The following is a 144,179-nucleotide window of genomic DNA, read 5'->3' as shown; positions in this document are numbered from 1 at the left end:
TACATCAAGTGATGTCTTTGGGCTTAACTTGTGACAATAAATAAAACACACGTGACCGTGAGGTCTCTGGGGGACACTTGGATGGTTTCGGCCAAAGGGACTCTGACGGTCAAGTCAGTAAACTTGGCAAATAATAAAACGAAATATAAACCAGAGATTGAGCTATGGAGTTATTTATCTGAACAAGACGATCGTCAGGAGAAAAGATGATACAATTAGGTGTACGCTTGCCTAATCCTCTGATCGTCGAGGAAGATAAAATGCTTGCACCCTTTGGTCGTCAGGAGAGAGAAAGATCAGTCGTCTTCCTTGATCAGGTGGTCGTTTGGAGAGAGAGAAAGATCAGTCGTCTTCCTTCATCAGGTGGTCGTCTGGAGAGAGAGAAAGATCAGTTGTCTTCCTTGATCAGGTGGTCGTCTGGAGAGATAAAGGTCAGTCGTCTTCCTTGCTCAGGCGGTCGTCTGGAGAGAGAAAGGTCAGTCGTCTTACTTGGTCAAGCGGTCGTCTGGAGAGAGAAAGATCAGTCGTCTTCCTTGATCAGACGGTCGTCTGGAGAGAGAAAGATCAGTTGTCTTCCTTGATCAGGTGGTCGTCTGGAGAGAGAAAAATCAGTCTTCTTCCTTGATCAGGCGGTCGTCTGAAGAGAGAGAAAGATTAGTCGTCTTCCTTGATCAGGTGGTCGAGGTGAGAGAAAGTAGTCGGTTGATTGCGGAGAATTAGATGTTTTAGGCGGTGATCAGATGCCTTGTATCATCTCATTCTTGATCATTTTTACAATGTTTCGTGGTCCATTGTCTCCTTGGTCAAATGTCACGTTGATCTAATTAGAGAGTTCTTTATATAACTCAGGTTTTAGTCCATGAACGGTCTAAAAACCCGGAAGATTTTATCGTTAAAATGGTAAAAACTTTAATAAATTATCGAGAAAACAATTATTATGACTTCATCTAAAACCCTAGATAAGAAATTTAGTTTCTCATGATGATAGATGGAAGTTTAACTAAATAAATGATGGGAGAAAAGTAGAAAAAGTTGGATTTCTTACTGATTTTGCAGCCAAACAGAACCTTAAGGAATTGATTTCCTTTTGTTTTTCCCGGAAATCTGCCAAACGCACCCTCTGGGAAAACGATTTTCTCGTCTTCCCGGAAATGGATTCCTTCTGGGAAAATAATTTTCTCGCCTATTTTCTCGTCTTCTCCAACTCTGTTTCTCACTCTAACCTCTTGTTTCTCTCTTTCTCTTTAAGTATTCTATTACTCTCTCACCAAGAAAACAGAAAACAAAGAGTAAAAATCAAAAACAAGATGAAAAGTAATGAAATCTGAATCTCTCCATTATTGTTCTCTCTCTCTCTCTACAATCTCTTTCTCTTTCTTTCTCTGTAAAACTCTCTATCTCTCTGTAATCTCTCTATCTCTCACAAATAAAGAAATTACAATTAAAGAGATAAAACAAAAACAAAGAAATCGAAATATGAAGATGGTGATGATCTCGGTTCTCCCTCTTTCTCTCTCTACTGTTCTCCTCTAAAACTCTACAACCCGTGATGATCAACTTTTCTATCAAAAACCGATTCTCTCTCTATTCTCCTCTCTCTCTTTCTCTAATAATTTCTGTTAGGGTTGAGCTCCGGGAAGATGAACCCCCCAGCCGAGAGATGCCTTTACCTCCTGTTCAACCTCTCTTTTTATAGAATTAAAGATCAATCGAATCTCTCCTCTCTATCTCCCGGGTCTATCTCTCTTTCTGTTTTGATTTCCAGAATATCTCCTTCTCTCTCTCGGGTTTCTCCAACAGAATTCCAATCCCTCTCTCTCGGTTCTCTCTCTAAACTGTTTAAATTTCTGAAGAAGCCGGGAGAGAAGATAATTTGAACTCAGTTGGTGGTATATGGACCATCCGATCTAATCTTCCTCTCTTCCTATCCGTTGGATGTCCCGGTCCCATTATAATAAGATGAAACCCATGCACTGGATCACCAAAACGTGAAACCCCTAAGCGCCTTCCTTACGTACCCGAATGTAGCCCGCGTCTCTTCTGGTTCGTGCGATCGTTTCTTGGATGCATGCCATGTGTCCGTCTTGTCATTTAGTCCACCAAGTTTGACCCGAACTTTGACCTTCTCTATTTTATTGATCCGGATTCCAATTTGACTTCCGTTTTCACCTACGGGCTCGTCTTGGGTTCTACTTTCTATCCGAACACTAACCTTGACCAAGAAGTCAGAATCAAAAAATGACCAAAATGCCCCTAGTCTGTATTCTTTCCGACTTTATCCGTTTTGCACGCGTAACTCTGTAAAAAGGTACCTGAACATAAAAGAGAGTAATTCGTGAGAGTAACTGCTCTAGAGAGACTAACTCGTCTAAATTAAGAGACTTAGATGGGACATTTCCATGTCTCATCAAACATCCCCAAACTTAGATTTTGCTAGTCCTCGAGCAAAACAGAAAAATAAAACTAAACCCATTTCACCACTTTCGTAGGGACCCACGATTGCACTTAGCACGTGCAACAAGCCGTTAAACCTCTAGGTTACCCAAGAGGACGAGTTTTGTCTCGTGAGGGTTTGCAGTGAATATACCCATAAAATTCAAATATCAAAAATGCAAAAGGGTCTAAATATGATGTGGACTAAAAAATGTTCATCCGGTAGGTTTTCAAAAGTTAATAGACATGAAATCTAAGTCGACCAAACCATACAAATGCTAAAAATCCCTTCACTAGTAATCAAGACTCGAAGTGCACATGACCAGCCAATATGAGTATCATTTCGGTTCTGAAAAGACAAGACCTCGATTACCGTCTCGATACATTTCGCCTCAACTACTGCCTCACGGTCATACACTCAAAAATCAAAGTCACTCAAGAATGGTTCACTCTATGTGTTGGTATGAATATGAAGGAAAACTCAACACATGAAAAATATGGACTAAAATTTTGTGGACGACTGATCTCAAAGAAAGAAACAACCACTAATATGGAATGGGGAAGCTAACCAACTCTTCTCACCTGATCTACTATCTAACAATGCTTCCTAGAGGTCGATAGACACTAATGAGGATCTAACTAGAACTCCTGAGAACTCGACGTCTTCAAATCTTCAAGAACTTCTTCAAGGGGTAAACACTCAAACAAAACTACATAAACACTTTTTCTTGCATTTTTCATTTTTTTCATTTTTTTTTTTTTTTTTTTTTTTTTTTTTTTTGCTACTGACTCTGGTAATAAAACTCAAAATACATATCATACTTTCTTCACATTATTCTTTCCTTGGGTAAAATTCTATTCACTTTGCTTCATGCCTTATTCTCAGGGTTCTAAATGATGAAGTTCCTATCTTCCTATAGTTGACACTGTTTTCAAGTTTCTCAGACTACAAGAGAAGGTTTGCATTCCTGATGACATCCCTAGTGGTTGTAAAATTTGAACTCAAGAGATCAACTGAGTTCTAAGGAATACTGCGAGGTTGAGTAGCTCTTCATTCTACTCAGAATTAGCTCAGAAGAGATCACTCAAAACAAAAAGAAAGGCTCAGAATCTCACATGGGTTAAGTCTCCACTAATGATCGATTAAGTTCTCTTAGAAAAGTCTACTCTTCACCTATCTAATACTCACATGGCTAGTGCACAGACAACTTCAAGACTCGAAATTCGTGGAAAAACCTTTAACAAAAGCATAGTACAACCAACTAGACTCTATAACTATTAACAAGCAAAAACAACTAGACTCACGTTTCCAATCCAAAAATTAAAAAATTTTGAAAAATTTTTAAACCCTTTTGAATTTTTGAAATAAGGACTAAAAATTCAATCCCCATCCCCAAACTTAAACCGAACATTGTCCTCAATGTTCTGAAGACTATGTAAAAATAACAGGGTGAAGGGAGAGATATTACCCGATTCAGCGTCCTCTGCATGGGTTGCCTCCCAGAAAGCGCTAAGTTTAACGTCTTCAGCCAGATGAAACAGATGGTTCGAAAAATAGAAAAAATTATACCTACTGGGTTACAAATATGTGATTAACTGTAAACCAATAATCGATACATCTGTGTGTCCACCCAAAACACAAAGTTTTCAGTGAACGATAGTCTCACATTTTCGTAACTTAGTGATAGTGTAAGTGAGACTATCAAGAAAGAAGGGCAATCCCCAAACTTAGACGACAATAAGGTCGTTAAGTTTGGCACCGCACTAGAGAGAGTACAGACCGGATATAATGGGTCTTCATATGGATGATCGACAGATGGAGTGAGTGCTTCAAAATCTACACATGGTTTTGAGGGACAAAATACAAAGCAATCTAGAGGACTATCAATAATACCCGGACTTAAACTAGGGTTCTCTAAAACAGGTACTTCGGGTTCCTTCAATGGAGAAACCCTACTATCAGACTCACAATCCCTAGAAGTCGAGTTAGATAGTCCTTCTATAATTTCTTTTATCATGTTATCATCGGTGTCCCTAAAGAATTCTAAATCTTCGCCTAAATCAGGCGAGTCAATCCTCTCATTTAGCAAATTGGTCAACCATGATTCATCATCCTCAGTTGAGTCAAACGACTTCAAATTATCTTCAACTCTAGTGAACTCTTCATTATGGTCTGAATGGATTTCAGGTTCGATACAATGAGAGGATATCTCAATATCGGGCTCCATTGTTTTTGAGATTTTAGTCTCAATAACGATGCTGTCGGGAGAACTATACTCCTCTAAAATTGTATCCTCGTCATCATAGTACACAGGACACTGTGGACCGTACTCTACATTCTCATGGTGATTTTCTTCTATAATACTGGTTGTTATTTCTTGTAGAGGTCTACAGATATTGTCAGTCTTTTCTTCTAAAGTCTGACAAAACTCGAAAGTACTCTTTTGAAGATCACTAACAGTTTGGGTCAATGAAGATGTAACTAAAGATGGAGAGTCAATAGTTTCACCGTTATCCCACTGAAGTTGAGACACGTGTGAAGCATGAGACTCTTCATTAATCCTCCTTAGCGCACTAATAGACTCTTCATGAACCTTCTTTAACATACTCATAGTTTCGACCAACGAAGGTGATGCTAAAGATGAAGGATCAATAGTTTCACCGTTATCCCATTGCGGTTGAGACACGTGTGAAGCATAAAATTCTTCGTGATAATGCATGTAAGAGTCATTAGTTTCAATGTTTTCCCATTGAGGTTGGGACACATTTGGAGCATAAGACTCTCTACTATAATGCATGTAAGATGATCTGTCAGGATATCTATAATATGGTTCATAACCTTCTTGAGGTTGATAATAATCCCTAGGACCATCATTATGCACATTGTATCTAGGATGACTAACACTATTCTGACCATTTGCTAAATACCACCATGGTAGATTTGAAGAACTCTCGTCCCTTCTGCCATTATGTTGGGACCACGATCTATCCATCTCTCATTAATATTTTTTTTTTTTTTTGAGACCGAAAACCGAGGAAGCCCTACGAAGATCCTATAGGAAAGCAAACACAATCAGGCTGACTCCACCAAGCAACCTAGACAAAATCTAGCAATGAGTGGGTTTGTCAGATTCACCTAAAAAGCTAGACAGCTCCTACTTCTCCACAACACTTGAACTTTGACTGTTATAAAGGTTACTCGATCAGAGTAGTCGGTAAACAATTCTCCAGGAAGACAACCAACGATGAACGTTGTGACAGCCGTCTTCCTTCGGCAAACGTTTCCTCTTCTCGAGGCGGCCTTTTTGACAAGAATTGTTTACAAACTTTCCTCTGAGAATGCCTAGATAAAAGTCAATTTCTCGAGTTGTTTTTGAAGGGTCCTATGAGCTCGTTACCTTAGGGGCTGATGTCTAAATAATATTTTAGCTTTTTAAGTGAGGTTTGGGTTCGTGAATGTTGTTACCTATGTGGGCAAGAGAACGGTGATGAAATCCGTTTCTTATCTTGTAACTGGGTTAGTGCCCTTACTAGAATGATTACACTAACAGTTCGATCAAAGCAATTAGGCACACGAATTCACACAAATATCCACTAACAGGAGATTCGTGGGTGTTCAAGAAATTTACCTCCCGTTCAAGACGCGCGATGACCTTTGTAGATGACCCGCGAATGTTCCGACCCGAGGCTTCGTTTTGGTTTTCGGTTACAATTTAATTAAGCCCTCCAATTTAGGGTCAAAACTTAAAAATAAAAAAATAAAACTAGAAAGTCTAAAAGTCTCTCTCTCACCAAAAAAAATAAAATAAAAATAAAAATAACAAAAAATGTAAATTCTTCTTCTTGAGCTCCTCTCCTTGTTGCGCCTTCTCCTTTGCTCCTTAGTGTTTTTTCTACACCAAAAACGGAAAAGCAAGTAAAAGTGTCCAAAAATATAAACTTACCAAAAAATAGAAATAAAATTAGATTAAATTTAAACTAAGTCCCCGGCAGCGGCGCCAAAAACTTGATGGGCCTAAAAGGTTACCCTAAAAGGTCTCCACCCGCAAGTATACGGGCGTCAAGTAATAATTCCAGTAAGACCGGTTCGTTCCTCAGAGACTAATTTAAACTAAATTCTAACCTTAAAACTATTGAGATTTAAAATTGGTTTGATGGTGGTAAAATAAAATAAAATAAAAATAAAATAAATAAATAAATAAGTCGGTATTCAAAAAAAAAGGAACCTAGGGTTTTCGAATCCGTCTTCCTAATAATTCTAACGACAATTTAATGTTGATCTAATTAGAGAGTTCTTTATATAACTCAGGTTTTAGTCCATGAACGGTCTAAAAACCCGGAAGATTTTATCGTTAAAATGGTAAAAACTTTAATAAATTATCGAGAAAACAATTATTATGACTTCATCTAAAACCCTAGATAAGAAATTTAGTTTCTCATGATGATAGATGGAAGTTTAACTAAATAAATGATGGGAGAAAAGTAGAAAAAGTTGGATTTCTTACTGATTTTGCAGCCAAACAGAACCTTAAGGAATTGATTTCCTTCTGTTTTTCCCGGAAATCTGCCAAACGCACCCTCTGGGAAAACGATTTTCTCGTCTTCCCGGAAATGGATTCCTTCTGGGAAAATAATTTTCTCGCCTATTTTCTCGTCTTCTCCAACTCTGTTTCTCACTCTAACCTCTTGTTTCTCTCTTTCTCTTTAAGTATTCTATTACTCTTTCACCAAGAAAACAGAAAACAAAGAGTAAAAATCAAAAACAAGATGAAAAGTAATGAAATCCGAATCTCTCCATTATTGTTCTCTCTCTCTCTCTACAATCTCTTTCTCTTTCTTTCTCTGTAAAACTCTCTATCTCTCTGTAATCTCTCTATCTCTCACAAATAAAGAAATTACAATTAAAGAGATAAAACAAAAACAAAGAAATCGAAATATGAAGATGGTGATGATCTCGGTTCTCCCTCTTTCTCTCTCTACTGTTCTCCTCTACAACTCTACAACCCGTGATGATCAACTTTTCTATCAAAAACCGATTCTCTCTCTATTCTCCTCTCTCTCTTTCTCTAATAATTTCTATAAGGGTTGAGCTCCGGGAAGATGAACCCCCCAGCCGAGAGATGCCTTTACCTCCTGTTCAACCTCTCTTTTTATAGAATTAAAGATCAATCGAATCTCTCCTCTCTATCTCCCGGGTCTATCTCTCTTTCTGTTTTGATTTCCAGAATATCTCCTTCTCTCTCTCGGGTTTCTCCAACAGAATTCCAATCCCTCTCTCTCGGTTCTCTCTCTAAACTGTTTAAATTTCTGAAGAAGCCGGGAGAGAAGATAATTTGAACTCGGTTGGTGGTATATGGACCATCCGATCTAATCTTCCTCTCTTCCTATCCGTTGGATGTCCCGGTCCCATTATAATAAGATGAAACCCATGCACTGGATCACCAAAACGTGAAACCCCTAAGCGCCTTCCTTATGTACCCGAATGTAGCCCGCGTCTCTTCTGGTTCGTGCGATCGTTTCTTGGATGCATGCCATGTGTCCGTCTTGTCATTTAGTCCACCAAGTTTGACCCGAACTTTGACCTTCTCTATTTTATTGATCCGGATTCCAATTTGACTTCCGTTTTCACCTACGGGCTCGTCTTGGGTTCTACTTTCTATCCGAACACTAACCTTGACCAAGAAGTCAGAATCAACAAATGACCAAAATGCCCCTAGTCTGTATTCTTTCCGACTTTATCCGTTTTGCACGCGTAACTCTGTAAAAAGGTACCTGAACATAAAAGAGAGTAATTCGTGAGAGTAACTGCTCTAGAGAGACTAACTCGTCTAAATTAAGAGACTTAGATGGGACATTTCCATGTCTCATCAGTCGTCTGGAGAGAGAAAGGTCAGTCGTCTTCCTTGGTCAAGCGGTCGTCTGGAGAGAGAAAGATCAGTCGTCTTCCTTGATCAGACGGTCGTCTGGAGAGAGAAAGATCAGTCGTCTTCCTTGATCAGGTGGTCGTCTGGAGAGAGAAAAATCAGTCTTCTTCCTTGATCAGGCGGTCGTCTGAAGAGAGAGAAAGATTAGTCGTCTTCCTTGATCAGGTGGTCGAGGTGAGAGAAAGTAGTCGGTTGATTGCGGAGAATTAAATGTTTTAGGTGGTGATCAGATGCCTTGTATCATCTCATTCTTGATCATTTTTACAATGTTTCGTGGTCCATTGTCTTCTTGGTCAAATGTCACGTTGTGGTGAGTTTTTTTTTTTTTTTGTGGTCCATTGTCTCCTTTTGATGAATGTCACGTTGTGGTGAGTTGTCACCTTAAATGTGGTAGCGCACAGAGTTGTTACCATGAATGCGGATATCGTAACTCCCGTCCAACGGATTATTGATGATATCCTTGACCAACTATTATCTTGAATAATAGTAACGCCTCAACGGATATATGGGAAGGAAGTTCGCTTCGAAAATAACGACCAACCTTTTTGTGCGGGGTAACTTCTTTACCTAAGGCTGACTTCTTTTTTTAATGCGAGTGTATTTTTTCATTGCCCCGGGTGCTTGAAGATGAACGGGCCATGCCCATTCATCATTTGGTTCATGGGTTTGGCCCTCCTGTGGCCCCATTAATCGTGAATTTCTAGGGGGGCTCTTGATGACGTGTTTTGGCCCATACACTACCATGCATAAAGCAAGGGATGAATGATTTCTGGAAACCAAAAAAGAAATGTAAAATCCAATAATTTGGAGATGAGAACGTAATGAAGATTCAAATATTCGTTTTGAAAGTGAAATGAAAGTTTAAATACTGTTGTAGAGGCTATGTATTTGAAAATTAGAGATCCATTGGAATGATTGGCTATGCCAGACGAAAAGTTTGAGTTATGGCCGCGTGGCAAGAATCCATCTTGCAACAGTAACATTATGGAATCGTTTGGGTTACTGAGTAGATTTTCGGAAGAATATTTGACCGTAAATTTAAAGTGCCTCCAAAAGTGTCGAAGTGATGTAAGTGGAGGTAGGAAGCGTGTTGACTATGGATGTCCTGCTTTGTTGAGAATCGGAGATAGACCAGCAGACAAACGCCTCTTGCTCTGCCAAAGGTACGACCTACCTCTTTAAATTGGAATTATTGAACAATATGAATCTTGCCTATAAGTAAGCATGACTGGTAAAAGATGTTTAGTTCTTTTACTCCTTAGCATCTCTTTAAGGAGTGGGAGGGGGGCTCGTGTTGAGCCAAATATCTATCAGCCTTAACCAGTCAAGAAATTAATTGATTGACTTGGATGGGACGTGCCGAAATGTTGAATACACATGAGCGAAATTTCACAAGAACCTATAACGAGGATGTCCTGAAAGAGGACTGCTACTTGAGCCCTGGAACCGAAGGTCAGCAAGATTTTTCTAGGCACCTTAAGAAGGCATGCGGAACGGTGGATCTGAGTCAGCTCTGCTACCGGAGCCCTAGAACAAGAGGTCTGCAGAAGTAAGCTACGCACCTTGAGTTTTACTCTGCGTAAGAGAAATGTCGGTTATGTTGAAGGCCATGTAGCATCGAATATCGACTTGTCATATTGAAAAGATACGGTAATACGACCATTATCGGAAAGATTCCATTAACGTTCATGTCACTCGCTTTCATTGAGCGAGTGATTTACCAAACCACACAAGTTTACGAAGATTATCCGATTCTTAACTTTTTGATATTCTATCGACTCTTAGGTGTCGTTTGGTAACACTAAAATAAGTTACTTTTGTACTTATTTAAGTAGAAAAGTCAAAAAGTTGGTTTGGTACGCAAAAATTACCGACTTCATTTAAGTTAAATTTGACTTTCTTTTAAAGTTAAAATTTTTACCTTTTGACTTCAAAGTAAACTTTTTTTGAGACATGCATGAATTTTACTTGACGATTTTTTTTTGTCTATCTCCGCTCCACTATCACAACTAAACTTCTACCTTACCATTCTACCCCCACTACCACCACATTAAGCATTGCACCCCCCCCCCCCCCCCCCCCCACCACCCTACCTCAACTACCACCACCACACTTTAACCACCACCTTCGTACCACCACCGTACACCACCACACCTCGACAACAACCACCTCGTAGCTCCACCACCACCACCACCACTATAACTCCGTCACTATCACTCACGTACGTTATCCTGTTACCCACCACCGTATCCCAACCACCACCTTATTTCCACCATCACCACCACCGTACTTCCACCACCACCATCGCCACCATCATACCTCCACCACCACCCATACCTCCACCACAACCACCAACGCTGCCACCATCATACCTCTACCACCACCACCATCAAACCTCAACCACCACCACACCCCATGACCATAGCTTCATCGCACCACCACTACAACCAATATCACCACTACTTCGTATACGAGAGTAATTGTGGAATCATAAACAAATTCAATTAAAATCAAGTATCTCTGTGAAAAAAAAATTATCAAAAGTAAATTGAGTTACCAAACTAACTTTTTGACTTTTTTCTTATAAGTAACATTTTTGCCAAATATACTTTTGAAACTTTTTTACCTTTTTAAAGCAAACGAACTTCTACTACAAGCAAAAGTACTTCTACTTTTGGTTGTCAAACGACACCTAACATGCAACATTGAACTGACTGAGAGACGGGGTGTCTTTACAAGTACCGGCCTCCCTCCCCTACCTAATCAAGTTATCAGCAACACGAGAGAAGTAATCAAATTGTAGGTAATAAGGGCAATTATTCTAGGATACCATCAGTATAATCTTCACTAATTAGGTTTTATACTTGCATACAATAATGCATGTGGGTGTATCTAATTATTCTTGCTAGTATGAATTGTCTTGATTAAGACTCAAAAACAGCTCATTCCACCATATTTCCACCCATACACCCTATCCTATATAAACAACACCCCTTCTCTATCCCTTTTCTAAATAAAAAAAAAAATCACCACCATCAAAACCACTACGACCACTTCCTTTTCACCTCCATTAATGGCTTCTCCATCCTTATCGCCACTTCTCATTTTCTTATCTCTCACACCATATCTCTTTCTTATTTTTGCTCCTCAAATTCAAGCTCAATCAGCCCAACCTCCATCACCCTCTACAACAAACAATCTCACAGCAATTCTTGAGAAGGGCGGTCAATTTACGACATTTATTCGCCTTTTGAACACTACCCAATCTTTATCTCAAATTCAAAACCAAATCAATTCTACCACAGAAGGATTTACTATTCTTGCACCCACAGATAATGCTTTCAATACCTTGAAACCAGGTACTCTTAATGGGCTTTCAGTTCAAGAACAAGTCCAACTTGTTCTTTACCATATTTTGCCAAAATATTATAGTTTAGTTTCATTTCAAACTGTTAGTAATCCAGTTAGAACTCAATCAACTGGTCAAGATGGTGGTATTTTTGGTCTAAATTTTACCAGTAGTGGTAATAATCAAGTTAATGTGTCTAGTGGAATTGTTGAGACTCAACTCAATAATGCATTACAACAATCTTTTCCTTTAGCAGTTTATCAAGTTGATAAAGTTTTATTGCCACCTGAGCTTTTTGGGCCTAAGAAAACTTCCTCAGGTCTGTCGCCTTCTGGTAGTCCATCAGGTTCTGGTTCGGATAAGAAGTCGCCCGGTGGATCATCGCCTGATAATTCGGGTTCGAATGAGAGGAGACTTGGGTTCATGGGTTTGGTTGCTTGGGTTGCTTTAGCTTCCATTTGTGTTCTTATGTGATATTAAGATGGGTTTTGTGTGATATGTATGTGCTGTTTGTTTTTATTCTTTAATTGAGATTTGAGATTATGAGTGTTGGTTTAAAGTTTGGAAATATTTGTACCCACTTTTTTAACTTAAATTCTAAATATACTCTATTATTGGTTTAGACTGGTTTAATTTTTCTTAACTTACATTATGTTTATAGATAATTTTAGTTGAAAATTTGTATATATGGTCAAGCCTATTTCTGAGATAGTAAGACTCGAACAATAGTTTCCTCAATTGAAAAAGATGTGCAGTTTTTTCAAGAGAAGGTATGTATGTATGTGTATGTGTCTCGAATCCCAGACCTAGTACGTGAAAACAATTTTTTTCTAGAGAAGGTATGCATGTATATGTGTCTCGAATCCCAGACCTAGTACGTGCAAACCAATCTTTAGCTGGATAGTAACCAAATTGGTTTGCACTTTCTAGGTCTGGAATGCGAGACACATATACATACATACCTTTTCTAGAGAAAGAGAAATGTTGGTTGGCCTGATTGGCCGGCCGACTACAGCTCGAAATCTGACGTGGCCGACCAAGTCGGGTCAAAACGTGTTTCTGTGGATAGCCACACGCAAGGGTGGGGCGAACTCTGGCTCCAGCTAGAGGTAAATTTATATGCTAAGTTAAATTTAGGAAGCTTACAAAATGAAATAGAGATAGTCGGGATGGTTAGTCAGGTGGTTGAGCGCACCAAAGGTCTTGGGATCGAAACCACCAGCTAGCATCCAGTTTTATTCTATTGTTTAGCCAGATTCACTTAATACTTTTAGGCTAGCCAGGACTCACATAAAATCCTAGCTCCGCCCTTGGCCACACGAGAGAAATGCTTTATTCAACTTGGGTCTCTATTTTGGTTCCAACCCCTAATTCTTTTCTTCTCTTTCTCTCTCTAACTTCTTCCATGTTCATCAGCAACAACTTAGTTCTCATCACACTAAAATCATGACTGAACTAACAGAAAATCAATCAACTCCAAGTGAAAATCAATGACGCAGCCGACCAATCGGGCCAAGCAGCATTTTTCTTTTTTCTAGAGAAGGTAGGTATGTATATGTGTCTCGAATCCAAGACCTAGACGGTGTAAACCAATTTGGTACCATCCAGGTAAAGATTGTTGACAAAAAAATGTGCAGTTACGGTCCAGCTAATATGGATTTGTAATCCTATTTGTCCTAGTGTATTTTTAACGATTAATATTCAAATATTCTCGCACAACAATCTCATCACAAAAAAAATGAAAATAGGTATTAAATGAATTTATGGATTAATTTGAGGCCTAAGTTCAACTAATCTAGGAGACACAAAAATTGAAGAATAGATTTTCATTTGTACATAGGATTCAGAACTTTGAAGAGTCTACTCCATTATGAGACCAGCTAAGCTACCAACCCATAATTAAGTATGGATTAACTCGATATTCTACCTAATATGGCAGATAGACTATTCTGCCCTAATATGAGACAGTACTCACAGTACTGAAAATTATCCAATCTTTCACAAATCTTTGCCAGGGATTCATTTTAATATAATTTTAGTTAGTATTAACTAACACTGCAAATGTGTATGATTCCACCAAACTACAACTAAGGTTTTGTATTTTACTACGATTCAATATCATAGTGTGTAGCTCAAGTGATTAGCCATGTATTAATCTAATTAATAAAAAGTATGAATTTATTTTCAATTAATTAATTTTAGTTTATACGTTGAGAACTAGGTTTTTCTTTCTCCGCTTGAGTACCGCAACCCATGGGTACATTTTATGTGAAATCATCCTTCATATACGACAACTAAATGTAGAACTTTATGCCAAAGATCATTCAGTGTATGAGAAAAAGTTAATTTGAGTAAAAGAAAAAATTAGTTTGAGTTAAATTAAGATTTCTAACCAAAGTATATAAAAGTGGGTAAGGTAGGTAACATCAAACAAATTACAAGAAAGAAATTAGTTGAGGCATTGCCTTTCTTTGATGCATTGCTTTTGACCATTTTAAGAATTGCCTTTGACCATTTTAAGAATTGCCTTTAGCAATGACTTTAACAAGACTGGGTATTGCCTATGAAACCTCCCTAACAATTTAGTATTTTATTTATTTAGAGCATCTCCAATGCAACACTCAACTAAAATCTCAATACTACCTGGCACCAATAAATATTAAGATACTCAATTGTTTTGTTTTCTTTTGAGTATCTCAACATTTATTGTTGTATCTCAATTGGTCCACATCATCATTTTATATATTAAAATAAGAAACAAGAGTGAAGCTAAAGTGAATGCTGAGTTTTTTGAGTGTTGCATTGGAGAAGTATTTTGAATTGAGGATCTCAATTTTGCCAACAATGAAAGAGACAGGGGCGAGCCCACATAGGGGACCGTGGGGGCATGTGCCCCCACGACCCTAATGTGACTCGTATGTGTTAAATAGCACTTGTCACTATATTATGTATCTATAGTTCCACTTTTTAAATAAAATTCCTCTCTAGCTCAAGTGGTGAAATGCCTGGATTACATTGCGGTGGTCTTGGGATTGACCCACACACACAACACATTTTTTTCTAGAATTTCCAATACTTACAATTTTTTCCTAGAATGTCTACTACTATTTACGTTAATTGAAAGTATTGTTTGGTTTAAGATGACTGCTTATTGAAAATACTTTATAAAGTGCATGTTTGGTCTAAAATTGGTTCTTATTAATTGAACTAATTCAATTTTGGTCTCCTAAAAGTGACTAACTTAATAAAACGACTTCGTAGAGATGATGAATTTTCTAAATAACTCCCTTAATTTTGATTCTGTTTGATTTTTCAGTGACTTGTATTTTGGACTTCAAGATTGTTTTTTTACACATTTGTTATAGTAAACATGTTAGTAGAAATAAAAGTTTATCTTCATTTTTTTTCCCATTACGATCACTTGCTCTTAATCATCTTCATGTTAGTAGAAATAAAAGTTTATCGTATACTATGGAATTCTTTCACTAACTATAACAAAAAAGTGCCCCCACTCATAAAATTTTCTGGCCTCGCCACTAGAAAGAGAATCTCAATTCATACTTGACACATTAGATTAATTGAGTTTTTGTTGAGTGTTGCATTGGAGATGCTCTTAGAAGTTGTAATTGGAGTTTAATTGAGATTAAGAAACTCCAATACAGTATTATATAAAGGATATGTATTTGTTTAACGAACCAGATTTTATTAATACAATTTCAGCTTTCTTTTACTCTTTGTCAGTTTCGAATTTTATAAATTTTGGAGATAGAGCTAAAGCTTTTCTTTAGTTTTCTGCTGTGTTACATTACTTATGTAATATCTGACAAAAGTAAACCAGTTTTGTACAAGAATATTTAGGGTTTTTGTTTCGCGTAAAGATTTACAGTTCCCAATAATAGTTCACCAAGAAAGTTAGTTGAAATTCGGATTGGGTCATGCTTTCTCACCAAAACAAAATCAACACACATCAATTATGATGTTGATAAGCGTCATATTCAATTATGACAACTCAAAAGTAGTGAATTTTTTTTTGAAATGGACTACGCTCTATGTTTGTCATTAGATGGCATTGATACATCATCCAGATGTGATAAACACGATAACCGCCGAAGTAAAACTATAAATGAAAAAAGCCTAAAGCCCAATAACATAATAAAGATGCCTAAAGCCCAACAAGCTAATTATTTAGATCTTTAATAAACCAAGTTCAATAACCATGGATTCCACCTCCTATGGGAATCAAACCTGGAATCTACAGGTTTTTGGAGATTATGTCGACACTTTCAACCACTTGAGCAACAAGTGTTAGACAAAAGTAGTGAAATTTTTAACTTATATTTTAAAAGGTGAATAACCCCTAATTATCTTGTGGTTTTTTCTTCTTGGAAACCCCCTAACTATCTTGCTCACCAATACAATTACACATTAGACTTTGAATATGGTGCAAGGAAATAAATTATACAACTGAGACATGATATAATATTTCCAACATCTACTATATTAAAACAACTCAGTCAGTTATCCAGGGGATAAGTCTGACCGTCCCTTTTATTTTAAGAGATTTGGTTGGAAACATATCCGACGGATGATAAAAAATCTTTTTCTATGTAAATAGATTAAAATTTGGTTGGAAACATAGTCGTGGGGAGAAAAATCTTTTGTAACCACTTTCAAGTGAACATCACTTACTGCTATATATATTTTTTTATCCTAACAAAGTTTTGGTATCTTTTTTTTCAAAGAGTTTCACAATTTTTTATTATTTCCTTCATCAACTCTATATCTCTCGGTCAACTTCAATTTAGTGAACACATGGTTACAAGAAACACAAAGGGATCAGTGAAGTAGAGAAAAAAATGTACAAATATTTTTTGTTTTGGTTTACATTAGTTGTCATCTATGTTTTTAGGGAAATTCGGTAAAAGTTTGGGAGAAACATGTTTGAAAAAATTTGTAAATCGTCCTTCTTGAATACACAATTCGATGATGATTTCGTTCGACAAATTATATAGATAAATATGCAGAATAATATGTAATTGTTTTATGACCGAATCGATTTAAATACTCTCTCCTTAAGACGTTATTCGTCCCACAATGGTGCTTAGTCGGGTTGTTAATACGAATCCTCTCCCAGGATAAAACAGTCTTACCTTCTTGAAGCGTAGCACTTCGATCTTCAAGAAACTTTGCATAATGTAGAGAACTCTCTTCATCAGTTAGACTTCTAATGCAAACTCTAAACTTAGAAAAAACTAATTGATTTTGCTCTTAATCTAAAATGAGAACTCAATTATATAAAAGGAGAATGGTGACTATATGGAGAGACATAATCCTGGAGATGTGTCTCTCCTAATTTTAATTCAACCAATACAATGGTTCACAATTGCCAACAACCCCCCCACATGAATTAAAATTTATTCCCTATGAATGCTATGTCGACTAACAACGCATACAGACAAAACGAGTTTATATGAAAGTTGTTGCATCAGGAAAAGTGGATTTTGGCTTTGTACCTTCCTTAGTGTATGACTACCGGACTTACATATTGTTTAGTGAACATGATGTCTTGAACTATTGAATTTTGTAGTATGTCGATACAATAGTCAACATACAACTTCTTCTGTACATTATTTGATTCTATGTTGTGTCCTTTTCGGCCCTTGACAATTCCTAGATTCAGGAGTGTTTTAGAGAATTCCGCCTAAAGACATTCTCATAGAACCGGCATGAGTTATACACTCACATAGGTAATGTCCTATGAAGAGTACCATGTCGTACCCCACTTGTCTACGCAAGAATATAGGCATCCTTAAAAGCATCACTTATCCTATCTTCTGACAGGCAACACTGATATACTTAGGAATGGGTAAGAGAATGACTCTTTCAGTGTTACTAGCGAGTATTTCACATTTATGTTGTCCCTTTTGAACCTAGATCTTGGGATCTCCAATCAACTAGGTTGGATTTCTATTGTGATCTACTCATTTACTTTAGGCTTTAAGCTCATTCCCCTTGATAACTTGTACATTTGCTCTTTCAATAACCCCTTTGTAAACGGATCCGCTAGGTTATCTTTTGATTTTATATAATCATCAATTGTGATCATTCCACTTCAGAGCAAATGCTTAACGGTATTGTGTCTTCGACGTATGTGTCGAGATTTTCCGTTATACATTTTGTTATGTGTCTTTCCAATTGTCGATTTACCATAGCAACGTGTTTTAATAGCAAGCACCGGTTTTGGCCAAATTGAAATATCCTCCAGAAAGTTACGAGTCATTCGGCTTCTTCTCCTGCTTTGTCTAAAGCAATAAATTCTGACTCAATGGCTAATCTTGCTATGCAAGTTTATTTTGCGGATTTTCATGAAGCTGGTGCACCACCTATAGTAAAAACATTTTGCTTGTGGATTTATAATCGTATGAAATCCAATTTGCATCCGTATACCCTTCAAAAACTGCAGGGTATTTAGTAAAATGTATCCCATACTCCTTAGTATACCTTAAATATCTAAAGACTCTTATTAAAACACTCTAATGGTTTGTATTCGGATTACTCGTAAACCTACTCAATTTACTTATTAAACATGCAATATCGGGTCATGTACAATTCATTAAGTACATCTTATACGAGTGTACTCTAATTAGTTAATACTATGTCCTGTATTTTGAGCTAGATGTAGACTAAGCTCTATTGGAGTTTTAACAACTTGATCATCAATTTTGTTGAACTTCTCTAAAACTTTCTCAATATAATGTGATTGAGATAAAACTATTTCATTAGAAGTTCTACAGATCTTGATTCCAAGAATTAAGTTTGTTTGACCTAAATCTTTCATATCAAATACTTTTGATAGCGTTTTCTTCGTTGATTTGATCATATCTAAATTGCTACCCATTGTTAACATGTCATCTACATACAGACATAGAATTATAAATCCCTTGGTAGTTGATTTAGTGTAAACACATTTATCACATTCATTAATACTAAAACGATTTGATATCATGGCTTTGTCGAATTTTCATGCCACTTTTTGGCACTTGTTTTAGTCCATACAATGACCTTACTAATGTACAAACTTTCTTTCCTTGACCGAGTACTACAAACTCTTCTGGTTGTTCCATACAAATTTCTTCTTCTAATTCACCATTCAAGAAAGTCATTTTGATTTTCTTTTAAAATCCATTTATAACCTAATGGTTTACACCCTGGTGGAAGATCTAGAAATTACCACGTATGGTTATGAAGGATAAACTCTATTTCGCTATTCACAGCCTCAAGTTTGGAGAAGACATAGCTTCTTTGTATGTTTAAGGCTCTTGTTCTAACAAGTGTGAGAAAATCAGGACCGTATGTTTTGACAATTTTTTGTCTCTACAAGGTTCTTCCTAATTTTCTCCTGCTTGTGGTTCTTGAACCACATTTTTTATATCATCTTTATTTTTATTTTCATCGTTGCTAATATTCTCAAATCTCCTCTTTTGAGAACTTTTTTCATCGCATAATTTACATGGAAATATATTTTAAGAAATGTAGTATTTTTTGACTCGATTACCGTATTAACATTTAAATCTTGAATTTTAGATTTATGTATGAGAAATTGGTACGCACTACTATTATGTGCATATCCTATGAAAATACAATCAATTGTTTTTTATCCAATTTTGACCTTCTTAGGTGTAGGAACTTCCGCTTTTGCTAAACACCCCCACACTTTGAGATATTTATAAGAAAGCTTTGTTCCTTTCAGTAACTCATAAGGATTTTTTTTTCTTATGAGGCAATTTATTCGAAATATAATTTGATGAAAGCAATGCTTCCCCCGACCCCCACGAATTTTAGGGTAATGCTGAACTTATAAAACCGAACATCAATGTTATACGAAATTCCTATTTCAATTGTATATACAATGTGTATAAATGGAATCAGTAACATATACAAGGTTGAAGAAAATACAAGAAAATAGCATTTATTAATGAAAAAGTATGTCGCATCCGAGACTGGATTGAGTAATTTGGGTAAACTGGTATGGCAGACCATGAATTAGAGCGATAGGCGTCACAGGTTGGTATAATTAGAGCACTTCTGTGGTGGACAGTGGCGAAGCCAGGAACTTATGTCAATGAGGACACACTTTAGTCCTAGTTCTTCAAAAAGAATCGAACATATTTACTCAAAAATATACGTCCAGTGGTTCATTCAATCCAATACACATTTATAATTGCCCGGGATGTATCTACATCATTATTATAGTTATCAAGCCACTGCATGATTCTCATCATAAGTGCAAATTATCATTTGTCTATACATTTATCATTCATTATTTAATATAATGTTGGATCTATAATTTAAAAATATTAAATACTTAGAGCAACAAATAAACACTTCTATTTATACCATATCAAACGTAGCTGAAGTGCAAATTAAATTTGAAAGAAGGGCGATCGACACAAATATATTTATACAAAAGAATTTGTACAGTAGAAAATTTGAAATAATATTAGCGAAAAAATTTGAGTCTCTGGGTTTCGAACCCGTGATGTATCATTTTAAGATACTGCTAGTCGGACTCCCAAAGTGCCGACAAAGTCACGATATGAGGGACAATCAGTTCTTCAATTCAACCAACTTAGCTTGGGAGAAGATTTGTTTACAAAATGGTGCATGAATGGATATATAGGTTAGTTGCAGTATATATGAGAATGTAAAAGACAAAAGACACAAGTAAAATTTTAGAAAAAATTTAGAAAAATTTGGCCAAAACTCCCTAAAAATTAGAGCTTTGGTTAAAAAGGATCTATCAACTTTTTGTAGGCTTCAGCTCCCCAGGACATATTTGTAAATAATCAAATACATGGAAAAGACTAAAGTAACCTTATTAAAAAAATGTTTAATTCTTAATTTTCTCTTTTTTCTCTATCCTGTCTTTCTCTCTCTAACCAGATTGTAAGAAAAATTAGGGTGTTCGCAGGTGCGAAGGCAACAATCGATTTCTATCTCTAACCTCATCCGATTTCTTCACTAAGTTTAGACCTGGTGAGTGTATGATTTTCTCTAAATTCATCTAGCTTTAGGGTTCATAAATTCTTGCGAGCTTAATTTGTGTTTTCAACTATCAATTTTTTCTTCAGTTTTTATTGATTGAGTGAATTTTATTGCTTTACCTTCATCCAGGTAGTTCATATTTCTGGGCTCTAAGTTTCCAAATCATGTAGTAGTAGTGTAATCATATTCAGTTTTAAATAGGTTAGTGGTTACCCATGTGTTCGAATTTATTCACATCTTGCTCACTATCTGTTTGTAGAAATGCTCCACTCAATTGGTTTTTTAGTTACATGCTAAACCTTTGGTTTTATTAGTTTAGTTTTAGTTTCGATAGAAATCGGTCTTTATCGTTCAGGATTGTAAGGGTTCGTATTGGTTTTATTAGCTCTCAAATTTGGGCTCTAAAGTTTCAACTTTAGAATAAGCTTAATATTTATAGCTGCACATGATACTACAATTATTCATAAAAAAACAGATGAACCATTGATCTTCATATTCTTCATCCAAGAAGCCTGGTGCTGAAGACTCGGTACTTCCTTGTTGCCCAAGGGTTAGCTTTATCAATATGTTCATTAGAGGGACCAAAACTACTATGTAATAAAAGCCTATAAGGATTTACATCGCCGGAAGATAAATTGTTTTTGTAGAATGAACCAAAAAGAAAACAAACTATCTAGTGACTACCTATCGACAAAGTTGAAAGTAGCAGCAAAATTAGTGTTTACCGGTCCTTCCTTCGTATGGTCCTTACACTATGAATTTTGATCAATGGAGGAAGGTTCTTACAACTTGTGAGATTGTTCGCCGGCAAAGTGGACAGGTAGTCAAGGGCGATGAGCATATCGTACAGCAGCATAGATGACCACACCTGAAACTCAAAATATGTAAATGTCAATCATATAATAGATTTTCTAGTACTTATCGGCATAAATAAAATGGAATTATAAACTGGATGCAAATGGCTCATAACCATAAGAAACCATAAGTTGTCAGCTAAATGACTTATATTAAAGGAGAAACGTTAGTACTTACGGAACAAAAACAACACTACACTCATGTTGCTAATCTGTGTACCGATTCTGCAGAAACAACAAGCCTGTAAAAACTACCCACATTTTATCTACTCAAGTATATCTGTTTTACCTTTTCCTATGAGAACTTCAGCAAGAAGTGACTTAAACCGCACCCCTTTGGCATCAATGTTTTTGTTCTACTCATTTTGTGACTACTATGTGCCAATAAACAAAGAAAAGTGGTAGGTCAGTAACAAAATCTGAAATCTACTTGCAAAGAATTAACTAATGAACTAGGTAGTTATTCCAATAAAAAAGATTAACAAGAGAGGTAAACAAGTGTAGAACATTGTAATACTAGGTTGAACAAGCTCTAACTTTTAGGTTGCTAGTGATACTGCTCCATTGTCACTCTTTTACAACACAACTTAAAAACATATAGGGAGGGAGTGTGCGTGCACGCACACACATTCATAAGGGCCGGCAAACCAACAAGAAATGAGAAAAACAAAATCTAGAGGAGTAACTCGAAACAAAATACTAGTTGCGTTCCTTAAGACACGAGTATAGATGGATACTATACTAACATACAGCAGGTTCCTCGTCCTAAAATAGTCTCTCCTAGCAGAAGTCAGCTATAAAGTGGAAAAGCTTGAACGAAAATTATATAGGCAAAATGTGCAGCTAAATCATCTATCTTCAAAGAAGATTTAAAATTATCATATCAATAAAATAAACTCATAATCTATTGTTCAAAGAAAATCAAGCAATTATGAAGTTAGGTTATACCTTGAAATGCTTTCAGATTCTCCTTCCATTAAAAGTATATAAACTTTTTGGAATCCTAGAAAATTATGAAAGGGAATTGCGACTTTCTCTCTCTAGAATTCTTCACCAAAAACTAACTCAAAACCTAAACAACTAAATAGATTTAATCACAAAAACCTAAAATTGATTGATGATCATAAAACCACAAAATTGATTTCAAGCCACTCTCGGCGAAATCGCCCAAATCCTAGGTTCGTTTGGGTTTTTTAGTCGTTAAAGAGGCAAAATCCTGGTTATGTTTTCAAATAGATTTTTTTTGTATTTTTCATTAGATAAGGGGCAATTTTAACCTTGAAAATGCGGGTTTCTTCAAAATTATCCTTGAAGAACATTTTGGAAAGTTATTTGGGCCCTAACTTTATAAAAACTTAAGATGTAGTTGGGGTTATCGTCAGGAGTGCTTCATTCAACCTTGCTTAAAAGATCACACCCACAAAAACACATTTTTGTATGAAAAGTACACCAACTCTAAAATCTCAATTGAGCCACGGAAGAACTGAGTTCATAATCATCACAATTGTTAATCTTGCAATGGTTAGTGATGTTGAAGACAGAATTTGTCAATCCGGTTATCAGACATAGTCTTCAAAACATTGAGGACAATGTTCGGTTTAAGTTTGGGGATAGGGGATTGAATTTTTACTCCTTATTTCAAAAATTCAAAAGGGTTCAAAATTTTTAATTTTTGGATTGGAAAGACGAGTCTAGTTATTTTTGCTTGTTAATAGTTATAGAGTCTAGTTGGTCGTACTATGCTTTTGCTGAAAGTTTTTCCACGAATTTCGAGTCTTGGAGTTGTTGTGCACTAGCCATGTGAGTGTTAGATAGGTGAAGAGTTGACTTTTCTGAGAGAACTTAATCGATCATTAGTGGAGACTTAACCTATGTGAGATTCTGAGCCTTTCCTTTTGTTTTGAGTGATCTCTTCTGTGATAACTCTGAGTACGTAGAATGAAGAGCTACTCAACCTCGCAATATTCATTAGAGCTCAGTTGATCTCTTGAGTTCAAATTTTACAACCACTAGGGATGTCATCAGGAAGTAAACCCTTCTTTTGTAGTCTGAGAAACTTGAAAGCAATGTCAACTAAAGGAAAATAGATCTCATCCATCATTTAGAACCTTGAGAATAAGACATGAACCAAAGTGGAGAAAATTATACCCAAGGAAATTGTTGAAAAAGCAAGTTGTGTATTTTGAGTTGTATTACCAGAAGTAAAAAAAAAAAAAAAAAAAAAAAAAAAAAAAAGAAAAGAAAAGAAAAAAAAGTGTTTGTGTAGCTTTGTTTAAGTGTTTATCCCTTGAAGTAGTTCTTGAAGATTTGAAGACGTCGAGTTCTCAGGAGTTCTAGTCACGTCATCATTATAGTCTATTGACCTCTAGGAAGCATTGTTAGATAGTTGATCAGGTGAGAAGAGTTGGTTAGCTTCCCCATTCCGTATTAGTGGTTGTTTCCTTTCTATGAGATCAGTCGTTTACCAAAAATTTAGTCCGTCTTTTGTAATGTGCTGAGTTTTTCTTCATGCTCATACTCGCACATTGAGTGAAACATTTCTGAGTGACTTGAATCTTTGAGCGTATGACCGTGAGGCAGTAGTCGAGGCGAAATGTATTGAGAAGGTAATCAAGGTTTTGTCTGTTCTGAACCAAAATGATACTCATATTGGCTGGTCACGTGCACTTTGGGTCTTGATTACTAGTGAAAGGAATTTTAGCTTTTGTATGGTTTGGTTGGCTTGGATTTCATTTCTATTAACTTTCGAAAGTTTACCGGATAAACATTTTTAGTCCACATCATATTTAAACCCTTCTGCATTTTTGAAATTCTGGAATTTTGTGGGTATATTGGAAACCCTCACGAGACAAAACTCGTCCTCTAGGGTAACTTAGAGGTTTAACGGCTTGTTGCACGTGCTAAGTGCAATCGTGATTCCCTACGAAAGTGGTGAACTGGGCTTGGTTTCATTTTTCTGTTTTGCTCGAGGACTAGCAAAATCTAAGTTTGGGGATGTTTGATGAGACATGAAAATGTCTCATTTGAATCTCTTAACTCGGGGTAGTTAGTCAAGTTCGAGCGGTTACTCTGATGATTTGGTTGATTTTCTTTCTCAGGTCTCATTTACGGAGTTCGATGCAAAAACATGTGATAAAGACATACTTGAGGGGCATTTTGGTCATTTTAATGACAAGGGTATTCTGGTCAATATAAGTGCTCGGATGAAACTAGAGTCCAAGATGAATCGAACGGCGAAAATAAAAGCGAAATCGGAGCCCGTGTGCGAATATTATACTAGGTCAAAGTTTTGTCCAAAATCAAGTCAAGTTAGTTGACCAGAATCAAACAATGCCACATGGCGGCAGATGGACGGTCGTGACGTGCACGAGGTATGATTCCGAGTTGTGTGAGAAGGCGCTCTGGAGTTTCATTGAAAAATGACCCCGTGCTTTGCGCGTTGAAGCTTCAATAGAATCTAACCGTCACTTTTATTGAAGCAACACATGGCGTGTTCTGGGAAGAGTACTGCACCTTGTTCCGCTACTACGAGATACACCATATCAACCCCTTGTAACAGCCACCAAACGTGGATTGGTTGATTTCAAAGTTTAGGGGAATTCTTTTTTTATCTTTCCCCATCTCTATTACTAATGCACAGAGAGATAAAACTAGAAACAAAAGAAAACAGAGATGGAAGGAGGCGTGAAAATTGAAGGGGATCCGTTGCTGCTCTTTATTTTGGAAAGACTTAGAGAGAATATCCCTTTCTTATCTCTGTTTTCTTTTGTTTCCAGTTTTATCTCTCTGTGCATTAGTAATAGAGATGGGGAAAGATAAAAAAAGAATTCCCCTAAACTTTGAAATCAACCAATCCACGTTTGGTGGCTGTTACAAGAGGTTGATATGGTGTATCTCGTAGTAGCGGAACAAGGTGCAGTACTCGTCCCAGAACACGCCATGTGTTGCTTCAATAAAAGTGACGGTTAGATTCTATTGAAGCTTCAACGCGCAAAGCACGGGGTCATTTTTCAATGAAACTCCATAGCGCCTTCTCACACAACCCGGAATCATACCTCGCGCACGTCACGACCGTCCATCTGCTGCCATGTGGCATTGTTTGATTCTGGTCAACTAACTTGACTTGATTTTGGACAAAACTTTGACCTAGTATAATATTCGCACACGGGCTCCGATTTCTCTTTTATTTTCGCCGTTCGATTCATCTTGGACTCTAGTTTCATCCGAGCACTTACATTGACCAGAATACCCTTGTCATTAAAATGACCAAAATGCCCCTCAAGTATGTCTTTATCACATGTTTTTGCATCGAACTCCGTAAATGAGACCTGAGAAAGAAAATCAACCAAATCATCAGAGTAACCGCTCGAACTGGACTAACTAACCCGAGTTAAGAGATTCAAATGAGACATTTTCATGTCTCATCATTATCAGACAGAATAGTGAATATGTGATGCTAGATCCTGTATGATTGATGAATTGCTACGTTTAATCCCATTCCTACTCCTCTGAACCTAGGGGAAACCCTTCAAGGAGCTCGAAAACCTCTCTGATGCTCAAGACAGCCAGATTTTTTTTGAGTTAAAGAATTGAGTATTGAGTGAACCATGGAGTTTGTACCTTGCTCAAGGTGAGATGATCCCTTTTTATAGGCTGTGTTGACCGACTGTAGTTAGACGATACGATGATGAGGCGGTTGAGATCCACCGTCTGGCATTGAGACTACTATTTTGTAGTTAAGAGATTTAGGAGTTCCTTCTAAAGTTATCTCGTAGCTTTGATATCGAGTAGTTCCTCCACTTTAGGATCCCTGGTAGATATATTTCCAAGTTTGTACATTCTTTACGAGATGTTTCATCTTTGAATGGCTCTGGAAGCCCAAGTTAGTTAAATACTCGAGATCTTCGCCGGGTGAGATCTTTGATTGGATTCGAGATTAAGTCAGTAAGCGTGAGGCACGCTTTTACCTTCCCATGTTTCGGGGTTAAGGTATCGGCCTTGCTTACGTGGACTTCCTTAGCCTTCTTGTAAATCCCATGACATACCTGGTTGTATTTGAGTCAGGGTAGGTGTGACGCCCTGTGTCCCAAAATAGACACGACACACCCTGACAATTCACAGACGAGACATAAATCCGACAGAGTCTCCTTTGTAAATCGTACCGGTCGCCCCTATAAAACCTGTCATGCAAACCATATATTCGCATACGCAAAAATAAACTATCGAGCGGAAGCTAAACAAACTCAACTCAGTTTCGGGTCGAAACCCGAACCACAAAAAAACTACAAAAGCCTCATAAACATCGATACAATCTATAAACAACTCTAAGTGTTAAGTATATACATATTAGAGTTTGGTTTCTGCAATAAATACATAACTTGGAAATAACGAAAAGCCAATGAACAAATAACCAAAGAAAATGATGTAACGCCGCTAGCCTCGTCAGACAAAATCACCGGCTGGAATACACACTCCGCCTCGAGGCTACTACAAGCACCTGCACAGTGACAACTGGTATGGGGTCAGGTAACTCACCGACACGAGTTATTCTGGTAGAAGACCAATCCAAAACCATCACGTTTTCAAAACTTCATTTAATAAGTTGTAAACATCATGACAAAACGGTTTATCAAACCAGTCACTATATATACTATTTACAAAACCATTTTCCTTAATCTAGCAAGCAATAACAATGATTAGCTGACCACCCATGGTGCACTCCCAAATAAGAGAGAGTTCCTCAGGAGAATCTAGAGTGCGTTAGATAGTACCAGCCCATATAGGCACTAGGTAATGCACTAACATCTCCTCAAGAAAGAGACTTATCCCTAGCCGGTAAGCCCCTCTCCCACTAAGGGACTCACCAATAATTGAAGAGTTTACCTCATGATACATATATACCTTAAGTACCTACATACGTTTTTGATCACTGAGTTCGAATATTCGAGTCATCCCTTAATACCCATGGAAGGACCTGAACCTTATTATCTTCGGTACCCTGTCATGCATCTAATGCGATCTTTTAAAATCAGTTTCATTCATATATCAAATCAGTTTTCTTATTCACTTCATTATCTTATCAAACACGGAAATGGAACGACCTAGAGTCATATCGCACAAAGCAGAGGGATTCCCAATCAATCTCACCTCCCAAGCGAGAGGTCAAGGTGTACGACCCTGAGCCTCGAGTTGGAGGCACAAGCACCAATGGCGAGCAAGTGAAGCACTCTACTCCCACAGGTCTCAAGACTAGTGCCGCACCACCTCACTGGTCTCACACGGGCTACACCCATGTCAATATGTCATCCTAACCTCAATGGCTCATGCCCTTAGGTTGACATAATTCGAAGTTGGGTACATACAAAAAAACCCAAGCATTTCACAATCATCATAAAACACAATTCGAAAGAATTTCTCATATCACAGTAAAATCATTCAAGCATATTCCAGTTCATCATTTAAAATCGAGTTTCATGCTACCTAAAATCTAGTTATAATGGTAGATATATAACTATAGAGCCTAGCATATTTCATTATCTATAAAACCATGTTGGATAAAGGATTTAGAACCCCTACCTGGCGGTACTTCTATTCCGCCGAAACCGTAGCATGATCGTCAACGATAAGCTCCGACTTCCCCCTCACCAAAACCATAAAGAACCGATATAAACATTAGATTCTTAGATAAGAACCTTCGTATAATACAAAGAATAGATAAAAGAAAACAAAGAAAACTTCCAACATAAAAACAAATTTGTAACATTTGGAAGACTTCGACTATAACCGAATTTCGATCGATCTCTAACTTTCATAGCCATGTCAAAATAAGATCATTCCTACACCGTTTGAAAGGTATTTATATCCATAAAATTTTATTATTGATTGGCTACGCCAAAATCCAAGTGCATCATCCTCGAAAATTACAAAACATACATGCAACAGTCCTAACAGCACATTGCGCACAAAACAGTCATAACTCTTTCATCCGAACTCCAAATAGCTTGTACTATAGTTTTTCGGTAAGCTAACATCCTAAGCTACCAGTTTCCTGTTTTGGGAAAGTCCGTCCAAGTAATATATCAAGCTCAGAAATACTCGGACAGTAGACTGAATTTCAGTCCCTCGAATCGTCTTTCGATCGATAAACCATATCATATAATCTCTCTAAAGTTGTTTATATACCAAAATTACATAATTCTCAAAAACATAAACCCTAGAATTTCGTGAATCATAAAAACCCCCAATTTATAACCAACCAAACCTAGAATTATATAACAGTCAATTAAATCATCTAATTTGATTTGATTGAATTTGAGTTATGACAACTTTCCTTTAATTAATATCTTACCAACTTCTACAAGTTCGAAGCGAAAAATCCATTAAAACCCAAAATACAGAATTATAGAGTTTTAGAGAGAGAAACCGAAATCTGATATTGTTTTCACTTTTAACATTTCTCACGAAATTCCAGTTTAGTCTCTGATTATTTACCGGATTGCAAAATACCCCCCCAAATTTGTAACGTTTGTTGATTTAACCCCTCTTCTGACTCGAACCAAATGTCAAATAGTCTCCAACCTAACCTTAAGAACATGGGATGTTGGAGTAGGGTTTAAGGCACCTATGACGATCGTGCGGACCTCCCAATTCTAGGCTTGAGTGGGAGACCTCCTTCATATTCAACCTCCCTGTTGACTTGATACAAGTGACATAAAACACTTAAAAACTATTAGCCGCAATAAGAAAAACTCATCTTATGAGAATTTGGTTATACCATGAGAATGCGTCTACGAAACTCAAAAGCTCGTGGCCGGTTGCGGCATTCACAAACCATCGATGTCGGATAGGGGGATGAGTTCTTCGGCCATGCTTTCTTGAGGTGATGAAGCCAATGTACATCCTCCCCTTGCCATTCCTTTTCTTTACCACCACCATGTTAGATAGCCAATCTAGGTAGTGGAGTTCTCAGGCGGATTTGATGTCTAATAACTTCCGTACGTTTGTGTTGATGGCTTTGTTTTGCTACGGGGTGGACGTCCTCCTTTTCTGTCTTACATGAGGATATGCAAGGTAAACTTGGAGCATGTGGACTACAACGGAAGGGTTGGAATCTGTCATGTCAGCGTGGGACAGACGAAACAGTCATGGTTGCGGGTCGGGAAATCCACGAGGTCTTCCTCTAGTGTACTGGGATCTTATTTTCTCTTCGTGGTCGACCATTTCTAAATGAATTTAGACCTAGCTCTTGTATGCACGTGAGGTTCATTGGGAGCACCCAGAAGGGTTTTTTGGTTTGTAATTGTTATAACGAGGTCTCGGGCACCTTAATCGTGTTTTTGTAGAAATTTCAAGAAACTCCTTTGTTTCCCTTGACCTCTTTGACTACCCACGAAGTGATAAGTGGGTGGGACATCCCCTTTTCATGTATCCAAGGGTCACCCAAGGACCATATTATAAGTACTAGGAACGTGGTGTTGAAGTTGATTCCACTTATGGGAATGGGCAGAGCTACCTCTCCACGTGTGTAAATCGTTGCATGGTCTAGCGCCAGGACATTTGAGTTCTAATCTGGTATCCGAGTTGAGTCTCAGTGAAATCCGTTTTTTAGGGGCTAAAAGTGCCCCTTGAAATTGTTATTCGAGCCACAAAAAAGGGATTCACTGTGGTCAATCTCGTTCGACCTCCGACATCTATAGGCCCTCTATTTCGGACATGTGACTCCATGAGAGTAAGCTACTCTTGAACTCGAACCAATCCGAAAAGTCTCAGACTAGGCTAGACCGAGTCCGCTCAAATTTTTAAGATTTAAGGGAACCAAGTCCTACTTAGAAAGGACTCTAAAATCACTCGAGATCAACCTAATATCGATGATACGCATTTTTCATTGATATACCCACTTCAAAATCTTATCAAACACTGGATCAAAAGCTAAAATCATTAAAAAATTAGTTGGATTTCTATAACTGGTGTCTAATAAGAAATAGAGATATTTTGAAGCCTATCTTTATTCTCTTTCTTCTATTAATGTAATATAGATGATATCCATCAAAAGAAAATGAAGAAATCTAAGCGTTTTGATGAAAATTTTAATGAAAATTGAAGAAGAAGAAGAAGAAGAAGAAAAAAAAATGGTTTGGGATGTTTGGACAGTTAGAGAGAGTCAAAGGGTGTAGGGCGCTCGGGTTGCATTTTACAAATCTTTCTGGTGCGCGAATAGCATTTTCACGGAGCACCTATAGTCGGACCCTTCCTCTTTTCCGTTGTGGAAGCTGACAAACTGAGGGTCTGCTTGCTACCTGTGAAATTCGAGTAGGAAAATCGATTTTCGAAAAACCAAAAGCGATTTTCTGCTATCTTTTTTCTTGCAATGGTAAGCGGGATTTAAGGGCCCCCCTCAACAAAACCAAGAACACCTAACCAAGAACACTTACAAGCATTGCAACCAAAAGGAGCAACCGTCTCACAAACAACAGAACAAAACTACAAAGAAATTAAGTAGCCTTAGGCCAATGTCTTCGTAATCTAATCATCCCTTCACGATCCTCCTTCAGAATGATTAGCAACTCTAAAGGCAAGTGCATAACATCAAGGAGCATTGTACCCGTAGTCCTCATCTTGGAGAGATAATCAGCAGCCTGATTAACCTCCCTATAAGTGTGGTTACAACTACACTCTTTAAAACCCAACATAAGAGCCGTAATATCCCCCAACAAGCTCTTGATTCGCCAAGGAACAACACCATTATCATAACTGAACAAATTGGAAGATTTTCTGCTATTTGATTCAACCAAAAAGTGTCAAAATCACTCTCCTGAGCAAAGAGGTGAGAAAAAAACCAGCAAAAGTTTACCACCACACACGTGGTAGAATCATTTTCCGACTCTTAATCTCAAAGTTCGCCGTGTCTCCTCCCTTACCATCGCATCTTTTTTTCTCTCTCTCTCCGTCTCCCTCGAAGCTGTTGTATTTCTTCCTCTCCTCACTCTCTTCACACTCAAAGTCTTTCTCTTCCATGTCTAAACATATATGCTTTACGCAAATTATCACTCCTACTTTATCTTGTAAAACTAAAAGGGGTCAAGAGCTTCGAAAGAAAGAGCTAAATCAAATTCACGGATCGAAGGGAACAACAAGATGACAAAATGAGACATACATGTATTCACCTACATTAATTACTTGCTAAGAAAGGCATAAGAAATCATATAAGTATATAAATCTAAAATCTTGGGAGAAAAAGTAAATCAATTTCCTCCATAGGATGAAATTTTTCCAATTTGTTCCGTTATGATACCTCAAACACACTAAATCTTCCACAAAATACATTCAACCATGATTGAATTCGAGATTACCAATGGAGCGCCCTGCCGTGTTTGAGTAATTACAGATTGTTGTTGATTTCGGGATCACCAAATCTTCCAGTGAATACCTTCAGCCATTACTCGATTTTCGGATCACCAAATCTTCCGAAGAATATCTTTAGGAGAATACATTTCAATTTGTTTCAATTTCTCCATAAATGCAAGATCGAGTAATGACAAATTGTTGTTATAGGGGTGGACTTATATTAGAGGAGTTATAAAAGCGCCAAGTCTAATTGCTATTAGTTCTCTTTTTATCTGTAGAAAGAGTGCAACAGCAATATAGGTGCTTTTAAAATTTCTCAAATTTTCTCACCTAATACGAAACGCTAAAAATGAGTTTCTGACAAGAAAAACTTTTTTTTTTCCATCAGAAAAAGTTGGTTTTCACGTTCAAATACTTCCCCACTTAACAAACACACCTTTAGTATCATTGTAATTTGAGTCTCGTCTCAACAAAATCATCATAAAAGAAAGAACCCTAAACCCTTAAACTCACACTTTCTCTCTCTCTCTAACTTCTCTCTCTCTCTCTCTCTGTGAAAATGAACTTCAAAAATGTCAAAGTTCCGAAAGTACCAGGAGGTGGGGCAGCTTCAGCTTTAGTGAAGATCGGACTTATAGGAGGAGTTGGTCTTTACGCAGCTTTTAACAGTCTTTACAATGTTGAAGGAGGTCATCGTGCCATCGTTTTCAATCGTCTTGTTGGTGTTAAAGATAAGGTATATCATCTTCTTCATCTACCCTTTTCATTTCTCTATCTTATTCAATCTACTATTGAACTTCTCTCAACTTAAATTGAAGAAATTTTTAGGTCTTAATTTAACTTCACTTTTATGGCAAAAGTGATCTCTAGGTTCCTCAAAATGTTTGATATTTTGGTTGATACTTCAATCTCTCTTGTTAAGGATCTGGTTCTTAGGTATTCTGTTGTGAATTGAAGAAAGATGATAACTTGTTGAACAAGATTTTGATAATTTATGGTATTATTTGATGAATATCTTCATATTATGGCCTTACCTGACAGATCTAGGGCTAGAAACAATCTTCATGATCTGTATTTTCAACATTTCGTGGAATGTATGGAATTTTAGTTAGTTTTATCTTCCACCGTTCTCTTGTTAAGACTCTCTCTTGTCCAACTCTAATGAACCCTTGTGAAAATCTTAGAGACTTGTGAGATTAAAACCATGTTTGGCTGGGATGCAATTACAAGGAATGACATTCCTAATTTATGTTTGGCACGCAAGAATGTATCACGAGTCACATTCCAAGAGGAATAGGATTTTCCCTTGAAGGGAGTAGTAGCGAACCCAGGTGGAGGTGGGTTTGTGATTACTGTTCTCTCCGAATGATTTATAATATATGGACTGTGGACAAAATACTCTCTAATATTGCAGTCAGGTTCCTATTCCGATTTCCTTCATCGACATATTCCACCCTCCACATGTAACTCAATGAAAATAAAAAAACATTTATTCTGGAGAAGAAATTGAGTACTAGGCGATCTAAATGATCACAAATATTAGTATGTTATATAATTGTGTTTACCTTATAAATTGATCATATAATTTTAGAAGTTTGGTTGCAAAAAAATATTATATTATAACGAAACTTCAGGTTCTTGCCTTGAAAAATGAACACACTTTTTTAATAAAGTACAATTATATGGTTATAACTTACGAAAATTGTTCAAAGATTTATGTTCTTATGTTGAATAAGGGCATAGAGAAAATTGTGCAAACTTTTTTATTCTTATTCCTGTATGATCCAAACGCAAGGTTTGGAATCTAACAAGAATTGTATTCTATTCCTTTTCCTGGTCATACCAAACGTTAAACTAAAGTAATTTGATTATTAGAGAAGTTATTCGTGGTAATCACATTCCATTCCTATGCAAAAATAGCGCGTAAGGGTTGATTTGCTTTAGGTGTGGAAGAAATTTGGACTGTCATGCTCACATCAAAGTTGAGAATTTTAATAGGGAGTATTGTAAGTAGATAAAGAGGCCAATGGTGATGAATTTACTGTATTTAATTGTAAATTGTTAAACTTCACTATAGACCGAAAAAAAAAACACAAGGAGTTGGTAGCTTATCTAAGTTTTCTATTTGATCATTCTGAGGGAAGTGTGTAAATCGGTGTAGGTGCTTCCATGTCTACATTTGTGTGATTCATGTCTACTATAGGTCTATGATATGTGGTTCTTCACTTGTAAAATATGTATTTCTTCATTTCTCAGTAACTGTGTGGTTTCTTTGCGTTGTTTCTTTTCCTGTTAATACCTGCTGACGAAGATTATATATAGGTTTATCCTGAAGGAACACATCTTATGGTCCCATGGTTTGAGAGGCCAGTTATCTATGATGTCCGCGCACGACCCCATCTCGTTGAGAGTACTTCAGGAAGCCGGGATCTCCAAATGGTAAAACTTTCCTCTACATTCTTCAAAGAGAACAGAAATATATGATTGAAATTATAGAGTTTTGCATGGGATTTTATGTGATTACTTAGTTAAGTATTAATGTTGCAATTCAGCCGATATTCTATTTTCAATGTTCGAAAAAGAAAAGAAAAAGGTATTCACATTGCTTAGTACAGATCATGTCTTTAACCCACCAAGCAGGGTGCGCCAATATGGTTCAAAAGCATTGGTGTCAAAATTGTACTGTTTACGACTCAATCGTAACATTTGGATAGGATCGTGTGCAATTTAATTTGAATCTAAGCCAAATTGCAATTAAAAAAAATCGTGCACTTATTTACTAAATTCAAACTGTGTGATTCATACTGAATCTTGCGATTCAAACTTACACAATTTAGAGTCACTTGAGAATCACATTTAAAGTTGTTGAAAAAGAAATGGAGAAATCAGAGGAAAAAAGAAAGAAATTGAAACTCACAAGCTGTAAATACACAAGTCTCACTATTTTATTGATTTTATTTTACTTCTTCTTTCTTGTATTGGTATAGCTTTTTCTTTTTCTTTACTTTCTTCTTTGAAGAGAGAGAGAGTTTTCTTTTTTCTGATATGGTCCCTCTCTCTCTAAAACTCTCTACCTGTAGTCCGAAATTCAGAAAGATAAGCTGTAAAGGACCCTTTTCGAACAAGATTTGGCATTATTGCAGAGTTCATTATTCAAACTTTTTTTCTTTACCTTCCACCAAAAGTAATGGTAAATACACGAATAAATATCTGAATTAGTTAGCAATTGAGAATCAAAGAAAATGAAAGAAAAATACCCTAAAGCTTTCTACAATAAATAATACTATTTAAGAAAAATAATAAAAACATAGTTATCTTATATGAATAGAAAAATAAATCTTACAATTCACGATTAGGTTTGCAGATTCATTTTTCAAAAAGAAAACAAGACAATATGATTCACGATTTAACAACATTGCTCAAAAGCTTAGTCTGATTTCACTATTACATGTGGGTAACAAAGGGTAGATTATTAAACATCTAACAAACTAGGATATAAGGAGTTGGTACCCAATATCATTGTAAGTGTCTGTCAATGTACACGTGTTGTAGAAAGATATTTTTCAGGGGTTCATAGAATATACTTTATCAGTTTATCCCATACAAGCTAAGTATTTATCCTCAAAAGCTATCTTTTCTTCTTGCCTATAAGAAGCAAAAATACAAACTTGTATGGTGCAGTGAATTGGTGAAGAAGGAGATCGTTTTAGAACTGTACGGCCACTTCAATAAGTTTGTTTTGGGCATATAAATTATGCTGGTTCCAGATTCTTGTGAATTAAAGAGTCCATTGGATTTTGATGTTATTTGATATCCTTTCTTATGTGCGATAATAACTGTTGGAAGATTTTTTGCCTACCAGGTCAGGATTGGGCTTCGAGTTCTCACCCGACCAGTGGCAGATCAGTTACCTAGTATCTATCGAACCCTTGGAGAGAACTATAATGAGAGAGTCTTGCCTTCAATTATCCATGAAACTCTGAAAGCTGTTGTAGCACAATACAATGCAAGCCAGCTTATAACTCAAAGGGAGGTAGGCACTTTTCTTCTTTCTATTGCCTAGATTATCCACCTTAAGGGTGGTCTCGTGGATGATAGTTGCCGTAAAGTAGATGGCCTTCTGGTTTAAATAGAAACTGAATAGCTTTCAAATTTTCATCTGCAGGCCGTGAGTAGGGAAATCCGGAAGATATTGACAGAGAGAGCTGCCAACTTCAACATCGCCCTTGATGATGTTTCAATTACAAGCTTGACATTTGGAAAAGAATTTACAGCTGCTATTGAAGCTAAGCAGATCGCTGCTCAAGAGGCCGAAAGGGCCAAGTTTGTTGTCGAGAAAGCAGAGCAAGATAAGAAAGGTGCTGTTATTAGAGCACAGGTATGTCAAAATCTTACTTAAGCTGTGGTGTTCATTTTGATCTTTATCTAGGTATCGATATTACAGCCTAAGCCATAGCAAATTAGCAATAACTGGTAGTGACCCCCGTTTTGCCACCAAAGCCCAATCCTAATCTGTATGTGGTTTTGTTTCGAAGAATGCACCACGAGCCGATCCAAAAGGCCTCAACGGTTACTAAGCTTGAGCACCCTATAGCCCAGTTTCCGGGTGCTCCCCAAGCAATGTGGGATATTAAACCGATGCTTGTGCTTCTTTAACAACCCAGAAGGCCACTAGAACCTCTAAAAGAACTCAAGTCCCGGCACTTGTTCCATTGAGTATCAAAGTGAGTTGGCCAGAATAGTTTGAGAACTAAAGGTCCTGGTACCAAAATATGTGCAATCAGAAGTTCAGAACTACTTTATAAACCCTAACCCCTGTCTTGTTAACTACTTGACACGTTTCTCTGTTTCTTAATTACTAGGGAGAAGCCAAGAGTGCACAATTGATAGGTCAAGCTATATCAAACAATCCAGCATTTATCACATTAAGAAAGATTGAAGCTGCAAGAGAGATTGCTCAGACTATCTCCTCTTCTGCTAATCGGGTTTACTTGAGTTCGGACGACTTGTTGCTGAATCTTCAGGAGATGAATTTGGAGCCAGCTAGTGGAAAGAAATGAACAACAAAAGTAAGGGGCTCTTGAACCATTTTAGTTCAAGATACTGAACTATGAGAATTTTTCATCAATATCTTCCATAATAGCCACGTTTTATTTGTTTTGGTTTGGACTTCGAAAATAACAGCATGAATCAAGAAAGTTTAATATACATGGTGAACAGTATTTGATACTTTTCCAATATTTAGGGCTTTATGCACTGTTTTACCATGTTCAAGAAAGCCCTTGTCCAACCTTTGCTTTCGGTTTAAGGTACTGTAATCTCTTGTACACTGAGAAATTTTCGAGAAAATATGAACGTACATACGGGCAACCTATGTGTAGATGTGAGTGAGCTGCGCGTGAGTTGAATGGGGCTTTGTCTACCATTTGGAGATCTAAAGTTGACATAACTTCGGGAGTTTTTGTAAATAAATAAGTATTTTTGCGGGACTGAAGAATCAAGCAAACATAACGATGTTAAAGTAGGCGTGGCCGCGTGGCTTTAGGAAAGAAAGATATGTTTCCGGGTATAAATTTTTGAGTGGAAATAGAAAAATTTGGTTGTTTTTAAGCTTCTTTCATTTTCCCAAATAGACCTTCACCTCTTAATACCTTTTCAGCTTCAATTTTCCCCTCTCACCACCATCATCAGTTCCGATGACACCTTATCGACCACTGCTGCACGACTACCACTTTTTATTCCGACTATCACTTCCTCTCTCCTCTCTCCTCTCTCTTTTCTTCTCTTCATTCTCTCCTTTGTTTTGGAAAAGGGGCCCGAACTTAGTTAGATAAAGAAAGGTCTTTATTCTCTCTTCTGCTCCAGCAAAAGGATGCTCCCTTCGCCCGAATTAGTTAGATAAAGAAAGGAGGGAGAGAAAAAGAGAAAAGAACGGTAGAGATAGAGAAAAAGAAATAAGAGAGAGAAGAGAGAAAGAGACGAAGATGAGAAGAGAAAAATAAACATGACGGTTTAAAGTAAAACTTTTCTTGTTTCTCTGAAAACATCAACTTGAAGGTGATGAAGTTTTAAAGTAAAACTAGCAATGTTTTCATTATAGCATGATTGAAGATACTTCCATGAATATCTAAGCATCGTGGTACGAGCTCATTGTCTAATAGGTATTTGTTTTCTAAGTTTTAATGAAATAGACTTCATCGCTCTTAAATACTCTCTCAGTTCCAAGATGAACGACTCAATTTCTTTTTTTGGTTGTCTCATTTTTTAAAATAAAGAAAATAACTTTTGGCTCTTTCTAATAATATCCATTAATATAAATTTAATGACAACTTTATTTAAACATATGTTAAAAATTTTCATTGTATACAAAAAGTTAATGAGGTTATAATTGGAAAAATCATGTTATTTTTTTAAAGTCAAACTCTATTTAAAAATAAGTTAAAATTTTTCATTGTATACAAAAAGTTAATGAGGTTATAATTGGAAAATCATGTTATTTTTTAAAGTCAAACTCTAATCAATGATGTTCTCTTAAAAAAATGGGTTTTTCAAAATATGTAATTCATCTTGGGACGGAGGGAGTATGTTTTAAAAGTACAGGTATAATATAAACTTACAAGTTCTAAAAGTAGTTCAGTGTTGTAACACCCCTATTTTTTTAATATATCAAATTGGGTAGAAATAACAAAACTCCAGGTCAATTAACCCTAATCCTCTTCACTTTTGAAAGAAAAACTAAATGGAAGAGAGAGATGGTACAACCACTCCTTAGTGAAGGAAGGAGGAATAAAGAAGAAAAGAGATAGAGATAGAGTTCTTTAGAGAGAGACAAGACATGGTTGTGGTCTTGAAGTCATCTAAGGCGAAAAGAGGTAGATTTCCTATCTCCTAATTTTTTTGTAGGCTCTTTCAATTTATTCAATGATAGGTTTAGAATTGTTAATCACACTAAAGAACGATTAAATGGTTTAGACATTAGTTTTATCTAGAATCCCATAAAACATCTATAGAGGACAGTATTTCGGTCTAGATTAAACTTAAATCTGATATTGATACATGATGAATCTTGTCGTGATTCTTATATGATTGGAAAGGTTTGTTCGTCTACTTTCTATTAGTTCAAACGGTTTATTAATCCAAGTTTTGAGTGAGGAGTTAATACTGTTTTCGTACAAGGTGTCAGAACAGTCTCTAATGTACGTAGGTCTATATTAAAATTGAATCTAGTATAGATATATGATGAATTTCGTTGTGATTCTTATATAGTTGGAAAGGTATCTTTGTCTACTTTCTATTAGTTTAAACGTTTTACTAATCCGAGTTTCGAGTGAGGAGTTATGACTGTTTTCGTACAAAGTGTCAGAACAGTCTCTACTGTACGTAGGTCTATATTAAAATTGAATCTGGTATTGATATATGATGAATCTCGTCATGATTCTTGTATGGTTGGAAAGTTGTGTTTGTCTATTTCTATTAGTTCAAACGGTTTATTAATCCGAGTTTCAAGTGAGGAGTTATGACTGTTTTCATACAAGGTGTCAGAACAGTCTCTACTGTACGTAGGTCTATATTAAAATTGAATCTGGTATTGATATATGATGAATCTCATCGTGATTATTATATGGTTGGAAAGATGTCTTTGTCTACTTTCTATTAGTTCAAAGGGTTTAATAGTCCGAGTTTCGAGTGAGGAGTTATGACTGTTTTCGTACAAGGTGTCAGAACAGTCTCCAATGGACGAATTTATTGAGATAATTCACATGGTTTCTGTTCTTTAGGCAATGTATCTTCTAGGTAGATACCTTCTAGTGGTGAGTCTATGATTGTTAACTATTATTGTTATTTGCTCGTTTGAGGTTGCGATCCACGTGAGGATCTACTATGCGCATCATCTCTTCTAACTTGTCATGTGTTGTTGGCTTGAATTGTTTGGTGAACTTGTTTGTCATTCTTACATTCTTGATAAGGGTTAATGTTTGTTGTGTATTAGTCTGAGATACCTGAACAAGGGTTTGATGATTGTGTCTTTTGACATAATATGTTTGGCGGCGTATATGTCAAGTTTGGTGCTATAGAGGTTTACCTTCGTTAAAGGCATGATATTTTATATCTGCTGGAAAAAGGAGGAAAGATTGTTGCATTATCAAGGTTAGTATTAGATTAAAATACGAGAACCGGAAAACCTAGTAATTAATCAAAGGACATAAATATTAGTTTCGAGAGGGATTAGATAAATCTGATATATTATGTTAGTATTCATCGTTAAATTTCAGATAATTCCAATAATAAATATGAATGCAATGTTTCCTTGATTGGGGATTGAGCTTGCCTACCCGAGACTTAGGTTTGAGGAAATCTACTGCAGTTGGGTTTCAACCCAGCTATTTTGTTTTGAGGTGCACTCATGGTAGCTTGGGATTTGGGATTTGGGATTTGGAACAAGTGTCTTCTGTATAGATGTAGTAGTACCCCATGTCATTAATATGAGTTAAAAGAACTTGTTCATTACCTAGTAAGGATTTGATTTAGTTCAACAAAAAAAAAAAAAGTAAGGATTTGATTTATGAACGGTTTAAGATTGTTTCAGTTTCAACTTGAGATAATCATTTGTTTTAGATTTATTTTGGGATAAGGGCAAAGATAATTACCCGGAACTAGTTTTGGGACATGATTTTTTTTTTTTTTTTTTTTATTTGGCGAAACTTGAGTATAGACTAACTTTAAAGTTGGAGTTATTTTTGTAACTTTTCTAGTCAAATTTTTCTTTAAAAAAAATTCTCTTCCATTTTTATCAAATATAAAATCACATCCCAATTTTCATAGTACTTATAAGGAACAAGAAAATAACACAATGAAATTTAAATATAACATACAAAAACTAAAAAATACATTAAAATAAAACTTGCAATTTTCTTAGTTGCATAATGCAACTAAGAAAAACTAATTAAAATAAGAAAATATTTCAAAAAGAGATACTAACATAAATCTATATAATAAAACACAATCTTTTGTGCTGACTGGGATAAGCCGAAAGACAAATCCGGCCGTTGGAAGCGATTTTTCTTGAATCTTGATCATTAGATCCAATACCTCCCTTAAAAAAATAAAGTTTGTTTACCCTCTCTACCTCTCATTAAGAGTGGATTAGAATCTATTCACAAATCAAACCGTCCAATAGTCAACCCTTTACATAGTAGCCTTTGGATTTATAATCAGTCCTTCCCAATTGAATGAATTAATTAGGGAATAAATTGCAATAAATCACGTTTAGTGCGTTTCATTCTTCTTTCTCTCTGCCGTTATCTCTTTTTACATTCTCTCCATTACCTCTGGGCGTTGAGAAATTCTCCCCCCAAGTCTTTCTGGCAGAATTTTAATGAAAGCAATCACTCCCAAGATAACCATAACTCTAATTAGTAAAATGAAAACCCCAACTTTAACGGATGTCTCTTCTATTTTAGTCTCGCAATTTTTTTACTACATTAGTTCCTCTTTCTTGAGAATGGAAGAAATTTGTAGAAGTCAAAGATCGGATCCTGAAATCTCCCTTCCTTTGATCGGATAACTCTCTCTCTCTGTCTCTCTCTACGACTTCGCCTTTCTCTTCAATTTCAATCAACTCAGAGTTCTACTAATCCATTGGCAGTGGTTGCATGTGAATCATGGAAGGTTTTTCAACTTTTCTTATTTCAACTAAATCTCTCTGTGGTTTTAATTCGTCTGATTAAAGTTTTCATTTTACTTCACTCTGGTTAATTTATCCATCATATGGGTTTTCTTGTGTTGATAAAATAGTCAATAAGTTAATGGGATATTGAGCTGCTTGGTAGTGCTTAATGTATTTTGCGTAAAATCTTGTATCCTATTAAACATTCGATTTCAGAAATCATTTGTTGTCATGTTGAGTGTTATTGTGGTAGGCTTGATTCTATTTAGAAATCTTCATTTGGGTCTTATCATAGCTGCCATTCATGGCTGTAATTAGTAACGTTGATTACAAGTTGGCTATGTTGGTGGAAGATCTTGCTAGGCAATCTTTAGTTTACTTAATTTATGTGCAATGACGGCAATTGAACTTAATTGTTAAAAGTAGAAAGAGTTTCTAACTTGATGCATATGTTAGGGGAACTCCTGTTATATGACAATATTTATCTTGTTCATTTGGTTTTCGAGTACAATGAAGGTGAACTCTTTGCTTGTCAAAGAAGTAATTTGGTATGAGTTAGCCACTTTTATGAAGCATCTAACAAAAATTAGAATCATAATAGATTAGAGGTCTTATTCTTCATTTGAGTATCCTCTCTTTCGTCATTAATAACATGATCGTTTTCGTTTAGGTATGGGATGCGACAGCTGCAGACCCAAAGGTGTTGGTGTATACGAAGTCTTATCGGGATAGTGTTCCTGTGCCAAGGCATTGGTGTCAGATGAGGAAATTTTTGTAGGTGATTCTTTTATAGTGATTGCTAAAGTTGAGGTTTTTTGCAGATGGGAAAATGTAGTGTTATCATTGAAACTTATAATTTAGTTTGTGGTATCTTTCCTCCTGCATACATTTTCTGGCAAGTTGTTTAGTAACAAAGCGGTAACTTTCAAAAAGCACGTGCAATAAAAACAATTGCACGCTCGTTGGGCAGATAATAAGGGTTCACGCTAGAGGGTGGGAGAACATAAATCGATAAGGTCTCACTCCTCTTATACATATATGTGGTTCTTGCAGGTGCTGTATCTATCAAGGAGTCAAGAGGATGAGAGATACTTGGGTGGGTTTATGTGACTTCTTTTTGTGGTGTCTTAATAATGCACGACCGAACATTAGCTGCCTTAATTAGTTGGTGGTCATACTTTGCATGCCCAATTGGTTTTGGTCCTGCCACCACGCAAATTGATGAAGTTTCTACGCAACTCATATCCATTTGATTATGGAAATACTTGGACTGAACCTATTATATTTATTGCAGATATGTCAGGCCATTATAGTGCATCAGAATTCTTAGGCTCTTTTGTGACATTGTTATAACCTAATAAAGTTCTGTTTATTGCAGATATGTCAGGCCCAATTGGTTAGGATCCTGCCACCAAGCAAATTGATGAAGTTTCTACGCAACCCTTCTTTTTTGTTTTGCGGGGAAAGCGAGGAATTGAGAAACGACTTTTTTCGCTCCTTGGGTTTATTATTGCAACTCGAATTGAGAAAATCAGACAGGTATGACTCACTTCTTTGAATTCTGTAAGGAATTGGTAAGAAGTAACGATGTGATAGAAGCCATTAGCTAATTTGATGCTTTAACTTTGGGAGATGATATCTATATTTTACTCATGTTGTGTCTATTTTACTAAAATCTGAACTATATTGTTTTACTTGTCTAATGTGAGTTGTACAACTTTCTCTCTTTAACATACCATATATTAGAAAAAGTGTTTTTTTAAAATATGGACGTATTATAAACTCACAAGAACACTTTCTTTTACATTTGCCGTGATTATAATGATAACACCTCCCATTCCTTTTGGCACTGTAATGTCAGTGAGGTGGAACCATGGAAAAGTTATTTATGTAGGCATTTATATTTCCTTATAAATTTCTATCATTTCATTATACTAGGCATAACCCGTACCTCGGGTACGGGAAGGTCCAATATATGAAGAAATTTTTACAAATAGAATTTTGAATTGGTTTGAAGTAGTAAAAAAAATTCTACAATGCTAATCATAAGTATCACCAGTCTTTTGAGATCCACCTGTAGGGTTAACTTGATTAATACCTCATTATTTTCTTTTTATTTGCGTGGTGGTTCGGGGATCGGCTTCTTTTGATACCAGTACAACCTTGCCATTTTCAGCATGCACACATTTGAGTATGATTCTATTTAGAGTTTTATGATTTTCAACGTCAAGAACATTGTTGAAGAGAGGTACATTCCTATGATTATATCTACAATCTCTTACCTCTTATGTTGGTCCTAATGTATATCATTGGTGAGAGCTCCTTTCTTGCATTCACAGGGAACAGTTTCTTACAAACTCCATTAGTTTGTTGAACGCGGTCAGACTGCCTAAGCTCCGAAAGAAGAATAGTTTCAACTTATTTGTGATTTTAGCTAACTTCTCTGGACCATAGACGGTTTCTTTACTCAAGTGAAAATTATCACTTAATATAGAGAGAGCAAATTGCGCACTGGAAAAGTGGGAGCGAGGAATTGTAATGAAGAAGAACATCAATATGTTTCGTTCTGTTATTATTTAAATTTGATTGGATTTCTATAATGTCCATGTAATATTTTTTGTCTGCAATCAAATTCTTCAATCAATGAATGAAAGATGGTTTCAATTCCTTTTTCTTCTTTTATTTTGTGCACTTATTTTTTTTAGTGGTTCAAAAAATGAATTTGAGATTTGATCCAACTCATTTTTATGTCTACCACTGGGAGTCTTGACTACTTTCTTCTTATATTTTCAATAATCTATTCAAAAACATCATCAAATGATTGATTATAAAAGCATAAATGTATATCGTTTGTGCTAAGTGAATTGATTTTGATAGCAAAAACTTCATCACTTTATTATCCTCAAAATATTCACAAGAGCATCCGTGCCGAAGGCACGGGTTATACCTAGTCTATATAATAAAACAGAAGGGAAATCGATGACTGGGACAAACATCCTTTTCTAATAAAGGATATTGTCTAGAAGTCCTTCTCAAAATTTAAAATATAGTCCTTCGTAGAAATAAAGTTACCTATTTAAAAAACAATATCCTTTCTTTTTTAGAAATAAAAATTCTAATTTAAGATAAAAAGAAACAAAATAAATTTTAAGGGTTAAAAAAAGAAATTAAAATCTCTCTCTCTCAATAAAATAATAACTAATTTAAGAGAAAATAAACAAAAAAATAATAATTAATAAAAATTTCTCTCTCTCAATAAAATATAACAATAAATTTCTTAACATTTGATTGATACAAGTGTCCGTGCCCTAGGGCACGAGATATACCCTAGTTTATTTAAATAACATAAAAATCTGAAAGTAACTTAAAAGAAATTTGAAAGTAACACAAAAGAAATTTGACACTAATAAAAAGACTATCTAAAACAACTTTAAAATCTACCTACCAATAAAAATTAAAAAATAACATAAAAATGTCCAAAAACCTAAATGTTAGGTAAAGAATATATAATATGAAAAGTAAAAATAATGTAAAATATATTATTTTAAGAAAATCTTTTTTTAACTTTTTATCGATTTTATATTTCATTTAGATCTTTACACATTTTTATGTTATTTTTACATATGTAGAATATCCAGATTTCTAACCAATATGTAATCTCTCTTTACAAAGTGAGATTGAAACCACTTTATTCTCTCTCTACTCTTGAATTGGCGAGCGGGTGAAGTCGGACAAATACTTACAGGTCAGGTTATGTACAGTAGCACTTTAAACCCGAACAAATTCGTTTATTTTATTGGGCAGGTGGAGATTAACATGTCTTTGAGGTTCATGGTGTCTACGAAAGGGTCGTGGCTGGACATTTGGGGGTCCTGTGTCAAACTTTAGGCGAGACCTTCTCATACTAAAGTATAAAGCTAAAAAGAAATTCATGTTAATAAATAAAAATTTAATTGTTTAAATTATATATAAAAAATCTTGAAATCGAAATTCAATATGTGAGGTTTATAAATTACTACCTGAAAGTAAATTTCTCTATTACACAAACAACTAAATTATTAAACTCTCAAACTATGAAACAAAACATAATAAAAATTGGAGAAAATGACCGAAAAATAATATCCAAAAATAAGATATAAGAGGTTGTATAATCTGAAAAGCTTTACAAATTAAAATTCTATTTAACAAAGTGAGCAAAAACCAAACCAATTGGACGAACCGAACCAAGTCGAACCGCACCGAACGGTTTTTAGGCCGAACCGATCACTGTTCGACTCGGTTCGGCCAAAAAACCGAACAACCCAAACTCGTACTGGTTTGGCCACGACTGGAGTTTCTAGAAACCGCCCAAACCGAACCGACCGAACCCTAAGAAAAAATGAAATAATAATTTTGTAAAGTTAGAAATTTTTAAACTAAAAAGGAATTTTTTTTTAGAAAACCCCTAATCAAGTCTTCCATATTATTATCCGTCTTCCTTTCTAGTTGTTGTTGTCGGCTTCATCAACCACCTATTCAACTTGATTGAAAGGTTTTAAAGGTAAGTCTTAAACTCATTTTCTATTTACCACAACCTATTCTTAGTTAGTAACTTAAAATTATAGATTTTGTATTCGGACTTCTACTTTTTTTCTTTTGTGATGGTGAAAAATTAAGATGAATTTTGAATTTTTATTATCGGCATATGTAATGGCGGAAAAGTACGGTAGGTTCTTAATTATTATTTTCGGTATATGCAATGTTATGAATATCATTAGTTTAATATTTTCTCTAAATTGTGTTCGGTCAAACCGATCAATCAAACTCAAAGCCGAACCAAACCGAGTCGAACCATGTCGGCCGGTCGAATGATCGGCTCGACTTCGGCCGACGATTTAGTCAAACCGTCACTTATTGGTTCTGCTTTGGCTCGAGCCAAAACCGAAAAAAATCGACTGTTGCTCACCCTTAGTGCTTGCTAAATATGAATTTGTTTAGAGATTGCGTCAAGTTGAAGAAAAAGGTTGGCTCAACTATGATTTGGTTTACACTTCAATAAGAATTAGAACTATTTTAGAATAAAAATAAAATAGGTAGATCACAAGCTCAATACAAATTTTTTATTTTGCTACCACCTAATGGACCAACTAAACTACCCTAATTTGTATATCTCAATATATATATATATATATATATATATATATATATATATATATATATATATATCAATCCAATAGCCCAAACATTCTTCAACTTAAATGGATGTCTCATATAATTGAAAGTAAAATTGTTGGAAGAGAAAAAGTTCAATGAAGACGTCACCCGCTCATTACACAACCAAAACACCAAACTAGCTACAGATTCTTTTCCGAAGAAATGTGCAACATTTGGTAACATATGAACTAAAGCGTCAGATTTAAATAAGGTCTTATTGTAGTGGTGGCCAATGCAGACGTGCAGCCCGAACTGATCCATCTGCAACCAGTTCTATGAATTCTCATATTTTTTTTAGCCCTATCTGTTAAAATTTTCTTTTGACATATAAGACCCACCAACCTCCTAAAAAGGATCCCAATGAAAAATTGAATAAATAATTAATTTGTTATCAACTTGGTCCTTGGGGAAGAAAAACGTGATAAGACGAGGAAGGAGACCAAAATTCCAAAATGATAAAGCGTGTGGACGTCATTAGACGTCAGTGTATGACCCACACATGACGAGAAAGGTATTGTTTTCGTTAAAGATGACGTGGGAATTGGCCCTACCCACGTCATGTTTGTTCCTTAATTACGCGGTGCACCGTCCTAACACGGTTTTCGTCTCAACCTCTTACCCATGGGTTGTTCTTGTTGAGTTTTTTCTAAAAAAATAATACTAATATTTCCATGTGAGATTCACATAGTATCTCACATCCTCTCAACCTAAAAGTAAATTTCATCCAATCCCTAACAAATAAAATCAAACTTATGTAAAGAAATTGTAATTTTTATGGGGTGCATCTACAATTCTACAAGTGCAATCCAAAATTATTTTTGGGATTTCTGTTTATATGCATTCGTGTACGTAACCAAAATTATATTTGAGGCTTCAGAGCGCACCCCGCCCTCTCGATTTTTTTTTCTTATTTGTTTGTTTTTCTTTCTCTTCTATTAACCTCACACACGTTTGCATTTAATTAACTAAAAAAATCATTTGTCACTTAATCATTATTTCCTGAAACGAACCCACCTCCATGAAAAATACCCTCTATAAACTCCACCCAGGTAGCAGTTCTGGGGTATATTGATTAAGGGGCACAACCGTTACGTCGAAAAGAATGATCGAATTCAGAAGACGAAGATCTTGAGTTAGGATTGTATGACAAGATCTTGAAGGGTCAGAGACCCTCGGACGGGCCCGATCTAAGGCCCTTGGACTGAGTAGTTCGAGGCCCAAAACATTGCCTCAGACTAGACAAATCAGACTAGTCCAATCTGAGGCAATGCTTTGGTCCTCGGACGGTAAAGTCCGAGAAGAACATCTATGGATATTGTGAGGCAATGAAGATGGACCAACCGAAGGCTCTAAGAGTAATTTTGGGCCACTTTTATGTATCCAACCTCAATATCATTGACTATAGACGTCCCCACTTTTATGTATCCGACCACATTCAATATCATTGACACAACAGTACCAGGACGTCCATGTCCATTAAAATGAAATCAAATCTAGTCAAAACTCAAGGTACACAAGCAGATTCAACTGCCTCGAGGAAAGAGAGTAGCACGTGAAATTCGTGACTTTTTTAAGAACATATACTTCAAAGATCCAGGTCCGAGCGTTATACCCGACCCGGTTATAGTATTGGGTTTGAGGGTCAATCAACTACAATCATCACTAGGAAAGAATTAAAAAGGAAAAGGTAAAAAACATGACGGTATCACTCAACGTCACTTTACATCATGATTGGGCGTATTAGTCATTGATGTGTGAGTGTGACTTTCCCATCCTCTCTCTCCCATTTCTCTCCCTAAAACTAGGCCACTTGATATGGTTGGAAGGTGGGGAAATGGAGGTGAAATAAAATGAAGATCAAGAATTGAAATGCTATCAAATTTATGTTTGGGCCAAAATCGGAGATGCTCCCTAAATCAATTTAATTGTTACATTTTTAAGAAATCACATTTAAGTTAGTCGTTACAAGACATTGATACATCATGAGGATGTGATAAGCACAATAGCTATTTAAGTTAAAATAATAATAAAATAGGTAAAAAATGCAACAACATGAAAGATGCCTAAAACTTCAGAAACTTGTTAAATTACTTATACAAATTCAATAAATGTGAATTCCACTTCCTTTAAGGATCGAATCTGAAACTTTTAGGATTTTGAAGTTAGTGTCAACACCAGTTGGGCAACAAGTGATGACACAATTTGTTAGTCAGAGAAGTGTGAAAAACAAATTCTTTTAGCTCCATTAATATCCCAAGCTGCTTTGCAAATACCAGCTGCCTAGTGCCTACTATCTCTCTACTTCTCTCTCCCTTTCTTTCCTTCCTCCCATTTAAATTCTCCCCTCCACTCTCTACCATCACACCTCTCTCTCTCTCTCTCTCTCTCTCTCTCTCTCTCTCTCTCTCTCTCTCTCTCTCTCTCTCTCTCTCTCTCTCTCTCTCTCTCTCTCTGTTCTCTCTAGAAGATCACCAGAATCATGCATAAAGTAATCCAATATAGAAATTGGCTACCCATTCAATCTGATCAACCCAAATCAGTTAATCAGAATTTGGAGGACTCCATTAAGATTAAAGGGTTACCAGGAATTAGGATTTTGGTATCAGAAAAGGCAATACTACTATTTGGGAGAAAAGGGTGTTGTATGTGTCTTGTTATGAAACGTTTGCTTGTCGGTCTTGGAGTAAATCCGACAGTTTATGAAATGATTGATGAAGCTGATGAAATAACTGTTGGAAATATGTTATCAACAATTGATAATACCCACAAAATTAAAAGTGAAATTAAGCAGTTACCACCTCAATTTCCATGTGTTTATATAGGTGGGAGTTTTTTTGGTGGATTGGAGAAACTTATGAATGCTCATATAACTGGTGAGTTAATACCCATATTGAAACAAGCTGGAGCTTTATGGCTTTAATTTACTAGTTTTAGTCTTTAATTTCCTTTTGTTTTGAATTTTTCTTGGAAAAATTTGTCCAAAGAGAGTGTGTATTAATGGAATCCTTTAGAGGGTGAGAGAGAGAGAGAGGTGATCATAGTTTAGATCAAATATGACACTAGGTTTTGTGAACTTTGTAATTTTCATCTTAATTTGGGTAGATAAATATGTTTAATCTGTTTGAAGTTCTAGAAAAATAATTGTATAGTTGATCCATTGTCCTCAAGAGGAAATATTTTTTGATCAATTCTAGAAGAGGCTAAAAGTGAAACCCTACTCCAAACTTACACAAAATCAACTATTTTCATTTCGAGTCAACTCTCTTTCTTTCTCTTCATTTCTTGGTAGATTTTTTTCATTCATAATATACCATTGATTTCTATTTAAATTTGGAGTAAGTCTACTTCTGTAATCTCTTGTATCATTTTTCATGTTCTCTTGGAGTACTTTGGACAAAACGTAAGCAAAAATGAACTAAGTTTTGCTTTGAGATGATTTATCTCTTATTTGGAGATGGTCAACTTTTTCTTTGTGGAAATTCAAAACAATGTAGTGGGGTTGATGATGACTGTGGAGAATAATGCCTATATCACAAACAATACAATATAATTTCTAAAAAGAATAGGGAAAGAAAAAGTTTCCCTTAGAATAACTTTCTTCAAAGTGGTTTCTAAATTTTTCGGAGATCTCAAATTCAATCTCATAGACGTGCAAATCAAAATTATTGAATTTGGATATGAATAAAGTAGTTAGATAGACTTTAGACCAGTACTTTCGTTGCACTTTAGACAAGTAGTAATTCGGCAGTTATCGTATTTATCACATCGTATCGAAGCATTAATTCTTTTGTAATGACTATTGTAGTCAATATTAAAAAGAAAAACGGTTGAAATATTTGCAAACAACAAAGACCTCAGACCAAGGTGAGTACAAGCTCATTTGGATCTATAATATATATGATTCCTACGTATGTTTTTGAACAACTCAGTCATGTTGGAATCTGACCCACAAAAACAAAGGACGTTTTCTGCATATTTGAGTGGGGTACACTCGTCGAAATAACTCGAAAGAGGTACCGTTGCGTTCGTTTCGTTGAGGGCTTGAATTTCGACTAAAGATTTTCATAAAACAGATTTCATATGAATAAGATATTAAATTTGAAGTCGGAGTTATTACATGGGAGCTAATTATAGTAAGTCCCACATCTAGTACCAAAACAAAATCATAAAGGCTTACAAGCAATTACTCACTCATACTTGTGTATTACGTGAGACGTGCTATAGTGCTTTGCGTGGTTTCCACCACGCAAACCGCGCACTTCGCACGCGCGTGGGCATTTAGGGCGGATTAGAGGCGTCCGCATGCAACTTTGCACTTCGCACGTGCGCATCGTCGCTAGTAACGTGGGAGCCTTTCTCTTTTTAGGTACATTAAATGTAATCCGAAGGACGAGATCTTTTATGGTAGAGATCACATAGATCACCATCTAACGGACCAGAACAGTCTCGTTGACTCACCAAAGTCGGTTAGACTTTACAATCATTATGACTGTTAACCCAACAACCATGGTGAATGTTCTTAGTCTATAAAAGATTTATAACTCAGACTGAAAATCTCACTTCGAAGTAAAAGAAATGCATCGAAAGATTTAAGAAAAGTTCGTATTGCTTACAAGAATTCGCCCGATTTCTGATAAAAAAGAACCTTCAGATCAGAAAGGTAAGACAGTTGTATCCTAGGAGGCAAATCGATTTACTGTCGATTCAAAATACAGTGTGACTATTGTGTTAAGGAAAGAGCGGCCAACTCGCTTGTGTCCTCCATTAATTTTTATTGTTTGTAAATTTTAATTTGTTAGATTACAAGTTTATCATTGTTCTAAAATTCTATACATTACGAGTAATAGTCAGAACCCTGACTTTTTATAATCAATATACCAAGACTAACAAGTCATTCCTAAAAGACCCACACACAATGGAAATTATGAGTAACTCACAATAAAAGTTTGAATGGGTACTGACTTTATCGTCCTCAAGCCTTAATTACTGGGGCACTTAAAAGAACTCTTTTAAATCTAAGAAGTTGTGAGAATTTGTTGGGGCAAAGTACCGCTCAAAAGTCAAAGTGATGCCCCGAGGAGAAGAGGTGCCTTTTCCCCAAGTCAGAATTATGGAGGGACAACCCCAAAGATTATTATTATTTAAAAAAAAGAAAAACAAAGACTATTCATTATAATTTATAAATGCACAAGCACAACATCACAGGTGGGAATCTAGCTTGGCCACCTATTATTACTAGGAAAATAAGCAAACAAGAGGTTTCTAACCAAATTCAATGGTCTCCGCTTATTTCGCCTCTTGTTAAAATTAATGTAGATGCTTCCTTCATATCTGTCACTGAGGTAGCAGGTATTGGGTGCATCATGTATGACGACTAGGCAAACTTCATTGCAGCCGCGGCAGACAATACTAGGGATCAGAACTCGGAAGAATGTGAATGTTGGGCTATATTCAAAGCGTTACAGTGGGCAAAAACAATGTCAAATTCAACATCTTCATATTGAGAGTGATAATCATAATATTATTCGAAGACTTTCGAATGAAGTTTCAACGATTCAATGGCAATCCGAAAAGCATATGACGCTCATCAACCAACTGGAGGTGATTTACTCGTACATCCCAAGACAAGGTAACAACCAAGCAGATCAATTAGCTAAATGGAGCCGAAGGAATATGGGTAACTGGAAGTGGCACTCAGTTAATGATCTCCTGGAAGGTGTTTGTATTAGTAGTAGTTAGTTCTGTTCTCTTTGCTCGTTTCTCAACAAAAATCTAGCCTGGCCACCTGATATCTGACCCAGAACGTTGGGTTCGATGGTCTAATATTGAGCCCGAAATCCGTAGTAGGTAGTACCTGCCTAGACAGCTCGAGTTGGCCTCCTTTTAAAAATTGTTAACCCGAGTGCAAAGCGCACCCATATAACCAGACTCATAAGAGTTGTCAGACTGTGCAGCGATGACTATGTCGTTGGATTAAGGAGCTAGTTTTAGGGATTCTTAAAAATTTCAACCGTCAATTTCAACTCTCATTGCCTACAAAGTAACAGAGAGAAAAAAAAATCAGAGGAACAAATGTGGGCTAGATAGAGATAAAAAGAAGAACTACGAGATGAAATCTAAAATTTTTGCTCTTTAGTGCTGGTTGTGGTAACATGCTTTCTTTTTGGCTTATTACAACAACTGAGAGCATCTCCAATGACACTGGAGATCACCAGTGCCATGAATAAATATGGTCGGTCACTGTTCATGCCACCAAAATGGTGGGATGGTAGGCCCCTCATTATTTTTAGTTTATATTCCATCATTTTTAAGTTATTTTTTATTCCCTTAACTCATTTTCACGTTTGTATTTGGTCCCCATTAAATATTTATATTTGGTCCATATAAAACAATAAAATGGGTTAATTCCGTTTTGGCCCCCGATTTGTGACCAACTGGCCGTTTTGGCCCCCATAAGTGTCCGGCAGTTCGTTTTGGCCCCAAAAAATTCCTAAATGGCCCCAAATTTTTTCAACCTCCCAATTTTACCCCCATGGCATTTCTGTAATTATCTTTTTTTTTCTTTTTCTTTGTCCACCTCATCTAACAATCACCACATCACCTGTCCACCTCACCCTTCTTCTCCGGCGAAAGGTTGCCGGCCGGAATAAAAAATTCCGGCCGGCCACCTTTACCCAAAAAAAAAAAAAAAATTTTTTTCTTCATCTTCTTCATTTCTCTCTCTTCTTCTTCTTTATCTCTCTTCTTCTTCTTTATCTCTCTTCTTCTTCTTTCTCTCTTCTTCCTCTTTCTCTCTAAGAGAGATAAAGAAGAAGAGAGAGAAAGAAGGAGATGAAGAAGAGAGAGAAATGAAGAAGATGAAGAAAAATTTTTTTTTTTTTTTTTTTTGGGTAAAGGTGGCCGGCCGGAATTTTTTATTCCGGCCGGCAACCTTTTGCCGGAGAAGAAGGGTGAGGTGGACAGGTGATGTGGTGATTGTTAGATGAGGTGGACAAAGAAAAAGAAAAAAAAGATAATTACAGAAATGCCATGGGGGTAAAATTGGGAGGTTGAAAAAATTTGGGGCCATTTAGGAATTTTTTGGGGCCAAAACGAACTGCCGGACACTTATGGGGGCCAAAACGGCCAGTTGGTCACAAATCGGGGGCCAAAACGGAATTAACCCCAATAAAATGTCGTAATGGTCTTAATTTGTAACTTAAGTCTAATAACTCTAATTATTATTTTAATAAATTCATTGTTATATTATTTTATTTAAAAAAAATGAGTATTAAAAATGATAAAAATGAAATTTGGTGTGATGAATAATTGAATAGTGGTTTGGTGAGACGTTTAGAGTTTTGTCCTTGGGTTCAAAAATCTGAAACACCAAATAATTTGGTGAAGATTCTTTTTTGATGCAACCATTGGGGATGCTCTAAGAAATGAAAGTAGCAGCGGCTTTGGGAATAAAGAAAAATCTCTGGAAAATAAAGACTTAAGAAACATATTCATTTTCAGTCCAAAAATTAGTTCTTTTGATTTCTGCCCCTAAATCTTCATCTCCTTCTCTCATCCTCTCTCTCCTACTCGTCCTCTCTATCTCTCTCTTTTTATTCTTTCTCTCTCTCACTGTTCCTATCTCAATGAAACAATGAAAAATCATTACATTCAAAATCCTCCTCCAAATCAGAGATGCCATAAGAAACAATGAATAACTCAAATCTAGGGTTTCATCTAAGAGATTCATACTCTCTTCGTAACTTTGATTCAAAGACAATAATTGTTCCTTCAAGATCAAAATATACATTAACATCAGAAATTAGTTTCTAGAGAGAGAGGGAGACCTTGGTTGCTTGTCGACCTAAAGATGTACCGGCAAAGGAAGCAACATAATCAGATACCCAGGGGCGGATCAATGTGTAAACTAAATATAATCACTTAAGGTAAGTAGCCCAGATGGTAAAGGCTACAACTCCCGCTCCTTTGTGCACGGGTTCGAATCTCCCAAAGAGCATTTTTTCCTCTTTTATGAACTGGCTTTTGAAACGATAATTGCTATTTGGTCCCCAACTTATAAGGAGGTCAGGATTTTAGTCCTGATTTGTAACCAACTACCGTTTTGCTACTCAATTTCGTCCAAACTTCTTTTTGACCCCCATTAATTTTTTTCTCCCATTTTGGTTGTATTATAATTGTTTTGTTATTCTTACATTTTTTTCTCCATCATATACTTCACCTATCTTTCTTCATCTCCCTCTTCCTCCACTTCCCTCGTTTCATGTTTCTCTCTTCCTCTTAGTCTTTTTTCACTTTTCTTTTTTCTCTCAGTCGTTGTAGCGAAAAGGAGAGTCTTGTTTGACGGTACATTTCTTCTTTGCAGACAACTAGTTTAGAATGTTTAAACATATGAAACAATTGTAATTGAATAAACAAAAGTGTATTTATCTTTTACAAACACCAATACCTTCAACATACAAATTAGTACGCAAATTTTATTTAAGTCAACCCTGCCTAGAACAAATCCTGGCTCCGCCCTGCACATACCTTATCCCATTCAAGTACTCTAAAGCTATTTTCAACAACGGATGATCTTTGAGAGATTTCATTTGAATTTGATTGAATAGGTTTTAGAAATGGTCTAATTTCGAATTTCAATCGATTAGAACAATCATAAATACATGAGATCATAATCGTTCTCTGTAATCTAGGAACATTAGGTTTCTTGCTATTAGTAAGAACTTCATATTTGGGTCGATTCCTAAATCACTTTCAGACATCCCTAATCTTCAAACCCTAGATTTGAGTTATTCATTGTTTCTTATCCCTAATCTTCAATACCTAAATCTTCAAACCAAGAGATAGGAACAGCGAGAGAGAAAAAGTGAGAGAGAGAGAGAGAAAGAATAAAAAAGAGAGAGATAGAGAGGACGAGCAGGAGAGAGTGGATGAGAGAAGGAGACGAAGATTTAGGGGCAAAAATCAAAAGAACTAATTTTTGGACTGATAATGAATATGTTCCTTAAGTCTTTATTCCCTGGAGATTTTTCTTTATTCCTCAAAGTCGCGGCCGTTAAAGTTTAAGATCACGACAAGGTCCAAGAACATCTCATATTTTGAAAACAAAAGAAGAAGTTAATTTTGAAGTAAATCAAAATAAGGAACATACTCTTTTAACTTCTATCTTTTATTTTCTAGAAAATAATTTCTTTTCATGTACATTCGTAAAAAGAATTCGTGTGCATCTAGAGAAGAAATAATTTGTATTCTTTTTGTTTTGATAGTGGTTTGCTCTCAAGTTCTTTTCTTCTTATTATGTCATATATATATATACGAGGGTGTAACGGGGCACAAATAGTTCTTCCGATTGCATAACAGATCGAGCAAAATATGTGAATGAGCATAAGTTACAATAGAATGACTCACTTGGCACTTATTCGTTATGTTGGTTAACTATTAACCTTCTTCAACAACACATTCTTATAAGAAGCACTTACAATGTAATTTTCAATATAAAAATAGTCTTAAACTAATAAGTTCAAACATTTAAACATTCATAATCAGAATACTCTAACACCTGGACGTGAATGTAACATTAGCATCCAAAATGTAAAAAAACATAACGAAGAACAAATCACAAAATTTACAGAAGATTCTTTTGAGAAAATGAAAAGAAAAAGGGGAGAAAACCTGGAACCTAGTGAGAATCAGAGCCAAAATTCAGTCAGACATTTCTTGAAATACCTTACTCAATGTGAATGTAAGGTACAAAAATTACTATTCAAATCTTGTTATGGTGAAACGGAACTTATAAATAATAAAACTGTTTTGGTAGTTATCCGCAAAGTTGAAAACAATTACCTCACCAAAAATATAGAAATCCCAATGCCTCAAAGAGGTAAATGGTAGAATTTGGGTGAATAAGATTTCTTCAAATGTGAAGGCGAGACTGCTAATTTATATGGCATAAATTCCTGCACAACAAATGTCTGGTTGTTCTTAAACTTCAACCTGCAAATGAGACCAACAAAACGATGGATTAGAACTGTAAATTTGGGGTGATACACTGAATCAAAGATAACTAAAGTTTGTGTTTAATCTAGACCACATGTGGTTCCGCTACGTTGCGACGATATTATAAAGGCTTAATGTCACTGAAATTAAGATTGATATGTAGAGAAGTTATTTTAAGATTTTTTTTTCGAGTAAAAAAACAAACATGTGAAAAGTGAAAAATACACAAAGAATGGGATGAATACATGTTTTACAGAAAATTATGTTTCTTCTCTTGAGATGGTAGGATTACAAAGAGACGAAAAATATAAGATCCACTAAACATTTACTGTTACTTGGCATATTTCTTCCTTTCTTGCACAAAACTACCTTCAACTATGAGCTCGATTGTCTGAATGGTGTAACTTAATTCATTTGTCTTCCATAACATATTTATCAAGAAACTATAGAAAATTGCAATCTATAAAGAAAACTGTTTGCTAAATGCAAAACACATCTACCAAGTTGGTTTTGCACTATTTCAGGAAGCCTTAAGAAACTCGAAGAGCAAATGGTACAAAATCTATATAGATAAATGACAGATGGAAGAGTTCTATAAGAGGTCTCATCATTAATCCTCAAGGCATAAAAATAGATTGAAACTGCATGAAGAGTTTTATAGAAAAAAAAAAGAATTGAAACTAAATATTGGTAATAGGATAGTTTCAATCATACGGAGTTCTTTAAAGATGACCTAAAACAAAAGAAACATATTGAAACTAAATTATGCCTCAATCACCATTAACATCGACCATTATATCAACTAAACACATGCTCAATGTTGACATTAGGTTAGTACCAAACTAATCTCTATTAATCACTAAAAAGCATGTGAAATGGTTTGGATGATTAATAAGATAGATGCCTAGATGGTCTGGACATCCACTTCAGTTAATTTCTCAGTCTGGCTTGAAGTACAGGGCAACAAAGGATTAGGGCTGAACATCCCATGAATCTAAAAAACCCTAATTATAATACCAGAGAAGGCAAATGAGTAGCATAACTATGAAGCCCTAATTAAGTCAACAAAATTAGTAGCATCGTCAATAATCAACCAAACACACACCGACCTACCTCGAGAGAGAGAAAGAGGATTTCAAGCCCTAACGGAACGTCAGACGCTTGAATCGCTACAATGGCACGATCAATTCCATCTCTTTAAAAAAAAAAACAATGGATTAATAACAAATTAGGTAACAAATGATAGCTACAAATTCAAAAGTAAAAAAACAAAAGACTGATAAATCGAATACTCACGTAGTACGATACCGAACCTAAGTACTGTTCTGGTCTATTGGATTTGTACAAAGCTGGGTTTTGAACAAACAGATGAGATACTCTCTTGAACCAATTGTTATACTGAGCGCTTGCCTCCCACGGAGCCAAAGATACCTCCTTCGGTCTATCACTCATGTTTAGTAGGTGATCTTCCCAACGCCCCCAATAAGAAGCCACATGACCAAAGTTTTTAGAATCTCCATCCTTCGACACCTTTTTTGGTCGAATCGATTCTTTAGGGATGACTTAAACCAACCCAAGTTGCCTTAACACCCTATCAGGGTGATAGGGCTCGGCAATATCGTTAACCGCGAAGCAACCAGTGTAAAAAGAGTATTCAGGAAGTGGTAGTGCAACATCAGACAATAAGGGACGAAATGGGTCCCAAATGACCTACATGATACAGACGTTTAACGAGTGATTCCTATAGCATACGTCAGGTATTATTGAACACAGGAAAAAAAATTAATTAATAAAATACATACATCTCTCTCGATCAGACCGTCCAATTGCTCACGAGTGCTTCCTAGAGCACATGCCTTGTTGCCTTTCAAAATGTGTTCCTCCCATCTATACATCCGGGGCACGTTAGATGTAGGATTATATTTTGGGTTGGAAACAGACACCCCAAGGTTGAAGTGTTCATCGATCCACGCCTACAAATGTAATGTTAAATACACATTTATTATTCGTTACTCTAACATAATAAAGAAATAATTGAGAGACAAAAATAAATATGAAATTACCTGAAATAAAGTAAGATAACCAACCAATTTATTTCCTCCCCTCGAAGCAAAACCAATCTGCCGATAAAGATAGACAAGCACCGCTGTTTCCCACGAGTAAGTCGAAATATCATCTAAGTTCTTCAGATAATGTAGATAGACAATAGGAACCTTAGTTGCACTCTTATCAGCAAGAAGAGTACAACCAAAAAGATGCAAGAGGTATGCCCGTGCAACAACGTCTTTGACAAGGTCGGTGTCATCCTCTTTCGACCCACTGCATTGCTTCCTCAACCACTTAAGCTCCACAGACTTAGATTTACCTAAGTGCAGTTTTACACCTTCGTGATCTAATTGTAAATAATGAGAGACTAGTAATGCATCTGGATCTTTTGTATCGTCGTCATCGACATCGTCATCGTTCACATCTTCATCATCCGTCCTGGACAGAACAACGGGTTTACCTTCAATTGGAAGACCACATATGCGATGCACATCCTCTAACGTGATCGTCATCTCCCCGAACGGCATGTGGGAAGTATTTGTGTCCTCGTACCACCGCTCTGTAAATGCCGAGAGTAGAACACGATCTAGCTTGTTGTACGAATATTTGGCGATGTGGGCCAATCCCGTGTTCCGGACTCTCTCTCGAACACTTTGACACTCAGTTTCCAGGTCCCACCCATTCGTCTTCTTCAAAACAGTACCCACAACTACGGCAGACGCATGGTTGTGTAACTTCAGCACCGGCCTCTCCTGAAAATAAAAAAGATATTGTTTTAGATTGATGATTAACAATTTTTTTTATAACTACTAAAATTAGAAAATAATATTTGCTTACCGGTTTGTTCCAAATCGTATAAGCAACATGATTCTTGAAACAAGGTAGAAGCGCACGATCTATCGGACCTCCAGAGTACGGGTCTGAAAATGAAGATGACCCCCCTACTTCTGTTTCTGCTGTCGAAATAGGAGGCTCTGTTTCGTTCTCATCTCCTTGCGTTCGTCGTTGCTTACGTGGTGCCATAATAACTTTTGAATAATACGCGGATACGTGATGCACAAACAATAAATAATCAAAATATGTTTTCCTACTGTAAATTAATGAAGGCAAAATTGGACGTATCGCTACAAAAAAGGTCATTCAAATAATAACTTTTTATAGGCACGTATCACCAGAAAAAAGGTCATTCAAATAATGAAGGAAAAAATGATGAGAAAAATAAAGAAAGAAAAATATGAAAGATTAAAAAAAAAATAACACCAGGTCCCGGATCAGGTAATCTGGGGCCTTTCAGTCGGAAACAGATTACCAGTCCGTCAAGGACTAGAAGCTGAGTCCGTTTCTTTGTACTAACTCACGGATTAGCTGATCCGTGACTAGGAAGACACGGACGGACTGGACCAGTCCGTCCGAGTCGTTCCAGCAGCTTAGGTATAGATCCAGGGCAGTTCGTTTGGACATCAAACACTCACACAAATGGCTCTAAATATGTTCGAAATGATATAATTCAACAATCAAAACATGTTACAACACAGTATTAACAGGGCCCGTTATTCTAAGGCCCAAAATATGAGGGATAATAGAAAAGAGGCCCGATCTTAAATATTAATGAGAAAAAAACCCACTCTGTAAAATTACCACATTACCCTTTGTTACACAAAATCGTCCCCATAAAATCCCACTCACTTTCTCATCCAATTTAATTTGGTCTTTAATTTGGTCAGTCTTCTTTTTACAAAAATCAAGATTTCTTTTTTACTTTCTCTTTGTTCATTTTCTTTACTTTCCCAAAAATTAAAAGACCAAAATCGTCCCCATATAACCCAAGTTTTTTTTACTTTCTCTCTCTTCATTCCTTTCCAAAATAAACCTACATCTTCTTCTTATCTTTCTACATTTTAATACTAGACTCTTGCATCTTCTTCTTCTCTTTCTACATTTCTTGAGTAACCCTCTTCATAAAGAGATTAATTAGCATTGTTTCATTCATAGTCTTCAAGAAGCTAGGTTTTCTAATATATAGAATTTTTGTTCTTAAGAGTTGGGTTTCGATCTTAACAATAGGTTTGTTGTTGAATCATGAAATATTTTGGAAAAAAAATAGTTGTTCATGTTCTTCTTTATTGTTAAAAAAATTTGGCGTTTGAGAAATATTGAAGAGATCTTCCGAAAAATATAAGTGTTTTCACAATTTTTTTTGAAGAATTCACCATGAAAGTTTGTCTCCTTTTTCAACTTTTCGGTTCGATTTGTTTACATGTCAAAATTTGTTTTGATTCTTAAAGATATGTCTTTAACATTTCTTCGTTTGCAGACGATTCAGAAAGATGGTGACACTTTTCTATCTGTTAGTTGCAAAGACATTGGTTTAATGAACATATTCATAAATATTTTAGTACAAAGGGTGGATTTTTGACGTGGGTGTTTACAACATGGATAATTATGGTTCTTTCGAAATTTGAGTGCTTGTGAACATTTATGAAAATATTTCGAAAAAACTTTTGCATTTTATGTGAGATGTGTTTTCAACATTTAGCATTATTTGTTTACATATTTGTGATTGCTCTAATTTGGTGTTTAGTAGTAAACATTTTTTCATATGTTTTAGACTAACCTGGTCTTTTTTTGTTGGTATTAGTCTTTTTACATTTTGTTGTCAACATATTTAAAAATGTTTAAGTATTTCATAATGGCTTTTAATGTTAATAACTTTTCACAACATTTATGAGTACTCTGTGTCATTCTATATATGATGTGAACATTTTAGTAAATGTTTAGACTTTTAATATAATTGTGTTTGCATGTCAAAAATTGGTTGAAAATGATTTCATTGCTTTCACAAATTAATATATGTATGGAATAGATATTAGAATGTCGATGTCCTTTTTGATTGTGATGCTAACATAATTTTAAATGTCCTATGCAAAGGTGTGTATACTGTGAACAATGGAAAAGGAAAGTCAGATGATAAGGAGATTGAAGTCTGAGAAAGAAATTATAAAAGAAAGAAGGTGGGGAGTTGAAATCATAAAAGAAAGAAGTGACCCAGAAAAAAAGACAGAAATGACATTCTTGATCCTTGAAGATAATAGGATTTAAAGGAGATTGGAGAACTTTGTAAACATTTTTGTTACAAATTTTTTGTTATTAATACTTGAAATTTTGTTGTTTACTCATCTCATAATGGTTTCAACATTATCGAAGTTCTACAAAACATTAAATAAAATGCTATGAGAAACATCGTTTTTGTATTCATATATTCAAATTCTTCCAAAAGTTGTAAATAATGATTATATACAACACATACCGGATTAATTCCGACAAATATCACATTGCTCTAAGCAACATATAAATTGCTCTTTTGTATTCTAGTTTGTAAGAAACATAAAAAATCCTATCTTAGAACAATTTTGTATTTGCTTAAGCATAATTAAATCTCTTATTACATTGAGCATACTACTAGTATTTTTAACTAAGTGTTCATAACAAATACCAAATAACTTAGAGCAATCACAAATATGCGAACAAATAATAACAAGTGATGAAAACAACTCAAAATATGCAACCAAATAAGCCTCAATGTTGTCAAAAGTTAACAACATTAAGAGCCACCATGAAATACTGAACATTTTTAATTATGTTCACAACATCTGAAAATTTATACAACGAGCAAAATATGCACTCGAATATCCATCAATGTTGTGAAAATTTATAAACATTAAAAGCCACCAAGAAATACTAAAACATTTTAAAATATGTCGTTAGTACGATTTATACAACGAGCAAACTTAAAAATATTTTATTTATATTTATAGATGTTACCACCAAAATCCAGATTTTATGCCTCAAAAAAAATTGATTGATGTTTTAAACATTTTAAATTTGTTTTAGAAACAATGTTCATGCAACGAGCAAACTCGAAAATGTTTGATTTATTTAGTCAGTTTTATCGACATTTCCGATTTTGTTCGAAAATAACATCCATTTTTTTGCAAACAAAAAAAATAAAATAAAATAGAACACTATTATCGAACAAATCATATTGACAAATACAACACATCAAAATACTTCTGACACATCTCAGTTTGTTCAAAGCGATAACAAATTTGCTCTTGTTTTTTCGGTTTTGCAATAAACAAAAGAAGCTTATTGCAAAAGCATCTGCAAATTTCCTCACAACAAAATCCAACCTATATAAACATGTAGTTACAGCAGAAATCCCACTCTAAGAATCCAAAACATTTTGATTTTTGTTGACACGAAAACAATTATTTTCATTAATTTTCCAATCTTCGTTAAAGTTGTCAATTCTGCCCGTTTTCTTTGTGCAAGTTTCTTCTAGCCCGACTTTAAGGTACATTTAATCTGGACAACTTTTTTATCCCAAGGATGTTTTTCCCCACTCCTTCAACCACCTTTGTTTCCTTCTCATTTTTCCCTTTTCTTTCCGCTTTATGGCAGCAAATGGTTCCTTGCATAGGACAATTATAACATTGTTATCAGCTTCAGAAATTTTCCAAAAACATATAGCATGCAAACTTGGACACAAACATAAATGTTGTCAACATTTCACAATTTGATTATTATTCTGAAAACGCGCAGTAACATTTTAAAATATGTCCCAAACAAATAAAAGCTATCAGAGAGCAACTTAATAAAAGAAACCAAACCCTTGGTATAACTAAAACATATTTGAAATTGTTTGGAACATTAATGTACTTGCAGAGAGAAGGATGACAAATGAAGTAATTAAATCTTTATTGCTAATAATAGTTTCGTGCTCAAAGCATAATTGCAAAAACATAAACATCTAAGAAGATGTTGATAGCAAGTTAGAAATTGCAAACATCAACCAAGGAACTGCAACCAAAAAATCATCATTGCCGAAAATATTTATACAAGTTAAAAAACACAATCACTAACTGAATATGTAGAAAAAAAAACATAGGAGAGAGAAACATGTACGGAAGATCAAAATGTGAGCGAGTTTTTTTGGAGCAAGCATTTTCGAGTTTGGTCCCTGAATCAACATTGTTTCTACAACATATTTAAAATGCTTAAAACACCAATCAATTTTTGTAAGACACAAAATCTGGATTTTGATGGTAACAACTATAAAAATACAGAAAACATTTTTCAGTTTGCTCGTTGTATTAACATCGTGCTAACAACATATTCTAAAATGCTTACAATACTTGTCAATTTGTCTGTTAAACATCAATATCTACTAAAACGTAATTTCTAGAGAGAGAAACCGAAAAATAGATCTAAGTTTGTACTTTTTCAGTTCTTAAACAAAAAAATCTGTAAAAGTTGTTCACCATGTTAAGAAATTAATTAATGAGGAAGTAATACTCAGATATGATATTTCTAGAAACATCAAGAAAAACCTCATTAATGGTGTTTAAAATCTTTAGATCTGAATTTTTTCTCTAAAACATCAAGAAAAACCTCATTAAATGTAGATGAACAGAGAGAGGGAGATTCTTAATATGAAATGAAGATGCAATGAAGATGAATAGAGAGAGAAAGTTTAAAGAAAACAAGAAGTGAAGATGAAATTGAGAAAATATGTTTTAGTTTGAAGAAATGAGGAAGATGAAACAACAAGTAATCATTCATTAAGTTGCAATAAAAGATTAAAGATGGAGATGAACATACCTTGACTGTTATTGCAAATGAGTTGAAGACGAAGGAAGAAGAAAATAATCAAAATGTGATGAAGATGAAGATGAAAACAAGGTTGTTGAAGATGATGACGATTTTGTTGAAGAAGATGATGATTTTGTTGAAGAAGATGAAGCTTGAAGATGACCAAAATCTTTCCCAAATCAAACAACATTTTCGGCTAATATTTCGTTGCTGTTAAGGAGAGAGAGAGAGCAGAGAGAGGAGAGAGGGAATAATGGAGGAAAGTTTTTTTGTTGTGAAAGAGGAGAGAGCAGAGGAAGGAAAGTTTTGGAGAAGGAAAGAAAAACTGAGTTTATAATGGAAATAATGAGGGGGAAAAAATCTCTAATCTGGGAGTTATATATAAAGGGTAGAATAGGGATTACCTAAAGTAATGGGTTCCTAGAGATCGGAAAATGTACCTAGGGATCCGTAATTGGGTTTGATATTGGTTTATTTTTTAAAAAATGGGTTTTGTAGGCATTATTAATCTATGGTGGGCCTAATTTAGTATTTGACCTCATTTTTTGGGCTTTTCAATATAAAATTCCTATTAACATCCCCAATCAATCAAACAACAAATTTATTCAAAAAAATTAAAAGAGTTAGGCTTTTTGAACCAACCTTGAAGGAGCAATTATAGCTTGATTTCAACTTCGTCTTACCGGGTTTTACTACTTGACACTCGTATACTTACGGGTGGTGACCTTTTAGTGAAACTTTCTAGGCCCATCAAACACCATTATTTCAAGATTAAAACTTTAAATAACTAAAACGATAGTTACATTTACTTATAAACTTTAAATATTAAAACGAAAGTTATATTATTATGAAATAAAACTTTAAATATCAAAACTTTTAAGATTAAAACATTAAATAATTAAAACGAAAGTTACATTTTGCTTAAAAACTTTAAATATTAAAACAAAAGTTTGTATTATTTTAAGATTAAAATTTTAAATATTTAAAATTTGAATATTAAAACTTTTAAGATTAAAACTTTAAACAAATAAAACCAAAGTTATATTTACTTAAAGGCTTTACATATTAAAACGAAAATTATATTATTTTAAGATTAAAACTTTATATAATTGTACAGGTAATCAAGGTTTAATAGAGTATATCGTACGCTTTTATCGTTACATTGCTCAGTTAGTACTTCTAACGAAATAGGTTAACAATAATAATACTCTTGGCGTTGATGATATCTCCGTATTATTGATTATAAATCGTTTACCTTTATGTCATCGGTAACCCATAAATTTAAATTTAATAAGATTATATTATTTTAAGAGTTAAACTTTAAATATTAGTTGTTTACTCCTCTTCTTTATCTTCACCACAACACCACCGTTATTTTAAGATTAAAAATTTAAATAAATAAAACGAAAGTTACATTTACTTACAAACTTTAAATATTAAAACGAAGGTTATATTATTTTGAGATTAAAACTTTAAATATTAACACTTTTAAGATTAAAACTTTAAATATTACAATTTTAAATAATTAAAACGAAGTTATATTTACTTAAAATGTTAATATTAAAAATAAAGTTATATTATTTTAAGATTAAAACTTTAAATATTAAAACTTTTAAGATTAAAACTTTAAACAATTTAAATCAAAGTTAAATTAACTTAAAAACTTCAAATATGAAAACGAAAATTATATTATTTTAATATTGAAAATTTAAATAATTGTATAGATAATAAAAGTTTAACAGATTAATATTATAGGCTTTCACAGTTACATTGCTTAGTTAAGTATAGTTGAATTAAGAAATAAAATGAACTAATTAAGTAGAATGCTGGAGAATTTGACATACACCCCCACTATTATATGAATATTAGGACTACACCCCAACTTTTTGAAACGTTTGATATATACCCCCACCTGAACGAAAACCGTCAACTCAGAGTTAAGTTGGGCGTGTACGAAACACACGCGCCAACCATGACGATTTTACCCTTTTGTAGTTGTTGAAATATTTTGCGAGATTTTGATATACACCCCCATTATTATATGAATTTTTGGACTACACCCTCTTTTTTGAAAAAACAAAATTTTTCAATTTGCCCTCCAACGATCATCTTTTACCTTTTGTCTTATAAAATTATTTATCTTATACAAGCTAAAAGATCAAAACGAAAGAAATATTTGGGTTATCAAACTATAGAAAAGATGGGAGGAACTATTTGGGATATCAAGCGAAAGAACTTATTTATCTTATATGTCAAATTCTTCATTTCTCATTGCTCCTAGAAAATTGTTCTTTCTTCTCTCTAAAGACAAGAACAACTGAAACTCCTTTTGTGATTGTCTGTTTCTCTCTCTAAAGGCACGAACATCAGAAACTCCTTCGGTGATTTAAAAATTCTGGTTTTCTTGTAAAGAATACCATCAATGGCAGAAGAAGGAAGGTATGTCAGTCATCGGTAAGTTTTTTTTTGTTGTTGAGTATTTCATCAATGGCAGAAGAAGGAAGGTATGTCAGTCATCAGTAAGTTAATTCCTAACTTTTTTAATTGTTCTAATTAGAATTTTCATGAAACCCATTCTAGTACAATCCACCAAACAATTAAAACCACCACCAAGAAATGGTGCTACCTCCCATCATTTCTATAGTTTGATATCCCAAATAGTGCTTTCGCTTTGATCTTTCAGCTCGTCCAAGATAAATAAGTTTACAAGACAAGAGGGAAAAGATGACAGTTGAAGGGCAAATTGAGGAATTTTGTTTTTTCAAAAAATGGGGGTGTAGTCCCAGAAATCATTTAATATTGGGGGTGTATGTCAAAATCTCTGAAAATATTTTAATAACTACAAAAGGGTAAAATCGTCATGGTTGGCACGTGTGTTTCGCACACACCCAACTTAACTCTAAGTTGACGGTTTCCGTCCACGTGGGGGTGTATATCAAACGTTTTCAAAGAGTGGGGGTGTAGTCTAATATTCATATAATAGTGGGGGTGTATGTCAAATTCTCCCATAGAACACATTATACGTAGTTGAATTTTTTTTTTTTTTAAGTTCATAATAATGGTATCTAACCAATAATTTTTCACATCAAGAGAGAATGTCCAAGTATGATATCTTGAAACGAAATGCCTAACAAATAGTTTAACTTAAGCAACCAACAATTTCAACAACAAAAAACCAAAACCCAGGAAAAGATAATCAAGCAATTACATGGTATCCAGGGAGAAATTTATACCCAAGTAAGTCTTAGAGATTAAACACAAATATCAATTTTATTCCAATCAAAACTAACACTTAAAAAATATCATCTATAATTAATTATATGCTAAACTTCTGAACGATTTCTTTTTCGATGTACAAGATCAAAGAATCTGTGAGAAAATACGATTTCTTTAATAAATGTACCTACTTCTGAAACTTGAATTGGTTTTGTACGTTAATACAGCAATTGAACTTGAATTGAATTTGGATGACTTAAATTGATTCTCTTTACAACTGAAATCAATATAAATTAACATTTAGAAAAGCAATTGAAACTTGAAATAACAACAACTTGAAATAATATGGAAATAATAGAAACTTTGAAGGACATAAATCTAGTTATCTGGGCGATGGAACTTGGAAGTTATGAAGTAAGAATAGGGCATGCAAAATGTTATATACACTCACTAATTCTACTTGTCACACTCAGCATCTCTTTTGACTTCAACAAAAATTGTCTTACATGAAATTGTATGTAACAAAAATGGTGAGTGCTTTTAAAGATTCACTTATGTCATTGTTTATTTAAGTTGGGCCTAAGTGGTGGTTGGGTTTGGGATGGGAGCATTGGGTTAAAGCATAAGGGAGGGGCAATAGAATTTAATAACCTATTAGGAGTATGAGACAAGGATGTGTTATGTGACACCTGTTGGGAATGGTGAAAAGCTAGGAGGGGCCATGGCCCCTCCTGGCCTATACATATATACGTCCCTGGGTATCTAACCATCCAATCTTCTAGGTGTCATTTGATTGCCTTTGAATCCATTCTATTTAGGCTTGGATGTCTTGTTCAGTAATCTTTTCATAAGATATCTTTCCAAGATTCAGATTATCTGGATCTTCTTTGACCGCTATGAAATCTTTGGTTTTCAAAACCTTAACTTTCTTAATGTCACAAAGAGGCATCCAATCTTCTCAATGCAAATGGTAAACATAAAAATAAAAGAAAGTTTCATGTTTAAGTTTCAACAGGGGAGAATAAAGTTACTATCTCTTCTTTATCTTCACCAAACACCACCATTATTTTAAGATTAAAACTTTAAATAACTAAAACGAAAGTTATATTATTTTAAAAATAAAATTATAAATATTAAAACTTTTAATATTAAAATTTTAAATATTAAAACTTTAAATAATTGTAGAGATAATAAAAGTTTAAAAAGACCTATTCGTATTATTTTTCACCACTGTTTGTTTATCTATAAAAGAAGTAAAAAAAATTGGAACTGAACAATCACTTCCTATATAATTATCAGACCAAAAAGAAAATATCATACCTTGTGTTTGAGCTCCTTTTTTGGCAACTCCCATATATTTGGCCTATAGACTATTGTTTTGACCATTGGAATATTCAACAATACCTATTATACATGTTTGAGTTTGTTTTTTTTTTTTTTTTTTGTTGAAAAGAAACATAAAGCACCGAACTAGGCATTTAGCTCGAAAAACAGGTTCTCCTTCGACTGCCAAGTACGACTGATCCCTCGAGTTCTCGCCCACTTCGCTAGTGCGTCCGCAAGCGTATTGGTTTGGCGCGGGCAGTGTTGAAATTGAATGTTCTCGAAGTGGGGAAAGCATGCTTTGATATTCTTCATGTGATGAGTTGATTGCCAGTTGAGAGAGTGCTTTTCATCCTTGAGGTGTTGAATGAGGTTGTTGTTGTCACTCACTATGAGAAGGTGTTGGAGCTGGAGATCGGTCGCCCATTGAATTGCCTTCAGGATCGCCAAACATTCACATTCCTCTGCCGTCTGTCCTCTCACAGGCTCTGCTTTTGCCATCATGAAATCTCCGTTTGTGTCGTGAATAATGCAACCTACTCCCGCCAGCTCTGATAGTTTGATGAAGGAAGCATCCACATGAATTTTGACGAAATGATTGGATTGATGTTCCCAAGCCGCGGTGATTACTCCGCCGGTGGAGATTTGCTCCTCCTGGAGGCTGGTTGAGTAACATAGAATCTGCCTGATCACCTGCTGTGGTGTGTGAGCCTTCCGACCAAAACTTTTATCACATCTCGCCTTCCAGATGAACCACATGATTTTGGCGAGGATCGCTTTTGTGGAGTCATCCCAATGTTGCCATGTCATAATCCACTCATAAGCCGAGGTCACTATATCCGAGCGTATGTTGAAATAGAACCAAATAGATCGCGCAAAGGTGCAGTGGAGAAGCAAGTGAGACAAGGATTCCCGCTCCTCACAGAACTCACATTGAAAGCTGTTGCCGATATATTTGCCGATTTTGTCTTTTACTGGCAAACTGTTGGTGCAGCACTTCCAGAGGAAAAGTTTGATTCTCGGAATCGTTTTGATGGTCCAGATGAACGACCAGTCAATCGTGTCGTTATCTCCATTATCGTTGCTCAGAAAATTGTACATGGATTTGACCGTGAAATTTCCAGAGTTGGTGAGAGTCCATACCATAGTATCCTCTGCCCCGACGTGCAGATTGATACTAAGGATGGCTTTACTTATATCGTCGTTAAAATATTGTTGTAACAAGGTCGCATCCCACTTGTTATCTGTTATCAGCTGGTTCACCGTATGGAAAGGACAGTTGTTAAGGTTTGGGGTAGGTGGTTTGTGATTGGGGATCCAGAAGTCCTCCCAAATGTTGATATTGGTACCATGGTTGACATCCCAGAAGATAAGGTTGGTAGTTTTGCTAAGAGGGACAGCTAGAGATTTCCAAACCCAGGAATGGTGTAGCTTCGGGGTAGAAGGTTTGGGAGACTTGGAAAAATATTTGGCTTTCAGGAGTTGGGCCCAGGGCCCCTGTGGAAATTTGAGTAGACGCCATCCCAATTTACAGAGAAAAGCTTCGTTATCAATGAGGGGTTTTCGAAGGCCAAGGCCGCCCAACTTCCGCGACCGGCAGATGGCAGCCCACTTGATGGTGTGAATGGATTTGGATTTTCCCCACCAGAATGACCGTTGAATGGTCTCTATGCGAGAGCTTATGCCTTTTGGGATGGCAAAGCATTGCATCTGATATCGGGGAACCGCCGCAGAGATAGTCGAAATGACCACAGTGCGACCAGCTTGAGAGAGGAGATTAGTTTGCCACTTCGAGAGTTTATGGTTAATTTGATCAATGAGGGACTCGAAGGCCTTTTGTTTCTGGGCTCCAATGAACAATTTGGTGCCTAAATACTTGTCAAGGGAGGAGGCTTGGTGCACTTTGAGGGACTTGGTGAGCATTCGCTTGAACTTGGGGTGAGTGTTTTTCGAAAAGAAGATGGTGGATTTATTCACTACAAAAAATAGGGCCATTAGGGACGGGAAATAACTGTCCCAAAAACATAAAAACCGTCCCTAATGGAGTACTAGGGACAGATTTTGTCTGTCCCAGAAAGTGGCGTCCCAAATAGTATTTGGGACAGTTGTAGCGACAGATAGCTTCAGTCCCCAATGTTCTATTCGGGACGATCTTTAACGTCCCTATAGAAACGACTATTCGGGACAACAGTTAACTGTCCCTAAAATTTTGGCTAGAATTTCCTCTTATTTGCATTTGGGACAACTAAAATCTGTCCCTAAAAGTTCGGCTGAAATTTGCAATTGGACCATTTAATTGTGATTCCAACAAATTAGTAGAAATTTTTTCTGGCTTGCATTTGAGAAAGCTAATAACTATTCCTAAAAATATTACAGGAATTTCTTTTGAATTTTTTAAATTGATTTATCTCTAATCAAAAAAATTTGACGCCTCTACTTAAAATGTGTTCAAACATCGATAATCAACATATTATGTTCATATGAAAAAAAAAAAATTGTATGCCCGTTGTAACTATTGTCAATCATAACCTTCACCAACTAGTGTATTTAACAAAAATCAACAAAAAACATCCAAGATGTATGTTACTAAATCGACCAGACATACCAAATGACATTTGTTAATTACTAGCTAACAAGAAACGTGAACACACTATCATTTGCATATCTTCGATCTCATTGAAGCACTAGTCGACAGAGTTGCCACTCTCTTCCGAAGTAATATCGTAGACAATCTGCAAAATCTCTAATGTCAGTCTATGTCCGATAATAATAAAAATCGAAATAAATATAATGCAAGTAGAGTAGCATGTGAACTTGCAACTCTAACATCATATAAAAACTAAACCCAAACTTAAATGCACTGAATGTTGTAGAACAAGAAAAGAAATTACTTTGAGTTCTAAGTAGTCCAGTAAAATAAAACATTATTTCAAATACTACTATATCTTCTTCAAAGAGACAAAATCATCTTTCTTTCATTTAGTCTAATGGGATCTTAAACGTAATATAACGGCAAGTTAGTATAATCTTTTTGTAAAATAAATAACTAAGCTGCAGAATACCGTCTTAGTTAGGCCTTAGTCCCACATTGGTAAGCAAAGAAAGAAAGCCACAGAGAGAGGCTAGCAACATTGTGACACAGCAGCTGCCCTTGGGCTGCTCCGACGGAGCAGCTACTCTTGGACATCTACATAGTCGACAATGAAAAAGTAGAGGAGTTGAAGTATTGGTACGTACCGAGACAGGTTTGTTTCTTGTCAACAAGTAATTCGAAAAGGCCTTGACACAGTCAATTATGTTAATAGGAGCTTTCCTAAAACAAAATAGAGCTGGCAAGGTAGATGTTCTGCACACAAGAACAAAATTATACGCATTAGTATAAAGCTTAAAGCCCTCACCTAAATAAATTTTCGTAAATTGTGTTCTCGATATATAAAGTTTCTGGAGCATAAATATCTCCCGACAAAAAAGTGGTCCAAACATGAACTAGTTAAAAAATCAAGGTTAAGTAGAAAAAAGCACTGCCCACGATAAACGCACAAAAGATATGAGTGTAGATATAGAAAAAAAAAATAGACATGGCCGGAAATATGAACAAAAGATAAAAGCCATAACCTTTGGCTTGAAAAGTTGACAGGATTAGGGCCCCTTATGGATGCCAATAACAATCCTTTCGATTTGATTTGGACTTCGAGTAATAATAACCACCTAGTAAAAGAAAAGTTACGAGATTTATGTGACATACAAGTAAACCTTGTTTTTCTGATCCAGGAACATGACAAAAGAATGCTTCTGGTGATTGTGAGTGATGATGCCCACCATGGCCCACAACACCATAAAGAGATTTTATAGTTAAACTTGATGTCAGTCATATGTAAGTACACACATCTATGAATGAAATAAAGACATGAAGTTTGAAGAAAGTGGAGAACTATACCTCGGCAAGTTAATTAATCCCCACTGAGGTATCTGAATTTGACAGTTTCACAACCTACATAATAACAATTTTTTCAATAAAATAAAAAAGTTTTGTAGTTATAATAGTGACAACGATACAAGAAATACAAACCTAATTGAAACAAGGAAGGTATAACCTGTGAACTGCATTTCAGCAATACCCGAAATGCCTATAACATCAATTAAACGACAACAGTTAAAACTAGCATAAAATGAAGGCACGAATTATAAAAGATATAAAAGCTTGGGCTTTCGTACGTACAGTTGCTGCCAGACCAATACCAAATCCAACAATACCCTGCATAAGTTGTCATAATCTTGAATTATGGGGTGCCTTTTGCTTCATGTTATTGAATAAGGAAAAAAGAGCTGATAGCCAAATTGGAAGCTAACAAGGTAACAAATAACCTGCTCGCATGGAGGGGTGTTGAAGAGACTATTGCTACCAACCTATCAGCCAATCTTGTTGTGCACCGAGTAACCCCACGAAAACCCACATCTTCGCCAAACATGTATTAAAACCCCAAATCATTTTAAGAACTCTTTTGTGAAAGAGTTACCTCTTTTTTTATGAGATTGAAAGAGTTACCTCTTAGAAATAGATATATACATCTACCAAAATAAATTTTTATGGGTTCTTTAGAAGAACTTCACCAAAGAAAATAAAATAAATTCAGCTCCAAGAACGTTAAAAAAATCCAACCTTTTCTCTCTATCATTCTTCAAAAACATAAGGATTTTAATGGGTTATTGTCTTTCAAATCTATTCTAAAGAAAAATCTGTAAACCTAAGTTCAGCTAAGTCAAAATTCACTAGTACTTTAAAATCGATGCATTCTATCTCTAATTCCTCAAAAAGAAAAATTTAGATACTTACAGGCTTAAGCAAATGTGAGTGTGTGACCATAATGTACAACGCAGGCAACATCAACTTGTGAAGCTCCAACTTCATCCACGCAACAAATTCCGTATCTAGTATCCGCCATTACATACAATTCAACATTTCTGGTACCATCTCCACAGACTGTTTCTCTACTGATAGAATGAAGTTCTTTTCTCAATCACTCACTACACTGAAGAGAGAGACGAACAGAGGGAGAGATAAAATAGTTGTTGTTGTTCATTGAGGTTAAAAAAGAATCAATTGAATAAAAAAAATCTAGGGTTTTTACAAATAAATGATTTTTGAAGGGTTTTAGGGTATTACATAACCAAAGAAGAATATGATGATGATTAATCCACTCTAGTAAAATTTCTATTGTGTATGAAATCATCTGTGCAGATCAATTCGTAATTAGGTACAAAATCCATGGTTGTTAAGATATATCCCAACCGCAGAACAAGAAGAAAAAGAACAACAATAAGCCTGGTAAAATTGGAGTTAACGTAAACTCTAAAACTACAAAGATTTGCTGCAAATTGGATTAGGTCATGTTATAAACTCCTACTTGATTAATTTGAAGAAGAAGAAGAATAAGAGGAGGAGAAGAACAACAAACCTGGTGGTGCAGGATATGCAAACGAACTGTGATGCCGCCAGAAAACCCTAGATGAAGACGAACAAATTGGTGAGGACAAAACACATGCACATGAGAGAGATCGAAGAAGAGGAAGAGAAACAAACCCTAGGACAAGAAGTAATCGTTCTCTAAAACGAGAAGGAAGTCGTGTTGTGTAGAGGGAAAAATGGGAGGGAGAAAATAGAGGGAAAAAGGAAAATAAGGGGGAATTGAGGTATTTGTTTTGCGCCACTTTTTTGGCCCAAATTTTGCGCTTTTTTCTTTGCCCATTAATTCCGAAACACTGCCCCCGGAATCAATATATTTGTCCCTGTTGTAATTTTACTAGGGACAAATATCACAAAATTGTCCCTATTTTAAATATATTAGGGACATACGTAAAAATGGATGTTCCTATTGACCACTTTTTTTGTAGTGATTGTAGTTGATGATCTGGCCCGATTCTGACCCGAACAGAGTAAGGATGTTGATGAGATTGGTAATATTATCAAGGGTGTTCCGCCCAAAAATGATGCAGTCATCAGCAAAAAGAAGATGTTTAATTGTGAAAGAGGAGCGAGGGATAGTGAAACCAGTGAACTTGTGGGGGGAGTCCGAGGAGTCTAACAATCTACTAAGGCCTTCCATGGCCAGGGCAAAAAGGAAGGGGGAGAGCGGGTCACCTTGTCTTAATCCTCTAGAGACGTTGAAGGAGGGACCGGGCCTACCATTGATGAGCACAGCTAAAGACGAGGAAGAAATGCAAGAGTGAATCATTCTGATCCAATGGTTGTCGAAACCCAAACTAACCATGATCTCCTCAAGATACTGCCATTCAACCCGATCAAATGCTTTAGACATATCCAGTTTTAGGCCAAAAAAACTTTTTGAACCTTTCTTGTTTTTGAAAGAGTGGGCTATCTCCTGGCTTATGATTATATTGTCAGTGATTTGGCGACCTGGGACGTAGGCCGCTTGAAAGGGGGAGATGATATCTGGTAGAGTGGATTTTAGTCGGTTTGCCAGGATTTTGGTGATTATTTTGTAGGTGGTGTTAAGAAGGCTGATGGGGCGATAATCGGTCGTGGATTGCGGATTCTTGGTTTTAGGGATAAGGCAGATATGGGTGTGATTCGTGGACGGAGGGATGAGGCCTGTATGGAAGAATGACCTCACCATCTGGCCTATATCCCTGTTCACCGTGTCCCAATTGGACTGGATAAGTACTATATTGTAATAGACATATATACCAACCACTCCTTCTCCTTCCAGCGGACCAAAATCAATGGAGTGGATCTCAAGATTGTTTGGTACGGGAAAACTTGAACGACTGAGATTAGATGATAGAAATCACATTAATGAGTAACAATCTATTATTGTATTAAAAATAAACAAATCCAAAGGTTGATATTAATGCTTATTTGGATGGACGACTAGATTTATCTTTGGGTTTGTCCTTGAATTTGTCTTTGGGTTTGTCCTATTTTATATAATGGATAAGTACTATTTTATACTTAGATACTAGAAACTGAAGGAGAGAAAAAAAGGGAATTGAAGAATTGAAAATCGAAAGACTTTTCCAGTAAAGTAGGGGAAGGATGTGCATTCAATCTGCACCGTTCAAATCCATCCACACAAAAAATTAGACCGGATTTTCTAACGGAAATAAATACCAATTAATAACAACCAGTCAAAAAGAAACTCCAACGTCTAAGATTTGTTTCGTTGACACGGACGACCATGATAAAATTTGTGCTATATATTGTTTTATCTTGAGTGGGTAAACATTATTATTTTTTCTTAGGTGGGTAAGCGATCTAATGGTCGAGATTGAAGATAAAACACAATGAACGATTGGATTTCTCTTTCGGTTTGTCACAGTCAGCACAATACATTGTGTTTTATAATAGATTAGAGAGGACAGAAAAAATCTGCTCTGCATAAGTCGTCTAGATTTGAGAGAACTTCCATCGGGGATCAAGTCTTCTCCGAAAAAGGGCCGTCCGTTTGTTTGTCCATCCAATTTCCATCTTTTGCAGTAGATAAAAGAAAGAAAATTCGGGAAGTGGAAAGAAGAACATTCTTTTATTCTTAGTCATCATCAGATCTGATCGCTTTAATTAGTTAAAGTAATTGTTTGATTTGGTGGTTTTCTTCAAGTACTTTATTTGAAGATTTTGAAAGTTTGTCAATCACACTATTTAATTTAGGTTTTGTTTTTTATGATGGTGAAATGGAGTTCAACATTCCTTCTAGGTACATTTATCCCCTATTATTTAACTATGTTGGTCTTTGTTGGTTCATCTACATCTTCCAATTCACATCACCAATGAAGATTAGACAACATCTATTAAATCAAAAGGACTACAACTTATTGAATCAAGAGGACACCATCTTACTCAATCAACAACTTCTACTTGGTTCATCATTCCTACATGTGTTTAAGTATAACAAAGTTTAACTTTTATAGGATATTCTCACTTGTGATCTTTAGGATCTTTTCGTTTTGTGACGTTAATTGTCTTTTGATTTTGTTATTGTAATTTTGTATTCTTTTAGCTTCATGTTGTACTTTACTTTTGTAAGTTTCATGTATAATTTACTTTTGTAAATCTCATGTTGTACTCAAAGGAGTCAAAAGTCTCAAAACTATGTAATGCATTGGATGTATTCCTACATATGAATCAAAATTTTGGTTTAAATAAAAAAAGAACTAATTAAAACTCATATACATAAGGACGGATCCAGGATTTTCACTTAGGGGGTGCAGATTTATATACCTAAATAGTTTTTTTTTCCAAACACAGTAATTAACAAAGTACTTATATTCATTAATTATTAATACATCAACGATTACAAACGCAGTTGACCTCTACGAGAGTTCATATTTGAAATGTTCGCTTAATTGACTCATTGTCAATTGCACTAAAAACTTCGTTTTCAATAAAGACTACTAAACTATCATTCAGCCACGGATCACTCATCTTGTTGCTTAAGCCTGTTTTGACTAGCTTCATAGTTGAAAAAGCTCTTTCAACAGAGGCAGTTGCAACCGGCAAAGTTTGTGCTAAAGTGATAAACAAATAAACTAAATGATATGCTTTATCTCTCTTAGTTTCCCCTAATGTTCTCGCAAGAGCTCCAATCCCATCTATATTTGAGCAAGTGTCAAGTCTACTGAAATCTGACGGATAAAATTCTACAAGACGCATCAACTTACTTTTGTCGAAAATGGCAAAACCTCTTGATGGGCTCGAACATGTCATAAAATTTAGGATAGTTAAATTTGTAAGTTTTAGGTCTTAAGATAGTTGAATTGATTTTATAGGTTTTAGGGTAGTTGAATTGATTTTATATGAATTTAAGAAAGTTAAATTTAATAATGTCAAAACACAAAACTGAAACACTTGAGAATGTATGAAGTGGGAATCGAACCCATAACCTTAGGTTCACTCGTCCACAACGCAAGTACAAATGCGCCAGGCTGTGGCTCATGACATCTTTACACATGCACAATTAGACATTCTACCATATTTGTATTCTCTCTCACCATCATCGGAGAAGGGTTGCCGACGATAGTCGAACAATACTTCACCAGCGACCCATCCCTAAAAATTAAAAAACACTATTTTCCACCACCATCCCTGGAAATCTGCTCCCACCACCATCATTATCACTTCTTCATCTTTCTTTTTTTCTCCTTGTCTCTTCTTCCTTCTGTCTCCCTCTTTTTCCTTTACTCTCTATTTCTTCTTCATTATCTCTCTTCTTCCTTTACCCTCCCTTTCTTCTTTATTATCTATTTTCTTCCTTTACTATCTCTTTCTTCTTCATTATCTCCCTTCTTTGTAGTTCCGGCGAAGGGCAGCAACCCAAATTCCAGTTCCTTATTTTCTTCCTTAAGCCTTTCGCCCTTTTTCCTTCCCAAATCTTAGTACTTTGGCAATTTCATTTTTTTTCTACAGTCGGGCTACTTAGGTAAGCAGATTATCTATTTACTGTTGTTTCTTCATACGGCCATCGCCCTGCCGATTCTCGATTTGATATCATTATTCTCTTAATCTATCATCATGAACGACCTACCTCAAGTGCTGATTTTTTATATCAATAATGAAGATCTCTTACTCATGACTTTGGCTTCAAAATTAAATTTTTAAAGAGGGGTATTAAGCAAAAAAGGTGTGACGCCCCAAGCCTTAGCAGTTGCCGATATTGTCTCCGCTTTAACCACCTCACAAAGGTACGGGGTTTTGTTCTTGGCGAAGGCACCACAAGCCTACCCAAAAGGCCTCGGTAGTTACTAAGCTTGAGCATACACCTATAGCCCAGGCTCCGGACACTCTCGTGAGCAATGTGGGACTATCATGGGCAGCGTGATGGCAAGAGGCCTCGTACAGATCGAGATGATAGAGTAGTGGTAGCAACTGGTGGACAACCAGAACCACTGAATGGCAACTTGGGAAGACAGAGGGCCTTCCAAGGGACTTGCTACAATTGTTATGAGCAGGGTCATAGAGCAACTGACTGTCCTAAGAAAAATGTGGTTCGGACTAGTAATCAAGGGCGACAACAGGATCATAATCAACAAGGAAGGTTACATGGACGTGGTCAGCAGCTGCAGCTGAATGTCGTAGTTCCTAGAGATGCTGGAGCACATGCTGAGGTGGTTGAAAGTAGTTTCCTCATTCATAGCAATTTGGGAAGAGTATTATTTGATCCTGGTGCGATGGATACCTTTATTTCTACTTCTTTTGTTCGTACTTTGCCTATAGTGTTAGATCGATGTGTGGACCCTTTGGTTGTGTCATCACCTTGGGGTGGGTCTATAGTGATATACCATATTTGTCAGGGGTGCGCCATCAAGTTAGGTGAACGAGAGTTTGCTTCAGATCTCTTTGTACTTCAGTTAGTATGGTATGATGTCATCTTGGGGATGGATTGGCTTGCTTCATATCATGCATTTGTGGACTGTTTTGCGAAGACCGTCACATTTTCTCTTCCGGGTGAAGAGGTGTTGGTTGTGTCTGGACTGACGAGACAAATGAGGCTGATGCACTTGGGAAACGTAGAATTGATAGAGCATCCGGTAGTGGGTAAGACGCTAGAGATGATTGATGTGGTATGTCAGTACGACGGGGTGTTCAGCGATATACCAGGGTTGCCACCACGCAGAGAGGTTGACTTTTGCATAGAGTTGGAACCGGGTACTGCACCGATAGCTCGAACTCGCTACTGAATGGCTCCAGTTGAACTACGTGAGCTCAAGGATCAGATTCAACAGTTACTTGACCAGGGTTTTTGATGGGCCTAGAAAGTTTCCTAAATAGGTCTACACCCGCAAGTGCACGGGTGTCAAGTTGTAAAATTCCGGTAAGACCGGTTCGTTCCTCAGAGACTAAGTCAAATTTCAAGTCTAATCTTAAAACTATTATGTCTTCAAAATAGTGGTTTGATTGGTAATATTTTTTTTCAAATAATAAAAAGATAAATAGCAATTAAAAATTAAATAATAGTACTAAAGTTGATATTCAGATAAAGGGAACCTAGGGTTTTCGAATCCATCCTTATAATAATTCTAACAATGATTCATTATGATTTAATTAACAAGTTCTTTATATAACTCATATTTTTGGTCCATGAATGGTCTAAAAATCCGGGAGATTTCATCATGAAAAACAATAAAAATGATTAACAAATCATATCGTTAAAATTATTTATGAAGAACTTCATCTAAGACCCTGGATAACAGATTAGTTACTCGTAGACATTATATAAAAAATATTGGAAAATAAAGTAAAGAGAGGGAGAAGAAAACTTAACTTTTTCGCTATTTTAGAACCAAACAGGGCCTTAGGGAAAGGATTTCCTTCTGTTTCCCCAGATTTCTGCCAAACGCACCCCTAGGGAAAACGATTTTCTCGTCTTCCCAGAAATGGATTCCCTGTGGGAAAATTACTTTCTCACCTTCTCCATTTCTCTTTCTCTCTCTAACTTTCTGTTTCTTTTCTCTTAACCTTTTTCTCTCACTATAATCTCTGTTAATCTCTCTCTCTCTCTCTCACCAAAAGAGATACACAAAAAGAATAAAAAAGATTAAGATAACTTTTTGTTTTTGTTTTAACTCGAAAAGTGATGAAAATCACTCACACTCAATACATTAATCTCTCTTGCTTTCTGTAATTTCTCTCTCTCTCACTAAGAAGTAATTTCAGAACAATAGATGATGATGATTGAGTGGATGATGATCTCGGTTTCTCTCTCTAACCCCTTTTCTTATTCTTTAGCCGTGTGTCTATGATGATCTCTGCTCCCAAAACTGAGTGTCCCCTCTTGTAAGCCGTGAGTCTCTGATATATAGAAGCCGAGAAGATATCTCAATCTCACCCAAATACTCCCTAAATCTTTCTCTATCAACTTCGATTTCCTTCTTGGTTCAGCCGAGTCCATCTTTCTCTCTCTACTATTTCTATAAAGAGAGAAAATCCTCTCTGTTATCTTCCAACCGAGCTCTCTTTCCTTCTTGGTTTCTATCCTTCCCACAACTCCTTTCTTTCCTTCTCTTATTAAACAAAATCTCCAGCTACCTTACCCAAAACTTCCCATCTCTGTCTCGGTTTCTAAAACTAGTTTCCATCTCTTAGCCGTGGGAAGATTTGAGAGGATAGGAGAGAAAGAGGAAGGTAACTCTCGGGTTGGTTTGTTGGCAATTATTGGGGGCGATTCAGTGTATCTCGGAGTAGTTTGAGAAGCAGCAACCACACTCGGAGGACGCCACGTGCATGAAAGCAGCAATAACCGTTAAATCTGTTTTGGTCGACCGAGCAAAGCCCGATACACACCCGTGTGTCCCGAAACAGTACCGCACGCTCCTACCATCGTCCATCTGATGTGCTGTTACTCACAACGTGTCATCCTCGAGTTCTGGTCAACTATTTCTTACCGCAAGTTTGACCTGAGCTAACTTTCTCGTTCGAACTCCGATTCGACTCCCGTTTTTTCCGTTGGACTCGTCTTGGACCCTACCTTCACATAAGCACTAATATTGACCAGAATACCCTTTTCATTAAAATGACCAAAATGCCCCTCAAGTATGTCTTTATCACGATATTTTTGCATCGAACTCCGTAAATGAGACCTGAGAAAGAAAATCAAATAAATCATCAGAGTAACCGCTCGAATTGGACTAACTAACCCGAGTTAAGAGATTCAGATGGGACATTTTCATGTCTCATCAGTTTTATACGCCGGAGTAGCTCCCTGTGGGGTGTGCCTGTTCTTTTTGTTAAAAAGAAAGACGGGTCGATGCGGTTGTGCATAGATTATAGGGAGTTGAATAAGGTTACGGTGAGGAACAAGTACCCTTTACCGAGGATCGATGATTTATTCGATCAACTGAATGGATCCAAGTGGTTCTTGAAGATTGACTTGAGATCAGGGTATCACCAGTTACGGGTTAGAGAGGAGGATATTCCTAAAATTGCATACCTGACACGCTACGGTTCTTATGAGTTTGGCAAGAAGAAGTAAAATTCTTGGGTCATGTTATTTCTAGCGTTGGAGCATCAGTTGACCATTCTATGGTCGAAGCAGTGCTTAATTGGGAACAACCCACATCGGCGACGGAGGTTCGCAGTTTTCTAGGTCTGGCTGGATATTACAGACGGTTTATTAAGAGGTTTTCGAGTATTGCAGGGCCATTGACGAACCTAACTAAGAAGGAAGTTCCATTTCGATGGTCTACCGAGTGTGGCCAGGCATTTCAAGAAATGAAGACGAGGTTGACTACTGCACCAGTTTTGACCATTCCTGAGAGTGGTGTTCGGTTGGTGATCTACACTGATGCATCTATTCAGGGGTTAGGTTGTGTTCTTATGCAGAGCGATAGGGTGGTTGCCTATGCCTCGAGGCAATTGAGACCGCATGAGCGGAATTACCCGACTCATGACTTGGAGTTGGCAGCTATAGTGTTTGCTTTGAAGATTTGGAGGCATTATTTGTACGGTGAAAAGTTTGATCTCTTTACCGACCACAAGAGCCTCAAATATCTATTTTCTCAGAAGGAGTTGAATATGCGCCAACGTCGGTGGTTGGAGTTGATGAAAGACTATGAGTTTACGCTGCAATACCACCTGGGTAAGGCTAATGTGGTAGCTGATGCCCTTAGCCGAAACCGAGGGGTATCATAGCAACATTGATGATGAATCAGTGGAAGATGTTAGAAGATGTGGCGACATATGATATTGATGTTGTTGGGGCGGGAGTTGACTCAATATTTCTGGGTAGTATGGTTGTTAGACCATCTTTGTTGGGTCGTATAGTGAATGCACAGATGGGTGATGAGAGGTGTGTCAGAAACAGATATCTTTAATGCAAGAGACGGATACTGAGTTCAGCATGGGTCAACACGGCGGATTCAGATTTCGAGGGAGATTATTTGTACCAGCAGACCCAGTGTTGAGACGAGATATACTAGATGAGGCACACCGGAGCAAGTACTATGTTCATCCTGGGGGTAACAAGATGTACAAAGACTTGAAGAGGCAGTATTGGTGGTCCGGAATCAAGAAAGATGTTGCTGAGCATGTGAGGAAGTGTGAAGTATGTCAGATGGTGAAAGAAGAAAATCGACATCCGTTGGGACTTCTAGAACCGTTGCCAAATCCAGAGTGGAAATGGGAGAACATATCGATGGACTTCATCACCGGTTTACCACGTTCGAGTCGAGGATTTGACGCCATTTGGGTGATAGTTGATAGGCTAACTAAGTCAGCTCACTTCCTATCAGTGAAGACGACCGATAGTGGAGATCGACTGACACAACTATATATCAAAGAGATAGTCAGGCTGCACGGAGTTCCAGTGTCTATTGTGTCAGATAGAGATTCGTCCTTTACTTATTGAAAGAGCTTCTATGGGAACATTTCTACACTTTAGTACGGTTTTTCATCCTCAGACCGATGGACAGACAGAGAGAGTCAATCGAGTACTCGAGGATATGTTGCGGTGTTCGATACTAGATCTTGGTGGTAGTTGGCAAGACCACTTGCCTTTGGTAGAGTTTGCTTAAAATAATAGTTAACAATCTAGTATTGGCATGGCCCCTTTCGAGGCATTATATGGGAGACCTTGTCGATCACCATTGTGTTGGACAGAGGTCGGAGACGCTAAACTGGAAGGACCAGAGGTGATTCAGGACACTTCTGAGAAGATTTCATTGATTCGCAGTAGGCTCCAAGCAGCACAAAGTCGTCAGAAGAGTTATGCTGACAAGCGTCGTAGGAATTTGGAGTTTACCGTCGGAGATGAGGTCTCATTGAAGGTGTCACCTATGAAAGGTGTTTTACGTTTCGGTAAGAAAGGAAAGTTGGCTCCCAGTTACATTGGACCTTTCCGGATAGTCGAGAAGGTGGGCAAAGTAGCCTATCGTCTCGACTTGCCTGCAGGCTTGGCAGGAGTGCACAATGTATTCCATGTATCGATGCTTCGGAAGCATGTAAGAGATGAAGATCAACATTCAGTGATCGACTACAACGATTTGGAGCTCCAGCCAGATGCATCATATGAAAAGACACCAGTTTGCATCATTGACCGTAGAGAACATGTTCTTCGTAGAAAGACTATTCCTATGGTCAAGGTTCAGTGGCGTAACCACGATGACAAGGAAGTTACTTGGGAGCGCGAGGATGATATGCAGCTTCGGTAGGCCCATCTTTTCGTCTCGTTAGGTACGTTCAATTTCGAGGACGGAATTTCCTTGTAGGAGGGGTGATTGTAGTGCCCTTACCGATATAGTGAGGTGCCTATAGCACGACCCTTATAACCCCTCAAAACCCTAACACTAACCCATATTCTTTTCTGTTTCTTCCTGCCGTGGGATTCTTAGAGAGAGAAAGTGTGAGGAAGATTTAAATAGTGAAAGCCAAGAAGAAGAAGAAGAAAGGATTGGAACTTGGTGATTTTCTACGTTGGTTCTTCGTGTGGGGATCATTTTACTTCGAATTCAAGGTAGGTTTCTTCTTCCCCATGATTTTAATAGCCTCTTTCATAGGAAATCAAGGGATTAGATAGTATTCATGAACACTAAACTATACACCAACCAAATTAGAGTTAGGGTTATAACATAGACATCAAATAAGTGAAATCCAAGTAATACCTTATAAAAATCAGTAGGTATGATCACTTTAGATCATAGTTAGAGGTTTATTCATGTTAGAAAATAGCCTTAATGTATAATATATTGAACTACCAAACTTTAGATGATAGATGTTACATACTATACTCATACGGCTTCATATCCACATGATGATTAGAGAATTCAGCAACTATAGATATTGGTAAATCACTATTTAGTATGCCTAAGATGTATGACTTTCATAACTAGACCCATCTTGCTAGTTAACATGGTTTAGGGTATAAATATAAGTGTTTTGGTGATTTAAAATTCAGCAATAACATGAGGGTTATTCGAGGATATTTTGATTACATAAAGCATGATTTATTTGTCAATTCTTGATAAATTAATGAATTCTTTATATATTATTGTTGAACATGTAAGTATACCGTATGCTATGATGATTGATTTGTGTATACGTGTGATGTGGTGAGTTGGTCAGTACTTGATGAGTTTGGTGGTTGGCTCGACCCTCTCTACCGAGTATTTATGCGATGACCGACGGGTTCGCATGGGAAGCGTACTGAGGTACGACCTAGGTATGGAGCGTATAGGGTCGGCGCTAACACAAGGGAAATCTTGTGGACCACACTCTCATGCAACATGGGTTATGGGAGGGTTCGGATGATGGATCTGATTTCGTTGGATGGACATTAACTTACCATATCACTTATGTTATTTGTGGAATGTCACTTGCCTATTGCTCTCTTGCCTCAAAGATTATGTTTCTCAAATTATTCTCAAAATCAATTGTCCAATTTCCTAGTTTGTTAGTTAATTTTAGGTTTAGATTTAATTCCAAACAAATCTCCGTGGGATCGACCTCGTAATACTTGCCATATTCACATACGGTTCGTGCACTTGCGAGTTTTAATTTAATCTAATTAGCCTAGTATTTAGGTTCACTAGATTTCACATCAGTAGGCACACGATTTATTCATTTTTCTTTGGAGAAATTGGCTTCAATATACGTTAGTCATTACAAGACAATGATACATCATCAAGATGTGATAAACATGATAATTGCCTAACTTAAAACAATAATTAAAGGGGCCTACAACCGAACTATGTAAGAGCCTAAATCTAATGTATAACAACCAGCCGACCTATATAAATCTAATATTAAGCTATATCAGATTTTCTTGTGTTTGTTCTTGATTTGTAACTCGTGATGAGACTGTTGGCTTGGATTTATATTTAAAGCTGGTTTGAGTCAGAATTAGATCGAGTTTCTTTTATAAATTGAATGGCAAACCGTTATTCGGAATGCAGAGCGCCACGGTAGGTATCAGAGCATCTTTAATAACCCAAATTTAATAACCATAGAATTCACTTCCTCTGGAAATTGAACGTTGGACTTCCAGGATTTTAGAGTTTATGTCTAACACTATTAACCACTCGGACGACCAAGTATTGCGAGGGACACAGTTTATTGATCAAAAGGACTGCATCTAAAAAGATAATGCTTTATCGAAACTTCTTTTTTCGTGGCCCCCAAATTTTTTTCTACCCTAGATTTCTACAAAACCAATTTTTAGTCACTTTTTTTATGAAACTAGGCATTGGCGTATCTTTATTAACTTTCAATCTCTAGGTTTAAGTGTGCTTTATCAATAGCTACTTGCCCCATAATACAGATAGGAGTTTCGATCAATTCATCGTTGGGTACTGAATTCGAATTAAAGACTGACTGCGCTAACAGGTGCGCTACTTGATTCGCTTCTCTGACACAATATGAAAAAGTACAATTATGAAGTTTTGATGTTTCATTCTCGATCTCCATTAAAATAGCTCGAATCTTCCACGGTATTTTGTCATCCATTGTTTGGCAAGCTTCAATAACACATAGAGCATCTCCCTCCAATAAACGCTGATATTGGTGTAAATCTGACGCTATCTTTGTAGCTAGTCTTGCTACTTTTGCTTCTACTTCCATAGCCGATGAAGTTATTGTTTGATTTGTTAGTGCCATTACAAATTCCCCATTGCATTCCTACATACCGCTGCAAGAGCTGCCTTCCCATCTTTATACGCCGCATCAAAATTAATTTTCAAAGTCTCACTCGATGGTGGAGTCCATGTCCGAGGATTGTCCCTTCTAACTTCTTCTTCCTTTAGCTTTGATTCCTTCCTAGCTTTCAAGTAATCTTGTGAAATAGATGAGCATATCGTTGAAGCTTGATAGTTGAAACGAAGTGTTTTCTTCTTTGTAGGAAGAGCATCCTGTAATAACCTCCATATGAACATTTTCACTCTTAGGACAAGATCTACTTTGGTCCATATTTTCCTCCAAGAGATTCCATTGGGCAGCTCCATACTTTTTGATGAAGATGGTACCTCTCTCACTAAGGAATTGTAAAGAGATTTTCTGAGGAGGCAATTTCTGAGGAGTTTTTCTCCTCGCCGGAATCTACTACAAGGGAGTAGCCGATCGGTACTTCAATTTAGTTAGTTTTTTTGAAAGTTTTAATTTAGTTTAGTTAGTTTGGATGATTGTTAATTAAGAATAGGAATTATGGAAGAAGATTATGAAGGTATGGTGACTCTCATGGGAAAGTTAATGTGGAAGGAAGATGATAAGATTTTAAAACTCTTAGAAGATTATGCAAAACCTGAAAATGAGGGTAGGAAAAGCTTGGCAATTAAATTAATCTCAGGAAAATCCATGAATCTGAACATATTGAAAGAGATATTACTAGCTGCTTGGAAACCAATAGGAAAACTTTGGCTGAAGGAATTCTTTGATAATTCATACATTGTTAGCTTTGACCTAACAACTGATAGAGAAAAAGTTGAAGAGGGATCACCATGGTACATCCAAGATGATCTGCTAATATGGGAAAGGTGTGAGAAAAATAAATTACCAATGGATTACTTATTCAGCAGAGTTGAATTCAATGTTCTAATACATGGGCTACCAATTGAATATCTAACAGAAGAAACAATATCAAAAATGGGGAAAGTATGCACGAACCAGGATTGGTTTAGACACTAAGAAAGCATTGACAACGGAGATCATGATCGAATTACCTAACAAACGACAAAGCTCATTAAAAATTATATATGAGAAGTTGATTAAATGTTGTTATTTATACGGAAAGCTAGGTCATCTAATGGCCGATTGTGCTACTAGAGCTGAAATTAGAGAAGTTATCTCTGAGAAGTGGTCAGTAGGAACTCAAGAAAAAACAAAAAAAAATTTTACTTCCACGTTTCAGTGATGAGATGAAAGTATATGTTTAAGAGAAACTTTAAAAGTGAAATCAAATAAAAAACCATCGGAGAAGGAGGCTCCAGCCGGAATCCGGCAAGGAAAATCTTTGAGAATCTTGGTTCAAATCCTAGTAAATCGGACGAGTCGAGTAAATCAAGCCACTTACCAATTCTCAGTCAAGATATTTCCTATAATCAAGATGTGGTTGATTGGATTAGGGAAAATCTAGGAAGTAAAAATATTATTACCTACCATACAATTGTGGACAAAGATACTCAAACGCAGAAAGTTATACCAACAACTACCAAACTCCAAGGCAATTCCGTACAAAGAGAAATCGATGATGAGTGAAGAAGTTTGAGGGCACCATCTCCTATGGAAGAGGATATGGGCCAAAATAAAGTACTAGACCAGCACAATGAAAATTTGAATGAAACAATTGCTCCCATTGAAACACAAAATGAAGAAATAGAGAAGATTTCTATGAAAGTGTTACCCAGAAAGGGTTATTCCAGGATCCAATCAAAGACTGTGAAGTTGTCAGAAACTAAATGGAACAATCAAGAAGTACTCCCCAATGTGGAGGTATCACATGATAAGAGGGGGAAGAAGACCCAATTCTCCACAGATGAGCTGAATTTGCACAAGAAAAATCAAAGGTTTGAAAAACCTTTGGCGGAGGGACAAGAAAGGGCTATTGAAGATGATAGTATGAGGACGAATACTCTCCAATTTGATCGAATAGTGATTACACAAGGTAATGGCTCATGGAGGAAACTTGCCAGAGACGTAAAGAGCAAAAAACAAAACTTAGCCCGAAGAATATAGAAAAAAACGGCATCGAACATCAAGTCGTATGGATGAAGATGTAGAAGATGGTGAAGAAAAAAAACATAAAATTAATTCTACAACTTCAGGTGAAGTTATGGCAATGGCGGCCAGCCCTACAAGGCCGCAAACTCGATGATAATAAAAAGTTGGAATTGTCGGGGAATGCTCCGACGATTCTGTCCTTGAATACATTCCTCGGACAATTAAACCTTCCATTCTTTTTCTGTCTGAAACAAAATTATCTCTAAATTCGTCAGAAATATGGATTCGTAATTTGATATATAAAAATTATTTCATTGTGTCGGCAAATGGGTTGAGTGGGGGGTTATGGTTGTTATGGGGTGATGAAGTGAAACTTTATATTATATAATCTTCACTAAATCATATTCACTCAAGCATTACAGAAGTAGGAAAACTAGATAAGTGGAGTCTTCTCTCAGTGTATGGGCCACCATGTATGAATGAAAGAGAAGTGTTTTGGGAATTCAAAAGAAATTTTAGTGCCCAAACTCAGGAACCATGGTGTGCTATGGGGGACTTCAATGCTATTATTTCCATTTCGGAAAAATGGGGAGCTGCGAGAATCAATAATAAAGCGGCAGATAACTTCAAAAATATGATCACAGACTGTAATGTTATTGATATAGGGTACTCAGGACCTGCTTATACGTGGGTAAACGGCAGAGGGATCCAACATCATATAAGAGAGAGATTAGACAGAGTACTTGTTAATCCAGAATGGAGAATCCGATTTCCAGATGCATCAGTTAAACACCTACCTAGATTTAATAGCGACCATGCGCCAATTATCATGAATCTATCGTAAACAAGAATGCAAGGAGCAATACCATTTAGGTTTGAATCTCACTGGACTCTCCATGAGAAATTTAATAGTATTATGAAGGAAAGTTGGGATAAGTTGAGTGGTGGTTTTATTCAAAAATTCCCACAATTGGCAAAAAAGTTAAAAGGATGGAGTAAGGTTAGAGTAGGACAGATTTTCTCACAGATTAAAGAGGCCGAACAGGAATTTCTAAATATCCAAAACCATTCTCCACCGTTGGCATCGTTAGAAGATGAATACTGAGCAAAATTAAAATTAGAGAAGTTAAGAAGAATGGAGGAAGAGTTCTGGAAACAACGAGCAAAAAAATATTGGGCACAAGATCACGATAGAAATACAAAATTTTCATCTCTCTGTACTTAATCGAAGAAGGAAAAATAACATTCATGTGATCAAACTTCCTGATCAGAGTTGGACTGCAGAACCGGAAAAAATTACGGATGTGTTTATTGACCATTTTTACAGGGCTTCTAGATCGGATCGAGTGGGGGAATTTCCAGAGGCAATGGAGCTTTCTAACGGTCCCCTCTTGAATACTGAGAATATGATGCTTAGCTCGACTGACACTGTCGAAGGGGGAAATTTGGCTCACAATAAAGAAGATGGATTAAATCGCCCGGACCAGATGGGTTTTCAGCGGTATTCTATAAGAAATGTTGGTCAATTATCGGGGAGATGAGGTAACAAGACTAATCCAAAAAATCTTCTCAACAGGTCGATTACCAGGTAATTTGAATCACACCTTCCTTGCGTTGATCCCTAAGGTTCAGGATCCTAAAAGTCCAGTTGACTACAGATCAATATCCCTTTGTAACGTACTTTATCGTGTTGCTACAAAGATTCTAACCAACAGATTCAAACCTATTTTAGAGAGGTTAATCAGTCCAGTCCAAAATGCCTTTGTGTCCGGACGTCAGATTGTTGACAATATAATAGTGGCCCAAGAGATTTTTCATTCAATTGGCCAGATAGTAGCAAAGGATGGAGCATTTGCATTGAAAGTTGACATGGCTAAGGCCTATGATAGGGTGGAATGGAAATTCTTGAGTGAAGTTATTAAACGGTATGGTATTATTGGAAATACTCACTTGCTAATTATGAGTTGTGTTCAAACAACATCGTTCTCTATTTTACTTAATGGTCGTCCGAAGGGGTTCTTCTATAGTGAAAGGGGATTAAGACAAGGGTGTCCACTTAGCCCGTATTTGTTTATACTCTGTTCGGAAACGCTCACAAAATTGGTAATTCAGGCAGAAAATAATGGTTTATATAGTGGGTTGGAGATAAATCAATATGCTCCGTGTATAAGTCATCTTATGTTTGTCGGTGACCTATTTTTCTTCGGAAAAGCCAGTGAGGAAAATATCTTGCAATTGAAGGCTATTCTAGACACATATGCAAACTGTTCGGGACAACTTATCAATTACAAGAAATCAACAATTCATTTCAGTGCCAATAATGTGAATGCTAGAAAGGAGAATGTCTTACAAATTCTTGGAGTGAGGGAGATGAGAAAAGAAGATGTATACCTTGGAAACCATCTGTTGCAGCCAAAACATAAAAAGTCCTCATATGATTTCTTAATTCACAAGATAGAAAAGAAATTGATGGGATGGAAAAGAAGTACCTTATCACATGCGGGTAGAACGACACTTCTCAAAAGTGAACTATCATCGATTCCTATATTTTTCCTCTCGACCCATATAGCACCTAAAGGGGTTATCGAGAAGATGAAAAGAAGCCAGCGAAATTTTTGGTGGGGTCATAATACCGATAAACCTAAGATGCATTATTTGAATTGAAGGAAAGTACAATCAAGTCTAAAAGATGTCGGCTTAGGCATTCGAAATATGGAGATTTATCTCGGAACTGGAGGCAATGTGGGTGAAGTTGTTGAGAGCTAAGTATCTTACGAGCAATAATTTTTGAAATCACGATCAGAAAGCGTCAAGTACCGCAACTTGGAGAAGTATGTTGGAGATTAGAGGAACCGTCAAAAAAGGTATGTGTTATTCGGTTGGTAATGGAGCAACTATCAAATTATGGGATGACCTATGGATACCAACACTTCATGGTTTTAAACCAGGAAAAAAGACAGCGAATACAGAAATAAATAACCTCTTCTTGGTTCGGGACTTATTTGATATTAATGGCAAGTGGAACAAGAATCTTATTGAGAAAACTTTTGACTCACTATCGGCTCGAGCTATCATGCAAATTTCATTAGTAGACAGGAACATTGAAGATAAACTTACGTGGGTATACACAGAAAAGGGAGAATTCTTAGTCACTAATCATATAATCTATATAGCCACCAATAGCTTTTGGGCGGTCCAAAATGGGTGGATCTCTGATGTAAGTTGAAATACTCCTCACTACCACTACTGGTGAAGATTAGTGAAGAACTTTTATTCTTTCTGCAATACTGAAGAAGTTTTTTTTTTTGAATTGTTAAGTATGTGCCTCGAACCCTTGACCTCTAAGGTGGAAGATAATACCTCTTACCACTCCAACCAAGGGTTGTTGGCATACTGAAGAAGTTATGTGATAAAAATCGGTAAAGATTGTTTTAAATCTGAAAATAACATTTATAACAAATATTCGGCAAAATAATAAAACTAATCAAAATAACGGAAAACGTAGTACTCTAGCAGAAAGTTTTTGAGAATGTTCTAATGACCATTTTCTCGATTTTGGAAGTAACATAAAATCTTCAATATACCAGAAACAAAATTTTGGAAAAAATTTCAAATCAAAAATTTCAAAGAAAATAAAGGCGTTTAGAAAAAAGTTTTAAATTGGGTTAATTCCACTTTAGCCCCCTAAAGATGATCAACTCACTAAAATGACCCCCTAAAGATGACCAACTTTTCCATCCACATTAATGACTTCATAATGTAAATCTCAGCTTTGCCCTTTTGCTTTTCTAGTTTCCCCCACCAATTAATTTCTTTTCTCTTTCTTATTAATTTGTTTTCTATCATCATCATCTTAATCAATTTTTACGACTACTTTCATCTTTACCACTACCATTTTCAATATTTCTTTATTTAATTAATTTCTTTTTTATTCTCCAACATTTTCAAAAATAGTTACCTCCATCATCATCTTCAAAATTTCTGTTTTGCTTGAAGATGTTTTATTGAAAAAAAAAAATCAATCTTACTTTTGAGAAAAAAAAAACTCACATTTCTCTTCTTCCTCTTATTTTCTCTTAGGTTCTCTTCATTATTCATTTTTCTCTCTATTAGGAAAAATCATTTTGAAATTTCTTCTCTTCAATGAGGATTTTGAATCAACCCAAAATGGAATAAATTCATCTTGAGAGAGGGTTTTGAGTTGGTTTAGGATTTGAACTTGTATGACATATTGAGTCAGTTTTGGAGAAATTTAATGTTTTAAGGGAGGATTTTTTTTTTCCTGAAATTTAAGGGAGGAATTCTAGAAAGTGAAAAGTTAATTCTTCCTATCTTAAGAGAAGAAATTTCAAGATGATTTCTTAATAGAGTGAAAAATGAACAGAAGATAATCAAAGAAGAGAAATCTTGGTTTTTTTTCCTAAAAAATAATTTATAATAAAATATCTTCTAGAAAAATCTCAGTAGGAAATTTTAAAGATAATGATGGAGGTAATTTTTTTTTTGAAAATGTTGGAGAATGAAGAAGAAATTATTTAGAGAAAGAAATATTGGAATGATGGTGATGAAAATTGTACAAAATGATGAAGATGATGAAGAGAGAAAATAAATTGATAAGAGAGAGAAGATAAATTACTGGGTGGGAAAAACTAGGAAAAGCAAAGGGGCAAAGCTGGGATTTACATTATAAAGTCATTAATGTGGATGGAAAAGTTGACGTCAATAGAGTTTAGGGGGCCAATTGGAAAGCTGGTCATCTTTAGGGGGACATTTTGGTGAGCTGGTCATCTTTAGGGGGCTAAAATGAAATTAACCCTTTTGAATTTGATAAATTCTAGGCAGGGCCTCTTAGGGGTTAGACTTGGTGAGCGCCTTTGAGGGTTTGGACGAGTAAGTTTCCATGGAAGAGATAAGAAGTGTACCCTGCCGTTGTGGGTGGTGGATGCCCCTTTGGCCCAATGGTGCTTCACCCCTGCTTGGAAACAGTGGTTTGGACGAGTAAGTTTCCAGAGACTAGTATGTTAAGGCCGCCCCTTTGGCGAAACTTTGTTGAGTCCAAACATTGAGTTATTTGTTTTTACTCCGTGATTTCATCTCCTACCTCCAACCACCACCCACACCTCCGAACTCCTATCACCATTTCTCTCTCTCTCTCTCTCTCTCTCTCTCTCTCTCTCTCTCTCTCTCTCTCTCTCTCTCTTCCTGTGAAAGGAAGGATTTCCTTCTCTAGAACCCCTTCATATGAGGCGAAAGGACCTCGATGATAATTTCCAACAAAACACTCTTCGAGGGTTCTGTGACCGAAACAAGGTTTTGTGACCTTCAGTCGAGGCCTTCTTTCGTCTCAGACGAAGGGTGCCCCGACGAAGGAAACCTTTCCATTTTGTCAGAACAATAAAAGAGAGAGATAGAAAGAGCAGGAGAAAGAAAGAGAAAGAGCGCAAAAGATAGGAAAAAGCGAAATGGTGGTGGTGGTCAGAGGTGGTGGTAGTGAGCAGAGGGAAATGAAGAATAAAGGGCAAGAACAAACAAGTTTAATTTGAACTCAAAATAAGGTTGCTGCCTGCATCAAATCTTATTGATCGAAATGTTGATCAACTCCATGTGTATCTTTATGTACTCCCTCCGTCCCAAATTAGGAGTCCTGTATTCCTTTTTGGTCTGTCCCAAATTAAGAGTCCCATTTCTTTTTATATCATATAAAATCTCTACCTTTTCCAAGTATACCCTTGTATTGGATTTTAGAGTTATCATTAGCTAATTAGAATTTTTTTTAGTTGAATAACACCAAAATCTAACTCATTCCATAATAAAGTATCCCGCTTTCCATAATGGCTTAAAATCAACATTATTTGGGTATGAGATTAATTAAGAAAGAAAACACCAAAACATAAAATACGACCAACATTTGTTTCCATAAAACTCGAGGAATGATTAATTTGAATAATTTTGTGCTTATGGAAATTAGTCTTATATAGTGCTACTAATCTATTTTGGAAATCAAGAATTAAAATTTGACAAAACAACACTTTCGGTAAATTCAATTTTTTGTTCACAATTGAATTCTAATTTGAAAACTCAAATTTAGTTAAAATGAAAATAAAAAGCGCCAAATTTCAGAATAGTGAAAATTAACTAATTTTGAATTTTAAGATTATCACGTTTTATTGTGTTTCTAATTTAGTGTTTAATTTTATTTTCAATAGTTGGACACTTATGGTAAGTGAAGTGAGAGAAATAATACCCTACCATAATTCTTAAAATTCCAAAAAAGATATACTACTAAATTAATATGGGTAAAAATGAAAAAACAAAACTTGTGAAAAAAAATTGACTTTTCAAAGTGGGACTCTTAATTTGGGACGGAGGGAGTATACAAACCCCGTTTGGTCCATATTTCCCCTACTGCCTCTACACATTCAACTTAAGACTTAACACGAGCATTATTAATGCAGCACTTAATCTTAGAAATTCTTACGATATCATTTGGCAAGGCAGGCTGCCACTTAATGTGGTCAGCAGATGTGATCAGAGAAGTTATATTCCACTGCTGACCCAGTAGTACTTAATCTGTTGCATAGTTACCGGAAACGGTCATTTGGAGAGCGAACTCCTATCTGGTTCGATCGTACCCTTTTAGAGTGGGTACGCGAATCAGATCGCTAAATCTGGCGAACCCATTTGCAAGAAGAAAAAAAAAGATGAAAACATGATATTTAGGGTTTACAAAGTGTGAATATTGCTTTAACTTTAAGTTCTGCAGTTGTTACTGAATTTGGGGATAGTGGATTTAGGAAACATTATTTAATTTAAGAAATTGTTGTTCAGGAAAGATAAATTAGTTATTTGATTTGAGTTATTAGAGATTGAGATCTATATTTCATGGGTTAAAAGTTTAATTTAGCGAATAATTATACCCCCTAGCGAATCAGAAACGACTGATTAGCGTACCCCGTATCCGTACCCCGTTTTCGTACCGGAGCGTATCCCGTTTCCGATAACTATGATCTGTTGCATAAGTTAAAAATATTGTCCATAATCTCAGTAATACTGTATTCACCTTTTGAGAATTATGCAAAATATTAACTGGGTTAAAAGATATCATTCCTTGTTTCTCCTGTCAAAAAGAGCTGAGGTTCATAAACTTTTGAAGTTACAAGAATTCAAATTGTATCTAACCATGAATCAAACTCATCCAATACTTTAGAACCAGAATGTGAAGAAGATGGAGCAAGAGAGGGAAAATCTGAAGTAACGGGTTTTGTTTCTACAGATGAAGGTTTTGAATCCTTTTGATTAGTCGGAGTCCTTGTTTCGCCGAGTAACTCATCGAGTGTATCTTCAAGGTCAATGGTTGTGGTATTACTTGTGATAGATCTATCCATGTATGAGGTAGAACCAACCCGATCTGAAACTGGAAAAGGGAAAGTGTGTTTTCGGTTCATGGTAGAGGAATCAAGATGAGTACCATCACTAAATGAGTTTAGGAGCATGTCAAGCTCTGCTTCTGCTGCTGATGCTTCGAATTTTGAATTCTTCGGCTCTGATATTGGTACCGAATTAACTTTGAGTTGTTCCATGCAGTCTAGAATTCCACTCAAATCAGTATTTCCTAGTTGATTTGATTCATCATTTACTGAGTTTAATAGTTCATCTACTTCATCAACCCCTTGATATGGATCTTTTTGAAATGAAAGATTGCTTCTTGTTGCAGTAGAATATACAACTTTGGGCATGTGATCGGCACTTCTATCGGCTTCTGCTTCCACAGAGTCCTGACTGATTGTCTCGTCCGAACCACCTGCAGGCTGTTGACTAAAACATCAAGAAAACTACGATGAATTGCACGCTTTAGCTATATATTCTGAGACCTAGTTTCGGTTAAGACAAGATAAAGTTCATATTACTATATCAGTATATAACTGATGCACGATCTGGGGGTGACGAGGAATCGTGTAAAACCTTGATCATTAATGTCACCAACTAACAATCATGTCTAGTTGATGACTTTTTCTAACTCATTCCAAGCATTAAGTATTATTGCAAGTTATTTTGGATATTGATGCTCACTCCTCTCAATTCATCTTTGCCATTAAAAAAGGTGTGAAACCATAAACCCCTCGCAAAAAATAAGTAAACTAGAGATTTCTTGAAGATGGGCCCGTCAATGGGTCGTGTTAGACAATATAGCATCCAATGCCCGGTTGGAGCTGTAGACTGTATCAGTAAAAGAAAGAAAAAGAAATATATTGTGCAAGAGAGCTAGGTTTGTTTTTGTATGTTTTCCATCGTTTCTGCCAAATATATGTATTACACTACCGCATAATTCAGAGTGGAATTTATAAGCTATGTGCCATAGGAGATAGATATACCAGCTCAGTAGGTAGCAGATCTGGTTTGATGAATAGCCTCTGGGATACATCTAACTTTTCAAGTTGTGAAGCAAGGGCATTAAGATCCATGGAAAGAAATGGTGCCTGAACATATAATACAACAAGAGCAATACTTGAGAAATTAAGATAGTTACAACTAAGAATCGAGCCAACAAAGAATGGCTATTTGAATAAACAACATAAGATATTAGGTCCATGTGCAAATGATTCAAGGTATGGCTTTTGTTCATTGAGTCAAAATTGTCATGGAACAGATCACATATCGAATATCAGATATCATATCTAGTGACATAATAGATGATTTAGAAAAGTTGAAATTGTCTTTGCAGGAACCAAGCAGTACCAGACATGAGATAGATCTTCCGAACAAGCGTTTTTTGAAAAAAATCATTTCATTGGGGACCCTGAGATCCATTATTTTTCCTATTAAGAGAGCAGCCCTTTGACATCGAGAATTCTTTGCAGATCAAGAGATGTCAAAGCGTATTCTTACTTTCCAAACAAATCCTCTTACATCTATATGTAAAGTTGTAAACACCGGTTCATCTAGAATATGTGAGAAGCAATTCTAATTGTTGATTCAGCAATTTAGAAACGTCAAACAAACAATTACTTTATGAAGTTGAACCTTCATGGAGGACATAGAAAACAAGAGGATTCAATTAACTTGGAATGAAAGAAATGATCAAATCTTCTAGTTAGTTGTAACTTGCAAGTGTCATAACTCAATAGAGCAAAGCAACCTAATAACCATGATATGCGCTGCTCTCCAAAGCTAGAATGACTACCCAAGGCCTTTGACAGGATAACAGTAACAGGGAAAGGCAAAAAAGATGCCACAACCCTACACTTAATTGAGCTGATCCTTATTATGGATAAAAACTCTTTCACACCTATAAGTAAAGGATAACCAAATAAACAAGAAAGCCTATACCTCATAATCTGTAGCATTATTGTCATCCACAATGAAATTATCATCCCCAATCCATGACAAAATGCTCTTTCCCCTAACTGAAAGCATAGAGCTCATTGCCTTGTCATAATCTAGAAAAGAAAATGCAGAACTCAATTAGCATGTGTCCTCCAATTATTTCACTGTCGATGAATTTACTTAACACTATTCCCCAAAGTGTACTTCCAAGTTTCAAACCATGCAACTTATCTCTGTGCAACCAGATATACAACAGAAATATTAGCAATTGGTAGAAGAGAATGAGTTCGATCATACTGAAAGTCAATTCGGGAAAGGTTGTTTTAGAGGTTAATTAAATCCAGGACAACATTTTTGAAATAACTGAAGAATCTGTGTCATCGACCCCTGTTCTTGTAGCTACATTTCATTACGCAACTGTGAGTCCAGTACTCCAACTACCCATGTTCCTAATATCAAGCAATAAGCACAACGATTCTCGAATTCACTGAAGAATCACATACAAGATGAACTCGAGTTGTGTCATTTATACTTAACATACCAAGATCTAGTGAGATACTGAGATTCATTACTTCCATTTCAGATACAAAATAACCTACTAGTTGTAATGCATGAACGTCATAATAACGAACAAAGAGTAACTTGCTAAATCATCTTTGAGAGAACCAAAGAAGCTGGGACAAAATAAAGACAAGACGGAGATCTTTAATCTTCGCAGATTGAACTCATCTAATTGAATGAAGTCCTAACTTCAAGCCAAGTAGCAGAATAATAGTCTATCAATACAGTCTCTATGACAAAACCATGTTATTAAAATTCAAAATATTTTGGTCATTTGGACGGAAATGTTTAGATATCCATGTTAAACTTCATTACTGACTATTGCGGTGGAAATCACTATTCAAATTGCCAGAAATAGTTTATCTCAATCCAAAATGTAAGGAAAACAAAACCTACAACAGCAAAAATATTTCATTGAAAATCAGTGTTCGTTACGGCTGAGATATTTCAATAATAAGAAAGTTTTACCTTATGAAGTTGCTTTGAATGTTTTTATTGGTTTAACAAAATGCTATGAATCTTGTGAGCAATGAGAATAAATGACTTATGATCTTTCCTAAGTCTTACATTCTTACACGGGTATCTACGATCAACCAAAATCCCATTAATTTTCATTTCTGCGCACCAACATTATAATAGAGCTTGCTGGCATGCTTTTTACGCTCCTATTATTTGCTAACTTTATAATGAACTTTCCGTAGTGCTTCCAAATTCCATTATTTACACAACGTTTCCATCGTTCAAACAAAGTTCCATGAAAACCCAAAATATTTCACTTTCCAAATGGACCAAATGTTATACAGAATTGAAATTTAGTAACTTGAGTAGAACAAATTAATTAATAGAAGAAAAGAGATTACCAGGTAGAGAATCATGAAAGGAACTGAAGTTATCCAAAGTGGAGCTAGATTGAGCTTCAGAAATCAAGTAAGCAAAATCAGCTCCTTTACTTTTTGGCATCACAATATCAGTAGGCTGGCTAGGGTTACCGACTGAGGGGTCTTCTGATCCCGATTCAAACTCGTCTTCATACCGATCCCAATTGGATGGAAGCTTACTTGAAGATCCACGAATTTGGCGGGAATTTGGTTTCCCAGATGGCTTCTTTTGAGTTCCGTCAGTTGGACTAGTGATTACAGAAGCTTTTGCCTTTTGATTTGGATGAGGTTTTTTACTTTGATGTTGTTGAGAGTGGGCTCTCTTGGATTTAGCAAGAGATTTCGAATCCATTCTAGCAAATTTTGAAGCTTTACCAGCAAGATCAAAGCATGATAAGTTAAAAAGAGAGAGAGAGAGAGAACTTAACAATTAGTACATGAGAAGATCAGGTGAAACCCTAGACAAGTTGTGAGAGAATTTGATTGGTGTTTCCTTATGTTATTCAACTCGAAGAGTGTGTGAAGAAATGGGGAGGGAATTGAAACCCTAATGAGATTTTAGGATTTAAACAGGAAATTCGTAAGTGGATTTGATTTCATTCCAGTTTTGTTGTTGAACTCCAACTCCGAAGTCACTTTTCCAGAAAACGTTCTTAACTATTCTCGGTTATCCTGGAGCTCGGAACCGTTAATTTGGGTTCTGGTTTTACATTTCAAAATCAAGCAGTAGGGGTGGGAAATGTACTCCCCCAGTTCGGGTGCAACCGACCCGTTTTAAATTTGTCCGCTCGGACTGCCGAACAAAATGGGCTTGCACTTGACAAAATCAAGTTGTCCATTGCTCGTACAGGCCCGCCTAAAATGGTGGGCAATCCAGGCACCGCCTATTCGGGCTCGGGCACAACAAATTCTTTTTCTTTTTTAAGTGCTCATAAAGATTCTCATAAAATTTTACCTGAGAGCAAAGCACACTTTGAAATCCAATAAAGAGAGTTCGATTTCTCAACTCTTATAAGTAATTCCGATCATTTTTTCCTTTACCACTAGTGATATAGGACAAAATTGTAGAGAAGAAAACTTATCTATGTTATAATATCTTAGTCATTGTAAACTCTTTAAGATAAAAGAGATCCAAAGCTTTATAAATAACAGAAATGTAAATGTTAGTCTGGTAATGTACATAGGTTTTAGTGAGCAACCTAAATGCTAACCCTATTAGTTAAATCATTACTACTTGTATACAATCAAAAATTTCAAAGTGAGTTATATATCAACCGGTCAGGCTATGCTCGTGCTTTATCCGTCGAAATCGCGCGTTAGGCCGGTTAGAGCTTATTGTCCTTGTCCATTCAACTAAAGTTGGCAGTCCGGACGGGTAGTGCATGTCTCGAACATCAGACGCCCGTGGACACATCGGTCTCGGGCGGTTCGTGGGCGGATCCGGGCCGAGGGCCCTCTTTCCACCCCTAATCCAGCTTGAGCCGCTTATATAAAGTGGTAACACTGGGTTCACAAAGCATTTCGAAAAAAAAAAATTGCCGAAATGAAGTGGTAATTATTAAGAAAAGATTGATTAAATCTGGATCCCTAAAAGACGAATGGTCCAGATTCGAATGTCTTTACCATACCACGTCATCTTTTGTCATTCTTTCATCGCCAATTTTGAGAGAAAGAGAGTGTCGTATGGAAAAAACCCCTCTTCATCGGCCAGAGGCTAAGCCCTTCTTCCTCTTAACCGTTTTCTGTTATTCGATCGAAGAGTACGAAAAGAAAGTAAATTTTGGCCCAGACCTTCTTCTTCTTTCTCCCTATTTAATCCCTACTTTTGAGAGAGGGAGAGTCCTCGAGAAAAAATCGAAAATAAACTTTTTTGGGAAAGCTACTACCTTCATTTTTGGTCTATCAATATTCTCACTGACTGCAATGGTGAAAATCATATTCAATTATTTTTTTTAATTCAAAGTTCATAATAACTAGATATTCCGAGAACGATTTTGTTCTTAATATCATAGTCTTCTTAATAGGTTGGGATTCAAAATTCACATGTGTCGATGACACACAAATGTGGCATACTTATAATTCCCTTATAAATCTTTTTTAAAAGATCTTCTCCTAACAGAAAATTCCCTTTGTAGATTCGGATTTTTCGGGGGATCTTGATAGGAAGAGGTCGCTGACGGGCTATACGTTCACACTCTGCGGGAGTGCCATTAGTTGGAGAGCAGTGCTACAGTCGGTAGTAGCTCTGTCTACAACGGAAGATGAATACATGGCAGCAACAGAGGCGGTGAAGGAGGCAATATGGCTGAGTGGTTTAGTTGGTGATTTGGGCCTGAAGCATTAGGTGACAGAGGTCTACTGCGACAACCAGAGTGCGATTCATTTGACAAAAAATCAAATGTATCACGAGAGAACTAAACACATTGATGTCAGGCATAACTTTATCAAGGACGTGATTGAACAAGGGAAGATCTCGATGAAGAAGGTTTTTACGGCAAATAATCCAGCGGATATGTTGACCAAGGCAGTTACAACTTTCAAATTTAAGCATTGCTTAGACTTGATTGTGATTTCCAAATGTTGAGCCATAGCAGGGCTGGAGCGACGATGGCTCAGAGGCGCTGAGCTATGATGGTGGCAGATTTAAGTCAAGAGGAGCATATTCAAGTCAAGGTGGAGAATTGTTGAAAGTGTCTTGAATATGGATTGTTATCGAACCTGGTATACGACCCGCTAACCCGCTTACAAGATAATGGTAATTGCCTGTTGAGACCGAAGATCTCGGCGTCGAATTTTTGACCCGTTAGCGGAGCTGATTACTGAGACATGGCTGGTATGCAAAGCAGGGCTCTGAGGCAAAGCTAGACTCCGAGGACAGAACTGGTATGCGGAAGCAGGGCTTATGTCAGTTATTAGTGTTAGCGTATCCATGTGTAATTCGGATTTATAGAGAGAGTCGGTGAGGCGATGGGATTAGGGTTTTAGTGGCTATATAAACTAATATCAGCAGTCTCAGACTCACGAATATCTTGTTTAACTTGATTGCTTATCATAGTGGAAATCATCGCGTCGTTGTCATCATGGAGTAGGTCTCACCAACCGAACCACGTAAATCTCTGTGTTCTGTTTTTTATTGTTCTTTATTTCCAATTGTTTCTGTTTGATTACTCCTTATTGATCACATTAAACCCAATTGTCATAACAAATACATCGAGTCGTTTGAAGAGTATCGCAAAACCCATAGTATTCGACATGATAACAGACAGTTCCGAAAACTCCACAACAAAATGGTGTAGCAGAACGCATGAATCGCACTATGATGGAGATGATCAGATGTATGCTCTCAGAAGCTAAGCTGCTTAAAAGCTTCTGGGGTGAGGCAATGCGTACTGCATGTTATCTGATCAATTTATCACCTCAAGCACCATTAGATGGAGATGTAGCTGAGAGAGTGTGGGTTGGGAAAGAAGTCAGTTATGAACACCTAAGGGTGTTTGGTTGTAGGTTTTTTTTGCATATACCTAAAGATCAAAGAGCAAAGCTTGATGATTAAGCTTCGAAGCGGTGGACTCTCAAAAAGCGAAGCGGTGCATCAAAGCGTATGCCTCGATGCTTAAAATACGTAGTTTTATATATGTATAGAAAAATAACTTCAAAGAGTGTAAAAACATAACATGACATAATTTCACTACCAATTTACCATTATATAAAGTCTCAAGGGCTTCATAAAAAAAAACAAGAGTTTCATCGTCATAAACTCGTAGCTCATACCACTTAAGCAAACCAAAAAACGAAAAATAAAGTCATGTTGTCCAACATCTCAAACAAAAACAAAAGAGTTTTTCTTTTAAAAATTCAATGCAATGCATCAACTCCTAACGAGACCATCGTCCAAGGATGTTTTCATCTTCGTCATCACTAGTTCCATCACCATCTTCGTTGCTTCTAACAACTTAATCATTTTCTTCATCAGACAAAAAATCTCCCTACTCATCTTCTTCCTCATCTACCAACTCCATGGGTGCTTTTCCGTTCTTTTTTCCTATTTCAAAGAATAAAAAACATGAACTCAAAATAAAATAAAAAACTCAATAATAACAACTGAGATACTATTACTAAGTTATATAATTACCTCCATCTTTTCTTCCCTTTTTACTCGATCCTCCCTTCTTTCTAATTGGTTGGCTGGGTTCCTTTCTTTTCTCTACTACTTGTGGCATTTCTTCAGAGGATTCTCCAATCGCCTTTTGAAGATTATTGATATCCAACTCATCAAGATTTTTCTCCCAATTACTAGTAATAATACTAGTATCCTCATTTTCATGGACATGCCATTCATCATCACTATCTATCTCATCAACAACTAACACATCTTCTTCTTTTCGATTCCTCTTTCTTAATTGTTTGGCCCTTAGTCTCTTGTTGTACATGACGAAAGCTAAAGCATTTAACTTTGTTGTGCCCAATCTGTTTCTATTCTTTGTATGAATCTACAAATTCCATTGAATCCCATGCCAATTATTAATTATACGATTCTTGTGAATGTCTAATAATTTGAATTTAGCTTAACTTAAGTATTATATAGCATTTTACCTGATTAAAGGTTGACCAATTTCTTTCGCACGCTGACGAGGTACTTGTCAAACTTAATATTCTAACGACAAACTTCATCAGTATAGGTGTCTCCACGCCATAAGTTGCCCACCAACGTGCTACCAAAAGACAATTATGAAGTAGTTTAATAAACATAAGATATGGACATTACGAGGTGTTCTCCTCAGCCTAGTTGCCTCTGCCTCTGGACGACCAAATAATCCTTCTCTTGCTACATATTTGTCAAGTTCTACATGAGCCTCAATTCTATCATCTTTATTTGGAATTAGTTTGTCCATACAATTATAAAGTCCTTTTGAGACTTCTAAATGTCTCGAGAAATTAGGCTCATATCGAAATTGAGGGTTCAAGTAATATGTTGCAGCATGAAGATCTCGATGCATTTGGAAGTCCCACTTTTCATCTATAATATCCCATATTTCTTTGTACTTCGAGAGATCATTGCTAAAATTTGTTGCAATTTCTTCCTTAGCCTTGTCCATTGCTCCATATAAAAATCCCATAGACGCCTTATCTTCTAAATCAACAAGTCTGAGAACACCAACTAAAGGTTTTGTAGCTTTCAACGAATACACTAAACTTTGCCAAAAATTGTTATCTCTCAAAATTATTTTCTTTATGGCTTTCCCATCATCTTTCTTTGCCCATGAACAAGTGTTCCACTTATTGGAACTAAACATAGCCTCTAAACCCCGTTTGCTTTGTAACATACTTTGTAGAGTTAGATTTGTCGTAGCAAATCGTGTTGCGGTCGGCCGAATCAACTCTCTCTTTGTGAAATCCCTCATCAAAGCGAGCATCCAACCATGATTATATATGAAATTACTCACCTGTTTCGCTTTTCAATAAGCATTTGCAAGTTGAGGTAATTTGTAGATCTTCTCAAGCATCAAGTCAATACAATACACATGGAGTCCAATACAAACACTTCCTCTTATCCATTAGTTTCTCTCCCGCCTTTTCATAAGCAGCTGCATTGTCAGTTACGACTTGGACAACATTTTCTTCTCCCACCTCCTCAACAATCTCGTCTAAAAACTTCATTATCGTATTAGCATCTTTAACTACATTAGATGCATCAACGCTTCTCAAGAAGACAGTTCCTTCTGGAGAATTAACAAAAAAATTAAGCAATTGCCTACCCCTAATGTCTGTCCAACCATCAGACATTATGGTAACATCGGTAGCTGGCCACGTCTTCTTAATCTCGGCAACCATATTGGTCGTAGTTTTAACCTCTTCTTTGAGTATCCAAGTACTCAACTCATAACTTGACGGTCTTTGAAGCCCACGGCCAAAATCACCAACTGATTTTAGCATATTAGCAAAAGAGGGGCTATTTGATACATTGAAAGGTATTCCATTCTCATAGAAGAATCGACCAATATCCATGCACACTTGGTTACTTTTTTCCTTCATATTTGACGGTGGAATTACCCGTGGTTCACCCCCATCTTCCACGAAATCATCAACTGAAATGACATACCGATCAATCGGACCTCTAACCCCACGACTAGATGCTCCGGGTCCACTACTAGTATTAGTAGGAGTAGGATGTGAACCTTGATCAGTGGCTATAGAGTCAAAGTTCTCTTGATCGGTATGCTTTTGTCTAACCCCTTTAGCCATATGTAGTTTGATTTCTTCTTTTACCTCGGGAGGCACCTGATCACATGGTTTACTATCTTGATGGTTACCGACAAGGTGATTCTTCAATCTTGTCAGTCCTTCCGTTTCGCACAAAACTTACATTTAAAATAAGTGTAAGCTTTACCATTAACACTCGGTCCTTCAATTTGAATTCCATACTTACGACCAGGATCAATACTCTTTGAAGTCTTCGACCTACCCATTCTAACGCCCTACGTAACAAATCAAACAACAATATACAATTCAAACAACAATATACACAAATCAAACAATTAACACATATACACATACTAACAAATACAAAAATACATAACAATTACTAACAAATAAGTAAATAACACTTACTAACAGTAACAATTACTCAATTTAACAAATAAGTAAATAACAATTACTAAAACTTAGTCACTTACTAACAATAACAAACTAACAGTTACTAACACATCACAGCAAAAAAAAAACAAATACTAATTACTCAGTAGATAAGTAATAAAGTAAATAACAATTACAAACAAATAAGTAAATAAGTAATAAAGTAAATAACAATTAGTATTACTAACAAATACTAATTACTAAGTACTAACACATTACTAGAGAGAGAGAAACCGAGAGAAAGATAATGAAAACCTAGAGAGAGAGAAGGAAATGGAGAGTGAGAGAGGCAGAAGAAAACCGAGAGAGAGAGAGAGATGAAAATCTCGAGAGAGAGAAAGAGAAGAAAGACATACCTGCTGGTGTTGGCTGCTGCTCGTGACTTGGTGGAGTCGTAGAGAGAGAAAGAAGGAAAGAAAAAACCCTAACAGTTGGTATTTTCGATTTTGACCCAAATTCTAAATACACACCTCTATTTTGACCCAAATTTCAACTCCTACGCCTTGTACGCTTTGATGCGTACCCTCCCGACTCGTACGCTTCGTTTCAAGAATACGTACGAGTTGAAATTGACGAAAAAAGCGTATGATTCGAATCGGTCGGGCTACGCATCGAAGCGAAGTGCGCCTCGATGCGTCCGCTTCAATCGCTTTTTCAAACACTAGGTACACGTTGTGGGATCCAGTCGATAAGAAGATTATTAGAAGTAGAGATGTGGTCTTTCTTGAAGATCAAACTATTGATGACTTTGGGAAAGTTGAGAAACATGAGAATCATAGTAATGATCTCATTGATCTAGATTCACATATCTCTTCTAGGGTTATGCATGATAATGCAGGAGAATAACAAAATCATGAAGATGAAGTTCATGAAGATGTTCCTATAGTGATGATGTTGAGTAAGGAATGAAAGTTCAACATGAATTACCAACTGAATTGAGAAGATAGACTAGAGAGAGCACCATCTACCAACTATCCTCCACACGAGTATGTGATGGTTACAGATAGTGGAGAAGCACAGTGTTATGAAGAAGCCCTAGATGATGTACACAAGAAGGAGTTGTTGAAAGCTATGCAAGATGAGGTTGAATCCTTGCATACGAACAACACTTTTAAGTTGGTTGAAAAACCTAAGAACAAAAAATTTCTTAAAATAAGTGGGTGTTCAAAATCAAAACCGAAGAAAGAAATCCACACCCACGGTACAAGGCACACCTAGTGGTGAAAGGATTTGGGCAGAAGAAGGGTATTGATTTTGATGAGATTTTCTCCTCGGTGGTGATGATGTCCTCTATACGGTTAGTATTGGGATTGACTGCAAGTATGAACCTAGAAATTGAACAACTAGATGTCAATACCACTTTCCTTCATGATGACTTGGAGGAAGATGTGTATATGTAACAATCAACAGGGTTTGAAGTTAAAGGTAAGGAACACTTGGTTTGTAAGTTAGATAAGAGTTTATATGGGCTGAAACAAGCACCAAGACAGTGGTACGAAAAGTTTGAATCATTCATGAAGGATCAAGGGTATCACAAGACGGCTTCAGATCATTGTGTTCTCGTTCATAAATTTTCTGATGGAGATTTAATTATACTTTTGTGTTATGTCGATGATATGTTGATTGTTGGTCAGGATGCTAATAAAGTTAGCAAGTTAAAGAAGGAACTAAACAAGTATTTCGATATAAAAGACTTGGGTCCAGCAAAACAAATTCTTGACATGCATATCTCTCGTGATAGAAAAGCTGGAAAACTTTGGCTATCACAAGAAAGATATATTGAGAAGCTTCTAGAAAGGTTCAATATGGACAAGACAAAACCAGTGAGTTGTCGATTAGTCAGTCACTTCAAGTTGACTCGTGATCAGTGTCCATCAACTGGAAGTGAGAAAGAAGAAATTGAGAAAAGTCCTTATGCTTCAGCAGTAGGAAGCTTGATGTATGCAATGGTGTGTACGAGACCGGACATTGCATTTGCAGTTGGAGTAGTAAGAAGATTTCTTGCCAATCCAGGCAAAGAGCATTGGTTAGCAGTGAAGTAGATTCAGAAGTATCTTAGAGGTACGTCTAAAGCTCGTATATGTTTTTGTAATTATAAGCCAGTATTAGTCGGTTACACAGATGCAAACATGGCAGGAGACGTAGACTCCAAAAGGTCCAACATCATGCTACCTATTTACATTTTCAGGGGGAGCAGTGTCATGGAAATCTAAATTACAAATAGTGTGTAGCTTTATCTACTACAGAGGCAGAATATATTGCCATTACAGAATGTTGCAAGGAGATGTTATGGATGAAGAGACTCTTAGAATAACTTGGTATGAAACAGGATAATTATGTTATTCATTGCGACAATCAAAGTGCCATCCACCTCTGTAAGAATTCTAGTTTTCCATTCCAAGTCCAAGCATATAAATGTGAGATACCAGTGGATCCAATATCTTGAAGAAAATGTGTTGAAGATCGAGAAAATCCATACTGACGACAATGGTTCAGATATGATGACAAAACCATTACCCAAAGGCAAGCATTAGGTATGTAACAGTGTTGCAGGTTTGGGTGTGGTAGGCCCCTCTTCATAAGTTGGTAGGGGGAGTTTGTCGGGTCCCTCCTTATAATAAAAGGACTCCTAGTTGAAATAGGATTTCCCTTATTCCTTATTTGGGAAAAAATAGAAACTTCTATTTTTTTCAAGCCTAAAAAAACCTATTTATTTATTTATCATTATAAAAGGAATGAAAGGGAAGAGATTATTCACAACTTTTAGAACAAAGAGAAGTCAGAGAAAGAGAGATTTCTGAAGTGGTTCTTTCAAAAGAGATTGAAAGAGAAGAATATTGGTTTGAAGAAAAGAAGATTATTAATCTTGTAAAGCAATTTAGTTTGTGGTTATCTTCTTCAGCCTTTGGTAATATAGAATTGTTCAAATCCTAAGGAGTAAAGATTTCTATTTCTTCGTTTCTTTGTTCAGTTTATCCACCATAGTTTTGGTGAAGAGTTGTTATCCAAGAGTGTTTCTACACATCTTGAAGAATTGGTTATTCCCCTATTGCTTTTGGAAGAATTGTGTAACACATTATTTAATTATAGTGGAAGATTTCTGGACTAGGTCCCGTGGTTTTTTACCTTCTATCTTGGAGGGATTTTTTGCCACGTTAAATATCTTGGTGTCTCTTATTTTACATTCGTATCGTTTATCTTCATATTTCTGAACAAGTTAATTAGGTTATTTTTCGTAACAAGAAGGACCTTGATAGACTGACTACTGACTACTGAAGGGGGTGTTTCCTGTTAAAACTTACAATGAATGACTTGAGGGCATTCTCGTCATAAGAAAGACACATTTCTAACACGCCTTTTACTTGACGGGGTTTTTACGGAAAACTAGAAAATGGGGGTTAACGCCATACACATTATCATTTTGGGGTATTAAATAACTTTTTACTTTTTCTCTGCGAATAAAAATTTGGTAATTACATAACATTTTAGGGACTATAATGTTAAGATCAAAATAAAAGCAATATAGATTTAAAAAAACATCTATCTTCTTCTTCTCCAAACTCTACCACTAGTATTCTACTACCACTCCTACAATTATCCCCACAACCACCAGAAACAACCCTGCACAAACACTACCAAAATTTAAGATACTATTTTAGGAAATTTATTTTTATTACATTAACGGCGGAAGTTGACATTGATGAAACTCGACTAATGGAGAAGTTGGTGATAGGCCTAAAATAGGTCTATTCCCGCAAGTATACGGGGTCAAGTTATAGTATTGAAAATAAGATCGAATATCGTCCCAAGAGATAGGTAGGTAACTTCAGATATTGAATGCGGATTTAACCCAATAATCAAAATGTCAATAGCTAACTTAGACTAACACACACACACACCCCACTTCATAAATTTGATAATTGATTTGCAAAAAATAAGAAAACGAATAAAACTAACTAAACTATCTATAAGAAAGAGGTGAGAAGATATCTAAGATTATGAAATCCACCACATAATTTCACTTTATAAAACAAGCACTTAATTACTTAAATCTCTTTTGTATTTACTCAGGATCCAATATAATGAACTATTTGGATTCCGGATGATATTCTAGATAAAACAATTTATAATTACTAATTCTAATTGTCTACCTTATAGAGATTCGGATTGCTTAACTATTATTCATCATCTAAAAAGCATACTCCATCTAACAACTTAACGAAAGTATGAAATATCTAATTATGAGGCATGAGTAATGGAAAGAAAATCCAATCCATATAGATAAACAATCAATAGACATTAAAACACATCAAAGGATTTAATTAATCAAGAACAAGTATTATAAAGATCCAAAATGGGTTTCATTCACAACCTTATATTGCTAAATTAACTATACATGGAATCTAGAATAACATTCATTGACATTGTAAAATAAATGAAAATACTAAGAAATTAATAGAAAGAAATCACCAAGAATGTTCAAATTCCATATCCCCATGTATCTCCAATATATCCAAGATTTGCTCCATTTATGCTCAAGAATTTTACTCCAAGAAATCCAAGTAATAGCTATTTTATTGCCACCCAAATAAGAAAAAGAAAGAGAAGGAAGAAATTAGATCTAGAAAGAAGTTGGAAAGAAAAGATGAAGAGGGTAAGGATGATGGAAGAATATGGAAGGAAGAAGGAGAAGACTATTAATGGAAGAAAGAATAGTGGTAGAAAAGTAGTAGTAGAGAAAGATGGAAAAATCATGGAGAAAATGAATTTAGTAGTAGAGAAGAAAGAAAGAAATAGGTAAGAGGGGATTGAAAGAGGAGAAGGAGATATAGAGAAGAGGGATTAGAGAAGAAGGTGTATTGAGAGGGTTTGCAAGTCTAGGTTCTAATGGAGGAGAAAGGGATTTATTTATAGGGTTAGGGTTTTGGTTGGGTTAAAGTGGTAAAAAAGATAAAAGGAAGGGTTAAAATTGGAAAATGGGGGTTTAAAGGACAAAAGCTGGCGGCTAGGGTTTAAAGGGTGAAATCTGGATGTTATCGTGTACCCGGTTATAAGATAATTAGGGTGAGATGATTCAGCAGCCGTCGGATGGAAAAGAGCGCGGGATCTGGAGGGACGGGAGAGTGACACGCGTCCGGGAGCATAGAAGTTAAGCAACTTCGGGTGCACGGAATAAGTGTAAAACACGGGACTTACGGAAGCCGTCGGATCTGGGACACGCGGAAGGGAACGGCTAAGATTAAAACGTGAGATCGGGGCTACCGATTTTAAGTTGCTTCGGGTAACACGGGAATGGAATAAAGGACGGACGCACAGCAGCCGTAGATCTTGAAAACGCGGAACCCAACGGTCAAGATTAAAACGTTTGAACGGGACCATCAAGTTAAGTTGCTGCGCGCTCCACCGGATTAGGCCTATAGGGTCCACTTCGCTGCTTAGCGGAAACACGGGATTTAGATGCACCAGCCTCCATAGCGCGCCACGTGTCCCGAAGAATCCCGCGTGCCCGAATGTGTACCGAATTGTCCCACCTAGTCAACAAAATTTGACCCACCTTTGACTTTGATTTATTCCTTCGTCCGGACTCCGATTTGACTTCCGTTTTCTCCTACGAACTCGTCTCGACCTCTACTTTTCAACCACGCACTGACCTTGGCCAAATTACCAGATTGTCCTTGACTCCAAATGACCAAAATATCCTTCATGCATCTTTTCCTTGTTTTTAACCGTTTTCACACCTAACTCCGCAAAAGACACCTAATCAAGAAAACCAACCATTTTATTATAATAAAGACTCGAAACCGACTAACTTGGCTAAATTAAACGACTAAGATGGGGTATTTTCACGACCCATCAGTTGGATATTGAAAAAATCTATATAATAAAATAGGTGGATGTGTGCTGACTGGGACAAACCCCTGGATAAATCCGGTCGTCCGTCCCACGTCAGCACTAGCATCCACCGTTGGATTGAGTTACCCGGGTGCTTGTGGGTATGTATCTTTTCGGAGGCTTGTGACGGAGAGACACATCCCTCCTCACGGACATGCCTCTTCTAAACTCCCTCCATAAAAACCATCACAGTCATAAATACTCCATAGAAAAGGATTGGCTTTGGATTTTGTTTTGCTTAAGTCGTTTGGTGGTTGGTGTCGGCAAGGTACGATATTGTTATTTTCTTAGAATTTATTTTTGCTGTTCTGTTCTCTTAATTTTTTTGTCTGAATTATCTCCATAAAAACCATCCCGTTCAGAAATTCTCCATTACAAAGGATCGGCTTCAGATTTTGCTTTCCTTAATTCGTTTGGTGGTTGTGGTTGATGCCGTCAAGGTCTGTGTTTTTCACAAAAATTGTTATGTTCTTTGAATTTTATATTGAATGTTCTGTTCTCTGAATTTTTTGGGTAGAATTCATTCGATCACTTCTCAAAAACTGTTTCTGCTCTTCTTTTGTAAAACTTGCACATCTTCTTTTGTTTATGTTCAATAGAGAAACCTTGAAATAAAACTTGCACATCTTCTGTTTGATGAAATGCCTGAAAGAGTTTTTGTTGTGTAAAAACTGATTGCTTGCTTTATGTTCAATATAGAAATCTTTATCATCCTTATATGCTCTTTATCATCTTCTTTTGTTTATGTTTAATAGTGTCGTAAAAGAAATATTGGGTTAGTGTTTCATTTTATTATATAGATTTCTTTTTGTTTCTTTCAAATTTGTTTCATGACAATAGTTATCTTCAAACACAAAAACCCCATTTTAAAAACAGAGAGAGAGAGAGAAGGAAAGAGAAGAGAGAGAACACAGACCTCCTTGACATTTAAATGATGTAACCCATGAAGTTTTGCAAAGAGAAGCATCGTAACCTTCTTTTTTTAAATTCATCACTAGGCTTTTCTTGAGAGTACTATTGTAATTCAATAGAGAAATCTTCATTATCCTTTCATGCTCTTAATGACTCACTGATTGCTGTTTTTTTTTTTAATGTCAAAACTGAGCTCAAAGTTGTGGCTTATTCCTTTACATTAATAGTGTCCTAAAAGAAATATTGGGTTAGTGTTTCATTTTATTCTAAATCGTGTTGTTCTTCTTTGCATTATGTTATCTTCTTTGAATTTTCTAATTTCCTACTGCCCTCCATAAAACCATGAACTATCCGGTTCAGAATTTTTTTTTGCTTCATTCGTGTGCGAATTCGGTCGGCGTCGACACGGTTAGTACTGTGTTCTTATAAATTTCTTTTTGTTTCTTTCGAATTTGTTTCATGACAATGTGAAATCATGATGTTTGCGGGATTTACAGAGATTAGACACGTCATATATGTTAAGTTTAACTTTAGATCCTCTACACAAAATTGATTGCGTACTATGAAGAAGAATTGAATTTAATGTTATCAAAATCAACTCTTCTCATAGTACTTATTTCTAGAAAGGGGATTTTGTTGAGTTTTAAATTCAAAATTTTCTAATTTAGAATGATGTGAATAGTAGCTTTAGTGAACTCTATAGTTCACTTTTGGGTTCTTGGGGAGGTGGGTCTTCTGACTTTATTGTGCAAATGGAGGTAAAGTTGTGCATCAAGTGGGGATCAACAATTTTTCCCTGCAAAATATTAGTACATTTTTCAGACTTAAGATTGGACAATATATACACACACCAATTGAGCACAAAGTTGTGGCTTATTCCTTTACATTAATAGTGTCCTAAAGGAAATATTGGTATTACATGGAGAAAAGATTTACCGCGAAAGCTTCAAATGGACGGAAATCAGTGTCATCACAACCCTACCCACAAACAAGTAAAAAGTACTATTAGAATTGATTACCTTAAGTCATCATTAGAAATCATGAACTTCTCCATCGGGTTCGTCTCTGAGTTTTTTGGGTTTAGGAAAAGTTTTTATCTTGAATCTCCACTTTCTTTCTGAACTCTCATGGACTTATGGTTATAATGAAGGAGTTGAGCGGCAACTAGGTTTCATGATTTTTTCTTAAATCTCCACCTTCTCTGTCAAGAGTTCCATTGAACTTACACTTTTGGAGTACTCCAACGTTGGGGATTTCCGGTGAGTAATCAATACTCCTCACTGAATGCTTAGTTGCTACTCAATTTTAGAATACTCCTGTCTCAATTTTGGAACACTCCCAACACGTGGTCTGTATTCTTAGTACTATATGTTCTGTATCCTTAAGGTCCTGACTAAATTTCAGTATGTATATGTTCTGTTTTCTTATTACTATGCTGTATTCTTAAGGTCTTTGACTGAATTTCTGTTTACTGTTAAGAAATTTTGGAATACTTTCAAATTTGAAATCTCCATGTGTTTGTCTTTTTCAAATATTAATTTATGTACAGGTCTATTGATCAGTGTATTAATGTTTCATTGTTGGCTTGTGACATGAACGATATTTTTTGATTCCCCCAGCTATTCACCGGTCAAGACTGCAAGAATGAAATTACAATTTAAATACTTTATCAGGGAATGTTGACATAGCTGCTTAGATTAAGTGTCAAAATCACTCTTTGATATGTTTAGCTGGATTGTTTGTTCTGATTTACAGTTATAGGAAAATTTGCTATGACCTTTGTTCTATGAAAACTTGACATAAATATCAGATGTAGAGGAAACTCGAAAACAGACTATAACTAAATTGAAAATGATGAAACAAAAACGCAAAGGTGAGTTCAATTCTTCTTCTTCTTCTTTGGATTTCGCTAAATTTGGAATTTCGCCCGGAAAGAGATTCATTGTAGTAGTTACAAGTAAAATGGCTAACAAATATGTGTTTCATGCAAGCGTTGTGGTCTTCGTTTGAATTAGGGTTCTGTGTTGCTCTTGTATAATATCAACTCCCACTTTTCCTATTATTTTGATGAAACTTATTTTTTCCTATGATACTCTTCGTTTTGATTAGAGTTCAGAAATACTATTCGTTGTGAAAGTATGAACAATGCATCGACACAGGACTTGCTCGGATGTCATCAGTCGATTTGAGAAACACTTGGGGCTCTATACTGAAGAGTATGAACAATGCATCGAGAATGTTTTTCCAAGTGACATATGATAGTTAAATCGCAGTTATAGCCACAACAACACAAATTTTACCCAGGTTTCTTTTGACTCGGCCATACTCATGCTTTTATGTACTTCATTTGTGTTTACAGTTGAGAAATTTAATTATGAATACCTACTCAGAGCACTTGAGCAACTATCGCAGTTTGAGAAACGGGCATATGTAAGAGTAATTGATTCAGTTGTACTAAAAGGTATAAACTTCGAAGACATAAAGCGAGCGGGCGAACATATGATCCTCCAAAATGGTTGTAAAGACTTATTTAAGAGAGTTATCAAGAATGAAAAAGCTAAATGCAGCTATCCATGTACTCTCATATTGTTGGTGTGTTGATCTCATGAGATCAGCTTTTGCATCAGGTACATTTCTGAAGTCCCGTCTGTGTTTCTATATTATATGCCGCAACTAAGGTTTATGAATAATTGAAGATTGTTTTGTTTCTCTTAACAGGAGGTCTGGAGGAATTAACCATTCACGCAAACGAGTTTGTATATGAAGATGGGGTTTCGACATGCAAAATTCTTAGGTAAGTGGAGTCTCTGTGAGAGAAAGCTGAAGCTTGCAAGGACATATCAAAGACGAACGAAAACAACAAGAGGCCCGTAACAGTTTATATAGGTAATTATGTGCGTGACTTTCTTTGCCTCCTAGAAGCAGATATAGGAATTGTAATCGAGTTAAGTGGAAGTCTTAGGAGATTAGCCACACAATTTGGTGTTAGTCTTGTCCCCCTGTTCACGGGTTTGGTGAAGAAACAGAAGGAATTCAGACAAATTGGTGAGTCTGCTGGTTGGAAGGGGCTATCTGGTACTCTCTGCACATCGGATAGTTGGGATGAAACACATGCCCTCATTCTAGGTCATTATAGAATTTGATAATATCTAAGCTCTCCCAACAATTTCCATGCCTTCATATATAGTAAAAAGTTCTAACACTTTATACTTAATTTGGGATAAAAGGGTACGACGTTTGTCCCCTATTCGAGAAGTTGTAGAAATCGAGATTGCAGAGGTTTTTTATATTGTCGAATTAAACCAGTCCCTTAATTCGCGAGACTTTTACTTATTTCATGCCTTGCGAGTGAAGAATAAGCGCCTTAGTATACTATATTCTGACTTTATTTCTTTGATTTTTTTATTCAACATTTACAGCTTTGTGGATACCAACTGATCTTTGACTTTCAGTCTTTTTTATAAATCACATATCCGAATTTTATCTTTTTCTCTTTTGTATATTGTAAAGGTGAGTTGGGTATTGGAATTTTGGTCGGAGCACATATGCTTCTCTGTCTCGGCTTTCGACAACATGTTTGGTGAGTTTGCTTTAACATTTCTATCTTGGCCCCAATAAAGTACGTTTAAAATTTCATTGTAAATATTCATCTTTATGTGGGCTACTTTGTCTTTTGTTTCATGTTTGACATAGTAAATGTTCTAAAAATTTTTGACGTGTGGGAATTTGGTAACATTGAGTCTCCGATGTAAGGCTTTGAAATTCTTAGCTTTGCTCTTCAAGATAGATACCTGTCCAAATACCCAATATCTTAAGGTTTATACAATTTTCTTGTGGTTCCTGTAAAGAAAATTCAAAAGATAGATAGGAATCCGTAAGTTGATAGGAATGGTAGAGATATATTTAATTATTCTCTTGCCAGGGAGTTGAGTCAGAGAATCATGTAATAGCACTACATATTTGTCGAAATTGTGAGAAATTGCTTCTCTCTGTAATTTGTACGTTATTGAGTGATCTTTACACTTTCAAGCCCTAAAATCTTCCAATTCTTTAACTTATAATCGATTAGTTTTCGCACTTGCAAAGTTGTTGGAGAGTTAGTGACTTCCGTAAGGAAATCGGAACTTACAAGTTTAAGCCCTAAAATCTGCCAATTCTTTCAGATTCAGTAATCTTCTTAGTATAAACATGGGGTATTAATAATTAAATTTTGTTGGGTGCAGCTATGTGCATATAGGATTGGACCCCCTGACTTGCCATCGAGATACCCACTGATATTTTTTTTCAGGCGAGGAGGATTTGGTGTCATTCATTGAGAGATTGAAATTCTAGGACAGAAACAAGACGAAAGGTTCAAGCGTTTTGGGCAGATTTTAGCGAGACATAGTTCAGTCTAATGCATTCTGCAAGGTCTTTCATTGTCAGAGACAACTATTAGAGAGCATTAGGCAAGAAAAAAAATCTTATTCTTCGAATGGACAATGTGTTGCCTCACTGATGATATAAAAACACGATTTGAAGTCGTCGGGAGAAAATGAAGTAAGAATGATAAATCAGGGGAGAAAAAATAAATAAATGAGTCTGAAGATTTCACGTAGGGTTATTCTAAAGGGCCTTATGGCCAAGTTGTCGACTACGAGCACAAAGACATCCTCTAAAGTATAATGAGTTTGTCGGCTGAAGCAAAGTTAGCCTTTGCCCCTTACTTTCTCTATTTACTTTTTTTATCTTCAGGTTGATTGTTCCCAATGGTTGATGTTTGGTATACATGCAAGTACAAGGTAGTGATGGACAAAGACGAGTAGGCGGAGAATCACGCGTGAGTGTTACCTTTTTTTTCCTTTGAAGACATTTGGTGTTTGAGTTTTGAGGTCTTCAATGGAAGAAAACCAGCTAGAGGAGAAGAGGGGTTGATGTCATCTGAGTTCAATGTGGAGCTACAGAGAATAATAGATAAAAACAGGCAGGGGTTATAATAATAAGAGTTAACCCATGATGTATGCAATTATGCTTTTGTTTTCTCATACTTGCAACAAAGTTGTTATTATTGTAGGAACTCTTTGTTTAGGGGGTTGGATTAAAGTCTGTTTTGGGAGTTTCGTTCGTCTTGGTAGACTTGTGTGCTTTTGTAAATCCTTATACTTTTGATGGGTTTGTGGCTAATGATTTTTGTACGAATAATTATTCATTACCATCAAAGATACTTTCTGTTCCAATAAAAGAAAATAAAGATCGTGGCTAATGAAAATTCGATAGTAGTTTATAGTTTTTGTGATGGATAATGGTTGTATGGATATTGAATAACAAAATTAGGAAGTTTGGCTACTCCTATTGAAATAAATTCGTACCTCATTTTTCCACGTTCACCGATTATATATATTCAAACTAGGTAAGTTTATCAAAATAGTTCCGTGCCGGAGGCACGGGCTATAGCCTAGTTCATTGATAAAAGAAGTTGGCATTAATTAATATAGCTAGCTACCAATAATCATTAGACACATGTAACAACTTTAGATGTAAAATAAATATTTTTTAAGTCACATCCTCACAAAGAAACTTAGATTTCAAAGTCAAATGGTTTTTAAAATTTTACAAACGATCCAAAATTTCAACCAATACATCAATTAAAAAAACCACTATATGCAATGGAGGGGTAAAAATATAATTATATAATAAAGATAGGGCTGGGTAAATATTGTGTGTCACTCCCGAATTGATGACCCAAGGTAAAGATGAATCTCAACAAAAAAGAAAAAAAGAAAAGAAAAAAAGAAAAGATGATAGAACATATGCCCATAAAATAATGGTTGGGTCGGTAGTGCCTGTAGCAGAGGTGTTTGTAGAAGTCCCTTGTTGTTGTAGTCAATTGAAAAAATAGGTGTATCGGTCCTAGGTCATAGATTTACTAAAGATACCCCTTGTTGGGTTTGATCACCGATTACTTGTGGCAACTAGCGGGGAAGTGTAGGCAGCCATGTAATTCGTAACAATTGGACTGAAGATGGCCATTTACACAACAATGATCAGAAAATGGTCGTACCCGTTTCTGACGAGGTCTGTCCCAGTGATCAGACAGGTTCGACCGAAGTGGGTTTGTGGAATCATGTTGGCCGACAGCTAGAGTAGCAACTTCGGTGCCCACCGAGGTGTCATTCATGATGTTTGTGGGATCTCTCCTTGTTTGACAAGACTATGGATTTGGGGTAACGATGAAAAATGATCCATGAGAAAATTTTGATTTTGAATACTTGAGAATCGACCATGGAGTCCTGGAAGGAACTCGACCGCTCTTTCTTAGAACGATGGATAACTGACTTAATGTATCCATACATACAGAAGTAAATTGACATTGAGGATTGAAGTTCTTTCTGAAGAGATTTGAGGTGAGTGAAATAGCTCGAGACATGTAATTCGTAACAATTGGACTGAAGATGGCCATGTACACAACAATGATCAGAAAATGGTCGTGCCCGTTTCTAACGAGGTCTGTCCTAGTGATTAGACCAATTCGACCGAAGTGGGTTTGTGGAATCATGTTGGCCGACAGCTAAAGTAGCAACTTCGGTGCCCACCGAGGTGTCATTCATGATGTTTGTGGGATCTCTCCTTGTTTGACAAGACTATGGATTCGGGGTAACGATGAAAAATGATCCATGAGAAAAATTTGGTTTTGAATACCTGAGAATCGACCATGGAGTCCTGGAAGGAACTCCACCGCTCGTTCTTAGAACGATGGATAAGTGACTTAATGTATCCATACATACACAAGTCAATTGACATTGAGGATTGAAGTTCTTTCCGAAGAGATTTGAGGTGAGTGAAATAGGTCGAGACATCATACCTTTTTTGCTTCATAGAGGAATGACACGTTTTAGTTGGAAAACTTTAGGTGCATTTGTTTGAAAATAACGATCATACAGATTACGCCAAATATCAACGGCATTGTAAAAGAGAATAGAAGACCGAATATCTGGAGTAAAGACTTGATAATCCAACTTGCTACTTAATCATTGCACCGTTCCCAATATATAAGTTAGTAGGATAGGTTGGTTTTGGAATCGTTTCATCGGCGAAATCGAGTTTTTTCTTGGCTCGTAGAGGCATCTTCATCCGAAGAGACCTAGAAGCATAGTTATCTTCGGTGAGAATTGGTGTAATTAACACCATAGTGGGAGAATCTGAATGATGAACATCAAACAAAGGTGAGAATTGTAGTTGATTGATGCGGTATTTTAAGATGAAAGACCACCAATGCATGTCATGATGAAATGCAATCGTCGAGATAAAAAACAGTTAAATTAAATGGCTCTTATACCATGTGAAACTTTAACACCCTCAGCTTGATTGATCCAGTGAAAGATAGATAGAGAGATTCTGAGACCGAGAGTTAGAATAGAGAGATGGAGAAGATAAGTTTTTTCATTAACAAATGTGATTTACAAGTAATTCTAAGGAAAACTAGGGTAAATCTTTACATAACTAACATTGATATTTATAAAGATCAAGATTAATCTTAAGCTAATGTTATGTTAAACCAGCCTATAAAATAATTTGTGCCATCTATCTTGTAATATGTGTTTGTTTAATAGCATATGAAGTTCTTTCCATTCAATTTGTGTAAATCTTCAACCACAATTAATACTGATATAGAAACATGCATTGACTTCAAATTATAATTTTCCATTTCTTTTGAACTCTTATGTATTTGCAACCAGTATCTAAAATGGCTGAAAACTCTTCCATAATGTTATCTGTGGCTCTATGATTGTTCATTTCCATTGAAGTTCCTGAAAATTATTGTTCTTATTTGAGTTGATTGCCTTATTTTTCAATAGGAAAGAGGAAACGACAGAAGGGTTGAAATAGGTCTACAAGGACTCACAATTTTGGGCTTCCATATGATAACAATTGAAGATTCAGTTGCTTCATTTACTCAAAATCAACAAATTGAAGATAACATTTAGAAAAATGATCCTCTCCCTCTAGATCACAGCCCGACACGTCACCTCGCCTGGTATCGACCGAGTTTCGTGCCGGGATGTTTATTACGGTTGTAACATTTATCCCTTTAACAAATAAAAAAAACTGAAATAAGCCCTTGAGCACTCCTAGTTCTTTAGAATTCATTTATCTACCATTAATTCTTTCTATAACAGAAATAAGACCTTGAGTACCCATATTTCCATCACCATTAGCAACCATCCCTAAAAACAATTGCTTTGACAATGCAGCACCAGGCAAAACCACAACTTCCTTCTTCTCTTCCTCTCCACCTCCATTAACACCCATCCCTAAATCTTTAACCATATATTCTGCAAACCCACCAGCCTTAAAATCTCTTTCTATCATTCTCTCTCCAAATAACTCCATCACCATTGATCCTGCACCACCACCTCTTATGGCATCAATAAACTTTCTCAAATCAAGTCCAACTTTTTCTGCAAAAATCAATCCTTCACTTAATCCAACCAAATTTGCCCCAACTGTAATTTGATTAGCAATTTTACAACTCTGTCCACACCCTGATTCTCCTACATATGTAACTTTCCCTAAATGTTCATAAATTGGGGATAACCATTTCACTACATCAGAATTTCCTCCTGCTAAAATTGCTAATTTCCCATCTCTTGCTCCAATATCTCCACCAGAAACTGGAGAATCAATTGCCCAACAACCCTTTAATTTAGCTTTTTCAGAAATTTCTCTAGCTAAAACTGGATCACTACTAGTTGTATCAATTAAAACTCCACCTTTATTTAAGCCTGATAAAATACCATTCTCACCAAGAACAACAGATCTAACATCTGATGGATGACCTACCATTGTAAATACTATGTCACTTACACGAGCAAGATCTGCTGGAGATTTTTCAATTAGGGCACCTTTTTCTTGCAAAAATTGAGCTTTTTGTGGTGATCTTGAGTATACAGTGACAGAATATCCAGCTGAGATTAATCGGGAAGCCATGGCAGCACCCATAACGCCAATTCCGATCCAACCCACTCGAGTTTTGTTTGGGTTTATGAGTTTAGGGTATGGAGTCTCCATGATTCAACAAGAGAGAGAGAGAGAGAGAGAGAGAGAGATGAAAGGAAACCCTAGAAATTAGAAGTTGCAACCACAGCACAAACAGAAGAAACAGAGAGCAGAAGATCCAGGCAGAAACAGATCTTTAATTTTTAAGCAGAAACAGATAATCTTTCGTTTGTCTGTTTGCTACTGATGCTCCATCAAAAAAACCACCCTCTGAATTGGTGGGGCAGCAGAAGATCCAGACAGAGCAATTTTGTTCATCTGGCACCTGGATAGGGGTGGGAATGGTTCGGGTCGGGCCTGTCGGGTTTATATCATTAGTTGGCAATCGGGCTTTGCGACTCTTTGTGTATTTGGGTTCTTGGGCTTAGTCGAGCGAGTTATTTTAAAAATCTTAGTGTCTAAATCCTATCAAAATCCGTCAGACGTTTTAATATTCGCGGCAGGGGCGAACCCACATAGAACGCATGCTCCCGTGACCTAAATGTGAACTCTTGGGTCAAAGTGCATTAAACTCCCTGACTTTAATAAGCCATTAATTTTAGCTCAACCCTAGTTCGATCACAACACCCATCTAATTCCGAATATGAAATCATACCTAAAAGTGCCTTTAAACAACCGATAACTTAAGTCTTAAGCCATTAATTTAAGCTCAACACTCATTTAACCCCACCCCATCATTCCTTCAAATCAATTTTTTCACTTATTACTCCTCCAAATTACTTTATTTACATTTTATAGTCAAGAAAAGATATACCAAAAACCCATTTTATCCATTGTTTGAAGGCACTTTTACGCATGATTTCATTTTCGGGATTAAATGGGTGTTGTGATCGAAGTTGAGCCAAAATTAATGGCTTAAAACTTAAAGTTGGGAATTTAATGGACTTTGACCCAAGAGTTCACATTTGGGTGGCGGGAGCATGTGCTTCTACGTGGGTTCTTGGGCTTAGTCGAGCGGGTTATTTTAAAAATCTTAGTGTCTAAATCCTATCAAAATCCGCCAGACGTTTTAATATTCGCGGCAGGGGCGAACCCACATAGAAGCGCATGCTCCCGCGACCCAAATGTGAACTCTTGGGTCAAAGTGCATTAAACTCCCGAACTTTAATAAGCCATTAATTTTAGCTCAACCCTAGTTCGATCACAACACCCATTTAATTCCGAATATGAAATCATGCGTAAAAGTGCCTTTAAACCACCGATAATTTAAGTCTTAAGCCATTAATTTAAGCTCAACACTCATTTAACACCACCCCATCATTCGTTCAAATCAATTTTTTCACTTATTACTCCTCCAAATTACTTTTTGTATCCTCTAACCCCAGAACCACTACCAACTTAAATACAAGCACAAAACCTAGAATCCAAACTAGTATTAGACTTAGATATGTAGCTCTTGGTAAGGGTTTTTGGTATATTTTTTTTTTGTTGAACTATGGTATATTTTTTTCTTCACTATAAAATGCTTATAAAAACATTACAATTTGAGAGAGAGAGAGAGTTTACATTGTTATTTTACTCTATGTAAGTTGCATAATCCATTTTTTTTGTAATCCAAATTATGCATGCTTGTAAAATTGAGAAACATTACTTTTTGGTTTATGTTCTTCTCTTCATGTATTTAAATAAATGTTTAAATGTATTTAAAGCTTCTTTATCAATAAACTCCATCACCATTGATCCTGCAGCTCCACCTCTTATGGCATCAATAAACTTTCTCAAATCAAGTCCAACTTTCTGTGCAAAAATCAATCCTTCACTTAATCCAACCAAATTTGCCCCAACTGTAATTTGATTAGCAATTTTACAACTCTGTCCACACCCTGATTCTCCTACATATGTAACTTTCCCTAAATGTTCATAAATTGGGGATAACCATTTCACTACATCAGAATTTCCTCCTGCTAAAATTGCTAATTTCCCATCTCTTGCTCCAATATCTCCACCAGAAACTGGAGAATCAATTGCCCAACAACCCTTTAATTTAGCTTTTTCAGAAATTTCTCTAGCTAAAACTGGATCACTACTAGTTGTATCAATTAAAACTCCACCTTTATTTAAGCCTGATAAAATACCATTCTCACCAAGAACAACAGATCTAACATCTGATGGATGACCTACCATTGTAAATACTATATCACTTACACGAGCAAGATCTTCTGGAGATTTTGCAATTAGGGCACCTTTTTCTTGCAAAAATTGAGCTTTTTGTGGTGATCTAGAGTATACAGTGACCGAATATCCAGCTGAGATTAATCGGGAAGCCATGGCAGCACCCATAACGCCAATTCCGATCCAACCCACTCGAGTTTTGTTTGTGTTTATGAGTTTAGGGTATGGAGTCTCCATGATTCAACAAGAGAGAGAGAGAGAGATGAAAGGAAACCCTAGAAATTAGAAGTTGCAACCACAGCAGAAATAGAAAACCAGAGACCAGAAACAAATCTTTAATTTTTAAGCACAGAGATAATTTATCATATCCATGAATTTCGTTTGTTTGTTTGCTACTGATGCTCCATCAAAAAAACCACCCTCTGAATTGGTGGGGGAGATCGACAATGATGGGGCAGCAGAAGATCCAGGCAGAGCAGTTTTGTTCATCTGGCACCTGGGTCTTCAACTGATAATAGGGGTGGGAATGGTTCGGGTCGGGCCTGTCGGGTTTATATCATTCGTCGGCAATCGGGCTTTGCAACTCTTTGTCTATTTGGGTGTTTGGGCTTAGTCGAACGGGTTATTTTAAAAATCTTAGTGTCTAAATCCTATCAAAATCCGTCAGACGTTTTAATATTCGCGGCAGGGGGCGAACCCACATGGAAGCGCATGCTCCCGCCACCCAAATGTGAACTCTTGGGTCAAAGTGCATTAAACTCCCGTGGCGTTTCCGTTGCGTTTCTGTGGTCGTTCCGTGGCGTTTCCGTAGTCGTTTCCGTGGCGTTCCAGTAATCGCTCCCGTGGCTCCGACCCATTCATAAATATTTTTTTACTTGTAAAAAAAAAGTAATAAAAGAAATATTACATTTTTTTCAAGTAAAAAATTGTGATGTACAAAAACTTTAGAGTCTATGTCATATCTTTGTTTATTTTATTGGAAAAGAGTTGTATAAAGACTCTCCACATTTACTTTATATTTTGTGCTTTAAATGTGGAACTATCTTTACCACTTTATTTGTTTATTTTTTTGAAAAAAGTTTTAGTTTGTTTCAACAAAAAAAAAAAATCTAAGTAAAAATAAATAAAGTAAAACCTCCTTCGTTAAATTCAAGTATTACTTTTTTTTTTTAAGTATTACTTATTTTTTAATTCAAGTATTACGTTTTTTTTAATGTTTTTTCTTTTTGTAATATAAAGTAGTTGTCATGAAAATCTAACAATTTGTAAACACATTAGAATATTATATGAATGAAGTAGAACTATAAACAAATTAAAAGTGTTTTGAGGATGTTAGTACACCCTAGGTAATGCTTAAAAATTCAAATAACTAAATTGGGTCGTTGCTAACGTGTCGTTGTTGTTGTTTCTGTGTCGTTCCGTGCCCAGGGGTCGTGCCGTGTACGATCCGTTCCGTGTCGTTCCCGCGTGTCTAATGGGCGTGTTTAACGGGTCTGGGGCTCTAAAATCCCAGCCCCGACACGACACGCCAGACCCGTGACGGGTCGGCACGGCACGGAACGGACCGTTCCGTGCCGGTCCGTTTCCGTGTCGGCACGGCCCGTTGGCCACCACTACAAATTACTTTATTTACATTTTATAGTCAAGAAAAAAAATATACCAAAAACCCATTTTATCCATTGTTTGAAGGCACTTTTACGCATGATTTCATATTCGGGATTAAATGGGTGTTGTGATGGAAGTTGAGCCAAAAGTAATGGCTTAAAACTTAAAGTTGGGAATTTAATGGACTTTGACCCAAGAGTTCACATTTGGGTGGCGGGAGCATGTGCTTCTACGTGGGTTCTTGGGCTTAGCCAAGCGGGTTATTTTAAAAATCTTAGTGTCTAAATCCTATCAAAATCCGCCAGACGTTTTAATATTCGCGGCAGGGGCGAACCCACATAGAAGCGCATGCTCCCGCGACCCAAATGTGAACTCTTGGGTCAAAGTGCATTAAAATCCCGGACTTTAATAAGCCATTAATTTTAGCTCAACCCTAGTTCGATCACAACACCCATTTAATTCCGAATATGAAATCATGGGTAAAAGTGCCTTTAAACAACCGATAATTTAAGTCTTAAGCCATTAATTTAAGCTCAACACTCATTTAATCCCACCCCATCATTCGTTGAACAGGAAATTGGGCCGGAGGCCCAATTTCTTATATTTTTTTGTTAAAAAGACAACACATCTTTTTAACTAGCTAGGCCCCATGTAAGTTATAAAAATAGGCTTGAAGGACATTTTTAAAAGCACCAACTTTTTAAGAGTCAAAAATACCCTTCATTCAATTAGAAATACCTAGTAATAATCTAACTAATAAATCAGGGACTTTAGTTTTTCTCATGAACGAACCGAGTTGGATTGTCGATGCCGATTAGAATTTCTGGGGTTTGAATCAATTTTGGCTATAAGATAGGTTGATGTTTTTAGGTTTTGGTGAGTTAATCTAATTGCTTGTTGTTTGAAGAGGCTTTTAAGGGGTTTGATTTAGTTTTTGGTTTTAAATTCAAGAGAGATAAAGTTTTATATACTTTCAATGGAAGGAGAATTTGATAGTGTTTCAAGGTATAATCCAACTTCTTCATTGCCTTATTTTCATTGAGTTATGAATGATGGATGACAATTTGTTAGTTTTGATGTTTATGTTCAAACTTATTTGTTGGATTTATATGGAAGTTGTGAAAGTATAGTTGATGCAAGCAATGTGTTTGATAAAATGCTTGAAAGAGATGTTGTTGCTTGGAATGCAACGTTAGTTGGTTATACAAGACTTAGGTTGGTTGAAATAGCTATAAAGTTGTTAAATGAAATGCTTGTGAGAAATATTTTTTCTTGGACAATCATGATTGGTATTTATGTTCAAATTGAGAATTTCATGAAAGCTTTGGAAGTTTTTCGAAGAAATGTAAAATGATGGTGCTAGAACTTATAAAATGACTATTGTGAATTTGTAGGGGTTTTAGCTAGTTTTTCGATACAACATTCTATTAGACAATACATAATAATTTGTAACAAATTTCATGTTAAATCAATTCAAAAACTAATTTGCAAACCATTTGCATGACATTGCAAGGTGTTTGCAAGGCTCTGCAAGGTAATTGCAAAGTTTTGCAAGGCTCTGCAAGGTGTTCGCAAGGTTGTGCAAGGTATTTGCAAAAGTCATGCAAGGTGTTCGCAAGGCTCTGCAAAGTTTTTGCAAGGCTCTGCAAGATGTTCGCAAGGCTCTGCAAATTGCTTGCAAGACTATCCAAGGTGTTTGCAAAAACCATGCAAGGTGTTTGCAAGGCTCTGCAAGGTGTTTGCAAGGCTTTGCAAGGCAGTGCAAAGTGTTTGCAAGGCAGTGCAAGGTGTTTGCAAGGTATTTTCTTAGACTAGGGTTAGGTTGGTCTTTTTACTGAAATTGAAAATTACATAATTGCCATCAGGGAGGTGAAGCCTAAAAAACTTTGATGAATCCTTTTTAACCAAAGTCATAATTTCTTAGGGAGTTTTGACCAAATTCCCCTTCGTTGAAATCAATTTTTTCACTTATTACTCCTCCAAATTACTTTTTGTATCCTTTAACCCCAGAACCACTACCAACTTAAATACAAGCACAAAACCTAGAATCCAAACTAGTATTAGACTTAGATATGTAGCTCTTTGGTAAGGGTTTTTGGTATACTTTTTTCTTGACTATAAAATGTATATAAACATTACAATTTGAGAGAGAGAGAGAGCGAGAGTTTAAGTTGTTATTTTACCTATGTAAGTTGCATAATCCATTTTTTTGTAATCCAAATTATGTATACTTTATGATTTATATTCTTCTCTTCATGTATTTAAATAAATGTTTAAATGTATTTAAAGCTTCTTTATCAATAAAAAATACATTGTAATAGCTCATTTAACTACTCAACAATTAAATAAAAATAAACATTGTATTATAATTTTATAACAGTATAGATTTATTAGGTAATGTTGCTTTAGATAACAGATTTTTTCGTAGAAAAATTTTATACAAGAAGGTACAATCATTTACAGATGCAATTTAAGAAATCCTATAGTAGTTTAAAAAATGCCAAAGACAACAAATTAGAAATATTTAAAAAAAAATTATGACGATAGTTAATTGCGATGACTAAAACTAAGTAACTTTCTTATATAATATGAATTTTTATTTACTCACACTAAAATGTGACCCCATGAAGATAAAAGTCTGGCCTCGCTACTGTTTCTCAGGGGCTGTTAGGTACCGGATTTTCACTAAAATTCTGAAATATTTGGTACAAACGATCGATATAATTCTATTTCCACGCTGATGGGTCATGAAAATGCCCCATCTGAGTCGTTTAATTTAGCCAAGTTAGTCGGTTTCGAGTCTTTATTATAATAAAATGGTTGGTTTTCCTGATTAGGTGTCTTTTGCAGAGTTAGGTGTGAAAAACGGTTAAAAACGAGGAAAAGATGCATGAAGGGTATTTTGGTCATTTTGAGTCAAGGGCATTCTGGTAATTTGGTCAAGGTCAGTGCGTGATTGAAAAGTAGAGGTCGAGACGAGTCCGTAGGAGAAAACGGAAGTCAAATCGGAGTCCGGACGAAGGAATAAATCAAAGTCAAAGTTGAGTCAAAGGATGTTGACTGGAGGGACACCTTCGGGCAAGTTTCTGGCCGCGGTATGCTTGCGGAACACGTGGCGCGCAATGGAGGACGGTATATCTAATTCCCGTGTTTCCGCTTAACATTGAAATGGCCCCTATAGGCCTGATCTGGTGTAGCCGGGTGCAAGTTAGTACGCTGGTCCCAATCCCACGTTTTAATCGTGGCCGTTACCCTCCGCGTCTTCAAAATCCAACGGCTCCTGTGCATCTGCACCTTTAGGCTTGATAACTTGTTACCCATAGCAACTTAGAATCCGTAGCCCCTTCCCACGTTTTAATCTTGACCGCTCTTCTCTACGTGTCCCAGATCTGACGGCTGCTGACCGTCCCGTCTTTTATTAATTATCCCGTGTCGCCCGAAGCAGCTAACTTCCGTAGTCCAGTGCACGTGTCTTTCATCCGAACCATCCATTTCCGTGCCTTCTCAGATCTAACGGATGCTGGTGCTGCTGGGCGTTTCTTCGTTAGCCGCGAAGCACCGGATCGCGTGCATTTCAACCCCAACAGCCAGATTCTTCACCTCCTTCTCCAGCCGACAAGTGTCCTCACTTTACCCATTAGCAAACCCTAGCCGTCGGGGTCATGTGTGCTTTAGCTTCTTTTTATCATTTAAACCCTCCCATTTCCAAATGTGACCCTATCTTTTCATTTTTTTTACCATTTAACCCAACCAAAACCAAAACCCTATATAATAACACTTACTCCCCCATTAAAACCTAGACTTGCAAACCCTCTCAATATCCTTCTTCTCTATTCCCTTACCTTCTCTTCTCTACTTTTCTTCCTCTAACTTATTATCTATTTTCCCAACCTAATCCATCTTTTCCATTCTTTTTCTATCTTTCTCTACTACTACTACTACTACTACTACTACTACTACTACTACTACTACTACTACTACTACTACTACTACTACTTCTCTACCACTATTATCCTTCCATTAATAGTCTTCTCCTTCTTTCTTCCATGTTCTTCTATCATCTTTACCCTCTTCATCTCTTCTTTCCAACTTCTTTCTAGATCTAATTTCTTCCTCCTCTTTCTTTTTCTTATTTGGGTTGCAATAAAATAGCTATTACTTAGATTTCTTGGAGTACAATTCTTGAACACAAATGGAGCAAATCTTGGATAAAATGAAGATATATGGGAATATGGATTTTGAACATTCTTGGTGATCTCTTTCCATTAATTTCTTAGTATTTTCATTTATTTTACAATGTCAATGAATGTTACTCTAAATTCCATGTATAGTTAACTTAGCAATCTAAGGTTGTGAATGAAACCCATTTTGGATCTTTATAATACTTGTTCTTGATTAATTAAATCCTTTGATGTGGTTTAATGTCTATTGATTGTTTATCTATATGGATTGGATTTTCTTTCCATTACTCATGCCTCATAATTAGATATTTCATACTTTCGTTAAGTTGTTAGATGGAGTATGCTTTTTAGATGATGAATAATAGTTTAGCAATCCGAATCTCTATAAGGTAGACAATTAGAATTAGTAATTATAAAATTGTTTTAACTAGAACATCATCCGGAATCCAAATAGTTCATTATATTGGATCCCGAGTAAATACAAAAGAGATTTAAGTAATTAAGTGTTTGTTTTATAAAGTGAAATTGTGCGGTGGATTTCATAATCTTAGATATCTTCTCACCTCTTTCTTATAGATAGTTTAGTTAGTTTTATTTATTTTCTTAGTTTTTCCAAATCAATCATCAAATTTATGAGTGGGGTGTGTGTGTGTTTTAGTCTAAGTTAGATATTGACATTTTGATTATTAGGCTAAACTTACCGTCAATATCCGAAATTGCCTACTTATCCCTTGGGACGATACTCGATCTTATTATAAATACTATAACTTGACCCCGTATACTTGCGGGAATAGACCATTTGAGCCTGACCGATCTCGTATGATTCCCCGCACTAACCGACCTGATATGACCTTAGGTGAATACCAAAGGATGTGTAGGGATGCTTCGATTAGTGAGGGGAATAGACCATTTGAGCCTGACCGATCTCGTATGACCCTAGGAGAATACCGATGGATGTGTAGAGACGATCAGATTAGTGATAGATATGGTCCGACATCAAATATGTATGAGAGACCTTACATTTCACACTTTTCTGAGACCAATGATTTTAGAGGCAGGTATGATCCTAGTATGTACGGTAGGAGTTATTATCAAGAGTCTTCATTTAATTACACTTGTGAGCCTTATCATGAAGAGACTCTTGAAGATAAATCTTAATTAGAGTCTGTGAGTCGTCTGACTGAAATGATGTTACAACTTGAAGAGACACAAGATCGATTTGAACAGACGCAGATTCAAATGCAACAAGAGTTACATCAGAGGTTTGAGTCTCTAAATCATCAATTAGAATCTCTAAATCATCCATTACAGATGATGATGTCACAGTTATTAGCCGACGAGGAAGGGGTTTTACCACCCCAAACTCAAGAGGGTACTAGGTCCGATGGCGAGGGTAATACGTCTAACCCTAGTACTAAGTTAAATGTCGACGAATCAACTGAGAGGACCCAAGAGCTTGAACAAACTGATAACCTTGTTGTCTCGTTTCCTCACCATGTGTCATCTCATCATGATAGGACTACATTAGACTTTGAGATTCAGGATGGTGGCTCTATGAACAAGTTTGGGGATGACACTATTTTGAACTTTCCGATTTTCAACACTTGTAAGGAGTCAGTCTTAGATGCCGTATATGATGCTATAATTGATTATGAAGCTTTAGATGCCTTTGAGGACATCGATGACATAGTACCTAGAGACATGTTGGATAGTTTGTCGGACCATTTACCTAAGGAAACCATGGACCTTGACTTGGTCCCTGAGCCTATTGCCTTACCCTTAGAGTCCAGTTCAACCTTTCACGTGATTTCAGACTCGGTCGTTGATCCCTTTTGGGACATTTCAGACCTCTTTCCTAGAGTGTCTATGGACATAGTGGATGTTCTATCCACTAAGCTTCGAGATGACTTTTTGCCTTCGACTGACCTCTTAGCCCTTCACTTGTATGTCGATCCTTTTGACGACTTCTTAGTCGTCGCCCCTAGCATTTATGCTTACTTAGTGGACCGTGCATCCACTAAGTTTGGGGATGGCATATTTTCTTTAATCGTCTTGCTTGCACTTTATATTTTTTACATAGTTGTGAGACGATTATCATTTGTATATAGCTTTCTTTGGGTTGACCCCCAAATCTTCCGTCTTTTGCTTTATGATCGTTAGGCCGATTAATGGGTCTTGATGTTTGTGGGTATCATCTCTGTAAACCCTCCACGAGACATAACTCGTGTTCTTGTAAGAAATCAAGAGAATCAAAGGCTAATTGCATAGCTCAATGCAATCGTGTATACCCACGTTAGTGGTAGATTTTGTATGTGGTCATGTCTTTTATGTGATTCATTCTCATGATATTTGTTGATATTTTAGGAGAAATTCTTATATGTATTAATTCTAAGGCGTGGTTTGTTCCAAGTTTGGGGATGGCGCGAGCTTGGCATCAACTTGGAACCTTTTTATACATGAGCCTTGGTAGTATCATCTTTTATCTCCTTCGGTTATGGTAATATCTCTCCACTCTTCTCTTTAGATTGACGTGCCTCTTTATCTTTTGGTGAGTGTATGCTTAGAACATTGAGGACAATGTTAATTTTAAGTTTGGGGATGCGGGATATGACCATAACCAATGCATGACCATGGGTTTCAAAGACAAAAGGGTTCAAATTAGCCGAAATTTGAAAATTTTGAACATTTTAAGTTGATTTGCATGTGATTCTAGTGATAGTTTTAAGAATTTTGATGCATATGTGTCGAGTTGATGAGTTTTGTGATTGCTAATGGCCTTTGCATGAAAGTCGAGTCTTTTAGTGTTTGTGTTGTGCCATGTGAGTTACATCTTAGTGAAGAAGAAACATTTCTAAGAGACCTAAAGTAGTCATTAGTGGAGACTTAACCCATGTGAGAGCTCAAAGCCTAAATTGCCATTCGAGTGTACTCTTTCGCGCTAACTCCGAGTAGAATGAAGAGCTACTCAACCTCGTAACTTATAAAAGAGCTCATTTGATCTCGTGTGCTCAATTTCCTTAGCCACTAGGAGTGACATTAGGATAGCGAATTAACCTTGCCCTTGTAGTCCATGAAACCCAATGAGAATGCCAACTATAGGAAAGCGGATACTCCATCACCATCCATCATCTTATATCCCGAGAATGAAGACATGAGATAAAAGAATGAAGAATGTCAAAAGCAAGTATGAAATGAAAGTTGATTGCAAGAATAGAGTTGTGTGTGTTGTATTTTTTTTTTGGATTGTTTGTATTTGTGTTATGAAAGAAAAAGAAAAAAAAAAAAAGATGAAAAAAAAAATGAAAAAAAGTGATATGAAAAAAAGAAAAAAAGAAGAAGAAAAAGAGTGAAATAAAGTGATTTTTGTGTATGTTTGAGCATGTGTTAGCTCTTTTGTGTGAGTGATGTGATTGTATATATGTGTTGGTGTTTTTGTTCATGAATAAGTATTCGAAGCAAGAAACGAATGTCGAAATGCTTAAGAGGTTCTATCATGAAGAGTTCGACATTCTCGAGAATCCACCATCATCATCCATATCTAGTATCCGCTAAACTTTAGAAGGCATCTTAATAGGGTAGAATGGGTGAGAAGGGTGAGTGAGCTTCCCCACTCTATTAGTGGCTAATTCCTTTTCGAAGATCATTCGTTCCAAAATGTTGTCCTCACCCCTTTTTATGTGTTGAGTCCTAGTTAAGTGATCACACTCACACATACGAGCGAACCATTCTTGAGTGATTTCATTTTTGGAGTGTATGTCCGTGAGGCCGAAGTCGAGGCGAAATGTACTAACTTGGGAATCAAGGTTTTGTGACTTCGGAACATAGATGTACTCATTATGGTATGACACTTGCATTTTAGGGTAAGACCATTAGTGAAGAGATCTTTAGCTTTTACAAGAGCTTATTTACTTGATTCATTATGTGTTGACATGCTTAAACCCTTTACTATATCAATTATGCTTATCTACGATTTGGATTTTGGACCCTTGTGTATTTGAAACCATGATGTTTGTGGGTATCATCTATGGAAACCCTCACGAGACCACACTCGTCCACTAGGGAAACCCTAGACTTAGTCAACCTTGACTTAGTCAACCTTGACTTTGACTCAAACCCTAGACATAGTCAACCTTGACTTTGACTCAAACTTGAGTCCATTGGGTGCCTCCAAAATCTCTTCCTTCTTTCATCTTCTTTGGGCTTGGGTTTTAGACTTGGGTTTTAATCTTCACTTGGAAATCAAGAGGGTGTCTTCTAGAATTATAACCAAAGGAAAGTGCCTTTATAGCATCTTTGTTTTAAGACCGAACCTCGACTTCTTTCTTTCACAACTTCCCCGTCCGAACTCGGAATTGACTTCCGTTTTCACCGTTGGACTCGTCTTTGACTCCTCTTCTCATTTGATTTGTTTGAAGTCTTTTTCTCTCGTTTTGGGTACATGAAATGATAGTGATAATTCGCTCCCTTTATTCCGAATTAAGTTCTTTATTCCAAATATGATACCTAAACAAGAAAAACACATAAAATGTTATTGAAAACACTCGAAAAGGACTAATTAGTCTATGTTAGGCTCCTTAAATGTGACATTTTCGTGTCACATCACACCTTTAGGCTTGATAACTTGTTACTCGTAGCAACTTAGAATCCGTAGCCCCTTCCCACGTTTTAATCTTGACCGTTCTTCTCCGCGTGTCCCAGATCTGACGGCTGCTGACCGTCCCGTCTTTTATTAATTATCCCGTGTCGCCCGAAGCAGCTAACTTCCATAGTCCAGTGCACGTGTCTTTCATCCGAACCATCCATTTCCGTGCCTTCTCAGATCTAACGGATGTTGGTGCTGCCGGGCGTTTCTTCGTTAGCCGCAAAGCACCGGATCGCGTGCATTTCAACCCCAACGACCAGATTCTTCACCTCCTTCTCCAGCCGACAAGTGTCCTCACTTTACCCATTAGCAAACCCTAGCCGCCGGGGTCATGTGTGCTTTAGCTTCTTTTTATCATTTAAACCCTCCCATTTCCAAATGTGACCCTATCTTTTCATTCTTTTTACCATTTAACCCAACCAAAACCAAAACCCTATATAATAACACTTACTCCCCCATTAAAACCTAGACTTGCAAACCCTCTCAATATCCTTCTTCTCTATTCCCTTACCTTCTCTTCTCTACTTTTCTTCCTCTAACCTATTATCTATTTTCCCAACCTAATCCATCTTTTCCATTCTTTTTCCCTTACCCTCTTCTCTATTCCCTACTACTACTACTACTACTACTACTACTTCTCTACCACTATTATCCTTCCATTAATAGTCTTCTCCTTCTTTCTTCCATGTTCTTCTATCATCTTTACCCTCTTCATCTCTTCTTTCCAACTTCTTTCTAGATCTAATTTCTTCCTCCTCTTTCTTTTTCTTATTTGGGTTGCAATAAAATAGCTATTACTTAGATTTCTTGGAGTACAATTCTTGAACACAAATGGAGCAAATCTTGGATAAAATGAAGATATATGGGAATATGGATTTTGAACATTCTTGGTGATCTCTTTCCATTAATTTCTTAGTATTTTCATTTATTTTACAATGTCAATGAATGTTACTCTAAATTCCATGTATAGTTAACTTAGCAATCTAAGGTTGTGAATGAAACCCATTTTGGATCTTTATAATACTTGTTCTTGATTAATTAAATCCTTTGATGTGGTTTAATGTCTATTGATTGTTTATCTATATGGATTGGATTTTCTTTCCATTACTCATGCCTCATAATTAGATATTTCATACTTTCGTTAAGTTGTTAGATGGAGTATGCTTTTTAGATGATGAATAATAGTTTAGCAATCCGAATCTCTATAAGGTAGACAATTAGAATTAGTAATTATAAAATTGTTTTAACTAGAACATCATCCGGAATCCAAATAGTTCATTATATTGGATCCCGAGTAAATACAAAAGAGATTTAAGTAATTAAGTGTTTGTTTTATAAAGTGAAATTGTGCGGTGGATTTCATAATCTTAGATATCTTCTCACCTCTTTCTTATAGATAGTTTAGTTAGTTTTATTTATTTTCTTAGTTTTTCCAAATCAATCATCAAATTTATGAGTGGGGTGTGTGTGTGTTTTAGTCTAAGTTAGATATTGACATTTTGATTATTGGGCTAAACTTACCGTCAATATCCGAAATTGCCTACTTATCCCTTGGGACGATACTCGATCTTATTATAAATACTATAACTTGACCCCGTATACTTGCGGGAATAGACCTATTTTAGGCCTATCACACGCCTACCGAAATTTCTATTGAAATAGAAATTTACTTAACTTTCTCCTAACAAATGTCTTATGAGAGGGAACCTATATCCTAAAAATATTTTAACAAAATATCAAAGTACATTTCACATCTAAGAATTTGTTAATCTATTTCATGCATCTTTCAAATTTTAGCGATATTAGGACTATACCCCAGAATGAAGATATGTATGGCGTTGACCCACAGTCTTGATTTTTCCGTTAAATATCAGTTAAGTGGTTCGCGTGCCAACCACATGAATGCCTTATGACAAAAATACCCTTCACAAAATATTAAAGTTTATTTAGACATTGACTCCCAATGACTTCACAATTTTAGGATTGCACCCCCACGATAAGAATATGTATAGGGTTGACTCTCATTCTCGATTTTCAGTCAAACATTAGTAAAGTGGGTCGCATGCCAAGCACATGCATGAGTTTGTTTTTGTATTATAAGTTACAAGTCTACAGCTAACTAAGGCAATCACACTCATACCTGTCTCTCACCTAAAACCAAGGCCACTCAGACTCCTGCTGACTTCCGGCCCATCAACCTTCTTAACACTACCTACAAAATTGTCACCAAAATTTTAGCTAATAGGCTGAAGCAGCACCTCCGGGAACTTATATCCCCTTTCCAAGCTGCTTATGTTTCGGGCAGGCAAATCACGGATAACATCATCATTAGTCAGGAATTGGTACATTCCTTCAAAAAGGCTAGAGGCGGTAAAAGCTACTTTGGACTCAAGCTTGACATGTCTAAAGCTTTTGATCGCATCGAATGGTCTTACATCGAGAAACTCATGTCTCAAATGGGTTTTTATACCAATTGGATCCATCCTATTTACTTCTGCCTCTCTTCCTCTTCGATGGTTGTCTTTATCAACAGTCGTCCGGGCCCCACTTTTCAGATCAGCTGAGGCATCAGACAAGGAAACCCTTTATCTCCATTGATGTTCACCATTGCTATGGAAGGACTCAGTAGACTTTTAGAGAATACCCACGAGCAGAACCAATTCATTGGCTTTCCCATAGCCAACTCTAATCTCAACATTAAACATCTTCTCTTCACAGATGACTGCATCATATTTGGGCAGAATACGCTTGAAATGTTTACAACCTCGAGCAAATTCTTAAGAAATTCTGTGATGCTTCTGGCCAAATGATCAACTATGCCAAATCCAATATCTTCTTCTCTAAAAACTCCCACCCCAAGTTCAAACGTATGCTTATCCGCAATCTAAAAGTCAGCCAATCCTCATCTCTTGACCCTGCAAAGGCATTAACAACCGCATTGAAGCCCTGCAAAGGGCATTCTGGTGGGGAAAATCCAAAACCATTCATACCATCAACTGGTCCACCATCTGCCTCCCTCGCAAAATGGGTGGACTGAGTTTCCGCCTCCCTCACCTTAACAATCAAGTTTTCTTAGTAAATTAGCATGGTGTATGCTAAAGGACCCTCAAACTCTTTGGGCTCGTATTCTTAAAGCAAAATATTTCCCGAAATCCCCTAAACCCATTAATGCCAAACGCTCTCATTCTTAGACTTGGAAATCCATCTGTAAACATTTTGACCAGATTACGAACCTCATTTTCTGGGATATTAACAAAGGATCCCATATAAACATCTGGGAGGATTTCTAGATTCCCAACCATCCCCCTCCTATACCTAACTCTATAAACCTCTATCTTACTTGGGTGACACAACTCATTAATAATAACGAATGGAATATGAATATTATTACTGAATGATTTGATCGTGATATAAGCAACACTATTCTTAGTATTCATTTGCAGGATGATAATGAAGATCAAGTCAAATGGTCATTGCCAAAATCAGGTAATTACACAATCAATTTCATGCACCAACACCTCAGAACAAGCATGTATGAGAATCAAAATATCACAATCAAATGGGGATTTATCTGGAACATAAATACGACACCCTGAATCAAACTTTTTATGTGAAAATGTTGTACTAGTGCCTACCAGTGCGTGACAAAATTGGCAAATTTATAGGCAACTACTTTGCTAGTCCATACTGCGACACCAATAAAACGATAGACCATGCTCTTGTTCATTGTCACTTTGTGCGTACTATTTGGTTTGCTTTACAGGTAAGAACTGGCAATATAACTTCGGCGAAACAATGGATACTACAATGGAAAGATCTTGACGAGGAGTTACAAAATTTATATGCTACTATCCTTTGGACCTAATGGAAGGCTAGATGCGACAAAAGCTTCACAAAGCAAGAATACACCCCGATACAGGTAATTAACAAAATTAAAGTTGCAATGACAACCCCTTTGAAATGCATAAAGGAAGTTCAACAACAGTATCCACCTACGTGGAAACCATGAATAGCTCCTCACCTTAAAATCAACGTCGACGCCTCCTTTATTAAGATCTCTGAACCAGCAGGTATAGGTTGTGTCATCCATGATGAACACGGTAACTTCGTAGCAGCTTTATCCGACACGGTTAGAGGACAAAACCCTGAAAAATGTGAAAGCATAGGTATCCTTCATGTCGTCTTATGGGCTACAGATTTGTGTGTTAACCATCTCCATATTGAAAGCAATAACAGCAACATCATCACCATCTTAACAGCAAAACAAAAGACATCCAATGGCAAGCCGTCAATCATATCAAGAAGATTCGGCGATTAAAAGATCGCTTCTCTAGCATCATCTTCACTCATATCTCTAGGAATTTCAACCAGCAAGAAGACCTTCTAGCCAAATGGGACAGGACCCATAATCAGAAGCGCATATGAAATTCCACCTCCCTTCTTTTTTTCTTGTATTAGTTTGTAATAGTCTAGTTACAATCTCAACAAAAAAAAGTTGGTGCGTTCTTTGGCACCATGATGTAGCTATATTTTGCTATTTGTAACATTCTCACGAAATTTTGGCCTTTAAAAATGAGGGATTGGGCAAAAGGCCCAAAATGGGCCCATTAATAAGAACCCAGCCCGCGTCAGAAAAAGAATGTGAGGCAGGTCCATGGCGTCAGGTTTAAAAGACGAAACCCACCTTGTTTATTTTGGTATTTACTGAAACGCCACTCAGTTTTGAAAAAACCCATTAAGGCAACCATCCATATCCAGCTTTCATTTACTGAGAAATTTCATTCAGTCTCTCTCTACAAATCACTTGAAAACAAGATCTTTTCATTCATCTTCTTCATTTCGACTCCAACAAAGCTCCATTGAAAAGTTTTGAATCTCTTCAACAAAGCAATTTACAACAAACAATGTGCTTCGAAATAGTAAGCTTTTCCTACTCTCTCACCAATATTGTTATGACAATTGGGGTTTAATGTGATCAATAACGAGTAATCCAAGAAAAGAAATAAGAAATAAAGAACAATAAATAACAGAACACAAGAGATTTACGTTGTTCGGTTGGTGAGACCTATTCCACGGAGACAACGGCGCGATAATTTCCACTATGATAGCAAACAAGTTACACAAGAGATTTCGTGAGATTTTGCTGCTGATATCTCCTTAGGGGTTTAGTTTCTATAGCCACTAAAACCCTAATCCCACCGCCTCACCGACTCTCTCTCTAAATCTGAATTACACATGGATACGCTAACACTAATAACCGACATAAGCCTAGCTTCGCATTCCAACTCTGTCTTGGAGATCAACTTTGCTCAGAACCCCGCGTCGCATATCAACACTGTCTCAGCAATAAGCTCCGCTTACGGGTCTAAAATTCGACGCAGAGACCCTTGTAAGCGGATTGGCGGGTCGTAAACCGGGTTCGATATCAACCCATATTGAAGACACTTTCAACAATTCTCAACCTTGACTTGAATATGCTCCTCGTGACTTAAATCAGCCACCATCATAGGTCAGTGCCTTTGAGTCGTCGTCGTTCCAGCCTTGTTAGGGCTCAACATCTGAAAATCCCAATCAAGTCTAAGCAGTGCTTAAACTTGAAAGTTATAACTGCCTTGGTCAACATATCTGCTGGATTATCTGCCGTAGAAACCTTCTTCATCGTGATCTCCCGTTCTTCAATCACGTCTTTGATAAAGTGATACCTGACATCAATGTGTTTAGTTTTCTCGTGATACATTTGATTTTTAGTCAAATGAATCGCACTCTGGTTGTCGCAGTAGACCTCTCTCACCTCCTGCTTCAGGCCCAAATCACCAACTAAACCACTCAGCTATATTGCCTCCTTCACCGCCTCTGTTGCTGCCATGTACTCAATTTCCGTTGTAGATAGAGCTACTACCGACTGCATCACTGCTCTCCAACTAATGACACTCCCGCAGAGTGTGAACGTATGGCCTGTCAGCGACCTCTTCCTATCAAGATCCCCCGAAAAATTCGAATCTACAAATCCAACTACCGAACCAGAAGTGTCAGCTTTTCTGTCGTAAACTAGGCCAACGTCCGCAGTTCCTCCCAAATACAGCAGTATCCATTTCACAACCTACCAATGACCTCTTCCAGGGTTGCCCACGTATCTTCTTACTACACTAACAACATTTGAAATATCAGGCCTTGTGCACACCATAGCATACATAATGCTACCTACTGCACTTTCATAAGGCACCCGAGACATGTACTCCGTCTCGTCATCAGTTGTCGTTGACAGTTCACCCGGAATCTTGAAGTGTGCTGTCAATGGAGTACCGACAGGTTTTGTCTCAATCATACCAAAACGTTCCAACACCTTCTCGATGTACGTTTTTTGAGACAAGAACAGTTTCCTAGCAGATCTGTCTCTTTTTATCTCCGTACCTAATATCTTCCTTGAGGCACCCAAGTCTTTCATCTCAAACTCACCCTCTAACTGATCCTTTAATATGTGAATTTCCAATATGATACGCAAACAAGTTACACAAGAGATTTCGTGAGATTGTGTTGCTGATATCTCCTTAGGTGTTTAGTTTATATAGCCACTAAAACTCCAGCAAATCTGTCTCTCTTTATCTCCATACCTAACATCTTCCTTGAGGCACCCAAGTCTTTCATCTTAAACTCAGATTCCTTCTTCGCATACCAGCACTATCTCAGCAATCAGCTCCGCTAACGGGTCCAAAATTCGACACCGAGACCCTTGTAAGCGGGTTGGCGGGTCGTAAACCGGGTTCGATATCAACCCATATTCAAGACACTTTCAACAAATATTACACAAAAAAATCCTGAATCTGAACATCTTTCATCTTTCTCTCTCCAAAAATGTTTCTTCTTCCCACATCTGTTTTTAACTTTCTCGTTTGATTTGAGAATCTTTTCCGGATGATTTTTATTTTAAAACCCTAAATCGAAGAAACTTTGTGTTTGAATATTATTTAAGAACCCTAAAACTAAAAAAAATTCAGTTTGGTTTTTTTTAGGGACCCTAAATCTGAAAAAGCTTTCCTTCTTCATTTTATTTAAGAACCCTAAACGTCACAAAAAAATTTGTTTCATTTTTATTGGAGTAACCTAAATCTGACAAAAAAATTTCGGTATGATCTTTTCGAGACCTAGTTTTCTGTCTTGTAAATAATTTTTTTTCGCGGTAAATAGTTTCCTATACATATACCCATTGACTAAGACTATATTTCGATTACAGTACATAATATTGTGTACCTCTAGTAAATGAATGTACAAGGACATTCTGGCATCTGATTTCTTTAGTAGTTTATCATTGATTTTTCTATCCACCCTACTGTTCGGAGAACATTACAAGATGTACTAAATGTGCTATTTGGTTCCATGTACATTGTTCACTTGAAAATGTTATATTGTTTACATATTATGTTCCATGTTCATTGGTTCATGAACTTAGTATGTTATAATGTTTACACAATTTTGGTCCCTGTACAAATGTTTGTTCCTGATCACCAATTTGTTCCCTATACGCATATTTGTTCCCGGGTTTAATTCTGAATATGCTATTGTGATCTAGGCAATTTCTGCATAACTATTGTTTTCTAGGCAGTTTCCTTTACATATTTTTGTTCACCGTACATAGTTTGTTCACTGAACAAGATTTAGTTCCCTGCACACATGTTTGTTCGTGGGAAATATTTCGGTGTATGCTATATTTGAAATGCAAATGAAAGTTTTTTAGTCTTTGTTGTATTCCATGTACATAATTCATTGAATGGTGTTATTAGAGATGTACTTATTACTAAATGTTCCTCTTTTACAATAAGCAGATGTGGAGTCCACTACCTTTTTTATGACTAAGCCCAAAAACACGATAACAATATGACTAACATGGTATGAATGAGTCTCAAGAGTTATGGAGAAAGAGAATTGAAGATGAAGTGTCTTAAATGTTGTTTTTGTACTAAGTTTATACATTCGTTTAGTACCACTTTTTGTAACATTTACTGTACTTTTGCTCATGCACTAACACACCTGTAATGTACTACTATAAACGAATGTATGTTTTGGAACAATTATGTTTTGCTGAAACTTCAACAGTAGGTTCTTGTGCAAAATTTGAAATAAGATACATCTCCTGACTTAGTTTAGAAAGCGTTTAAAGTGTACATTCGCAAATGTACAATACATTAGGTAATGTGTAGTGTGTTTTGATATTCACATTACATTTTCTTATGTGCTCCAATTAAAAGTTTTCACCCTACATTGTAACGTACTGTACATAAAACGATCCACCCCACATTTGGACGAAAAGGTGTATCAATCACAATGAATAGAACAAAAAAATGGTACAATATTAGAAGAGAACTTTAAGATGTTAGGGAACTTTCAGATGTGTAGTGAAAAATGATATCGGAAACTTATGAATGTATAATAAATATTTTTATACACATTACATTTTAATATTCCCCAAGAAAGAATGTAGTGTGTACAGTGCACATGCACAGGTAACACGAATTCAGTAATGTAGCGGCAACTGAAGTACACTACACTTCAACATGTAAACGTATATATATGACGCTAAATATAACAAAAACTGAAGAGATTACATGTAGTGGCCCTATTAAATTTTTCGGGTTGCCTATAGTAGTAACCCTTGTAACCAACTAAAACCCTACTCCCTTCTCTTGGTTTATTTATTTCTTCTTTTCCTTCGAGTGTAGGAGCCAAATAGTGCTAGAGAGAGAGAGGGATTTTAGTTCTAGAGAGAGAAAGTTAGGGCAAAGGAAGGAGAGGAGAAGGAGAAGGGATCCAACTTGGTGGCTTTTCTTTGTTGTTCTTGGTGTGGGGGCTTGCATTGCTTTGTTTAAGGTAGATTTTTCTCTCTAGGGCTTGAATAGCCATTTTTATAGAAAACCTAGACAAATTAGATAACACTACAAACCCTACATTTTAGTATTACTTGAACATAATTTAGGGTTCTTGACACAAATGTATATATTAGAAGTAGTAGATCCTTCATTTCTAGAAACTCATTTGTAGGTCACTTTGAAATCCCATCTACGTGTGTTAGGTTTTGTAGGATATTTTGCCCTAATGACATACTTGATGAAGCATACAATCTCTATTAAGATTTTCATGCTACATTCATGTATTACAATGATATTTAGGGCTAGACCTCTTTATTTGCCATGATTTTAGTATATAACTCTTATAATTAGATGCCTCTCACTATTGAACAATACCCTTTATGTAGATACATGGACATGTGCTAGTACTCAACATGATATGAGAATTTTAGGCTATTGTTATACATCAATTCATTACTTGCAAAACGTTATAGATATGAAACTCTTATGTCGTAATATACTAACGAATATGATTTTGATTTATGTATGTTGTGGTGTGATGCTATTATATGTGTGTGATGTGATGGAGTTGGTGGAGGTTTGTGAGAGTTTTGTGGTTGGTTCGACCCTCTCTACCGGATGTGATATAGGTATGGAGCGTATGGGGTCGGCGCTAACACAAGGTTAACCTTGTGGACCATACACTTATACAACGTGGATACCAACTTGTCATATCGCTTTTGATTGTTTATTACAAATGGTGTGATGTTATTATGTATGTGTGACGTGATGGAGTTGGTGAAGGGTTGTAGGAGTTTTGATGTTGGTTCGACTCTCTCTACCGGATGCGATATAGGTATGGAGCGTATG

At 36.3% G+C, this 144,179-nt stretch overlaps 8 protein-coding genes, 4 long non-coding RNA genes and 3 pseudogenes across 18 annotated transcripts; 8 read left to right on the top strand and 7 right to left on the bottom strand.

Moving 5' to 3' along the window:
- Window positions 1-11,275: 11,275 nt before the first annotated feature.
- On the top strand, window positions 11,276-12,328 carry LOC147556987 (fasciclin-like arabinogalactan protein 6). The gene has a single exon (XM_086657980.1). It carries the CDS (start codon window positions 11,431-11,433, stop codon window positions 12,178-12,180), a length of 750 nt encoding a protein of 249 aa, XP_086514106.1. The 5' UTR covers window positions 11,276-11,430; the 3' UTR covers window positions 12,181-12,328.
- Window positions 12,329-32,308: 19,980 nt separating this feature from the next.
- LOC147556986 (prohibitin-1, mitochondrial) lies at window positions 32,309-37,187 on the top strand. Its single transcript, XM_086657978.1, has 5 exons — window positions 32,309-32,685; window positions 34,272-34,388; window positions 35,812-35,982; window positions 36,115-36,327; window positions 36,812-37,187. Exons 1-5 carry the CDS (start codon window positions 32,509-32,511, stop codon window positions 37,007-37,009), a joined length of 876 nt encoding a protein of 291 aa, XP_086514104.1. The 5' UTR covers window positions 32,309-32,508; the 3' UTR covers window positions 37,010-37,187.
- Window positions 37,188-41,244: 4,057 nt separating this feature from the next.
- LOC147556985 (uncharacterized) lies at window positions 41,245-44,283 on the top strand. Of its 3 annotated transcripts, XR_015233687.1 has the most exons (6): window positions 41,245-41,618; window positions 42,287-42,390; window positions 42,670-42,712; window positions 42,995-43,155; window positions 43,773-43,864; window positions 43,956-44,283. It is a non-coding gene; the product is annotated as an uncharacterized LOC147556985 (long non-coding RNA). The 3 variants fall into 3 exon arrangements; XR_015233688.1 differs by lacking the exon at window positions 42,670-42,712; XR_015233686.1 differs by lacking the exon at window positions 42,670-42,712 and having other exon boundaries at window positions 42,287-42,394.
- Window positions 44,284-49,288: 5,005 nt separating this feature from the next.
- LOC147556984 (monothiol glutaredoxin-S5 pseudogene) lies at window positions 49,289-49,729 on the top strand (annotated as a pseudogene).
- A 13,144-nt stretch (window positions 49,730-62,873) lies between these two features.
- On the bottom strand, window positions 62,874-65,002 carry LOC147556983 (uncharacterized). Its single transcript, XR_015235336.1, has 2 exons — window positions 64,510-65,002; window positions 62,874-63,319 (listed from the first exon to the last, which is right to left on the bottom strand). It is a non-coding gene; the product is annotated as an uncharacterized LOC147556983 (long non-coding RNA).
- Window positions 65,003-69,186: 4,184 nt separating this feature from the next.
- LOC147556982 (uncharacterized) lies at window positions 69,187-69,798 on the bottom strand. Its single transcript, XM_086658735.1, has one exon. It carries the CDS (start codon window positions 69,796-69,798, stop codon window positions 69,187-69,189), a length of 612 nt encoding a protein of 203 aa, XP_086514861.1.
- Window positions 69,799-71,494: 1,696 nt separating this feature from the next.
- On the bottom strand, window positions 71,495-74,927 carry LOC147556981 (uncharacterized). Of its 3 annotated transcripts, XR_015234994.1 has the most exons (9): window positions 74,496-74,927; window positions 73,874-74,069; window positions 73,405-73,495; window positions 73,259-73,294; window positions 73,109-73,166; window positions 72,977-73,030; window positions 72,655-72,747; window positions 72,277-72,385; window positions 71,495-71,771 (listed from the first exon to the last, which is right to left on the bottom strand). It is a non-coding gene; the product is annotated as an uncharacterized LOC147556981 (long non-coding RNA). The 3 variants fall into 3 exon arrangements; XR_015234993.1 differs by having other exon boundaries at window positions 73,259-73,495; XR_015234995.1 differs by lacking the exon at window positions 73,405-73,495 and having other exon boundaries at window positions 74,496-74,634.
- Window positions 74,928-78,846: 3,919 nt separating this feature from the next.
- On the top strand, window positions 78,847-82,681 carry LOC147556980 (uncharacterized). Its single transcript, XM_086658734.1, has 3 exons — window positions 78,847-79,614; window positions 81,786-81,931; window positions 82,048-82,681. Exons 1-3 carry the CDS (start codon window positions 78,847-78,849, stop codon window positions 82,679-82,681), a joined length of 1,548 nt encoding a protein of 515 aa, XP_086514860.1.
- Window positions 82,682-83,589: 908 nt separating this feature from the next.
- LOC147556979 (uncharacterized) lies at window positions 83,590-84,198 on the top strand. The gene is made up of 2 exons (XM_086658733.1): window positions 83,590-83,830; window positions 83,939-84,198. Exons 1-2 carry the CDS (start codon window positions 83,590-83,592, stop codon window positions 84,196-84,198), a joined length of 501 nt encoding a protein of 166 aa, XP_086514859.1.
- Window positions 84,199-95,722: 11,524 nt separating this feature from the next.
- LOC147556978 (phosphorelay protein) lies at window positions 95,723-100,095 on the bottom strand. Its single transcript, XM_086657977.1, has 4 exons — window positions 99,439-100,095; window positions 98,021-98,130; window positions 97,066-97,170; window positions 95,723-96,501 (listed from the first exon to the last, which is right to left on the bottom strand). Exons 1-4 carry the CDS (start codon window positions 99,806-99,808, stop codon window positions 95,857-95,859), a joined length of 1,230 nt encoding a protein of 409 aa, XP_086514103.1. The 5' UTR covers window positions 99,809-100,095; the 3' UTR covers window positions 95,723-95,856.
- Window positions 100,096-104,168: 4,073 nt separating this feature from the next.
- LOC147556977 (uncharacterized) lies at window positions 104,169-104,780 on the bottom strand. Its single transcript, XM_086658732.1, has one exon. The coding sequence runs from the start codon at window positions 104,778-104,780 to the stop codon at window positions 104,169-104,171; it is 612 nt and encodes a 203-aa protein (XP_086514858.1).
- A 7,377-nt stretch (window positions 104,781-112,157) lies between these two features.
- LOC147556976 (uncharacterized) lies at window positions 112,158-114,936 on the top strand. The gene is made up of 3 exons (XR_015233685.1): window positions 112,158-112,249; window positions 112,344-112,421; window positions 114,649-114,936. It is a non-coding gene; the product is annotated as an uncharacterized LOC147556976 (long non-coding RNA).
- A 271-nt stretch (window positions 114,937-115,207) lies between these two features.
- On the top strand, window positions 115,208-116,381 carry LOC147556975 (bifunctional TH2 protein, mitochondrial-like; annotated as a pseudogene). Its single transcript, XR_015233684.1, has 2 exons — window positions 115,208-115,520; window positions 115,612-116,381. The product of XR_015233684.1 is annotated as a bifunctional TH2 protein, mitochondrial-like (transcript).
- A 4,411-nt stretch (window positions 116,382-120,792) lies between these two features.
- LOC147556974 (putative 3-hydroxyisobutyrate dehydrogenase-like 3, mitochondrial) lies at window positions 120,793-122,147 on the bottom strand. Its single transcript, XM_086657976.1, has one exon. It carries the CDS (start codon window positions 121,939-121,941, stop codon window positions 121,021-121,023), a length of 921 nt encoding a protein of 306 aa, XP_086514102.1. The 5' UTR covers window positions 121,942-122,147; the 3' UTR covers window positions 120,793-121,020.
- Window positions 122,148-123,528: 1,381 nt separating this feature from the next.
- Window positions 123,529-124,528, bottom strand: LOC147556973 (putative 3-hydroxyisobutyrate dehydrogenase-like 3, mitochondrial pseudogene; annotated as a pseudogene). The gene has a single exon (XR_015234126.1). The product of XR_015234126.1 is annotated as a putative 3-hydroxyisobutyrate dehydrogenase-like 3, mitochondrial pseudogene (transcript).
- Between the last annotated feature and the right edge of the window lie 19,651 nt (window positions 124,529-144,179).

This window comes from Eschscholzia californica, unplaced genomic scaffold (assembly GCF_041429995.1).
Source record: "Eschscholzia californica isolate CP2 unplaced genomic scaffold, dmEscCali1.0.p SCAF_2, whole genome shotgun sequence".
Classification (NCBI taxonomy): Eukaryota; Viridiplantae; Streptophyta; class Magnoliopsida; order Ranunculales; family Papaveraceae; genus Eschscholzia; species Eschscholzia californica.
Note: the sequence above shows the minus strand (reverse complement) of the source record. Positions and strands in the feature narration are given on the sequence as shown.

What these genes read in the sequence shown, in the direction of transcription:
- LOC147556980 (XM_086658734.1), top strand. Translation starts at nt 78,847, where the DNA reads ATGTGGGACTATCATGGGCAGCGTGATGGCAAGAGGCCTCGTACAGAT. An exon ending in CGCTAGAGATGATTGATGTG is followed by an intron (nt 79,615 to 81,785) that starts GTATGTCAGTAC and finishes TTTGTTAAAAAG; the next exon opens with AAAGACGGGTCGATGCGGTT. An exon ending in AAGATTGACTTGAGATCAGG is followed by an intron (nt 81,932 to 82,047) that starts GTATCACCAGTT and finishes TGTTATTTCTAG; the next exon opens with CGTTGGAGCATCAGTTGACC.
- LOC147556986 (XM_086657978.1), top strand. Translation starts at nt 32,509, where the DNA reads ATGAACTTCAAAAATGTCAAAGTTCCGAAAGTACCAGGAGGTGGGGCA. An exon ending in GAAGCCGGGATCTCCAAATG is followed by an intron (nt 34,389 to 35,811) that starts GTAAAACTTTCC and finishes TTTGCCTACCAG; the next exon opens with GTCAGGATTGGGCTTCGAGT. An exon ending in AGCTTATAACTCAAAGGGAG is followed by an intron (nt 35,983 to 36,114) that starts GTAGGCACTTTT and finishes TTTCATCTGCAG; the next exon opens with GCCGTGAGTAGGGAAATCCG.
- LOC147556982 (XM_086658735.1), bottom strand. Translation starts at nt 69,798, where the DNA reads ATGTGGTTCATCTGGAAGGCGAGATGTGATAAAAGTTTTGGTCGGAAG.
- LOC147556987 (XM_086657980.1), top strand. Translation starts at nt 11,431, where the DNA reads ATGGCTTCTCCATCCTTATCGCCACTTCTCATTTTCTTATCTCTCACA.
- LOC147556974 (XM_086657976.1), bottom strand. Translation starts at nt 121,941, where the DNA reads ATGGAGACTCCATACCCTAAACTCATAAACCCAAACAAAACTCGAGTG.
- LOC147556977 (XM_086658732.1), bottom strand. Translation starts at nt 104,780, where the DNA reads ATGTTACAAAGCAAACGGGGTTTAGAGGCTATGTTTAGTTCCAATAAG.
- LOC147556978 (XM_086657977.1), bottom strand. Translation starts at nt 99,808, where the DNA reads ATGGATTCGAAATCTCTTGCTAAATCCAAGAGAGCCCACTCTCAACAA. An exon ending in ATAATGCTACAGATTATGAG is followed by an intron (nt 97,171 to 98,020) that starts GTATAGGCTTTC and finishes TTATATGTTCAG; the next exon opens with GCACCATTTCTTTCCATGGA. An exon ending in ATCTGCTACCTACTGAGCTG is followed by an intron (nt 96,502 to 97,065) that starts GTATATCTATCT and finishes TTTAGTCAACAG; the next exon opens with CCTGCAGGTGGTTCGGACGA.
- LOC147556979 (XM_086658733.1), top strand. Translation starts at nt 83,590, where the DNA reads ATGGCCCCTTTCGAGGCATTATATGGGAGACCTTGTCGATCACCATTG. An exon ending in GAAGGTGTCACCTATGAAAG is followed by an intron (nt 83,831 to 83,938) that starts GTGTTTTACGTT and finishes ACTTGCCTGCAG; the next exon opens with GCTTGGCAGGAGTGCACAAT.